The sequence below is a fragment of the Aedes aegypti genome, chromosome 1 (assembly GCF_002204515.2).
Source record: "Aedes aegypti strain LVP_AGWG chromosome 1, AaegL5.0 Primary Assembly, whole genome shotgun sequence".
Taxonomy (NCBI): Eukaryota; Metazoa; Arthropoda; class Insecta; order Diptera; family Culicidae; genus Aedes; species Aedes aegypti.
Window position 1 is genome coordinate 110,698,343 of NC_035107.1, and position 144,179 is coordinate 110,842,521.

Below are 144,179 nucleotides of genomic sequence, written 5' to 3' on the forward strand. Positions count from 1 at the left end.
GATGTTCGGGTTGTACTCCGCCGGATAATCACCGAAAATCATCGCGCACTCTTTTCAGTAGCAGTTTCACTCGATCGCAAATTTACACAGTTTGTTGAATATAAACATTGCGTTTGACGTTTCACACCATTTTACAGCCTGATGAAGTGGTGTAAGCGTGGCTATAACATCTTTTACCGTCATTATAGAATATTATATGAACCGTTTTCGATGTAGAACAAAACGGTATGTTTTCTTTGCCTTCGATATATACTGTGGTGGCAGCAAGGACATCGTCAAGACTTGTGGATGCAGAGATCGTGAGTTCGATTCCAGGCGGTGGAAGATACTTTAATAGTGTAACGTTGGGAACATTAGTTTCAGATACTTATGATATAAATTGTGGAAGCTGTGAAACAGCTTGGAAATAATATTTAATGGATAATACAGCGAAGCTGTATAAAAATTATTCAACAGTTGCGAAATAGTTGAGAAAGCGCCTTCCGAAGATGTTACACAGCTTACATGTCGTATAACTGTCGAGTTAGAGCAATGATCGGTATGAATAAGAGCTGCCAATACAGCTTAAAAATAGCTGAGTAGATTCGCCAGATTTGTTGGTAAAAGGATCGCATAGAAGCTTTCGTTCGTAAGTACAGCGCCTTTACTCAGAATGAAGCCGTATAAAGAGGGCTTAGAGAATGTTTACATTTGCACTAAATATTAGTTGGGTGGCCTTACAGTCGAAATACGCGCAAAAAGATACAAAGATACAAATTTTAGTGAAAATAAATGTTATAGTACAAAATTCGTTTTTTCATCTACTTATAGGTATTCCACTAAACAGCTGGAAGATATATTATAATATTTCCACTTCTATGTCAATTCCCTGGAAGTGTTCTCGATAATGTTCAGTAAACTAATGTGTAAGAAAAGAAGAACTGTAGACTCATTAATTGACATTTGCTACAACAACAACAACATATAAACATAAGGTCCATCACTTTGGTTATAGTTCTACAACAGTTATTTGTTCAGCGTTTATTTCAACAGTCGGTTTCACATTAGCGTCTTACTGCGTTCACCTTAATTATGAGGGCCCCTATCTCGATCTCCGCACCGGGCCACAAAAAACCCTAGCCACTGGGTGAACGCAAACACGATTAGCTGCAGGATAACGAATCCAACCTTGGAATCCAAACAGCGAGAACATAAAGGGTGGTGATTAATAGCATCATGAGCTTATTACAGATGCTGATCTAGGAAATACTCCCAAGAACAATTTCTGAAAGGGTCGCTGGAGTAACTTCTGGTAAAAGTCATGTTTCAACCACAGGAAAAATATATGCAGTAATTGGGGAGTTTGGCTATGTAGTGTTATTACCTCTAGAATTGCAGTAATATCTAACGAAATATTTACAACATTCTATTAAATCAAAAGCTGATCTACAGCCCAGGGCCCATTCTTGCAACGCTCTTGTAAAGTGTAACTATTTAGTATTTTCGCTCTTAAACACTTAAATTTCTACGAACATCTTCAACATTCTTTCGTTTGTTTAAAAAAAAAACAAGAACACAGGAAATGTCATCAGTCGTCCCACCAGAGTTTCCAGTGAAGCACGACTCATGGCCAACCAGAATTCCAACCACGTTTCCGGCCAAAAATCGAGGTCACTTGCGTTTACACTTTCCAACCAATTGCGGCACATTGTTCTTGTTATCCTCACATCAATCGCTCAATTTGAATTCGTGCAGTCATACTCCATGGCTGGATGTATGTAACAATGTTACATACAAAGTAGTACCGCAGTCCTCGTGGTTGTTGTGCTGCAGAGAGTTTGAGCACCTAGAACCAGACGTAACACTGACTGAATTTCCGTTGATCATGCTTTTAATGAACCATTCAAATATCCCATGCTTCATACCTCACAACCAGAGGCGCACGCATAGTTTTCTTTTCAATTTGGCGTATTACGCTAGCGCCTTCTGTGAAATGGGCGATGATTTTAAAAAAAAAATAGTTACAAATGTTACGTCTGTTTGTCTGTGATTGAAGCTTTCATTTTCAGACGAAGTGAACCGTCTCGGAAAAAAGTATATGGAGGCAAACCGATATCATATGATGTGCCAGCGTCTGGTTTGCAGGTGGGAATGTTATGCCATGGACAGGTGGTTTCATTTTCAAAACTTGCTGCAAGAGGTATACGCATCCTCGTGGTGAACTTTTGTTGGTACCACCAAAAGGTCAGAATAGTTCACTGCCCGGGGCATGTTCTCTAGCTGGAGACGAACGGGGTTTTTTTCTCCTACCCAGACAGGAAACCAAAATTCGTTTGGTTTCTGCGTTTGTCAGAGGACCGTTTCCGGTTTGGGAGCTACGGCATCGTCTGGACTTCTGGAGCAAAAGCTAGTGCTGTAAAAATGAAGGTAAATATTCCACTTTGAAAGCAACCCAACCGACGCAACGATATATGGTCGACTTGTCCGGACCGAACCGGAACTGGGGAAATACTGATGCACCATTCTTTACACAAGGCCAACTACCGCAGGAACTGTCTAAACCACATTCGCAAAACAATAGTACCTAGTAGGTGAGTTTTGGAACATAGTTTGAAAACTTTTGCATGCAATTGCATCGACGCCAACGTGTGGTTACAAAGACATAAGGTTGTAGGTTGTTTTTGAAATTTATGATTCTACTGTAAAATTTTCAGGCCAATTCAAAAACTTTGGGAATATGTGATCAACTGGATTTTTATTTGAAGAAATAATGAAAACCGCCGTCGGGGTGGAGAATGGGTAAAATCACATATATCCAAGTTAATTCCAGTTTGGGAAAACCTTCGTAGATAATACATTTGCAAATGTTGAATAAAAAAAACTCCTTGAATGTCACGTCTTCATTCGTTTATTCACTAAACATGATTGCAACCACGAAAAAATGAAGGGTTATTATCTTAATGTAATATTTCCTTCCAAAAAAGCGGGATGTAAAACGCGGCAAACATGGAAGCAAGGACGTTTCTCCGGAATGCGCGCTTTCTTCCAAAGGTGAAATGGTTAATGTTAAAAATTGCGTCGGAATGAGCAATGATTTAGGCAGGAGATCTTGAACTCCATTAGGAGAATCAAGGTTTCCTTCAAAATCGCAAAGAAAGGAGACTGTCGCGTTTCTTCTCAAACATCTTGAAGAGATGAAGCATATTTTTTTTAATTATGAAGACAAAACTGAACGTTTGTTCAAGGTCGTCTTGCAAGATCTCTTATCTCGAGTTACTATAAGTCACTGAAGAGATCAAAAATGGGAATAAATGATTTTCTAGGATTTTCCCCACTCCAAGTAATTATTATGAAAATGAGAATCCAATCTGGCATTGTTCGTAAGGGCTCTCTCAAGAATTTTTTTTAGATCATTTTAACAAAATGATCTAAATAATATTGAAGCTTTAGAAAAAGCAAGACTTATCATCGATGTCCGCGTGACACGGGAACATTTTCAGGAACCTGGAGGAAATTTCCAGAACCCTACTCAATGCCAAATGTCCCAACTGGAACAAAACATTGCCGCATGGATGATAAATGCATGATTTGCAGATGTTCGTCTCCCGCTAAGGACGTCTGTCCTGTGAAGGAAGATACCAAATTTGCCCATCACGTAAACGAATCGTCGAATCGCGTACCAGGCAGATAAACGGTAACGTTTTTCGTTCCTGGAATTCCCCAAGCGGAATCTCCAACATTGATCATTAGTCATTTTTCAGTTAAAATTAAAAATTAAAAATTCTTTCACGTTTCCATAGTTTAGTATGGTAAAAAAACGTTCCTAGGTGTGTTCAATTTTCCCCTAGAGCAATTAAACCAATACATTTTTTCTTTGCATACTGATGTGGCATTAGCATTGTGTCAAATTTTACCACAAATGTTATGATTTCTGGTTTTCCAACCCCGAATGACCCTAGCTACATAGAAACATAATGCACGTAAAGTGAAGACATATTCTGCGTATCCCTAACGAGGCAGATTTTTGTAGATCGCGGAATTCGCCTTAAGTTCTCTGGCTATACATGCTAGAGGCTTAGAAACTACGTCAAAGTGTTTTAAGTTGCATTGTTGTTGCACTACATTTTAATCCCCTTGGATTTGATTTAAATAACTTATAACTGATCTAGATCAGTTTTATCTCTTGGTAGGAACATTCTACATAAAAACTTGCATCTATTATGTTGTTCAATGATAAAATTTTAACATTTTTCCGACACAAATTTGCGCATAAAATTGCAGAGAACGTGTTTGAGCAGAACTACAAATTTTGGATTACTCTCAAAATTAAAATTACTGATAATAATAAAAAATAATTTTTATGCTTAACTCATTGCCCATGAACCAAAATTCAATGCACTTATATGCAGGGAGTGAAATTATCGGTCACGGCGATAATTATAAGATTTTTCGAAGGAAAGCGACGTGCGATAATATCAAACTCGTCCAGCACTGTGAGAGTGTGCTCTCACGAGGTCTGCAGCAGCGAATTTATATTATCACTAGCAACGACAAGTTGGCTTCCTTCTTTTCTACCCTTATTTCGTCGTTTTGAGTTACTTTCGCTTCCGCATGCAGCTTTTACACTACCCACCATAAATATGGAATCGCGTATTGCAACACTAATACTGAATATTGCAGCACCTTGAAAAGTTTAGCGTCACCTAAAATGAATATTATCTCGTGATTCTGAATTGCTAGATCAACGTGTTTTTGAGGTTATCTTGAAAAATACGTCTTTGAGCCCCTGCGATTTTTTTTATTTTTGTTGAAAAAACTTTTATCACTGGATTATGGGTGATGCTAAACTTAATAGTGCTGCAATACTCAGTATTGCAACGATTCCATACTTATGGTGTGGGTAGTGTATATACCAAATTTCTCTCCCTCTTCCTTCAACTGGCGTGATCGAGTGGTTATGGCGCGATCTGAAAAACGTTTTTGTCCATGGTCATGGGTTCGAATCCCGTCGGTGGCAAATATTTTTGTAATTTACCTTGTGATAAATATTGCGATAAGTTTAGAGCCGATAAAGATCTTAGCTTTTCGTCAGTACAATAATCAATAATTACAGCAGTTCACGAAATCTGTTACTTGCCGATAAAAGAGGCAGCTTATTGTCAGGTTGCTTGAAAAATGCCAATTTTCGTCTCATTTCCGCGATAATTTCATTTACTGCTTATATTGAGACTTTTCGGCATTCATTTGATAAGAGTAGTCTTGAGAACATTTTTGAGTAGAAAGAGAAATTCTAGATTATACTCAAACTTATTTTGATTAAAAAACTTGAAGAAATCCTATTTTTTGACATATTTGCCTATACAGGTATGTTCCGTTTTTATCATCACAATCGGCAATTTTCAATTGATAAAAACGGAACCGTGACAAAATATTTTACAAATTTTAAAACAAAACTGCAGTTTTGCCAGGATAATACACAATTCCATCATATAAATGCACAGTATTGATGTTTCAGAGCTGTGATTGGTGTTAAGATTATTCATTCGTATAATATCGCAAATAAAGTTGATTGCAGACTCCAATCAATCAATATGATTATTTAATGCGATAAATCTTTAATAGTTTAAGTTTTGTTGGTTAGTTATTCATTGTATTTAATATGGAATATTAAACCGATAATCACATAAATGTGCTTTACATAATGAGATGCGTAATATTTGTAAAAATAACTACAAGGAAGTGCGTCAAGCTGGGTTTATGGATAAAAGGTCGAATGACAAAAGGTCGAAAGGACAAAAGGTCGAAAGACAAAAGGTTGGAAATGATTTGCTTGGTGAGAATTTTTTCCTTCTTTGAAAAAAGATTTTTAACCTTCTTTTTTGTTCTTCGACCTTTTGTTCTTTCGACCTTTTGTCTATCGACCTTCTGTCATTTCGACCTTCGTCAAGCTGATAATTGTCTTTTTTTTCAAAAAAGATTAGACACGAAACAATTTCTTTTTCTTCTGTCCATGCTCATCCTTTTGCTACTTATAAGAACAGTAAAAAAAAGGCTTTTCCTCAGTATGGATGTAATGCCACACAGACATTACATCTCAACTGAGGAAGAGCCTTTTTGTCAGCTTACTGTTCTTATAAGCACTTCCGCAGTTATCAACTGAGAGTTTTTTTTTATTTTGCTAATGTACATTTTGCGCACATTTGACATACGATTGAAGAATAAATGTGGGGATATTTTGCTATAGTTTTGCAAGCTTAAATTAATATTAACGGTTTCCTGTGCTTTTAATTGTCAAAATCTATTCTGTAGAATGATTGGGTGATTTTTCTTTACTATCAATACCAACTTCGACTGGGATGCACTAATCGCCATTATAGAACAGTGCCACCTTTACCGTTTAGCTCTGCGTTGAATCACGAATTGGCTAGCACTAACCTACATAAAAATCCTACTTTATTGATTGGCAAAACGATGTTGAATAGGTTTATCAAGAACACAAAAGTGTACAAACTCCAGAACAAGCATAACCCAAATAGAACTTTTTGGTTAGAATCTCTTTTGCTAAGGTTTATGATAAGCGTAAGGTAGTTGGTATAAGTTCTGTTTAAAACTTTTGGTCTCCACGAAGAGGTGCGTGTCCGCTCAAAAATCAAGATCCCAACAAATTTGGGATGGGAACGTGCGTGACGTGAAACGATTCAGTATCAAAAGTTTCTCAAAGCATCAGCCCTTTTCTATCTTCCCTGATGCAAACTTATCGTATGAAGATTCCAAATATTTCAATAGATTGCTAAATTTTGCTGGATCTCTTCCCCTATCCTTGAAACAGGACCTAATAGATGGCTTATGCTATAATCTGTGCAATGTTATCGAGTTTGAGAGATGGAAGATAATGTATAAAATATGACGGGATCGACCGTTTTATCAAAAATTAAAAGAACTCGATAATGTTGCTTGCCATTGCTTAAATATTGTTGAGTTCATTCTCAGGTACATTATTTATAACAAAGAACTGATCATTCTCATTGATATATGCCTATCACATTCACATAAAAAATTATATGAAACCATGTTGTATAAGAATAAGGAAAGGTCTCTTCAATACGAATTCCAGACGATGCAAGCAGGCTTGATTATACTCCTGTACATCAGCAAAGTTCAGTAACATACTCTAGAGCAGCGTGCTCCCGTTACCTCTTTCCGTGAGACTGAAAAAACACCAAGCAGAGAGGCATCGAAAAATCAGCGAGGACGATGCAGAACAGAGCAAAATTCAATAACAAAAGTGCCATAACAACTCCGCGAGTGCTGTTTTGTTCGGCCGGGACACTCAAGAGTTCTTTCAAAGTATGGGTAAATGTGACCTTAGCAACAAGAGAGAAAGAGTACTAGAAAAAAATCCTCGTACTTTTTTGCGCTCTCATTTGAATCGTTTGAGGATCTGTGTTGAAAATGTTGAGTGCAATTTTTACTCCTCAATAAAACATCAAAATCGCCTCATTTTTGCATCGTAGAGGAGTTCTGTCATGTCTGGTTGCTAGGACGTGGCCAGAGCAACTATCGAATGTTGAAAGATGCATCAATCTTGTCCATCAGTCCATGCTAAATTTAAAAACTCTAATTAATTAGTGGATAGGAAGGAATCAAACCTTATTGAATCGTATATGACTTGACACCTACCATGTATCGTAGGTGATCAACACCAACAAAATGTCGAAAATTCAACCCTGAGGCTATTGAAAAACATTTAAATAGCTTCAAATAAGTTTTGAGTTCATATTCCAAGCATTTAAAAAAAATAAGAATATAACATTTTTTTGTGTTGATAAAAACGGAATAATTTGTTGACGAAATCGGAGCGTGACAAAATCGGAAAGTGATAAAAACGGAACATACCTGTAAAACAAATTTTAAAGCGATGACCTGTATTTTTTTCGGCATAAACTGGATTGTTAGCGTCCAGTGAACGTGTTTGAGTAGAAATTTAAATTTTGTATTACACTCAATTTCTTTTTTACTAAAAATCTTCGAAAACCCTAAATTTACATCCCGTTTGTCTGTAAAACAATGTTCAAAGCAATAACATCTAGTTTTGGAGGCATGAATTCTTTAGTAGAAATCTAGTGAATATGATTGAGCAGAAATAGTTATTTTTTGACACACTTTTTTTACTTCAAACTATGGAAATACTTATTTTATTATAACTATTTGCCTACAAACAATGACATGTAGTTTTTCTACATAAATTTCACTGTGGAGAAGCAAGGGGAAATATTTGAATTGAATGATAAATGTTGGATTGGGTTTATATAGTAATTTTAGATCACACTCAAAATTTCTTGTAGTTAAAATCTAAGAAACATTCTTCTTCCAAGCCTGTTTGTGTTTTTTTTCGAATTGTTTTTTTTTTACAATTTAGATTTACAGAAAATAGACATTTGCTTAAAGTGAGGTTTTCGTAATTTGTATTGAAGAGTAACCAAAAAGTCTTCGCTATAAGTTTTGATTTACCTACCAAAGGTTAAAAAATAGTGTTGTGTAACTCGATATCTCTCTAATTGAATGTCGAGTTATGGGGAGTTGACCGTAAAATAAATTTCAGGTTTAATCAAGAATTTTAGTGTTTGTACATACATGTTCACAAGTCTTTTATATTCAAATTTGCAGTATTGGACTAAACATATGCTACTTTTCGATTTTCCATACAAAATGACCAACTTTGGTAAGCTGAATCTCAGTTATTTGTGGACCGATTTGAATAAAAATTTTACAGAACATCAGACATAACAGGAATTTTGACATATATTTTTGAGTGATTTTCCAAAAACGAGTTTAAAGCAGTAACGGTTTGACAAAAGTCAATATTGTGACGATATTTCATAATTCACATAACTAATCACATTGAATGAATAGCTTCAGGGTATTCAGCAAAGCTTAGATTTTGACGAGATAAACAAGTTTGCTGAAGACAGTTTTTGTGTGGGGCTATCAGATTTTGATATAAATAGTTTTGATTTTTTCATCGAAAATGTCACATTATTTAAATCGTTATGACATTTAAACTCGTGGTTGGAAAAATTTATCAAAAATATATGTTAAAATTTAAGTTATGTCTGATGTTTAGTAGAAATTTTATTCGAATCGGTCCATAAATAGCTGAGATCTACCTTACCAAAATTGGTTATTTTGTATGGAAAATCGAAAAAGTATCATGTTCATTTGAGTTTTTAAACCATTTACAAATATCATATTTCGTCGCTTGGAATGGTGATGCATTGTTGACTTTGTGCCAAAAAGCATACCAGGTAAAACTATAAAGTGCCTTTAGCTCAATATCTTAAGAAAGACTGCCTATTTCGAGAACTTTTGAGTGCGTGTTCGTTTTGAATAGTGTTTGTATCTATTGCTGTAAGAATTTTGAACGTCGCTCCAATAAGTGGGTATATGCGTTATCAAAGTTAGAATTTGGATTTCTCTGAATATTTTATCGAATAAACGCTTCGAATTGAATTTACATGTCAAAATATTGGTTTTCTCAGTTATTTTTAGTTGTTGAAATTTTGAGTTTAATAAAAAATCTCTTTTTATCTTAAACATGTTAACTGCACTTTTACTAGGAATTTACTGCTAAAAAACTATATTTAGACGATTCCAATCCTGGTTTACAGGCAAGCATGTTTTAAAACCAGAGGTTTTGATGATTTTTAAAGCAAAAAGAAGTTTTCAATCTGATCCAAAGTTCCTATTTCTGCTCAAACATAGGCACTGTTCTTGTTCAATAAAATTTATGTCGAAAAACTGCATGTCGTCCCTATGATACTTGTTTTACAGGCACAAAAAATTTTGAGTGCCTCCAAATATTACTATTTCTGTTCAAACATATTCACAGCTTACGTAGGTGTATTACACTCTCTCAAAAACCAACAAAGCAGAAAAAATCGACAAATTGTACAAACACAAAGACGCTCACCTTAGTATAAAAGCCCAAATAAGCTCAAATAATTATAAAGCTTTAATAGAAATTCACCATTTTGAAACAACCGTTAGTAGTAAGTGCAAGTTTAGACTGTGACCAAAATCTAATTAGGCTACTTTTCAGACAAACAGTACAAAAGTAAGATTTAAAATAGTGCAAATTGATAGACAATTTACATTAAAATTCTAAAGAAGCAAGTACTACAAAAAATGACAGAATAAACGACGATTTCAACCAGGACAAAACGATAGACAATGCAAGACAAACTAGACTATATTAACTAAGCTATATACTAACTGTATTTCGTACACAATAGTTTTTCCTCGAAAAAGGCCAAAACCCATGGTCGAAACGTCGGGCAGAAATAAATAAAATCGTATAAAACATTAAGATTGAGATAGCCGAATAAATTAGTAACATCAAATACCAGTCGACCCTTCCAACTAACATATTTACAAGATTTTTACAGAAGAATTCATTCCACAAAAACAAGATGTCATTGCTTTGAACATCGTTTTACAGAAAACAGGATGGAAAGTTAGGGTTTTTCGTAGGGTTTTCATTAAAAGAAATTTTGAGTACAAACCAAAACTTATATTTCTGCTCAAACATGTTCACTGAAGTCATTCAATATATTTTATGTCGAAAAACGACATGTTATCATTTAGAAATTTGATTTAAATGTAAACAGATAAAAACTAGGAATTTATAAAGTTTTCAAGTAAAATATATTTTGAGTATCATTTTGAACTTCTATATATCAAAAATGTTCGCTGGACTACTGCTATCAAATTATTGGTGGAAAAACTACAAGCAATAGCTTTATATTTCGGTCCATAGGCAAAAAGTTAATGAAAAATGTATTTCTTAGTTCTTTTCAGCAATTTAAATTTTGAGTGTAATCAAACATGCAATATCCACTCAAACATGTTCACTGCAGTTTTACAAGCAAATTTATATCGAAAAAATGTAAAAAATGTATCATCGAACAATATTGAAGAAGGGAGTTTTGAACAAGGACGTTCATAATAATAAAAAAAAAACCTAGATCAGTTACAAGTAATCAAGATCAAACCCAAAGGGATCAAAATGTTGTGCAACTTTTTTTTTTCAAAACGCTTTGTCGAAGATACAAAACCTCTGTCATACATATCCAAAGCACTAGAAGTTAAAGCGCTAGAAAAAATGGCACAAAAGTCAAAACTGAAAAAGCAGTTTTCTCTTTTCAAATAGACAAATCGAAGAAAATAAAAACACACAGCTCTTTGATTTGCCAAATAAAAAGGCTGTGTGTTTTTATTTTCAGCAATTTGTTGCTTTAAAAAGAGGAAACTGATTTTTCAATTCTAACTTTTGTGCCATTTTTTCTTGCGCCTTAAGCTATCCAAATTAGCGACCTACCCAAATATGCCTCGTTTTGGATGTTCAAATTATTTGATCTCAAATACATGTGTTATTCTTCTTATTATTCATGATTAGTCGAATCGGATAAACTTAAAGTAGAAACTTTTTCAGTTAGATTTGAAACAAATCAGTTAACAAAAAAAAAATGCATTGGTTTAATTGCTCTAGGGGAAATTTGAACACCCCTCGGTCCTAGGAATAGTTTCTTCCATTGGTACAAAACTTGAGGATAAGGACATGAGATACGCGATAGAATTTCTAAAATCGGTTAAGCCATCACTGAGATATAGCCGAAAATCAATATAGATGTTTTTGATCCCGGGGCTTCTAGTGCTCACGATCGCTTGCTAAAGAATCATATCCTACAGGTAAATTATAATCATGCTCATTCACAAGCTAATTTTCTTCCGGGTAGCCGTTCATTTTTTTTTAATTTCTATGGGATTTACCCAAGGAAATTCCTATGCCGACATTGTAGCAGGCAGTTTCAGCTCCTCCCCTTCAAATTTTATTCTACGGGTAACCGTTATAATTGTTTAAAATCAATTGAAAAACTACCTGCCGCTGCAGGCAAGTCCTATTCCGTCTCTTCATTAACGGATAATCCCAACAAAAAATACACCTTGAGGTAACGCTTTCGCTTCATATGCGGAAGGTCTTGGGTTCAATTCCCAGCGCCCCTACAAAAAAAAACCGTCCAGCCACCAGAAGACGCCACACGAAAAAAGGTGCTTTGGGGAGCACATTCATCCTCCGTCAGTATCAGATGGTGACTGAGACAAACTGACCAACTTCGCAGGCAGCTAGCCTCAAACGACTCAGGAACACGGCAAAACGAACCTCCGCAAGAGCAATGGACTCCGGCACAGTAGTGGCCATAAGCACGGAGTGCCTTAAAAAAAATCTGGATAATACTCTGGATTTGCTCTTACTTCTCTATCATAGCCTCTTATAAAGTTCAGCCAAACCTCTTTTTGCGCTCACTTTTTTTACGCTCCCTCTTTTTGCGCCCCTCCATTTACGCTCTAAATTCCAACTTAAGCTACCTCTTTTTGCGCTCGAAATTCCAAATAACGCTCTCTCATTTTACGCTCCAAAAATTCCATTTACGCTCCTGCCTGATAACGACCTACGATTTTCCCAAACCGGAAGTCGCCATCTTGGATTCAAAATGACGTCGGACATTGATTTCCGTCATCTACCCATCGGTCCCGTTCCAAAAATACCCAAATTTGTTAGTTTCCAGTGATTTTCCCAAACCGGAAGTCGCCATATTGGATTCAAAATGGCGTCGGATATCGATTTCCGTCATCTACCCATCGGTCCCGTTCCAAAAATACCCAAACTTAGTTGGTATCAAGTGATTTTCCCAAACCGGAAGTCGCCATCTTGGATTTCAAAATGGCGTCAGACTATGGTTTACGTCATCTCTATTGATACCCTTGAGAAGGACCACGGGTAAACCCCACCTCTTCACCAAACTTCTCGAGAAAAAACGAAAAGCTCTATTACGCCTCTGATTCTTTTTACGCTCAAAATTCGAACTTACGCTCCCTCTTTTTACGCCCCAAATTCCAACTTACGCTCCCTCCTTTTGGGCTCCGATTCTTTTTGCGCTCCCCCAGTTAGGGGCGTAAAAAGAGGTTTGGCTGTATATCTTTCTTAAAGTAGAAATACTCAACAGCCAGTGATATATCATTCCTAAATTAAAGATCCTCTCATTTTATCCTCGTCAGCCTCTATATGTCTGTAAGGTCTACTATGGCAACATCTACATCACAAACAGCAAATGAAATGTCACGTCAAGAACACTTAGCAGTCGTTATCTGCGACAGTCTCCATCACCATCCCTCCTCCATGATATCCACTCGAAATTATAGGCAAAACGACCCCCGACCGAACCGTTCCTGTTTTACATCATTTTTTTTTAATGGCAGAGGCTGAGATTGTTCCCTGAGGGGACAAGACGACGACGGCTCTATAGCATTGACGACGAAAAATGTTGAGGACGCTTCTCGTTAATCAACGAATTAAAGCAATTAAGCTAGTTATGCATAATTTTGTGACTGACGCGTAGTTAGGAGCTGGGCGATTTGGCGTTGATGGCCAACCATTAAACGATTGAAGCTAAATTTTTGTCATGACACCGTTTGAACACTTTTGGACGAATAACTGCCAGGAGAAAAATCTTTCAACTAGTTAATATTTTACTACCGTCGATGGGGGTGACAATGGGTCTAGGGGGTGAGATTGGGTCAAAACGGAAAAATATGATTTATGAAATATTTCAGCTAATAACGCTGATATTACTTAAAATTAATAATTGATATGTAAGGGAACATATTATTACACGTAATTCATCACAATATACATTTTTAGAAATAGTTGTTTTTGTCTACTATATCAATAAACTTTTATGTTGAAACTAGATAAAATTTACAACATTAAATTTCTCCTGTGCAAAGTATCACGCATTTACTGTATCCTCTATCGTTTTATTAGAAGGAGGTTGAAAGTCTTTTCTTTACACATCACACGTTTTTTCCGGAATCCATTTGATTTTTCCACAAAAATTTCATTTTTTTCGGTACGGTGTCTAAAACATCGAAGATGGGGGTGAGATTGGGTCAAGCAAGAACGTTAGTAAATCAAATTGCAAGTCCACTTTTTTGACATTTTACGGTGCCGGGTGTTCTCTTTTTTTATTAAGATGTGTTTATTCTTTCTAAATACAGCATCTCTGAAACATCAAACAAGTCTACTTGAGTATTCCGTGCATTGAATAACAATGCAACCCATTTCAACAACTTCTCAAACCAGCAACTGTGTTTCGTTTATTTATTTTTGAAATTTCATTATTTATCAGTGTTTTTATATTATAAAAACAAATCACGGAAGTACAAATGAGTTGGATCGCTGAAATACTGGGATTATGACGTCAAAATCTGCCTGAAATGTATTGGTCGTGGAATTTTGCACCAAAATTTAACTATTTGCAAAGTTTTAAAATAATCACTGTTTCAGTACACCTTTGGGGAAACTGAATAGGCTGTATGGCAATGGAGATGAGGCTTTGAAGACAATCTGAGGGAAAGAACAAGAAAATTTATGTAAACTTGACGATAAATGTTGGGTTTACATATTTTTTCTCATAGCTCTTCAATTTGTTGGTATATTCGTTCTTTTAAGTGGGTTTAGCATACATGTGAAACATCTTAGATATCTTGTCGTCTTGTTTGCATCGTATTTCATCGATACTTTTCAGTTGTGAATGGTTTTGAAATCATATTCTCAAAAATAAGATATTTCAATTACAGTGACCCAATGTCACCCCCTCTATGGGGTGAGATTGGGTCATTTTTCATTCACTTGTGGTGCCGCTGTGAATAAATATTTTTCTCTAATTTTTTGAACAGTTGTTAATGAACTATCAAAGTACATACAAACCAAGTTTGAAGTTTATTGCAGTTAAATTGCGATAGTTATTCAATAAATAAATCGTACAAATCCCTTTTTGACCCATTGTCACCCCCAACGACGGTATTTTTTTAAATTCCTAACTGTATTGAAATTTTATTTTTAAAATCTTGATCAAGTTAAAATTTTAATGCAAAAATAAATGTGTAATGAAAGAAAAATTGTTACCTCCCTCTATCTCTCTATTTACGCATGTGTTCAATTAGCGAATAGAAAACTTTACAGTCTCATCATGAAAGATCAAGGCTGTTTGTGTTTAATTACAATTTGTTAACTAGATTATTGCATATTCTTTTTTTACATTTATCAACAGAAGCTTGACGCCTCTTCTAACTGGTGTAGTGTGGGAGCCCAAATGAACTTATTTTGGGTGTGTTACTCAAGAATTTCACTCTTCAGAATGGCTCTACCCCATTTGGCATAATGCCATCTGGCATAATGCCGTTTGGCATAATTTGAAGAATACATTCCCTCAAATTATTGTCCTCAACTTTTGGCCTGATAATGATCAGCCTATATGAAATAAATGTACATTCTAGACAACATAATAGAATCATTTTCGATTTTCGACCAGTACCCTTCAAATCACACTTGTAGCTGTGAGATTTTATTCAAGTAGCTTCATAAAGAAGTTTTATGAGGAGTAAAAATTTGACACCGTAGAGTGAGCCGGCTTTTATCATTCTTGTTATGCTCTTTGAACGTCTGTCTTTAATTATTTTTAAAGCATTAGCTCGATTTCTGGCCGTCGCTTGGGTGCCACGATTTTATATTGATTTTTTTTACTTTTTGAGGGCACAGAAGTTAAATATGAAGAACATCCAATTTCCAAAGAAGGAAAACCTCAATAGAGATGCTTTGCCTTAAATGCTACAACAATCAGTTGATACACGGTTATTAGTTAAGCAGAATATTTCGCATATTGCTGAACGGCCTTAAATCTCGCCTATTACTGTGTTCCTAACGAAATGTTCAACAATTAGCGAGCATTTTATGCATTCAATAGTTGGTGAACTACCCAACTCGAAATTTTACCTTCTTTCAAACATAAGCTGTTCTTTTAGTATGCAGCGTAGTGAATCATAGGCACGCCATGATCGATTTTTAATTACAACGGATGCCCTTGGTACCGTGTTGATTCAAATTTCCCGGACGTTTCAAATTCCGGAAACTCATCTTAACTGACCGGATTTCCGATATTACTCGGTTACGTATTGCATGCCAAACGAGTATGTTTCTGGTCCCATCGCTCGCTCCCGCTGGAGCAAGCGACACATCCAATGGACTAAACACTACTCAATCCCAGACACTGCCCCTAATTCACCCAAAAGTCATTTTTCTTCTACTTTATGCATGGAGAATGTAAAGGGCGTGGTAATTATGGACTTTAGACGAAAAAGTCGGAATTTAGTCTAAAAACATCGCGAAAAGGCCACTGTCCGGCATTCGCAGCGTCCACAGTTCGTTATGACTCGCTAAACTGCAAACTCAAAAGAACAGCTCATGTTTGAAAGAAGGTGAATTTTACTGAGGAGCTGCCCATCAACCCATGGTCATTTTTTCGGAACTTCAGACCGAATTGTTTCCTCCCCTGTGGTCAGTTGTCCACACAAAAATTTTAAAATTTGTATGGACTGTGGTCTTCGGCCAAACCCCCCTTCCGCTCATATATGACCACATGGTTCATGGACGACCCCTTATCTAAATTAATTACCCCATATGTTATGGGATGCCTCTCCAGCGAATTGCTCAACCTCAGATGTGACAAGTAATATTATTATCATCGGCCTCAAACGCACTATTTGGACGAGCCTATCTTAAAGTATTTTCTCGTACTTACTGCACATTAACTTCTTTGGACTAAAACCATTGTCAATATCAGTCCCTTTTTCCAGTCAATTTGACTTGTCCTAGACAAACATTTCAAGCACTTTAAGGGGGCTGGATCCGTAATTGATTTCGGAATTTTCAAAAGCGTTTTTTTTGTTCAAAACTGAAAATTATTGGATGAAAATGTGTTTACTGTATTCTATTATCCAACTGATACACAGTGAATACATTTTCATCGAATAATTTTCAGTTTTGAACAGAAAAATTGCTTTGGATGTTTCGATGATGACGATGATTACAATGACGGAGCGTTGAACGTTAAGACTGAAATGTGTGAGAAAAATATATATTTTTTTAATTATGCCAGATGGCCGTTATGCCAAATGGCCATTATGCCAAATGGCATTATGCCAAATGGCATTATGCCAGATGGCATTATGCCAAATGGGGTAGAGCCCTTCAGAATATTCCATACATTCCACCGTAAAGTAAGTAAGGATAAACGCACATCTGTTCAGCAAGACTTAGGTCAAGGCCTTCGGTTCGAATCCCACTGGTCAAGGATCTTTTCGTGAAGGAAATTTTCTCGACTTCCCTGGAAATAGAATTTACGAATGCAAAAATGGTCATTTGACAAAGAAAGCTCCCAATAAATAACTATGGATATGATCATAAGAAAACTAAAATGAAAACTAAGCAATGTCTCTGTTGGAACGGAACGGCATAAAGAAGTAGATTTTTATGTACAGGGTCAAATATATGATATTTGTCCTGTTCAAATAAAAAATAAAAAAAAGTTTAGTCATAATGTATCGAAAATTGTTTTCAATACATACGAATAAAACCAATTTCATCAACATTTGCAAAATTCTAAAGTAAAAAAAAAATCGGAGATGCTACCTCGCAAAGCGCCCGACTGTATCAAACACATCAAATTCCCATCCACCTCAACCCAACAACTTCTCGACATACCTTCGGCAAAACTTGACACCATTTCAATTAAAATAACAGGTGTATTAGAACATAAATGGAAGAAAGTCATCATGACCCGACGATTCCGTGCCATTTTTGCTCGAATTCATTCCACCAACCGTCGAGAGGCGATTTCCCCATTCTTCGATAACTTCTGCCCGACGATCCTGACCATCCAACGAAGGTAACGTTCATACCGCGCGACCGGTCGGAAAGTTTTGAAGACCATATCGATGCCCCTTGCCTTTCATCCCGCGAGAACCGATACTTAGCTGTCAGGACAGGACTCAATCGAGCGAACATCCTACGGGCGAAACGTGAGCGAGCAGCTGTTCCGACACCAAAAATGGAAATTTCCGGCTCCTGCTACGAAAAATCACCTGCCTGGTCCTAGTCAGGCGGCGGTTCCGTCGTTATTCTGTGCCATGTCAACCATCCCCCGCCGACTCGCAGCTCAGTTGTGTGACGAGTTTAAATTAAAGATCAAAGCCAATTTAGTTTTATGGTTATAACATCATTTCTTGCTGTATTTAACATTGCCGCAGAGAGAACGGACGAAACGCGATGGGGAAAATATTCGGGCCAAAGGTTTTCGTGGTTGGTTAGAATTTTGGCGTAGGACTATGTTGAAAGCTGATATTCACCGAGGCAATGTGAAATATGAGCACTTATCGTGGCCTGCCTTGGCCTTTATGGCTTATTCTTTCGGCACAGTTTCAATTTTGACGTAGAAGTACGTCTTTCTTCTCTATACAGGAGTGAAATTGGAATTTCAAAACCAAGAGCGTTACGCTGGCATGAAATATTTTAAACGTTTATAATTTTTCGCTGGTTTAACGAAATTTCTTGATTAGCACCTCAATCGAAAGATAAGACATCAAAGCTTCATGTCGTTTACTTAGTGAATCCCACATACCTGTCCAAATAGTTTAATAACTGTTTTAAAATAGAACGTTGATTTCAAGCAAATCTATAAATAGGGGTGGCTAGAGAAAATTTGACGTTATTTGCTTTTCACTCTCCGATTGGCTTTTTTTTTTTTACTGTTACTTAATTATTTCTTTTATTTCTTTTTTTCTTTATTTGGAGCAGGGAAAAGCCCACTCCCAGGGGAATGTCCTTCTAAACTCCTTCTCCCAAGGGGCTTGCATCTCAGCAGGCGACAGATCGGCTTGCTCTGACCGGGCGTGCTTCTCAGGCACAGACATCGATAGCAAAGGACGCCCCCGTTTGTCTTGCTTCGCTCAAATCAAACTGTCGAGCGAGCGAGAGAAGATGCCGTCCGAAGCTAAAGCCATCACCGCTGCCGCCGCCTAGAAGAAGAAGAGGAAGCAGTCCACAGGTGAATTTGCGGTCGAACTGTGAACACGGTCGGGCGAGTCATTCTCGCTTTGTGGTTCACCGCTTGTTTGCGTTCACCCAGCCATCGTCATCACCGCCGCAAATTTCATCGGCCGAGGAGCTGTTGACCCGCGCTTCAAAATTTCGACTCGTGATGAAATCATCATTGGTGGTCAAGAAGCAATCCCGTTAGGAGCAAATACCAGAAGCCCCCTGAGTTTTGCTGGTCCGAGCAGTGTTATTTATCCGTAACAACATCGAAGCTAACAAAGCCATCGATTCTTTTCAGAGCCATCAAATTAGTGGAAAAGAGTTAAAAGAGAAATATTTCCGACTTTATTTATAACTTCTAATATTCCTAAATCAATTTCACGGCTTCATACAAAATTTCATTTATCATAAATAATTTATGACTCAACCATTTGAGATTGTTCTCGTGGACGCTGCTGCAGTGCCGTCGGGGTGAGTGCTCAACATTTCACAACGATTGTAAAATAGAGTGGCTTTTCCAACAGTGCCTTTTATGTTCCATATTTTATAGGAACTCTTTGATTAACAAAATTATCACATGTTACAAAATTGCGACATATTTAGAATGCTTTTGATAAGACATTCTCATTGAACAATTGTAATAATTTTGGCACCCATGGATCAGAAATTTACCGTCATAATAGAGAAAACTATTGATTATCAATAGCTCGTATTGAATTTTTAGGGAATGCCAATCATTCCAACAATTCATGTTCGACCAATTTCTCACGTATTAGTATTCTCCACAATTTTCAAGTAATTCCAAGCCCAACACATTATTAGCACATACCCATTTCCCAGATTGATCGATCAGAAAGCGAAGAGCACAAAAGGGAGGAGCATCATCTGCTATTCCAAGGTTATAAAACATGCTGCCTTCGTTGGATTCAGTTTCATTCCATTTCCGCTTTCGAGCTGGTAAGAGCTCCTCCGAACTTGCTCAGCGAGAAGTACCTCACTGCTAGAAATCTGCTGAGCTGTTAATCCAGAATCTGGTTTGTGAAATCGCTCAAGATTGAGCTACGTTTCCAGATTTCAACTAAATCCCTGTGATCCGCTACCCTGTTGCTGTTGTGCACCCATGAAATATTTAGCTGGTTTGTCGAATAAACTTAGAACTTATTCACATCTTATTATTCTTCTTCTTCTTCTTCTTCTTTTTGGCATTAACGTCCTCACTGGAACAGAGCCTGCTTCTCAGCTTAGTGTTCTTATGACACTTCCACAGTTGTTAACTGAGAGCTTTCTTTGCCAAAGTTTCCATTTTTGCATTCGTATGTAGTGTGGCAGGTACAATTATACTCTATGCCCAGGGAAGTCAAGAAAATTTCCATTACAAAAAGATCCTGGACCGACCAGGAATCGAACCCAGACATCTTCAGCATGGATTTGCTTTGTAGCCGCGGACTCTAACCACTCGGCTAAGGAAGGCCCCAACTTATTCACATGCATTTGCAACTTTTTCGATTTTCCATACAAAATGACCAACTTCGGTAAGTTAGATCTCAGTTATTTATGGAAATATTTTCGAATGAAACTTTCACAAAACATCAGATGTAACTTGAGTTTTAACATATATTTTTGAATAATTTTTCCAATCACAAGTTTATAAGTAATAACGGTTTGACTAAACTGTAATTTTCGACGAAAAATTCAAAACTTTTTTCTTTAAATCTGATAGCCTTACACAAAAACTGTCTTCAGCAAACTTGTTCATCTCGTCAAAATCTACAACTTTACTGAAGATACCATGAAGCTATTCCTTCAATATGTTCAGTTATGTCAATTATAAAGAATCGTCAAAAAATTCACTTTTGTCAAACCGTTACTGCTTTTCAACGTGTGATTGGAAAAATCACTCAAAAATATATGTTAAAATTTAAGTTATGTCTGATATTCTGTGAAATTTTCATTCAAATCGGTCCATAAATAACTGAGATATAGTTTATCAAAGTTGGTCATTTTGCATGAAAAATCAAAAGAGTTGCAGTTTTTTTCTCAGCGAATAATTACACCATCAACGAAAATAGCGCGAAAGCAATAACCAATCGCGTGCAAGTAGCGAACGGAGTGATGAAACAACCAGTGTTGCCACGTTTTTTCCGAATCTCATCTGTGTTTTCGGCCGAAAAAATCTTTTTTATCTTAGGTCAACCTTCAAAAATCTTGGTAAAAATCTGTGTTGTGCAAAAGTCTAAAATTAAAATAATCAATAAAAATAAACCTTTGCAAACGTATTATGGCTGTATTTGGCATGTCAACAATAATTAAATTTGAACTAATGCTACTAAAAATAAGTTAAAGATGCATATTTGTTACAGAAAGTTCAAACACTTATGTTTTTGAGAAAAACTAGGCTGAGTAATGGCTTTTCTGCTTTATCTATTCCAACACTACGTTCTAAACACGTGAAATATCCTAAAATCTTAAAAATCGGACTTTGAATTCAGGTTAGCCGATGGCGCTGCAGAATCGTTACCCGCTCTGTGGCGTAGTTGGTTAACGCGCCCAGTCTAGTGTATTGGGAGTCGTGGGATCGAAGCCCAACAGGACGATTCTATTATTTTTCACAATTTTACATCGTAAATTGTCCAAATTGACTTTTGTGTCTACGACCTTCAGGTATTTTCAAAACACCGTCGGCTGGTTTAAGCCGTAATAGACATGCCATGACAAGGACTTAAAAATCAGAGGGGGTTGTGTACAAGACACGACCGCATGACATTAACTACGCTAAGTGATTTTCTGCATTTGAATTTTAGTCGATTGTAATAGATGCAGCCTTCCTTTAGTTCAAACTCTAACAAAATATCGTAACGGTCGCAGGATTTTAGATTTTCAATTGACATTGCCGTAAGACGTAGTTAACGTCAAAATCTTTTCTATCTCAAAAATCTGTGATCTGTGGTCACAGATATCTGTAGGCAAGAGCAGGAAAAAATCTGTGTAATTACAGATAAATCTGTGTATGTGGCATCACTGGAAACAACCAAGCGAGAACCCCACCACTCGCCATCGGTGAACGGAGCTCGAGCAAATAAAACCACTGGTTGTTCTGCTCCCAGCTCATTCACAAATCGAACGGCATAACGAACGGATCAAGCAGCGGAGCAGCAAAGAAGAGCGCGTGAAAGCCACAGCAGTGTGCGAGTAGCGAACGGAACCAGAGAGCAACGAAGCGAAAGCAACATCTGAAAAACGTTCAGTGGACGGATTAGTAGTCAGCGCCAACCGGCGACCTGTTGGAAACTAATGCCAGCGAAATATACACCATCTGCCTCTCCTTACCATTCATATTCTTGTACTTGATGAATTCAATGAAATGGTTTGGTTTGGCGATGGAGCAGAGTTATTTAGGATGATTTTACTTAACAAAGAGTTGTTGATAAATATTCCAATCAATAAGAGTTGTTTTGAAAAAGTTCACTTTTAGCAGAATTTTCCTCGGAAAATTTCTGCTTTACCAAAGAGTTGTTAATGAAATTCCTGCAGCAAAGGGTCAAGTTTCTCCCCACGAATATTTCCAGCCAGGACCAGTCATGGCCCCGCTTCCAAAATTCTCGAGTACGGAAATTGGAAAATGCATTAAAATTGCGACAGATTTTAAATACTGTTCAATAAACTGTTTCTTGGCCAATTGTAATGAGCAACTATTGATCTGAATTGATTTTTCTACATTTTGTCTATTGCGTTAATCTGAGAAATAGGCTATATGAAATTGATGTCTTGGCAAGGGACGTACAAGATGAGCATTATGCTGTTATTGCATCTCGACGGCACTGCAGCAGCGTTCTCGGACAATCCTCAAATTGTCGTATTGTCGATTATTCGTGATAAATCAGATATTGTATGATGCTACGAGATGAATTAAGAGATTATAGCAAGTATGTGGTAAGCACATTAAGAAATATTACTAGCTATACTGTGTTTATCACGAGAAGTTCTTACTAGCTCGAAAGTGTAAATGAAATGAACCGAATCCTGTTGTAGTTACAGAGGGATTTTAATCCGATGGTCATTCGTCCCTTAAATGAACCGCATCTCTCGAAGATAGTATGTTTTACATAATTTGAATTGCAGACGATGCTCCTCCCTTTCGTATTCTTCGCCTTCTTCTGATTGACCAATCTAGGATAAGATACATGAAGTTGATGTCTTGGTTAGGGATTTACATACCTTGGAAAATTCACATGCGCGTTCGTATGGACAGTAAAAATATCAACATTATTTCAATAGCTTACAATTAATTAAATCACGCATGTTTTGGTTTCGTGCAAATTTTAAATATTTTTGATCAATGTTCAATGTGTTCTGATTTATATACTATGGCATTTGCAATAGACTAACATGTAGAAAAATTTCAGACCAATAGTTGCTCATTACAATTGGTCAGGAAACAGTTTGTTGAACAGTATTTAAAATCTGTCGCAATTTTAATACATTTTCCAATTTCCATACTCGAGAATTTAGGAAGTGTTCCCCCATTATGTGATAAATAAACGATGCTGTTAGAAATACCATACAATGCTGAGTAGTAGGTATGATGTTATTACGATCCGACGGCGCTGCAGCGGTGAATTCTCAAATTCATGTAATTATGTGGGGTAAATTATGTGAACCAAATTGTAGTATACCGCGATATTTAGATCATTATAGATAAATCAGTAAATATCATCCAATAAACCCTTTTATGAACGTATGTTGGCCCTGAAAAGGGCCGATTGAGCTTGGATGCTGTGACCACGAGTTTACCACGAGTCGAAATCTAGAAGCGCGGATCGATCAACCTAGGAATCTTGAGCGATTTCACAAACCAGATGCTGGATTGGCAGCTTGAAGATTAACAGCTCAGCAGATTTCTAGCAGCGAGGTACTTCTTGCTGAGCCAGTTCGGAGGAGCTCTTACCAGCTCGAAAGCGGAATTGGAATGAAACTGAATCCGACGAAGAAAGCATGTTTTATAACCTCAGAATAGCAGATGATGCTCCTCCCTTTTGTACTCTTCGCTTTCTGATCGACCAATCTGGGAAATGGGTTTGTGCCAATAATGTGTTGGGCTTGGAATTACTTGAAAATTGCGGAGAATGCTAATGCGTGAGAAATTGATCGAACATGAATTGCTGGAAGGGTTGACATCAATTAAATATTCAATACGAGCTATTGATAATCAATAGTTTTCTTTATTATGAACGTAAATTTCTGATCCATGGGTGCCAAAATTATTACAATTGTTCAATGAGAATGTCTGTTCAAAAGCATTCTTAATATGTCGCAATTTTGTAACATGTGATAATTTTGCTAATCAAAGAGTTCCCATAAAATATGGAACATGAAAGACCCTGTTGGAAATGCCACTCTATTTTACAATTGTTGTGAAATGTTGAGCACTCACCCCGATGGCACTGCAGCAGCGTCCGGGATTACAGTCTCAAAATGTTGAGTCATAAATTATTCATGACAAATGAAATTTTGTATGAAGCTGTGAAATTGATTTAGGAATATAAGAAGCCATATATAAAGTCGGAAATATTTCTCTTTTAACTTTTTTCCACTAATTTGATGGCCCTGAAAAGGGCCGATGACTTTGTTAGCTTTGATGCTCTTACTGATAAATAACACTGCGGGATGTTATCAGTTGATTGCCATGGTCAAACGGGGAATCCTCAACTCAAATGTATAAATTTGAGCAAGTTATTTGCTTATACGACGAACCGAAAGTTTCGTGGCGTGGATGGCGCACAACAGTAACAGGTAGTGGATCACTGGGCTTAAGTCGAAATCTTATGATGGCGGCGATGACGATGGCTGGGTGAACACAAACAAGCGGTGAAGCACAAAGCGAGAATGACTTGCCCGACCGTGTTCACAGTTCGACCGTAAATTTTCCTGTGGATTGCTTCCTCTTCTTCTTCTTGGCGGCGGCAGCGGTGATGACTTTGGCTTCGGACGGCATCTTCTCTCGCTCGCTCGACAGTTTGATTTGAGCGAAGCAAGACAAACGGGGAGATCCTTCGCTATCGATATCTGTGCCTGAGAAGCACCCCCGGTCAGAGCAAGACGATCTGTTGCCTGCTGAGATGCGATCCAAGCGGAAAATGGAAAGCGAATGACGTCAAATTTTCTCTAGCACGCCTATTTATAAATTTGCTTGAAATCAACGTTTTTTTTTTAAACAGTAATTAAACTATTTGGACAGGTATGTGGGATTCAGTAAGTAAACGACATGACCCTTTGATGTCTTGTCTTTCAATTGCGGTGCCATTCAAGGAATTTTGTTAAACCAGCAAACAGTTATAAGAGTTCGAAATATTTCATGACAAAGTAAGGCTCTTGGTTTTGAAATTCCAATTTAACTCCTGTATAGAGAATTTTTATTTTACTTTCAAACTGTGCGGCATAATCAAATGCAAACGCATTCAGTTCCCGATGGTTAGTGCCTGTGCTTTTACTGTTCATAAGTCGCAAGGTGGAACTTTCCCCGAGGTCGTGTACGACTATGACAAAAGCTAGGATCAGCAATTGGTATATGTTGGTTTGTCGCGGGTTACTTTACTGCAAGGACTATTTTTGACAAACTTTTCCAATATTTTTAAGTTCCATCACGCCAAAGGCAGCAATTCTCCCAAGAGGGTTGACTTGAGGAATGAGCTGCAGCGCTTAGGCAATCATCGATTATTGACGCTTTGAGACGAACTGCGTGAAATACTAGATCATAGCGGCCAAGCCTGCATATTGATGACCCAGACAACCAGATTGTACGTATAACGGAATCACTTTTTGCGTTATGCGATGCTTATATGTGGAAAGTTTCACGTATAAGATGGTGCAAAAAGGCTTTATACGTACAAAAGTGGAGGCGATATACGTGCATTTTCATATGATGAAAAATAGCATGCAATACGAGTGTAACGATTTTATTACGAACTAATCTGTACTCTTATGCGACTTAATTTATGATAACAAAGTTCATTTGACAGCTGCTACGGATTGATCCGACTATCTTTGGACGAGTATACGGGGCGAAACAAAATGTACATATGGACTCATAAAATAACGTTTTATGCGAGGAAATCCATTATTCAAACGATTTCATCCACCATGTAGTGCGGGTGTGATGCAATTTGTATAAATAAACGACTTTGTTCGTAATCTGTTATGCGACTTCTGGTTGTCTGGGGAGTATCAATGTACAGAGCCTAAATGCTCATGCAATGGATATTGCTACAGACCAAAGCACTGGACCGATTCTATCGATTCTAACGATCGAAGCACCCGAGCTATCAAACATCTAATCTACTGGAGGAGTTTGGCGAACTACAGCTGGAGCCAGAAACCGATCACCGAACCAAGCAACACAAGGAAACAACGATCAAACAAACAAATTCAATCATCTGGCATTATTCCTGGAACACCAAACACTGGTTCTCGGAACCACAGAACGACAAATGGTTCTTTTCAGGACTACCAAAATGAGTCCAAAAAGAGTTAACTTCTGAAAACTTCATCCGATCAATAACAACACAAAACTAGTACACTTATAAATTCATACACATGACAAATCAAATAATTAATCATCGTAGTTCTACGTCAACCCCGCAGTAATGTAATAGACATTACCCACCCCAAATTTTTTTGCTTAAAAAGGGGATATAGACATTTTATATATTTTTTACATTTAGTTTAAATGCTTTCAACGTTATATTTGAAAGTTAATTTATTTTTTCAAATTCATTATTAGTATCATTCCAAACATTACATTCTCTTCTAGGTGTTCTGTGTTAGGTAACACTATCATCCTACTATGTACCGTAAAACGGGGTATCTTTGATAATGCGTAACCTACCACATACTAAACGAAAAATCATAATTTCTGTTAATCAGTTAAGCAAAACGAATGCAAAACTAAAGAATATTAGTTCGACACTTCATGTAAGAGCGACTTTTGTCTGCATCAAGACCATTTGAGGATTTTTATACAAATATTAAAAATTGACAAAATTTTAGCATTTTCGAAACGCTTACAAATAATTTGTTCTACGATCACTATTTGATGTAGTTTTGAATAGTTGGCTACTTATATTTGACAGCTTAGTTATCATAGAACTTGAATACGGTCTCAAATCTCTTAACGAAAAGCATTTTCACAAACTGGGACCATCTAAGTCAGAAATTTCCATATAACGTTAAACGCCTAGAGGTATGCAATGTCCTACAAATGTTCGATATTCATTCAATTTTGTTCGATTCATACTCCATTATCAAGGTTGCCCCAAAACAGAATGCCTACTTTCGATTATATGAAAAATTATATCCATTCAAAATAAATCTTTTGGCAATCTATCGACTGCAATCGATAGTTAGGATGAAAGTACTTGTTTTAAAAATATATATTAATTTATTTTGAAACAGCATGCATAAATATTAAAGTTTTCTTCGAAAAAACTATCAAAGTTACCCCGTTTTACGGTACCTACCAGACAGAGCTGGCTACTCAGCGTAGTGTTCTAAAAGCACTTCCACAGTTATTAACTGAGAGCTTTCTTTGCCCAAGTTGGCATTTTCGCATTCGTATATGGTGGCAGGTACGATGATACTCTATGCCCAGGGAAGTCAAGTGCAGACCTACCCTACAACGATCAATCTTAAGAGCTTGAGAAGAATTCCACTCAATTCTCATTCGAAAAATCGTTCGATCAGCTAAATATCGATTTTTCTAAATGTCCATTCCGTTAAACATCTTTTCGACGACAAATACTATGCTTACTATTCCAATCAATTATTCTCGTCAAAATAATCATTCATGTATTTTGACTAAATGTTATTTGACCTAACGTCTTTTGATTAAATGTCAATTATTCTATAGGAAACCTGTCAGACTTGAAATTCTGATAATTCACCTAAAGAGTATAGTCATGCCCGCATCATGTCATCATTATGTCTCATACTACATTTTATAGTGTATAAAGGAACGGAACAAACAGGTTATTTATTATTTGTGTTAGTTAATCTGATTGGACTCCGTTTTTTTTTATTTGGATATGATTTTATATGTTAAAAACTCCTCACTGAAGAAAGGTTTACCCTTAAATTTTATCATACAGTCTTCGAGTTGAATATATTTATTATAAAAGATTTTAAAGCGTCAACAATGGGGTAAGATTCTTCACAAGCATTGTTTCAAACGTTCGCCCATGTTTAATGATAAAATATATATTATGAGCGCTGGAGACTTGAACATATTTTAGAATATACGGTTTATTCGGGAGAACCGTAGTTGAACCTTCTTATAAATGTGATAGTCCGCTCTGTTTTCTTAAAACCTATGAGTCATAGTTTTGATCTAAGCTGCCTTTAACCAAACGAACTAACATCTTCCTAAAAAAAGACCTCTGTTTTCCATAGAACGTTAAAAAAATATAAAGGCATCAAACCCGAATCTATGACATATAATGATTTTTATGTTGCCAAATTGGTGATGTTGAAAAAATCGGGAATTTTGAAACGCTTATGTTTTTTATCATTTAAATCGCTCAAATATCAGACAAGGCATGGCAACTATTACGAATGATTTGAGCATGGTCTGGGAGCCTTTTTCTGTTCAGCTTTTAACCCAAAATCATAAACATCATGTACCGTTTTGTCTCAATTTCCGAACAGACTCATATTCCAAACACTCAGTTTTTGTATGGCGATTTGATTAAAATGTTTCGCTGAAATATGTCACCAAATTACCAGGAAATGGAGATTAATTGAAATCCAATTTGAATGCCTTTTAATCTGTTTTATGCGTTGGAAGTTATCGTAATCCTCTAGTTCAAGGTCAGGAAAACTAGCTCAGATTAATTTATTTGCAAAATTACTTATTCGAATACGATTTATTCATGCTGTTCGGAATTTGAATCAAGGTGTTCGGAATATGAGACAAAATGAACACAGTGTTCGGCATTTGAATCAAAATGTTGTTCCATACTCTTACGTTAAAACAATATTAAAACAGTTTCAATAAACATTTCTATCAGCATACCCAACAGCTAACAGGTAGACTTTGCCAAGAAATTAAAAGTTTCACAAATATCAGCTAATTTAAGCATACCAGATGCATTTGAAGTCACTTCTGGCCTTAAGTGTTCGGAATATGAGTCAAAACGGTACTGATTATATGCACCATCTGAGAAGCACACTTGTTGTACAAAATGGGCTACTTCCCAAGGGCTCATTTCCTTATCGAATGGTTTGTCGTTACCTTGATACAATCGTGAAGATGAATTTGCTATGTTGTCACTGCCTTGAACGTACTCTATCTTGTAGTTATATGGGCTGAGCCTCAATACCCAACCACCTGCTCTGGTTAGAGCCCTTTTGGTGTTTTCCCTTGATCGGTTGAAAATAAAGGCAACTCGTTTTGCACCGGTACGCAAGGTGAATTCACGACCTAGCAAGAAGTACGAGTAGTGTTCGACTGCCCAAACTGTCGCAAGAGCCTCTCGTTGATTCTGCGCATATTTCTTCTCCATTTCAGTCAACACCTTTGAAGCAAAAATGATAATGCGCCAATTTTCTCCAGCTTTTTCTTGCACCAGTACCGCACCCAAGGCAATAGGTGATGCATCTGTATACAGAACGGTGCTTCCATGTTCAGAAAAATAGCCCAATGATACGGTGCAGTTGATTATCTGTTGCTTCAGTTTGTTGAAGGCTTATCCAAGCTCCACGATTTAGATCCAACAACTGACCACAGATGATTTGTGACCATTGCAAAGTTTCTTATATAAGGGCTGACAAATGATGCCAACCCAAGAAAACTGCGCAGTTCAGAAGCCGTTGTAGGTCGTCGAAAGCTTGGTATGGCTTTTATTTTGGCCTCCTCGATATAGAAACCGTCTTCATCCAATTTATGGCCAAGAAATGTTAGCTCCGTTTTATCGAACTCGCACATTTCAGTATTCAGAGTCCTTCAGAGTGATTCCTGAGAATACGAAGTACTTGAGCAACGGTTTCATGCAACTCCTCCAAACTGTCAGCAAATAGTAAGACGTCGTCAATATAGATTACTTTGTTTTTGACGCTCTCAATATTTCGGACGCGCAGTTGACCCCGAACATTAACCGAGTGAAGCGAAACATACCACACTCCGCCAGAAAAGTTGTCAATTCCCGAGACTCGGTATCCAACTCCAAATGATAGTACCGTTTTGTTTCAAATTCCGAACAGACTCATATTCCGAACACTCCGTTTTTGTATGGCGATTCGGTTGAAATGTTTCGCTGAAATATGTCATCAAATAACCAGGAAATGGCAGTCGATTGCAATTCAGTTTTAACGTCTTTAAATGTATTTTATACCTCGGGAGTATTGATGATTCTTTAGTTCAAGACCAGTGAAACTAGCTTGAATAAATTTATTTGCGAAATTATTCATTTGAATAATTTTAAATTTTAGCGTTACGTTATAAATGGATGCCGCCTTTGCATCGGAGCTTCAGATGCATAAGCTCGTACCTCTCTATCACTACTTATCTTGATCGGTTGCAATTCAACTAATTCTGTCTCATATTCCAATCAGCACCTCCAATTACGTTTACATCTGCTCCCGAGTCGATCAGGAACCTTAGGCGGCATCCATTTATTACGTAACGCTAAAATTGGAAATTCTTGACCCCCTCCCCTCTCCATAACGCTTTTTGTATGAAAAATTTCAAATTTTTGTATGAGCCGTAACGCTGTAGCCTACTCCCCCCTCCCCTAGAGCGTTACGTAATTTGTGGATGCCGCCTTATTGGACTGGATGATCCCAAACGGCAATCGATTAGTACGTCATCAAGAGAAAGGGCATTAAGCTTTTGGAAATAAGGTTTCAAAATAAGAACTCATCTAGTATGTAACAGATGACTTCATGTGTATTATATTTATTATATTAAACAACATTTAATTCAAGTTTGCTTTACCTATTCTTCCTTAGTATCAGTTTTTATCTGTTGCGGTAGATCGTAATCTTGCACGGTATTTACGCTAACCGTTCTGGCCGAATTTTCCGCACTTGTTGCACTTGAGATTTAGAGCCGGGCATGGACGATTCCGGTACATCCATTTGTTACACCTTGTACAACGGCTGCTGGTGTTAGGCCGCTGTTTGTCTAGATGAATCACCTCTACTTTCCCGTTTTATAGTAGGTCTCGAAAGCCGCACTTGGACGTGATTGATTGATTCGCTTTCCGTGATCATCCGTTTGGTCGTTTCCACTAGATATGCTTCTTCACGTGTAGCAGCCTTGACGATATCATTGGTCTTAAGGCCAAACGTCCTAGCGGTTCTGGCCAGCTCGCTGTTTGTCATTCCCTTCAAAAGATGCGCGTGAACGAATTGCTCCCGGTTGCTCGTACTATATCGGCACGGAATGGCTTTTTCCATGAGCCTAGAATGGAAGCTCATCACAGTCTCTCCTTTGCCTTGCTGCATACACGTAAAAGCATCATGTTCCGCGGCGGTGTTAGTAAGCAAACGCAGATGTTCCTCGATGTTCTTGGTGAAAACAGCGTAGCACTAACTGTCGTTCAGATTCGGACGAAGCTTGGCCGCTCGAACAATACCTTGCATCTGGTCACCCATCGACAAGTACAGCAACTGAAGTCGTCGTACGGGGTCAAAAGCGTTCGACAATGATGCATCAATCTCAAAACTTTCTCTGCATCTAGTACACTTCTCCAACATCCTGATTGCTGGTACATCTTTAGGGAACGGTTTCATTTGGTCCCATCTAATGCTCTGTCCACTCGATTCCGTCTGTGACGATGGCAACATACGTGGGTTGGTCCAGCTTTTCTCCGCTTCGTTAATGTCGGTGTCCCGTTCCAGGCTGCTTTTGTTTCTCGATGTTATTTCAGCGAACTTTTTTCGCATATCGGCGAGCTGCTGCCTCTACATTTCGTTTTCACGATTTGGGTCCACTGGCATGGAGTGGTCATCATCTTCTTCATTGTCGTCGTTTTGTTCTTCATATTCACTGTGATAAGACAACGGAGCGCGAACGTATCTCTCAGCTTTCGGATCCTCCACTGAATCAGATTCCTGATCTGAAATGTCATCAATACTCCCGCCGGCCTGACCGACTTGCACATATTTGCCCTCTGACGTCATAGTTGAACGAACGGTTTGTTATATTGTTGACAAATTCAGAAATCTAAAACAACTGGAAATAAATAACTCTTAGTTCAATTCCAATTTTTTCTTTGCACAACATGTAGACATCCAGCATTTTTTTAATGAATTTTTATCAGTTTCCACTATGGGGTCATCCAAATATGTCGTCCATCATTAGGAGGAGGGGGGGTCTATGAAAGTGTGACAGTGCATGTATAAGGCATTGGAAAAAGCGGACAGAGGGGTGGGGGGTCTAGAAATCCCGAAAAACGATGGACGTCATATTTTAATTTTCCGTATGTCAACAAAAATATTTTTTTTAAATCTGGCAAGTAGTTTGTTCACGGGTAGTTTTAATTACGTACCCTGCACTTCTTTTTCTATTTAGTAGCGGTTTTCGTTACACGCCTACTCAGTAATCATCAAGACACGCCATTTTGTATGTGGTTTTCATTACTCACATAAACGAATGTCTTCTTCCTTTTTCTTTGGTGGTTTTCGTTACACACCTGTACTTTTGAAAAAATATTATAAACTGTGCTTCACTAGGCGGTTTTCTTTACTCGCCACTATTTTCACTTTGGTCTTGAAACTTTTCAAAGGTGCTTTTCGTTACACACCTTAAATTTTCACGGTTTTCATTCACCAGGCGGTCTTCTTTACACGCATTTTTTTTTTATTCTCGGAGGTTTTCGTTACCTTATTACGTTTTTCACACTGAATTATCGCGAAACATTTCCGTACCGAGTGATTCAATTATCTAACAATAAGATTGGTAGGATCGCCAATGTAAAATGAAAAGAATATTGAAGGTATTTCGAAACAATATCAGAGAAATTATAGTATAATCTTAAAGAGTTTCAATCCCAATCCGAAGAAAATTTCAAACGAATTTTCGGAGAACGGAGAAATTCCAGAAAAGATTAAATGAATCCGCTCAAAAATGTTCTAAATAAAACCGTCTGAATTTTAAAAGGGAAAAAATACTATTAAATTTCTCATTTCAATACTATCCGTGCTTAAATTATATGAGGACTTCTTCTATAATTCAATTGAATTTTCAATCAAAATTTTTAAAGAACCCTCAAAAGTACCCTGTTCTGATTTTTGCATAAATTTATGTGAGACTTCCAAATAATAAGTAGTTAAGAACCATCCTTTAGTCTTGTGCAGATTGCTAACAAACCTGTTTTAGAATACAGATCTGAGCCTTATGATGATTTTGATTGGAATCATGCGAAAAATGAGACCAGAACCATGTAAATGTTCCAAATAAAACCTAAAGAGGATGCTGACCAGAACTATAATGTCAGTGAAATCTCTTATTTGTTGTGCAAAATATTCAAATCACAGACAAACAGACATAACACTTAAGAAATTTTCATCAGTCACGCATTTAAACGATATATCTATGTTTCAAACCCCACATCCAGAGGCACGCGCATCGTTTTTCTTCGTGTTTGACGTTTCACACTACCGGCATCAGTAGGTCTTGTTGCACAAAACAGCATTTCGTGCAACATGCTCACCAGATGATGATGGTGTAAGTTGGGCGATAAATTGTAGTGAGATTTGTTCTTAGTGTTACGTCTGTTTGTCTGTGTTTAAACTCGTTTCGAATGATTGTTCTTTTTAGTCTTCGTAAATAGTCTTTATCTGTTGTTCAGGTCTGCTCGATAGGTTTACTGTTTGACAATTCGATAGGCAGAGTAATTTGCCTATTATTGCGGTATTTCCTATTGTTGCTGTATGAAAATTAAATCCTCATTATTGGTCGAGATCTCTATTTTCTATGGATATTATTTATGATGATGAACGATCATATTATTTCCAAGCTGAGCCAAATAGGTCTTCCAAAACCTCTTTCATTTATGGCGAAAAACAACACTCATTCTTCTTATTTTAATTGCATGTTCGATACCATGATCGGCGAAATCCATGAAAAATGAATGTATTTTGAGACACTGATGCAAATATTACAAAGATATCATATTACAAATCAAGTTATCCAAAACAAGGGGACAGGAGTTGCTTGACAACAATCGTAGTTTGTCCACATTTAGTTTAAATATGGCACAGAGTTGTGTTTGATCCTTCGACTTTGACGCTTGTTCCTGCGGGGGCGGGCAATAAGGGCAAGATCAAACATGTCTCGCGTTGTTCACGTAGTGAAATGAAGAAGCACCGCGGATCGTTAGTAGTGTTTGATCTATTGATCGCGTCGCTTGCTCCTGCGTGGGCGAGTGACGAACACTCATTCGGCGTACAGAGCGATTATCGAATTATTTCGCGATTCCGGTTAGGCGTGATTATATCATTGATCGCATCACCAACCATTGATGACTCCCAGATCTTTACCTTATCCCACTAACACAATATCCTTTCCATGACAACTGTGAAGATGCAGAGGTATACTCGGTCTCTAGTAACAACCGTTTTCTAACTAATATTCCCTTCCCTTTCCCGATGACTGTAAGGACGTGGCCGGCGCCGTGATTGACTTTTAATATTAGAGCTCTCGATTTATGCACATTGAAGAATGGTAAGCTAATCCAAAGCCCCATTCATTATTTCCCTGTGCAACTTCGATTGTTCTGGTCAATCACGGAGTAGCAACTACGAATTGTACGGTCATCTATGGTCATGCTCAAACTGATGCTCATTTAGTTTAAATATTGCACAAAGTACATTCATACTTTCAAATAATGATTATTTTCAATCATGTTTGCGTAATTTGAACTGTTTTGCCACATTAAATATACTTAGAGCAACCGTAACGGTGCGCGACTAAACTAAATTACATAGCGCAGTATCATTACGCTGATCCGTACCGGGCGCTGCTAACCGGGGTAGTAAAAAGACAGCGCTGCTTTCGGAAAGCATCGGGTGAGCAAATTTAGCAGCGCGATAGTTGCGCTGCTATTCGATTTAAATTCAAGCATGCACTGAAAGGAAAAGCATAGTAGCAGCAACCATTTCGAGGGTGTAGTTACCAGAGTCTATGAATGGAGAGTTGCGCGAAGAGACTTCTTTGAATGGTTGTTCTTCTTCGTCTTCAAAAATAGCCCCTATCTGTTTTGCTGGTCTGCTCGATAGGTAGACGGTTTGACAGTTCGATAGGTAGATTTGGTTTCACACTTCGCGCAACTCTCCATTCATAGACTCTGGTAGTTACTAAAAGTTTACCACTTGATTTCAACGGAAAATGTTCCGGTATTAGAAAAACTATAACGTTGTGTATTTTACTATGTTTTGACAGGCAGTCTCGAAATAGTTAGGTTTACCATGTCCATATTGATAATGAATACAGAATTATAGTAATGTTGACAAAAGTTAGTGTAGCGATATGGTACGTCTCACTATTGCTAGTAAGCTCTCATCAATATCAAAACAAACCAAAGATTTTGCGAAAAACATTTATTAATATACGATATTTTCGTATTTTATCACTTTATATGTTTAATTAGAATTTATTTTGCTAATCCGGATTGACGGCCGACAGGGAAGTTTAACTTGCAATTGCGGATTTCTCACCGACAGGCCGTAGGTTCTGCATAGTCGGATATCGTAGATAGCCCGCTCGAGTGTGAACTTTGGCTCTTTGGCGGTCTACTGAGTTGGGATGCCTTCCTCGTCGGGACTGTTGGAGATCGTTGAAACAAGCACAGAAAAGGAGTCCTGTGAATCAATTCCGTCATCGTACACTGAACCTACGGTGCTGATTATGGCCAGGAAACTTTGTTCGTCAGCATTTAGGTAGGGATTTCCGCGAGCGATCGATGAGGAGGAAAAACTGTCCATGTTCACCAGCTTAATATGTCTCGTTGGCCTTGCGCGTTGGCGAAATCTACTGCGTCCACCAAGGCCGCCTTTATTAAATATTTAGCCTCTACCTAGTATTCTTGGTAATAATAATTGAAAAAATAGTGTCTTTTTCATTTCCCGACTGCAACATTGGAATCGGAGACATCTCGGTCCGTATCTGTATGGCTGTTTGTCGGGTGCTGATATAAAAAATATATTACGAATTATGTATAACTGAATTTTGTTTTAATATACCTACCATCCACATCAGCAATATTTTTCCCTATATATTTTCGAAAAAATGCACAAATCCACCATTATCTTAACAAGTGTTTTTAATGAAGTTTAACAAAATGGCTACTGAAAACGCAAATAGCATCTAAATGTTTACAACGACAATGATAATTCGTCATATTGAAGCAGCAGGAAGTTTTAGTAAACATTGTTTGAGTTAAAACTACTATTTTCGTCCTGCATATGGTACATAACGAATGGTTGTTTTGTTAACTCAAATTGTTCACCTAACCACGTACCCTGAAAAGAGACAAATGGTAATTTTGATTGATTTCTGGTGATGTGAAGCAATTAATGATGACGTTTACTATACATATATAATGGTAAAGTTAAGCAGCAACCCATGGTACTCATCAGATACGAAATTCTGGTGGGAGTTTTGGAAATCTGATGCGCATGAAGTAGAAATTACAAAATTTTGTAAAACTTCAAGATTTTGATAAGAATACTAGGAATCTGATGCAATTATTGGAAATCCGATAGAAGTTTATGAAATATTCGATTCCTCGTAAGAATTTATCGATTTCGGAGAATTCTAGGATTTTGGGATTCCGACTGGAATCCTTGGGATTCCCACTGGAATCCTTGGAATTCCCACTGGAATCCTTGGAATTCCCACTGGAATCCTTGGGATTCCCACTGGAATCCTTGGGATTCCGACAGGATCCTTTGATTTCAGAGAATTCTGGGATTTTGGGATTCCGACTGGAATTCTTGGGATTCCGACTGGAATCCTTGGGGTTCCGACTGGATTCCTCCCAATTCCAGTCGGAATCCCAAGGATTCCAGTCAGAATCCCAAGGATTCCAGTCGGAATCCCAAGGATTCCAGTCGGAATTCCAAGGATTCCAGTCGGAATTCCAAGGATTCCAGTCGGAATCCCAAGGATTCCAGTCGGAATCCCAAAATCCCTGAATTCTTTGAAATCGAAGGATCCAGTGGGAATCCCAAGGATTCCAGTGGGAATCCCAAGGATTCCAGTGGGAATCCCAAGGATTCCAGTGGGAATCCCAAGGATTCCAGTGGGAATCCCAAGGATTCCAGTGGGAATCCCAAGGATTCCAGTGGAAATCCCAAGGATTCCAGTGGGAATCCCAAGGATTCCAGTCGGAATCCCAAGGATTCCAGTGGGAATCCCAAGGATTCCAGTGGGAATCCCAAGGATTCCAGTGGGAATCCCAAGGATTCCAGTGGGAATCCCAAGGATTCCAGTGGGAATCCCAAGGATTCCAGTGGGAATCCCAAGGATTCCAGTGGGAATCCTAAGGATTCCAGTCGGTATCCCAAGGATTCCAGTCGGATTCACAATAATTACTGTCAAATTTGCAATATTTCTTGTACGATTTACATGGATGCCACTAGAATTGGCAAGGATTCCAATCAAATTAGCATCCAGTCGGATTAATAAAGAATCTCAAAAATTTCTGATGGAATTCTAATAATTTCGCACCAGAGTACAATACATATTCCAGCAGAGTTCCAAATTTCCCAACCTGAAATGATTACCACTATTTTCACAACCCATATGTTAACCCAAAAAGGCAATGACCGGTACGGAAACGAGTTACTAAATATGGTGACTAAACTAAAATGACAACTCAGGGGGTGATCATTTTACTCACCCGAATAGTCGCTCCCGTTAAAGATGCTCTTACTAATTTAGCTCAATTTTAAGGCGATACGTCAACTTTTTATCGATTTACAAAAATCTCTACTTTTTTCAAAAATATATGCACATTTCAATGATGTGGGCAGAGTTGTTTAATATCAATCATATCAGCTGATGACTGATGGTCTAAAACTATCACTATCACTTGCGAGCTATCAATATCACTTTGATTTAACAACCAACAGCAGTGATGCGACATCGCACTCTAGATCATTATCACTGCGGAATGAGTGATCACGTGGTTATTATCCATGCTATAACTGTTTTTCAGTGACCAACAAATAGTTTAATTATATCTACAACACTGTAAAAAATATCGTACTGATAAATTGCCATGATACTTGCTTAATTTAAGGCTAAACCTAACCCATCAGTGTTATCCATAGTCTATCACCATCAATGCACTGGTGATGGAGTAGACAGCATGATGTTGATGTGATTTGGAATGATCCGAATTGTATCGCAGGCGGCCTGTACAAATCAGCAAATTCAAAGCGTTGATAGTGACAGCGAGCAACTCTGGATGTGGGCAATGTATTTGCAAATGAACAAATAATTGAAATCGATTAGTTTTCCTTTGAATACGAAATGTATGAAAATTAGACTAATCGCACCCCTTCGAGGGGGTGCTATTGGGCCAACAAACTAGAAATAATACCTAATAAGAAAAAAATGTCACAAGTACAGATAAATATTTCACCTATCAATTTAAACCGGTGGTAGGTCATTTGGCATAAAGTCGTTTGGCATAAAGCCGTTTGGCATAAAGTCGTTTGGCATAATGGTCATTTGGCATAAAGTCGTTTGGCATAACGGTCGTTTGGCATAATAGTCGTTTGGCATAATGAGTCTGAAAACAAGAATTTCTTAAGATGACATTCGTTTCTACAAAATTGAATCTTTCTGATGGCATCAGGCTTGTTTTGGAGTCAATTGAAACAAAATATCACACTATTCAACAATCATATGCTCTTGAATAAACTTAAGCATATTAGGAAAGTTATTACTATTGTTTTTTTTATTATTTATCCAGAAATTACCCTTCGTTCAAATATTAATGCCTTTTTTGAGTTTCGCTATTGGAATTTTTTTTTTTTGCACTGAAGATTCGATGTATTAGCACAAATTTACCCTTCTTTCAAAAATTCTATGTTTTTTCTTCGAAACATGATGTAGGTAACCATAATTATAGGTATAAAGAGTATTGGTTTAAAATTTTAATAAATTTCACCTTCTTTGGAGCTATATTTGTTTCCAAATGACAGAAAGGCGGCAATCGATAACATTGATCTGCTCAAGTCATTGACGAAAAGAGAAATCGATTACTGCAGTTACTTCGGAGGGTTGTGCTACTTTTCTCCGAATGTCGTTTCCCTGAACGCCAGTTCTCCGAATGCTAGTTCCCTGAATATCCCGTTTCCCCGATTAGCCCAGGCCCCGAAAAGTTTTTGCAACTCCTAATTGTCGTAACTTTATACATTTAAGGGTGGTGAACGAACTAGCCATCTAATATGCACCCTTCTTTATTTTATTGGCGATTCTTTCGAGTTTTACCGTCCTCAGCATTTTTGCTAACATGTGCATAGCTAATAAAAACATAATACCCCCTTCTTTTGATTACTTATCGTTCTTTTTCGTTCACTATCCAGCCATTGAATACTATTATAGCTTCTATTCAAATTGTACCACTTTTCGGGGAAACCGGTCATTCGGGGAACTGGCAGTCGGGGAACCGATGATTCTGAACGCAATTTTTTATGTCTTTTCGTTGTATTATTCCGCGATTACTTTTGGCGTCTTCTTCTATATTTAATCATAAATGTTGCCTTCCTTGAAAAATAGGCTGTTCTTTATATTTATACTGTTTTAAATTATTATTATTTGGTAAAGCTAAATGGTAACCTTTTTTATATTTTGCTGTATTATCAATTCTTGCAAGACGTGCTGTAAGAATGATAATTACTTTAGAACCTGCCAATAATCAACATATTTTTATTCTTGCGAATACATGATCTTTTTTCCCTTCTTTCGATGATAGACGGTGTTTTTGATGTACACTTCCAAAATTAAAATCAATATTGAATCGTTTAAAAGTTGTGCCACACATATTTTTTAAATGTGTTGTTCATTTGAGTTATGCTGTGGAGAAACTTTTTTTGCGTTAGTGCCTCAAACATATTAAACGAAAAATTATCTGCCCACGTATATAGGCCATTTTTGCATAATGCTGTAATAATAGGTCTTTGGATTAGAGCTTTAAATATTTTGCAAATAAATTTTCCCTTCTTTTATCAAGTGTTCACGTCCAAACTTGGACAAAGCTTGATCTGCAGTGAAATATTATATGAGCGAAATATTCTACTGCGAACTTCCTTTGCCAATTTAATATTTTCAAATATGTACACAGAAAAAAATATTTAATTTTCAATGAGATGTAAACTGAAGTCTACTGTAAAAATAAATCAAATTCGTGTGTTGTTACAGCATCATGTAAACTTAAATGAATGTACATTTAATTTTCAACTAAAAATGGTTGAATATTACATGACCGTGTAAATTTAAAGTGATTTCGATTGAAAAATAATGGATTTTAGGTTTATTTTGATGTTCTAAATATGTGCATGAAAATAAACTTAAATTTACAACATTTTTTTTAGCCGTGTAGATCGCAACAAGCTCAAAGATATTCTATGTTCTGAGATGTAGAAAAAAATATCATTCCGAAAAGATCTTCCTCCAGACCCGTTACGAGTTTTGTTTGGTTATGCTCTCTAATGTCACAACAATTTTTGACATTCATAGCTTGCAAAATCTCTGAACAAACACCACGCTTATTGCAAACCTATCAAATTTTTTTGCTATAAGCTCGGTAGTGTTGATCTAGGTTAAAGCTTAAAAAATGCCAATATTCATTCTTAGTTGATCATTATGCCAAACGACCATTATGCCAAATGACCATTATGCCAAACGGCCATTATGCCAAACAACCATTATGCCAAACGACTTTATGCCAATCGGCTTTATGCCAAACGACCTTATGCCAAACGACTTTATGCCAAACGGGGTACAATCATTTAAACCTTTTGGATAAAAATTTGAAAAAAAAGACGAAAAACCGAACTCAGTACTTTACCATTTAATTCCACTAGAATTTGAATCCTTTGACAGATACGCGTATTTCGACAACAAATGTAAGGCCGTCTTCAGGTTCGTGTACTAGACTCGACTTGACGAGAACCATCATATGCACAGTGCATACCTAATATATTTAACCCTCAAAAGCCCGGGACGAGACTTGTGTTCTTCAAATGGCTCGTTCTCAGAAACTAGCCAACCGAATTACGATCTTTTTGAAGCTACTTCAAGGGGAAGAGTGGGGCTAAAAGATGGAATGCTCGGGATCGTTCCTTGACCCTCCCCCTTTTTCTGGGGGGTGGATGTACGTGTGGCATAAGGCATTATTTCAACTAAGCTTGATCATATGAACATGCCAACACTAAAAGATCATAGTTTTCCAGAGGCAAATCATTCTGAGTTAGTAATGCTTCATTTATGTTTTCAAAACAGACATATTTTGTCCTTCCAGAGGTCCCAGAACCGATTCTGGAAGTCCTGGAATCTTTGCAAGGGATGAACAATTCTCCTACATCTCTACAAGCCTGTTATGTAATACATATATTTTATTTGATTTTCTGGCTGATCTAAAATTGGTCAAACATAATTTCAGATAGATTCTTACCATCTAGAGGGCACATAATTGGACCTGGATACAAAGGAATCCCCGGTAGAGGGGGGCGCAATTTCCTGGGAAGTGGCCACTTTTAGAATTATTCTGAAACCTTTCATGCGGCACATCAAACTTCATGATTTTGCAAAACAAGTTCAATAGAACACATTTCAATGAATTCTGACAACATTGGCCACCTACTGGCATATTCCGGGAATGTGGTGCCCTCAGGGAAGTGGCCACTTTTAGAATATTTCTGAAACCTTCCTTGCGACACACCAAACTTCATGGTTTTGCAAAATAAGTTAAAAAAACACATTTCAATGGCTTCTGACAACATTGGCTACCTACTGGCATATTCCAGGAATGTGGTGCTTCAGGGAAGTGGCCACTTTTAGAATATATCTGAAACCTTCCTTGCGACACATCAAACTTCATGGTTTCGCAAAACAAGTTCAGCAGAAGACATTTCAATGACTTCTGACAACATTGGCCACCTACTGGCATATTCCGGGAATGTGGTGCCCTCAGGGAAGTGGCCACTTTTAGAATAATTCTGAATTCTTCCTTGCGACACATCAATGGCATATTCCGGGAATGTGGTGCCCCAGGGAAGTGGGGGGGAAGAATAAATCAAAATAGAATAAATAATAAAATGTCGTGTTGTAGAATAGTGAAACCTCATTTGTGACATACCAATTTTTTTGTATTTGAAAAACAAATTTATTAGAAAGCACATCACTGACATCTGGCGATATTGGTCATCTTCTTGCATATTCAAGGAAGTGGCTACTTCCGAAATGATTTTTAAACCTTTCTTGTGACACAGCAAAATATATTGTTTTGTAAATAAGATCAGAAGAAATTTCAATGATTTTTGGCGATATTGTCTATCGCTCAGTATTTTTTGAGCATGAGATGGCTTCAAAAAACAAGCCATATAGAATTGATTCTGGAACCATTACGGAAATCAGGTACTGTCGTGAAAATGGCTTTTCAAATTACAGGTCGGACTCGATTATTCGGAGCATCGATTTTTTTTCACTCCGGATAATCGAATCGTCCGAATAATCGAATCACTAATAGAAAAAAATAAAATTTGCGATAAAAGAACTGAACTATTAATTTTTCGTTATTTTATTTATATGATGTAGTGGCGTAGCCGGGAAGGAACATTAGGGTTCTTGAGAAGAGAACAGATGTTTTGACAAGCATACACAAAAAACTTCTTTTTCAAACCCCCCTTTTCTTACCTACGTCCAAAACTGCTAAACCATCTATGCAAAAAAAAACTGAAAAAAAACAAGAATATCAAAAAACATATTCCGGATAATTGAAATTGGAAGTGCTCATAAGAACACTAATCTGAGAAGCAGGCTTTGTCCCAGTTGGGACGTAACGCCAGAAAGAAATAGAATGTGTCACAAAAAAAATCAGAATTATTCTAAAAGTCGCCACTTCCGTGAGGGTATCGCATCCCCGGAATATACCAGTAGGTGGCCAATGTTGCCAAAACTCATTGAAATGTCTTCCATTGCACTGATTTTGCGAAACCATGAAATATGGTGTGTCGCAAGGAAGGATTCCAAATTATTCCAAAAGTGGCCAACTCCCTGAGGGCACCACATCCCCGGAATATGCCAGTAGGTGGCCAATGCTCTCAGAAGTTATTGAAATGTGTTCTGTTGAAGTTGTTTTGCAAAACCATGCAGTTTGGGGTGTCGCAAGGAAGAATTCAGAATTATTCTAAAAGTGGCCACTTCCCTGAGGGCACCACATATCCGGAATATGCCAGTAGGTGGCCAATGTAGTCAGAAGTCATTAAAATGTCTTCTGCTGAACTTGTTTTGCGAAACCATGAAGTTTGATGTGTCGCAAGGAAGGTTTCAGAAATATTCTAAAAGTGGCCACTTCCCTGAGGGCACCACATTCCTGGAATATGCCAGTAGGTGGCCAATGTTGTCAGAAGCCATTGAAATGTGTTCTTTTGAATTTGTTTTGCAAAACCATGAAGTTTGGTGTGTCGCAAGGAAGGTTTCAGAAATATTCTAAAAGTGGCCACTTCCCTGAGGGCACCACATTCCCGGAATATGCCAGTAGGTAGCCAATGTTGTCAGAAGTCATTGAAATGTCTTCTGCTGAACTTGTTTTGCGAAACCATGAAGTTTGATGTGTCGCAAGGAAGAATTAAGAATTATTCTAAAAGTGGCCACTTCCCTGAGGGCACCCCATTCCAGGAATATGCCAGTAGGTGGCCAATGTTGTCAAAAGTCATTGAAATGTCTTCTGCTGAACTTGTTTTGCGAAACCATGAAGTTTGATGTGTCGCAAGGAAGGTTTCAGATATAAGGTACCCCGGGGCAAGTGAGAATCCGGGGTAAGTGGGGCGTTTCGTCATAGCTCAACTAGGAAAAGTTTTTCATGGGGGTATTCTTCTAGAAAGTTGAAGATACAATGACAAGGAATGTATTTAGTACTAAACATATTGTTATTTTTATTACCATGTGGTTCATGTAACAGTTGTCAGTTCAGCGCCATTTTCAACTTGCATGACAAATTGTGACACGTTTCACGTCTTGCATTGACTCGCAAAAAATAAATGTGTTTTAAATCGAATTTCCATCAGTAAGCTATAATTTCTAGTATTATTACAAGCTGCTAACGATAAACCAGTATTTTGTTTTCATTTCATATGAAATTTTCGATGGTCTATCTTATCCCAAAATATATTTGTACCTGGGGTAAGTGGGACCTATCAAAACAAAAACCAGAATCAAAACTTTTCGTACACGTTTCATACATTCTCCTAGAGAGTAGCACTAAAACATTCAAACAAATGATTTTTATCAAAAAAGATCAACCTCAAATTACGTAATTGCATAAGAGGGAGAAGAAAAGAGTGATTATTCTTTACTTTTTAAATAAATTTTTTATTTTTGAAATACGACTTCAAAACTGAACAAACACACAGCTGAAATTTGAAATGCATCATGAGAACGATTACTTTTCTATAATATTTGAACTTTATTTGTTATTTCTACCAAATTAAGTAGTGATGGAAAACAATTCCATCCCATAAGGTGGTTTTCTGCCATGCATATAAATAATAACAAAACATATTTAAAATTTCGTCAATTATTGATTGTTTATGTGCTACATTTTAATTAACAACTTATAAATGATATGTTTTGAACATGTTTAATTTCTCTTTACGCTTCTATTGAGGAATTTTCAGTTAATATTGAATGTGAGGTGACATACTATTAAATAAAGGGTTTCTTCCTAAAACGTAACGTATTTTATGGTTGATCCCTTATGTACATCAAATATGTACTTAAAATTAAAAATCTATGACTTACCAATCCTATTATTGTGATAGTTGACTTACTGATGTGGATTGACGCATGAAACTGGATGTGTCCCACTTGCCCCGCTTAGCGAGGTAACTGCGTCCATTGGCTCATGCTAAAACTTTCGTCCAAGGTTTTCACAATTTCGAAATTATTCGATTAATTTCATGCACATACCAGCAAATATGTTGCCAAAACGTGATTGTGTTGTTGGATTTGGAAAATATTGACATTTGAAAACTTTATTGAACAATTTGTTTGAACTATCGTTTTTTTCGTTCCCACTTGCCCCGCGGTACCTTATTCTAAAAGTGGCCACTTCCCTGAGTGCACCACATTCCTGGAATATGCCAGTAGGTGGCCAATGTTGTCAGAAGCCATTGAAATGTGTTTTTTTTTTTAACTTATTTTGCAAAACCATGAAGTTTGGTGTGTCGCAAGGAAGGTTTCAGAAATATTCTAAAAGTGGCCACTTCCCTGAGGGCACCACATTCCCGGAATATGCCAGTAGGTGGCCAATGTTGTCAGAATTCATTGAAATGTGTTCTATTGAACATGTTTTGCAAAATCATGAAGTTTGATGTGCCGCATGAAAGGTTTCAGAATAATTCTAGAAGTGGCCACTTCCCAGGAAATTGCGCCCCCCTCTACCGGGGATTCATGGGTATCCAGGTCCAATTATGTGCCTTCTAGATGGTAAGAATCTATCTGAAATTATGTTTGACCAATTTTAGATCAGCCAGAAAATCAAATAAAATATATGTATTACATAACAGGCTTGTAGAGATGTAGGAGAATTGTTCATCCCTTGCAAAGATTCCAGGACTTCCAGAATCGGTTCTGGGACCTCTGGAAGGACAAAATATGTCTGTTTTGAAAACATAAATGAAGCATTACTAACTCAGAATGATTTACCTCTGGAAAACTATGAACTTTTAGTGTTGGCATGTTCATATGATCAAGGTTAGTTGAAATTATGCCTTATGCCACACGTACATCCGCCCCCAGAAAAAGGGGGAGGGTCAAGGAACAATCCCGAGCATTCCATCTTTTAGCCCCACTCTTCCCCTTGAAGTAGCTTCAAAAAGATCGTAATTCGGTTGGCTAGTTTCTGAGAACGAGCCATTTGAAGAACACAAGTCTCGTCCCGGGCTTTTGAGGGTTAAACTAGGCATAGTCACAATTCCCTATTTTTATTTTGAGAATCTTAAAATTTAAGGGTTATTAGGTACATCCGATCCCTCTTTTGTAGAAACTTTAAATTTAAGAGCTGTAAGGTACATCATGGGATCGATTACTAGGTATCAAGATAAAAATCCATGTACTGCCGTTGCCTTATTTAATTAAATGCTGATTGTAGTCAATAATTCTTGGTCAATAATGCTTTACTTTTAATTCATTGGCCTTTAGTTAGCAGTTAAGGCTGATACTGAATTTAGCCACCATGTCAGCCGGGCAAGCCACGCTCCATAATTTCCCATGCCGGGTACAGCCTCCTAAGCGAAGCATCTTTGAAAACTGATTATACTTAACGGACTTTGTTTGCGTCTCCCGGAAAAGTTTTCCGTTCTTTACTTACGCCCTAATTCACAGTTGCCATAGCTGGAGCGTGGTGGAAACTTTCATCCCAGGCGCAAGCCAAACTTTCCAACTAGGCCGAGAGCACAGGCGAGCAAACGGCCAGCTTCGGTAGGTCAATATTTATTTTTAAAACGAAGAGTTGGCCATATTTTTTTGTTAGTTATGCTCTGGTCTGAGTTGACTTTATACTCTGGCGCAGCGTGACGACTCGGATGATCCATCATATACAGTGCTGGCAAGAATAAAGTACACAATGGACTATTTTCATACAGAATGGTCAAGTTTGAAGACTTGAATCTCTGCATCTAGCAAACTGATTGTTGGAAAAATCTTCAATATAGTCCTGTGAGGAAATAATTGAATATTTTTATCCAAGGATGCTTTTTTTTTGACTAAAAAAAAACCCAATTTTCAATTCTTCGATATTTTTAAATTTTTGGGGTGTAAGTGACATTTTGGTTGGTTTTGAGTAGATTATACTTAAAAAAGACAGACAGACAGACTTGTCCATTTTGTGTGAAACCCGGACTGTGTACTTTAATCTTCCCAGTACTGTACCATTGGAGTGGGGCCTGGAGAGGCTCTCGGCACCAGTCAGTGCCCGGCAATTATTTTATCACTAAAAGAAACATCGTTAGCCATCGTCAGCATCCCGCTCCTCATTCCCCAAGGGCACACGGCTCAGCTGGATCGGTAAATAATATTCCGCGGCTCACGACGTGCCACGTAATCAACAAAAAGTGTCACGTAATTAGGGGATGAGTTTGTTTGAACTCGCGATGAGGTCGTCGAGCGCATTGTTGTGAAAGCTGTCGGTTGACATAATAAAGTTCCGCCGAAACGAGTAACATTCAATTAAAAGTTGTAAAACTGATTTAAATATTCGTTAGGATTTTACAGGCTTGCTTTTTAAAAGGGTAAATGGAAAGTTTTTCCAATCGGTGACTTGTTATGAATCACTACTTGATCTCTTGGAAGCTTTGTTGAACTTGAGATGTCTGTTAGCGTTAGCGTAGTTACGGTATACTTCATAGATTGGATACTAGTAACATTCATGTTTTATTTTAATAATCTCATCCTGACTACTTTCAGGAACAAGGCAGGGGAGTATACCTTGTTCAAACCATAAACAAGAATACTAAAAGCATGAATATCGCTATTCCCGACCACGCCCATCTTAACCGTAACTTGGGAAGGAAATGTTGCTGTAGCACTTACTTAATGAGAGGCCACCGACTCAGCGACACCCTCATAAGTGCTACGGAGTTGGAGCTTGGGGAAGGTCAGGATTCGCCTAGAAAGCTGGCGATAGACCGTATAAAATTGTATTCTTATATAACTGTATATTAAAACGGGTAGAAAATTTTATTTTTCACTTTGACGACCGTTAAAACATTTACGCGTCCGATTTGAAGCACGGCACGCTTCGATCTCCCTGCCCAGAAGAAAAAGATTATTATAAGCAATAAGTTTACTAGACATTCAATTCCTTTAGACATTCCAGAACCATTAAGGAAATCTGAGAATTTTGAATGTCTTGGACCCGAATTCCCACAGACATCCAAGGATTCATGGGAAACAACATAATTATCGTAATGCCAAAATTCGCGATTATCTTACCGGAATCTCAAAATTCTTTTTGAAATCTCAGATATTTTACGGATATCTCAAAATATCCTTCGAAATATTAAAGCTGACATTATTTTCCCATGATTTTTACTCAAATTTTAATTATTCCATTCAATTCAACAATCTCATGAATGAATAGGAGCATCTGAAGCTAACTATCAGTAGTTTTGTGATAAATGCTTCTTTCATGCATACCAACGCGTTGTTTGTAGTATGTTCAAAAGGAAAATGACACAAACATGTTCTACTCGTGTTCCACATGTAGCGTTTACTACCGAGAATATACCCAGACAACCAGAAGTCGCATAACAGTTTACGAACAAAGTTGATTCTATTTTCATCTCTTAATCTATCACACTTAAACTATTCGTTCATACCAATCACTAGAACCAGAGACGGACAAGAAATTGTCTCTATCCTTCCAGAATTATAGTACGCCTTCGCTTCCGCCTGATACATAGGCATTCTGCTAACCAAAAACACTCTTAACCACAAAATTTCCCTATACCTTCCCGAAAGAACTGGCGTAGTTGCAGGGGTATATCCGGTCTACTGTAGATCAGTTTTAAATGCAACTGCGCAATTGTTACCAAAAAATTGAAGATCGCCAGTATTTACACACTGAGGATGCTTGTTAGTCCCAAGAAGTCGTCTGGTCGGTTCCTTGTGTAAATGCAGCTGATCTGACGAAGCTGAACTAACAACCACGGGCTGCCAATCAAGCTCAAGTTTATTTCATGAATTTCTTGGAATTTCTTGAAGAAATATTCTCCAAATTGTTCATGAATACATCTAAAAATTCTTCAAAGAACTTTTTCAAAGTTTACTCTTAAAAACATCCAAGATCTCACCTCCGAGAGAATTCTTCCGATTATCATTCAGGCATTCCTTATGGAATTCTTCCTGATCTGCTGCAGGAATACTTTCTTTGTATCCCGCAAGTAAGCTATGAAATTGTAACCAAGCAGTTGCGCAAAAGTAGTTTACCTCTATGCATTCAATAAAGGATTCTCAAGAAACTCTTCGTGGAATATAGGAATGTTGGGAGATGTTTCTCCCAGGGTTTTCTCCACGGGTATTCGGCCATTTGGCCGAATGCCGTTTGGCCGAACGCCTTTTGGCCGAATGCCACATTATGAAATAAATGAATGAACATTTTTCGTCGTATATGAAAGAGGTTTTTGATGGACATCTTGCAAACTAAGTTAAACACAAATTGTTCGTGTTAATGTTGCAAATGCATAAAATTGGCTATGAAATACTATTTCTGAAGCAACAACATTCGATGATGTATAAATTTACAAAAATCGAGCCATTTCCAGATTGTGTTCGGCATTGGGAGCCACTTTTTATGATTGGCCAATTTGATACAAGAATCCGATATTTTGTACGCTACAGTATTTATCATAAATAGGTAATAGGATCACACAAAACGAATATTTTTTAAATTATGAATTATGGTTGCTTAAGAGTCTGGTACTGGGGGATCTCTCCCTATTTCAGCTTCTGGTAGTCCAAATCGGTTGACATTTTGATGACGAATTAGAAACACCCTAAAAATTTGGTTATACTGAGCTCATTAAATTTCAGTCATTTTCTAAAGAGTTTCAGAGGGTTGTTCAAAGTCAAAAGTAAGAAACCAAGAGATGTTTAAATTTCATTCAAAAATGGTAGATATTGGTTGATTAGTTTCTTCGGCAAAATTATTCACTTTCGGAAATTACAAAAAACTTCCAGAACTTACCAATCACATACTTACTTGCTTACTTACTCACCTTTTTTTTTATTAAAATCGAAAAATCTCTTGATTACTTACTTTTGTCTTTGAACAACCCTCTGTAACTCTTTAGAAAATGTTTGGAATTTAATGAGCTCAGTACATACAAAACTTCAGGTTATTTGTAGTTCATCATCCAAATTTCATTCAATTCGGACTACCACAACACGATATATTGATCCCCAAACTTGGGCATTTTGTATGGAAAACAGCATTTGGATATTAAGTTTTGTCACTGACTGTATATGGAGGAATCTCTGAAAGAATGCTTACAGAATGCTACCCTTAAGGAATTTCAGGAGGGGTTACTCCTCCGCAATACCTGTAAGAATTTATTTCTTACCCTCGGACAATTTCCAAGAATAAACTTTTGAGGAACAGTAGAGTCCTTTGAAGAATCTCGAAGAAATTCTATTCTGATGGAATATTTGGAAGAAAACAAAAGAAGAATTTTTGGAGGAATCTCTGGGAGAATTTCTTGAAGAATTACTTAGTAGTTTGAGAAAAATGACTGAATGAAACTCTGGAAGAATTTGAACATAAATTTCTGGATAATTTCCTGGAGAAATATGAGGTGGAATAACTGGGAGAGAGGATATCATAGAGAAGCCCCCGAAGAAAATCCATGCAGAAATTTATAAAAGAATACCGAAAAAACACCTGAATGGATCCTGTTACGTTTTCACATGTGCACCGTTTCACTTTCTTGGTCGCTACTGAAGTATAAACAAACATTAGCTCATGACGCATGGTAGAGACGGAGCACGTGATTTTATTAATATTTACCCGGTGTAATGAATTATATATTTAAAAAAAAATCTTGGGGAATCTCTGGTGGAACTTCTGGAGGAAACCATGATGAAGTTTCTCGAGGATCCACTGGTAGAACTCTTGAAGGAACTCCTAGTGGAATTTTTGGAGAATCCCTAGTGGTAATTCAAGAAGGATCCTTTGTGCAATCCATGGTGGAATTCCTGGAGGAACTGCTGAAGGAACTTCTGTAGGAATGTTTGATGTATTTCTCGAACAAATTTCTAATGGAATTTTGAAAGGAATCCCTGGTGAAATTCTGGAGGAATCCTTGGTGTAATTCCTGGAGGATTCCCTAATGGATTTCCTGGAGGAATCCTTGGTGGAATTCCTGAAGGAATCCCTGGTAGAATTGTTGGTGGAATTCCTGGAGGAATCCCTGTTTGAATCTTCGAAGCAATCATTGGTGGAATTCTTAAAGGATTCCCTGGTGGAAATCCTGAAGGAATCCCTGGTGGAATTGCAGGAGGAATCCCTGGTGGAATCCATGGAGGATTTCCCAGAGGAATTCCTGGTGAAATTTCTGGAAAACTGAAATCTCTGATGGAATTCCTGGAACAATCCCTGGTAGAACTATTGGAGGATTCCCTGGTGGAATTCCTGAAAAAAATTTCTTCTTCTTGTTCTTGGCGTAAACGTCCTCACAGGGACAGAGCCTGCTTCTCAGCTCAGTGTTCTTATGAGCACTTCCACAGTTATTAACTGAGAGCTTTCTTTGCCAAAGTTGCCATTTTCGCATTTGTATATCGTATGGCAGGTACGATGATATTCTATGCCCAAAAAAAATTCCTTTACGAAAAGTTCCTGGACCGACCGGGACTCGAGCCCAGACGCCTTCAGCATGGCTTTGCTTTGTAGCAGCGAACTCTAACCACTCGGCTAAGGAAGGCCCCTGAAGAAATCTCTGGTGGAATTCCTGGAGAAATCCCTGGTAGAATTCCTGAAGAAATCTTTGGTGGAACTCCTGGAGGACTCCCTAGTGGAATTCTTGGAGGAATTGCTAGTGGAATTCCTTTTGGAATGCCTATAGGAATCCCTGGAGGAGGAACACCTGGTGGAAATCCTGAAGAAATCCCAGGTGGAATTCCTGGAGAAATCTCTGGTGAAATTCTTGGAAGAATCCTTTGTAGTATTCCTGGAGTAATCCACGGAGTAATTCCTTTGTTGAAATTCCTGGAAGAATTCCTACAAGAATTCCTAGTGCAATTCCTGGAGGAATTCTTGGAAGGATTCCTGGAGGTATCCCTGGTGGAATTCCTGGAGACATCACTGGTGGAATTCCTGGAGAAAACTCTGGTGGAATTTCTGTAGGAAGTCAGTAAAAAACTCTGGAGGAATACAAGGAAGAATTGCTGGTGGAACTTCTGAAGGAATCCCTAGTGGATTTCCGGGAGGAATTCCTAGTTGATTTTTTGGAGGAATCCGTAGTGAAATTCCTGGTACAATACTGGGAGAATTCCTTGAGTAATCTCTGGTTGGATTCTTAAAAGAATCTCTGTTAGAATTTCTGAAGGAATTCTTGAAGGAATTCCTGGAGGAATCCCTGGTTGAATTTCTTGATGGATTCTTAGAGGAATTTATGGTGGAATTCCTGTGGGAATCCCTGGTAGAATTCCTGTAGGAATCTCTGATGAAATTCCAAGAGTAATCCCTGGTGGAATTCCAGGAGAAATCCCTGGTGCAATACAAGGAGAAATCCCTGTGGAACTCCTTGAGGATTCCCTAGTAGAATTCTTGGAGGAATTTCTAGTAGAATCCCTGGAGTTATCTGTAGTGGACTTTCTGAAGGAAACCCTAGGGAAATTTCTGGAGGAATCTGTAATGGAATTTATGGTAGATTCCCTGATGGAATTGTTGGAGGAAACTCTGGTTAAATTCCTGTAGCAATTTCAGGTGTAATTCTTGGTGGAGTTCCTGAAGGGATTCCTCTTGGAATTTCTGGAGGAATTCCAAGAGAAAGCCCTGGTGAAATCCCTGGAAGAATCCCTGGTGGAATTTTTGGAGTTGTTAAATCCGAATCCTTAAAATTTCATCTATTTCCACGTTAGAATTTGGGTTAGGTTTGAAACTTAAAATAAAACAATTGAAAGCCTTAGTGGAACTCCTGGTAGACTCACTAGTAGATTTCAGGAGGAATACCTAGTGGAATTCCTAGAGGAATTTCTAGTGGAATTCCTGATAGAATCCTTAGTGGAATTCCTAGATGAATCCCTGCAGGAACTCTTGGAGGAAGTCCTGCAGAAAATTCCTTGTGGAGTACCTGGATGAATCCTGGTAGAATTTCTAGTGGAATACCTAGATGAACCCAGGTGGAGTTCCGAGTGGAATTTCTGGAGGAATCAATGGGTGAACTTCTGAAGTAATCCCTGTTGGAATTCTATCAAATCCCTGTTGGAATTGCTGGAGGAATTCCTGTAGGAATTCCTGAAGGAATTCTTGGCGGAACTCCTGGAAGAATCTCTCGTGGTGTTCCTTTAGGAATCCCCGGTGAAATTCCTGGAGGAAACTCTGGTGAAATTCCTGTGATTCCTGTTGGAATTCCTGGTGGAATACCTGTAGGAAACCCTGGTGGAATTCTTGTAAGAATCCCTGGTGGAATTCCAGGAGAAATCCCTGTTGGAATACCAGAAAGAATCCCTCGTGGAATTACTGGAGGAATTCCTATTAGAATTCCTGGAGGAATCCGTAGTGGAAATTCTGAAGGAACTTGTAGAGGAATTTCTGAAAAAACTTGTTGTGGAATTTCTGGAGGCAACTCTGTTGGAATTCCTGTACGAAACACCCTGCATGAATTCCTAGTAGAAATCCTGGTGGAACCCCTGGTGGAATGCCTAGTGAAATTGCTGGAAGAATCCTGGTGGATTCCTGGAGTAATCCCTGTTGGAATTCTTAAAGGTATACCTGTTAGAATTTCTGGAGGAATTCTTGGATGAATTGCTTTAGGAATCCCCGGTGGAATTCCTGGTGGAATTACTGGAGGAAACTCTGATGAAATTGCTGTAGGAATTCTTAGTGGAATTCCTGGAGGAATACAAGGAGAACTCCTGGAGGAATCCCTAATGGTATTTCTGGAGGAATCTCCAGTGGAGTTCCTGGAGGAATTACTGGTGGAATTCCCGATGGAATTCCTGTAGGAAACCTTGGTGGAATTCCTGGAGGAATCCTTGGTGGAATTCCTGGTGTAATCCCTGGAGGAAACTCTGGTTAAATTCCTGTAAGAATTTGTGGTGGAGTTTCTGAAGGGATTCCTGTAGGCATTTCTAAAGGGATTGCAGGGGAAATTTCTGGGGGAATACCAGATGGAACCCCTGGTGGAACTACAAGAGGGCTCCGTAGTGGAATTTCTGGACGAATAATTAGCGGAACTCCTGGAGAAATCGCTATGACAATTCCTGGTGCAATCCCTGGTGGAATTCCAGAAGGAATTCTTGGAGGAATCCCTGGTGGAATGCCTAGAGGAATGACTGTTGCAATTCCTTAAGGTATTCCTAGAGATAATCCCTGCAGGAATTCCTAGTGGAATTCCTGCAGGAATCCTCAGTGAAATTCCTGGAGGAATTTCAGGAGGAATACCTGGTGATATTCTTGAAAGAACGCTTGGTAGAAGTTCTTAAGAAATCCATGGTGGAACTCCTATAGGAATGTCTAGTAAAATTTCTGGAAGAATCCCTGGTGTAATTCCTGGAGGAAACCCTGGTAGAATGCCTGAAGGATTCCCTGTTGAAATTCCTGGTGGAATTCCTGAAGTCGTTGAACCCGAAACCTAAAAATTTAATTTATTTCCGCGTTAGAATTTGGGTAAGGTTTGAAACTTGAAACTTGAAACTCGGAAAGCCTCGTAGGATAAATTTACGACTCGTGCTGTAAAAATCATCATTCTGCAACTTGTTCCGTAAACTACTATTTGCTATTTCGTTGCTTATCATTCTACTTTTCATGAATAGTATGAATAGCATAACGGCCTTCTTTTCCTAACGAAACGAACAGTGCTGAAAAGTGCTACTGAATACTGAATCGCATGGATGCCCATATGGATTATTTCTGAAGTTTTGGTTGTGCTTCTAGGAATGATCCAACTATAACGGCATTTTCGTAAAAGCAAAAAAAAATGTATGCAACTCGTTGCAAAACTCGATTTTTTCAGCATTCGTCGTATAAATGTACGACTCGTGTTGAAAAAATCATCATTTTGCAACTTGTTGCATAAATAACTACATCCATCTATTATTATCCACCTATAATATAAACAAATAAAGTAACATTTTTCAATAATAATGAATCTAATTAACAGAATTTGTTATTTATGGGAAAGCATCGTATTTCAGTTCGAAAAGATTCCGGTTCCGGTCATTTTGCACACGAAAACGTGAACTGTCAAAAATACACCGTGAACTACCTTCATCGTTCTCGGATCTAGGCAACGCGTTCACATAAACATGGTCTATAGATATATAGACTATAGTTCACGGTGTATTTTTGCTTGTCGACGAGTTCACGTCTGCTGTTCACGGATACGAGAACGGATTTTTTTCTGTGCAGCTACGGGTGAAAAGAGAAATATTTCCAAATAACTCCTTACATCCTTATGTACAATTAAAGTACGATTTGCAAGTGAAAATAATTAAATTGGTGCTTGAGACAGTATTGCGATTATGCGTATACCATATGCCATTTATGCTAATTACAGTTCATTTGACCAAGAGCAACTTATTTTCCATACCAAGGTGCTCAAATGGCTAGATCTTCCTGTTTGTCCCGTGTATCCATACATTCAACGCACTGTGCGTCGGTACAAAATCATTTATCTATAAATACTTCATATAACATAAAAAAAGTGCTTTGGACCCCCGACCGATTTTTTTTAAATTTTTGTCGCGAATCAAAGAGCAAAGTCTATTTTTTATCGTTCGAAATTTCAGACTTACCTATTTTTTTGTAATGAAGTTACTCCACAAAGACACCGTGCCTTATGTGAAACATCCCTGTGTGCAACGCTTTTATATGTAATGTTCCACCCCCTTTTCCATGTTTTTTTCAAGTTCATTTTTTTTGTTATAGAATTTTTTAGAGTTATTGCAGGGAATGGTGTGAATAACAATATTTTTTTATATATTTGTATTACATACTGTTGTGCGTGTTGATATTATCCCTAGGGGGTGAATGCGACCGCCTTTTTCATAGAGGAGTTCCCCATTCCGAAACGTAAACCCTAACATCCAAAAATTAGTTTATCTGAAGAGCTAGGGTAAACACGCAATATTACTTCTTCACAAAACACGTCAAAAACAACGGCCGCTCGTGCTCGACAATAACGGGGATATACTTTTTAAATAAACGATTATCAGGTTCCTGTATAACATTGCTAATTATAATTACCTTTTCCGTTTGACTGCGATAGGAATTATATGTAAAAGGTTGTGCTCGTCGACCTCCCCCTTTTGCTTACGCTGCTTAAGCCTTCACTCCCTTTTCCCAACTAAATAATCTATGCGGTCACGCAAGCCCCTAAACTGCTACAAATTAGAGGGTTAGCTTTCTGGTTACAAATCAGGATTAATGTAACGCTGAGTTGAAAATTTTCACCTGCCGGGCATTCAACGGTGATGATTATGATGATTGCCTTAATAACATTTGAATATAAAGTGCAAGTCGCATTAACCGGGCTATTTCTGAAGAAGAAAACCCTACAGGACCTTGGGTGCTGCTCGCAAACACGTACCCAATTTGAATCCGGTCACGAAATGATTTCCACTGTCTGAGAACGCTCACGAGCAAAGTGGATAAATAACGGGAAAACACAATAAAATTTTTCCAGCTTTTGTTCCGGAATTGAACCAAGAAGCGATAAGCCATGGACCATTAATTTCAATTATCTCCTGCGGTTGGAAGGTATCATTACACCGAAGCGTTGTTGCTGACCCATTTCCGGTAGTCCTAATGCATCGGTGTTCCTTTCGGAATTTAATGCATCCTCCTTATGCCCGTCGGTGCACATCCCGTTCGATCCTTTATTCTCTTATACGGTTTTCGGAACAAAAACTGATCCGGATCTCGGTGTTCTCGTCTTCTGCCAGCACCACCTTCGCCAACAAATGGGGGAATCTCCAAACCGGGAAGCGCAGCAAATAAGTGCACAACGTACGTACAATATGTTTATTATGGGAACTACGTGCCACTGGAATAAGAAGATGCTAAATCTCACTGTCGCTGGTTGTGTTACAATTCCGAATTTTCCTTGTTTGTGTCCAAATGAATGGGATAGAACGTATGGGGCGGTAAGATGGCGGCAGTGTAGGTAGCACGGTGCTTAATTTACCGTTATTACCAAAAAAAAAGTGCAGTATAGTTGTACTCTAAGTTGATCCTGGTTAACGATATACATTCGTGTTTCTTAAATCTTTGTAGAAATAGGCCCGTATTGGTATAAATCCTGCTAATAGATTAATAGGTCTGTACTCAAAGGAGTTCATGTATGATTTTGAACGGTCGTTGAACTAAAACCATAGTAGATTATATTTTTACTTGTTCATGTGGACCTAAATGTTGTCAATAGACCTTCAAGAGATCAGTGGTAACACTTGTAGATCTGAAAACCTGTACTCATAGGAATTCTAGGATAACCTTATACAGTCGTTTAACTCCAAAGTCGTTGTACTCAAATCTCGGTAGAATCCATTCAAATAAACTTGTATGGATATCACCCTTATTCGTACACCTTTAAATGATCACTGGTTACGCTTGTAGATCTGAAGGATTGTACTCAGCCCTTGGTCAAAACACTCGAGGCTACGATTGCGCTATCTATACTTTTCATAGCGTTTCCGTTTTGGAAATTATAATGATCAATAGAGCTTAGTGACATTTGAACACACGTAGACTAGCATACGCTCGTCATACACAGTTTGTTTTTGTTTTCCACAAAGAAACTTGCACACGCTTTCCAGACTCATCAAAATGCATATTGAAATATAACCCAATTTGAAAAAATTACACCCGGTTTCTGGGTGTTTTTCGAGACAGAGTGCATATTGTTTTCCTCTAAGGTTCACAACTACATCTACACTAGCGCACCCATACCATTGGGCGTGATAACCACTATTGTCAATATTAGCAGTACCAGAAACGTCGAATATCAGCTCAATCTGAAACTGTTTTGATGCAGTACGAAACGCATCCTAAACGCTCTATGCAACTGTAGTCAATTTCTGAACCACAGAACTTTACATGGATTTTGAGAAAAATATCATTTGCTGCTTTAGGAATGCTTTAAAATAAAGGCTTTGCCTATATCATAAGCATAAACTCAATACAGCTTAAAATTAGAATCAAACTGAATTGACTGACATAACTACACTTCAACAGGCAATCACCTAAGATCTCACAAAGCAACAAAAATATTCAGCACCGATTCCGTTCAATACACGATTAGAAAAACCTGCAAAAGATCTCAGAATGAAACAACAGACATACATGGCAGGCGCACCAAAAAATGACATATATAATGCAAAAATTCTAATATGATCCTGTGGAAAAGTGTACTAAGAATTTGACCAAAACCCATCAAAAAATCTTGGAATCTTGGTCTTAGGAAGTGTTGCAAAACTATCCGAGACGTGAATCGTATGAATCCATCAATTTATTTCCAGTGAGTTCGTAGAAATACAATTATAAATTCCTGTGAAGTATGGTAGTTAGATATCACATGAACATGGTTTTTTGGCATAATTCACTTACTTTTCGTGATTCACAGTGGATTTAAGTCTCGGAGGACTCAGCTTGGCACGAATTTTCAGTACAAACCTATCAATTATAATTATTATATTGAAATGTTGGCCTATCAATTGTGTTTAGGAGTACCATACCCCAGCAATAGAAGATTATTATGCTAATTATCGAATCCTCATACAACCTGATGGTCTATTTGGCGTGAATCGCCTATACTAAATTAACAAAGAACAAATTATATTTTATATTCAATAGTAAATTCAGTTAAATTTCACCTCACAATTAGAATTCAATTTGGGTGTTGTTTTAAGAGTTCACTAGATGATTCTATCTATTGATCTTTTTCTCTATTTGTTATGCACACTCTTAGTGCGACGATCCTTCGGGTGACGCACGGGTGTGGCGCGATCGGTCAAACCCCGGGGGGCTTGCCAATGGACGTGGCGCTCCTAACATTCCCCCCCTTGAATACACGGACGATTCTCCGGATGTGTAGTCTCCAAAACGCCTACGTCCAGCACTGCGATTTTCACTGTCGGTCTCTCGTAAATTCCCCCATTTGGTGTCTGAACTGTGGCGCTCCTAACTTGACCATCTTGGGATGTACTGACTCCAATAACCCTTCCTTTTGGCCACTGGTTGCGTGGCAGCTTAGGATCCACAATGACCACTATGTCACCAATTTCAATTGGTTTTACGTTGCTGAACCATTTGCTTCTTCGTGTCATCGTAGGTAGATAGTCACGAAGCCATAGCCGCCAGTACTTATTGGCCATCACTTGAGAGTGTTGCCAACCGTATTTCAAGGCCGATGGGCTATCATCGAACGGAATGCGAGCTTTAAGACCGTTCTGTGATCCCACCAAGAAATGATTAGGGGTCAATACGGGTGACTGATCATCATCCAGTGGGATTTCGGTAAGTGGCCGCGAGTTAACAACATTTTCGATCTCCAGCATAGTGTTTCTCAGAACTTCGTCACTCGGAAACCTATTGGGCTGTAGTTTGTATAGGTTTTGTTTGACTGTCCGGATCATCCTTTCCCATGCCCCTCCCATGTGTGGGGAGGCCGGTGGGATAAAAACCCACTCTGTTTTTGGCGTAGTGAATTTGGATGCGAGGCGTTCCTGTAGATCGTGCATTTCTTGCTGCATTTCTTTGCTAGCGCCTTGAAAATTTGTTCCCCGGTCACTGTATATTACCGCTGGGACCCCCCTCCGTACCATGACATTCCGTAGTGCCATGACGCACGAATCAGTGTTCAAAGTGTGGGCAATCTCTATGCAAATGGCGCGTGTCGTCAGGCAAGTGGCTAGGACACCCCATCTCTTTTCTGTTCGACGTCCAACTACGACAAACAGAGGGCCAAAATAATCCACCCCCATGTAGACGAACGGAAGAGTGAAGGCAGCAAGACGTGATTGTGGTAGATCTCCCATAGCAGGTGGTAGCGGTGAGACTTGATCATTGCGGCACTGTTGACATTCTCTACGAACGTTACGGTAAACACTTTTGAGCCGGATTACATGGAATCGTTGACGTATTTCGTTCATAATAGTAGCGTGATTTTGGTGCAGGAAACTGCGATGAAAATCCTCCACAATTAACTTCGTGATGTGATCCTTAGCTGGCAAGATAATAGGATTTGCTGCATCATAATCAGCAAACTTACACGCAGCGGTGCGCCCACGAACTCTCAGGATTCCTTGCTCGTCTAAAAATGGGCTAAGCCGGCGAAGTGAGCTTGTTTTTGATACTTGCCTCTTTGATGTAAGAGCAGCTTTTTCTTCGCAATATGTATTGTCTTGGGCTAGACGATATAAGTGGCGCTCGGCTTGAGCGAATTCCGATTGGGTTAACAAACCTTGGTTTAGTGGCGTTTTGTTGACCCGGCGGCGCCAGATGTCGGTAAATCTGTAGAGATTCGCAATCCTTCTGAGCAACTTAGACCACAGGGAGAAGTTTTGCGGTATGATGATTGGCTCCTCAGTTTTAAAATTCACTAGTAGATGCGGACGCAACTCCTCATCAGTAGAACCAATCGTAAATGCATTTCCTGGCCACGTTTCAGGTAGCCCACGAAGGAAGTCTGGACCAACAAACCAGCGATTTGAAGAATCTAAGTTGATGGTCTTCTTCCATTTGGTGCCATCGTCGGCCACATTGTGTTTGGTCGGAATCCAGTGCCAGTCACTTACGTTTGACATCTCAAGAATCTCACTGACGCGATGTGCGACGAATTGGCTATATCGGCGGTGGTCTGAATTCAGCCAACACAACACGTCTTTCGAATCGGTCCAGTAAAATTGTCTGTTTATCTTCACTGATAGCGATTGGAGGATGGTATCGCTTAGCCTTACGCCAAGTATGCATGACTGCAGTTCGGAACGTGGGATTGAAAGAAATTTCAATGGCGCCACTCTTGTTTTCGCGCCAACTAGCGAGCATTCTATTGCGTCATCCTTCTGGAATCTTAGATACACGGCAGCAGCGAATCCATTCTCACTAGCGTCCATGAAGGTATGTAGTTGGATTTCGACACCTTTTTCTAAAGAGATGGAAATGCGATAACACCGTGGAATCCTGATGTCTTGCACATATGGTAACGCATGTAACCACACCAGCCATTTTGCAAACTGTGTATCTTCTATAGCGTCGTCCCATCCAACTGAGGTTCTCCAAATTTCATGAAGCAATACTTTCAGAAGCATCGTGAAGTGGGCGATGAGTCCTAAAGGATCGAACAACAACATAAGAGTCCGTAACACTTCGCGTTTAGTTGGACGCCGATCTCCTGTCAACAGTTCGGAATCATGACGGGAGGAAAGCTTGTAGGTGAAGCAGTCTGAGTTGGTATCCCACCACATACCAAGAACCTTTTCAGTCGTCGTGTCTTGGCTAGTGCTGAAATCCTTCTCTTTTGCTATTGGTTGCTGTAGAGTCTGTATCACTAGCGACGAGTTGGACAACCAGTTGTGCATCTCAAAACCACCCTGTTTGTGGATCTCTCGAACATCGTTTGACACCTGCACTGCTTCTTCCTCCGTTTCCACGCTAATAAGCATGTCGTCAACATAGTGACAGTCTGTAATTGCTTGAACAGCGACTGGGCATTCTTGTGCGAATCGTTCGGCGTTGTGATTCTTTACGTGTTGAGCGATGCTGGGCGAGCAACAAGCCCCAAAAGGCTGCACCATCATGACGTAAATGCTTGGTTCGGAATCGCTTTCTTCCTGCTTCCAAAAGAAGCGAAGGCAATGTTGGTCATCCTCCCTCATCAGCACCTGATGGTACATCTCTCGAATGTCGGCGCAGACGGCTACTTTAAATTCACGGAACTTGATGAGAATCCTGAGCAACGAAGTCAGTTGATCTGGCCCCTTCAATAGCACGGAGTTCAAGGATACACCATGAGCAGCTGCCGCTGCGTCCCACACCAGTCTGGTTTTACCCGGTTTGTTTGGATTCCAAACCGGGAACATCGGTAAATACCACACTCGATCTCGTGGAACCAACAGTTCTTGATCCGACAGCTTTCTAATATAACCCTTTGTGACGTAGTCATCGATTTTCAATCTGAGAACCTTAGCAAGAGATGGGTCTCTCATAATACGACGATCTAAACATCTCCAGCGGTTTAGGGCCATTATCTTTGAGTCTGGTAGTCTAACATTTTCGTACTTCCATAACAAACCGCATTCGTATCGTCCGTTTTTAGCAATTGTAAGAGTTTGCAACAACGATCGAGCTCGCTGTTCTTCTGATGACAGTAGTTCCTTGGATGTTGTTTTGACACCAAGGCTGTCCAGAGCGAAGTACTGCTTCATCGTTGAGTGAAGATCATCATCATTTATGCTACAATGACAAGCCTCGACGCTGTGGTTGACATGGTGAATCGACTTACCGTCGTTCGAACAACATCCGTATACTGTCCACCCGAGACGTGTTTTAACAGCGATAGGCTCATTTAGTCCTCCTTCACGACTTTTGATAACGTGTCCTAAAGTTGCGTTGTCGAGCCCTATTAAAAGGCCCGGACTGATGTTATGGTAAGATTCTAATGGGATTCCTGCTAAGTGGGAGTACCGTTTCTGCAATTCGGATGCTTGTAGCGTTTGTGGACGAATTTTCAAGCTTTCTACGGTGCGTACGTCTTGAAGGTGGTATGTCTTGTCCGTGTTCTGTGCAGCAGATAATTGCAGTCCAACTCGCTGTGACGATTTTTCAGTTCGACATGTATCACCTGTCCATTTCAAGCACAGGGGAATGTTGGTGCCCTTCAGTCCGAGTTCATCAGCAAGACTCTGTTCGACCAGCGTCAGCTCTGAACCATCATCTACAAATGCGTATGTCCGAATTGTTGTGCTCGGGCCATGGAGCGTAACCGGGAATATACGGAATAAGAAGTCTGATTGTCCCTGATGTATGTTGATACTGGTGGTTTCAACTCTCGATGAATCTTGTTGCGGGACATTTTCACCGCTAGCGTGCCTTGATCCATGGAGAAGCGGATGGTGCAGGTAGGTGCAACCATTCATTCCGCATTGTTGCTTGAGTCTGCAGCTTCCATTATGTTTTCGGAGACATTTGCGACATAACTTGTGTTCCTTGATAGTTGCCCACTTTGAATCAAAGCTAAGTTCCGTGAAACGCTTACAGTTGGTCAGCGAAGAGCAGACTCCTTTACACACAATGCAGCTTTTTGTCGTTTCATACCTGCTTGACGATTCTGCGGCTGACTCCGAAAATTGTTCGCATTGGGTTTCGGAATCGGTTTCCGAATGATGGTTCAAAAACCCTTCCCTTTTAGTACTGCGAGGCTTCGTAGTTGATGATGGAGAAACCATTACAGCACTAGCATCTTCTGCGGTGCTGTACAACCAATTGCTAAAATCGATGAGATTAGGGGTAGGATTGTTGCGGGCGCATTTAGCCCAGTCCAGCTTGAGTGTTGGCGGCAGGCGCTCGACTAACTCTAGTCGCAAGGAAGCATTATATGCGAAATCTCCGATTTGACAGGCTTGCATGGTGGCTACCAGGTTTTCCACTGCGAGAGCAAAATTGACTACGGTTTCCAGTTTTTCCATATTGGGAGCCGGAAGGCCTCTAACCTTTTTGATTATGGATTGGATGATAGCTTCTGGTCTTCCGTACAACATTTTGAGGGTTGCAATGACACCATCTACATTTGATGGGTGCAACAGGCGACATCTCACAGCTTCCAACGCCTTATCCTTCAAACATTTCCTTAGCCTCAACATATTTTCTTCGGGTGAGAATCCGCACATCTGGGTCGACGTATTGAACACGGAGAGGAAGAGAGGCCAGTCTTCGGAATTACCACTAAATTCTGGAAGATCTCTCGAAACCGCTTGGCGAGCTGCCAATTGACTTCGGTTTAGTATGCAAACCGTATCATTTCCCACCGGATCGAGATGTTGTGGGTAAATAGTTGGATGATGTACAGGTACAGAACGGTGCATCGGTGTAGAACCTTGTCGAGGGAAAAAGTGGTTCGTTGTAGATGCAACTCTCACATGTTGATCTGGGTGGCCGTATGCTGATCTGATTTGACCAGTGAGGCCGACGTCGTTGATTGCTGCTCTGATGTCATTCAGATTACTGATGCCAGGCGGTAGTGGTCTGTTTTGACGACTTACGTAGGCACTGTTTTCGACTGGAGGACGTTGAAGTTCGTTAACATTTGAAGGTTGCGGATGTGTCTCTCGAGCGGCGTGCTCCGAAGATATCCTTGCGTTGTCTGGCATGTGTCTTTCGTTCGTTAATTCTGCATCAACTCCGGAATCCAGCTCTTCCCAACAGCCTTCCGTTGCGGCGATCCAATCCTCGATTTTCCCCAACTCGTTCTCATTCAACACTTGACTGCTACATTCGGTTTCCAGCTCCAGCATTAGGCTGTACTTCTGATCTAAATACTGCTGATGAAACTTCTTCTCCTCTTCTAATTTTTGCAGCTGTAGTTCGATTCGTCTACTTGCGCCACGGCTGCTGATGGATGCTTTGCTACGCGTTTGTCGCACTGTTGGTTCGAGGATTTCAGGTTGACCCTTAGACGGCACTACTGGGGGTGGATTTTGGTGAAGATACTCTACAACGGTGTGCAAGGCGGGATCTGATAGTGCCTTGGTGGAAACTTGCTGTAGTTGCTGGGGCTTCGCGCTAGCACTTACCGCAGTCCGGCAGTTCGTACACCACCATGTTAGTCCTTCTGGGCCTGACGACATTTTCACACACTCTAAGTGGTAATTTGCATTGCAGCCATTGCACTGAAGAAGATTATCACTGATTTGATTGCCACACACTTGACAGCGATCGAATAGATTCTCACGCGCGCGACGGAACGGATTACGCCTGACATACTCATTTGCGTTGACTACGGTAGCCGGAGGTAACTTTGACACGCTCTCATTATCGCCAGCTGGCGGTTTGATTCTAGTTTTCTTCAACGTACCGGTATTGGCAGGATTAACGTTATCGGTCTTAGTATCAATTACCTGCTGTCCAGGAGGGGGGACTTTGGGGTTTACCATAAACTGCTCAACAGACGTACGACTGCGATCCGTGTCCTTCTCGGAAACTCCGGTAGCTCCAACAACGTTTGTCTGGGTGGTGAACTGACCCCTCTTGGATCCTTGACTCGACATTTCGTAGGAAAAGAATTTATAAGATGTTGCAAAACTATCCGAGACGTGAATCGTATGAATCCATCAATTTATTTCCAGTGAGTTCGTAGAAATACAATTATAAATTCCTGTGAAGTATGGTAGTTAGATATCACATGAACATGGTTTTTTGGCATAATTCGCTTACTTTTCGTGATTCACAGTGGATTTAAGTCTCGGAGGACTCAGCTTGGCACGAATTTTCAGTACAAACCTATCAATTATAATTATTATATTGAAATGTTGGCCTATCAATTGTGTTTTGGAGTACCATACCCCAGCAATAGAAGATTATTATGCTAATTATCGAATCCTCATACAACCTGATGGTCTATTTGGCGTGAATCGCCTATACTAAATTAACAAAGAACAAATTATATTTTATATTCAATAGTAAATTCAGTTAAATTTCACCTCACAATTAGAATTCAATTTGGGTGTTGTTTTAAGAGTTCACTAGATGATTCTATCTATTGATCTTTTTCTCTATTTGTTATGCACACTCTTAGTGCGACGATCCTTCGGGTGACGCACGGGTGTGGCGCGATCGGTCAAACCCCGGGGGGCTTGCCAATGGACGTGGCGCTCCTAACAGGAAGATTTCAACAAAAAAATCATCAATTCTTCAAAAATATTCACAGGTGTACATTAAAGATTTCCTTGAATCATCCTAAATGATTTTTGCAATAATTAAAAGATTAACTCGGGTATCTCCGAGAATATCATCAGAAATCCACGAAATTCTCAACAAAATGTTTGCGTTTTTCTTTCAAAAATATTGTTGAGTATCCATCAAAAATTCGCCACTGGATTAGCTGCCAGCATATTTTATAAATTTTGCTCATGGTTTTCTTCTATGGAGCAAATTATCCACCAATACTCTAAAAACCTTGTGAGAAAACACTGATATCTGTCAAAAATCTCCCCACATTTCTTGCTAGTAGATTCAAAGATATAGCAGAAAAAAGCAGGACAAAACTTGGAATATGAAAAATAAATCAGGACGCCTCAAATGAATCTTGAAATCAGGACATATTCTGCTAAATCAGGACGGATGGTAAGCCTAAGTATGGTACTAGGGCGATTCAATGTTTTTTTAAATTGAGAATCCAATCTCCCATATGCTCCTTATAATCCTTACCATAAAAATAGTGTTCTGTGAAATTTTCAGTTTTCTAGGTGATGATTTGAAGGTGACCCAAGGACAATGTAGGTTTATATGAAAATTACTATGGAGAAAATTTGAGAAATGTTCCAAACACGCTAGTACTATAATGTAAGTAGAAAACTATAATTTTATATTTAAAACTCATTCTTCAAACCTTAATGAAGGATGTTGCTGAAGAAACAAATCCCTTTTGAGCTTATTTTGTTTGGAATTTTCGAACATGTTTGCAGGGCTATAATCCCATATTAAGCTAAATAATAGCAAACCAACTCAAGAATAACTCTTCTGATATTTCAATTTAATTCAATTTCTCTTTTCAGCAAATTTCTTCATTATAGTTTTACGAAAGAGTTTTCACTATGGGATAATAAGTTTGTACTTACATTACAGTACTAGCGTGTTTGGAACATTTGTCTAAATTTCTCCATAGTAATTTCCATATAAACCAGAACTTGTTCCGTAAACTACTATTATATTAGGGGAAGGGGTGGTAAAATGAACACCTTAAGGAAATCATCTTGTTTCTAATATATAAACGAGGAATTTGTTTAGTTCTATCGCACAACATCAAAAATAGGGATGTAATCTATAGCAGCGACATGGATCCAGACTAAAATAGCTAAATTTTCACATATTTTCATTGCTATAAAAAAGCAATGTGGGTAAAATGAACAGGGGTTGGTGGTAAAATGAACACCATGCAAAAAACGTGAGCAAAACAAATATTTCTGAAAATTTTCATTGCCCCACCGAAACTACATCTATTAATGATTGTAACCCATTCAAAAAGAATTCGAAAGGTATCAGATTTGACATCAAATCATAACGATATTAACCTCACTGAAAAACCTCAAGTCTTCCGAGCCAAAAGTTACGTCAGTTCTAATTTTCAAACGTGGTTTTCTAAAATCTTAGTTTTCGTTGATATTTTCACTTCAATTGACCTACGTATCAACTTGAACACTCAGATTTATGCTCTAAATCGTCCGTGCGTGATAAAAGTTCATCGAAATTTGTTTGTTCTCGGTAAAAGACACGGTGTTCATTTTACCACCCCTGTTCATTTTACCACCACTTCCCCTACTGGTGTAAGAAAACGGCAATGTAATGCCTCCAGTTGATGAAACATGATTGTCGTTCAATGGAAAAATACAACTTTTGAAATGCATGCAAAACAGTGAAAGTCCCAAGCGCATGCACGCTAAACTTCATCCGCTCAAAAATGAGTGCCGAGTACACACAATCGGCCTCTCTTCATGCAGCACAGATTCTGTGCAAAGGGGGCTGTACACAGTTTTGTGCAAACGGTGGTATACAAACCGAATGAGTGAAATGCGCACAGAGGAGGAACGCTTGGAATGCGGAATACGCTTCCATTTTTGTTTTTGCTTCTGAAAACATTGAAAATACATTCAAATTTTGAAGTTTTGAGATATTTTTTCATTCGAATAGCCGAAGCAGAAGCAAATGGGGAAAAAACTTCCGCATTTGTGACCATCTTCAGCCTTTTCGCCTGAAAAAAAACCCGGAAAAATTCGCATCCTACCAATGGCCAACTGTTTGCTGCCGCGCGGGAGATGACTGACAGTTCCATTTCCATCGATCCGCGCACAGCCAATGGCCAACACATCGGTTACACATAGCATGAGTGCGACTTACACAGAATTTTCACTCAACCAGAGAGTCCTGCATTGTTTGCCTCATTCTGTGTAGTTTTAACACATGCGCTGCGTTGAGCAGGCTAAGCGTGTTGATAGCTCTAGCTTACTGTGAGGCTCTGCAAACATATAATCATTGCTTTTGGGATGAACTGAGGTTGGTTTCTCCGTCAACGCAAGAGCATGCTTTTGCTTTCCTCTTCACGCCATTGGCAGTGTGATAGAATCGTCACATATGGAGCCGGACCCTATTCTTGGCACTTTTGATTCACTTCGGCAGTGGGGTTTTTTGGAAGCTACAGAGCTCATGTTTTTTGGGGCCCAGATAGCCGTAGCGGTAAACGCGCAGCCATTCAGCATGACCATGCTGAGGATCGTGGGTTCGAATCCCACTGATCGAGGATCTAAGAACAACTTTTGGTCGATTTTTAACTTATAAAAACGGCCTATTTTAATATTTAAACAATAATTTTTGCATTAAACTTGATGTAATTTGAAAATGGCTACATCTAGAGAAATTATTTATATAATCATTATGGCTTAGAATCATTTTAAGATGCTAACTGTATCATCAGAACGTATTTATTTTGACAAAAAAAAAACAAAATTTTGAAAATCGACCAAAAGTTGTTCTTAGAAAAACTTTTTTATTGAAAATTTCTCCATCATGAAACTTTGTCCCAAACGTTTTTGTACTATCAAGATTCTATGGTAGAAATTTAAAAATTTTAAAAATGGGGTTTTATTTCTGATTTTTCTATGAAAATAAATAAAATATGTTTTCAGTGTATATGTTTTTCTTATAGTCCAAATGGTTCACTACATTTTCTCCATAGAACACTTTTCTCTAAAATCAACAGTTTCGGAGTTAGAATTTTTCGAATAAATTGCATGCAAAAATTTATAGGCCATTTTCAAAAGTTACACTTGAGTCAAAATGATCAATTTTTCTATGGAAAACACTTATTCTACCATACCAAAAACATGTGCAAAATTTAATCCAAATCGAAGATGGTCGAGTTCTGTGATTGACCGATTTGACATGGAATCCGTCAGCTAACACTGACAAAGGTTGATTTCAATGCCTATCCTAATAATTCTAAAGGCAATCTTTATTCGTTCACAGGTAGGAGAAGTTACTCAAGTTTAATCAGTGGTTCAACCAAATAATCTAAACTTAAAGAAATAATCAGATTTGAAACCGTTTTTCTATTCTAACATTTTGTAGTGCCATTTTTACGAGATTTTTGCCTCCTCTCGCTATTGCATTCGTTTGATTTATATTGAATACACAAGAGCACTTGAAAACGCATTCTGTAATCGCAGTGATTAAGAAATGAATGATAAGGTGTTCGTCATTCTAGATTTGAATCTTAATTTGACATTTAATCCGAACGAAAGTACCGTTTTGTCTCTAATTCCGAACAGACTCATACTGTGAACATTTGGTTTTTGTATGGCGATTTGATTGAAATGTTTCGCTGAAATGTGTCATCAAATTTCCAGGAAATGGTAGCTAATTGCAATTCTATTTGAACAAATTCTATTATGTTTTAGAGCTCGGGAGTGTTGACGATACTCTAGTTCGATACCAGTAAAGTTTGCTCAGATGAATTAATTTATGAAATTATTGATTTGAATATTATTTATTCGTGCTGTTCGCAATTTGATCAAGGTGTTCAGGATATGAGAAAGAATGAACACATTGTTCGGCTTTTTAATCAAAATGTTGTTTCATACTTTTAAACAAAAACAATACTAAACATTTTTATTGGCACACCCAACAATTAATAGTCTTACTTTGCGGAGGAATTGAAATTTTCACAAATTTGATCTAATCTATGTCTATGAGATGCATTTAAAATCACTGTGTTCGGAATATGAGTCAAAACGGTAAAAACACACTGGCGTTGAAAGTGTTGACATTTTTTTAAATATATAACGATAAATGAAGCACCGTGGACAGTGCGCTCCTTCTCAAGTCGCAGTTGAATTCCGACTGACTGGTTTAGGTGAGCCATTGGAAAATAACCAACCCGAAAGGAATCGAAACACCCGATGTATAAATTTCTTTGGAGCTTCCGCACTACTATTGTAGTGAGATGTCCAATCACATGGTTGAAGTTGGCTGATAGAATTATCTAACATATTTCTTTAGAAATTTATGAGTGTTGGAACTACATCTTGTGCATCATAAAGTGAAGCCATAGACTCTCACAGATGAACGCTGTCATCTGATCTTGAGGATATGTGATAAAATTGAAGGAAAACTCTGTTCAACTGCGGGAGCTATTGATTCGTGGTGTTTGGTAAAATGTAGAATTAGAATTAGTAAAATTAGAATTATTGGATTAAAGTTTCTATGATATGAACGGTGGAAAAACGTGTGCGACACCCAATACATTTTTAACAAACGCTTACCAATTGGTAGGACACAGACAGGAGTGCGTCAATTACAAAAGGAAACGTGAGTCGAGCACACGAACCCTTTCTAACAGAGACTGAAACCGGAGAAGGAGTCCTTGGCCGACTAATAGAAGGCAGAACCTACTAACCAAAGGTGATCATAGATGCCTAAGGTTACCTTGGAAGGTATATTTCCGATTTTGAGACATCAATAAACACAATAGGATGACAAAGTAGCACAAAAAATGGTCGTTAGGGCAGCTGTGAACCATAAAAATCTGTACACCAAACTCTTTAAGAGCTTGTATAGATCCATCATCGATAACTGTCCCGAACTTTGAGTCGAGAAGTTTTGTAAGATTGGATGAATTGGAAAAAAGGAAAACTTGAAACACAGAAAACCGGTTTCCACAGACTTTTCTGTGGAAACCCCTGATAATCACTAAGGTTTCTTAAGAATTCTCTAAAAATCGCTGGGTACCTTAGTTGATTGCTTCGAAACCTCTGAAAACGCCTTGAGAATTCCTGGTGAACTTTGGGAACCTCTTTAAAACCTTTTTAGATTTCTTCATAATTTCTTGGAAATTTCTAGGAATTACTCGATATTTCTTGGGAACGTCTAAATCCCTTGGAAACTTTTAAATATCAGCTCATTTTGGGTTTCGGATTCCCTTGATAACCATTTGAAAACCACTGAATCCTCATTCGTACCTCGGAAATAGATATACCTTGGCAACACGTGGAAAGTGTTTAGCATTCCCTTAAATCACTTGGAAACATTAGCTTCATGGAACGCTTGAAAACAACATGAGACTCCTGAAAATATCTAGGAGCCCCTTCAAAACCTTTACAAGCCTTGAAAACCTCCAGGATACCTTGAGAAACTTATTCAATTTTCTTTGAAGTATTTTGAGAAACCTTTGTGAATGCTCTGGAAACCCTTTGAAGTCTTTGAATCCTTTTTGAGCACGTGTGATTTTGGAGCTACTGTCAGGCACGACTGTTCTTCAGTTGATAAAGTGGCTTTAGATTGGAATAGTGTCATGATAGAAAAGGATATCCTTATAGTTATGAACAATGCATCACATCTCTCATTTACGCTAACCTCCTCACAACTCGTTGAATACAACACTGTGTTTATCTCCAAAACAACGGGAAGAAAGGTCCTAATCCGGTAAAAAGCTACAACTACGCCCTAGCCAAGCACTCGTGGGTTTGTTTACAGCCACTCTAAAATCACGTACCTTAATAAATAGAAAAATAGTTACACTCTAGCGCTGAGACAGCTTTCCACTACTCGTTGCCCCTCCCCCTCCTTATTTCCTACGAGGTTAACAAAATGGATAGATTGTGTAATCTTCGGCTGGTTGCATCCTACGGGGCGGAAACCAACACCGGAAAAAAGAGTAACAGCAGCTGCAGCAAGCAACTACACTACGGTGAGAGTGGCTGCACAACCATTAAAATAAATGGAATTTTATTAGTCCAGACCCAGCAGCAGCAGCATCGCGGTGGGAAAACGGGCACACTATATTCATCCTGTAGTTTACGGAAGAACGTCGAAGAGAGGGGCGGAAAGGGGTAACGAGTAAGGATATGCGATATGGATTGGATTGGATTGGGTTGGATTGGATTGGATTGGATTGGATTTAATTGGATTGGATTGGATTAGATTGGATTGGATTGGATTGGATTGGATTGGATTAAAATATAATATAAATATGAATCGCATACCCTTAATGACGAGAGCAAACCTCAGACTCCCACTCGGAGCGTGGCAGAATAAATTCTGCAAATATTGGTAACATTTTGTACTGCAAACACGACTCTTGACTTCTGCTTCCGTAATGTCGGTTGGTTCAGTTCGGAGGCAGATATTAGCTAGCTGGATGCTGCCGGGCGCGAGGGGCTGATGAAAAACTAATGGGCTGAGGTTTCTGCGGGTTGCCCAGCGGTGAGTCTCCAAACAGGAAACCGCTTCAATCTGCTCGCTCTGCCGTGTTTCAATCATGCTGGCAGAAGTAAGAAGTAAAGCGTGGTTTTCCTAGAGTGAGAGAATTTTCGGAGCTTGGATTTTGTTTACTGCACATCACCGCACAACCACTACTGCCTGGAGGGGTTAACTAGAATTTGGTTCCGCTGCTCTTGAAGCAGGCTGTCGTCAGATGGGTTGCTGCTCCTTATGATAGAGAATAAACCATGGACATAATTAAACTTTGACCTCCCTTAATACTTATAAAACAGTTACAAATAAGGACGCAGTTTTTGACTAAGAACTTCAAACACCTCGCAAAAATCGGCGTCTTAGCCGATTCACTGTTGTTCTTCTTATTTTCCTTGGCATTTCGTCCTCACTGGGGGCAGCTTCTCAGCTTAGTGTTCAATGAGCTTTTCAACTTTATTGACTGAGAGTTTCCTTTGCCAAAGTTGTCATTTTCGCATTCGTAGATCGTGTGGCAGGTACGATGATACTCTATGCCCAGGTTAGTCAAGAAAATTTCCATTATGAAAAGATACTGGACAGACCGGGAATCGAATCCAGAGACCTTCAGCATGGCTTTGCTTTGTAGCCGTGGACTCTAATCATTCAGCTAAGGAAGACCCCGATTAACTATTGTTTTTGCTAAATATCAATAGCACAAATGTCTGGTTTGAGAAACTTTTCGGGCAGACTGGATTTGACTAATGTCACATACGGGAACTTGCTGCTCAGCTACAGGTCGTCAATGTTGTAAAATATAGCGCTTTGGTTCATAGTCAGAATACTCAAGGCCAACAGTGATTTCAAATACATCTGATAGGCATGAATTAGCTTATATTCGTGAAAATATCAATTTCTTCGCAGAACTTAACTGTTGGCTGTGCTGATAATAATGTTAATTCAATTTATTCTAGTATTGCTTTACGTAAAATGTGCATAAACATTTTGATTCAAATGCCGAACACTATTTTCTTCCTGATTTATATTCCGAATACCTTGAACAATATTCTTCATTTATTTTCAGTCAAAAGGTAAAATGGTTTGGTACGCCGCTATTGAAAATAGTGGATAGTAAAACCTCCGGTGGCCAGCAATTAGAGCTCCACGCTCGGACATTGGTCCTTCGAGCCGGATATATTACGAACAGCATAAATAAACCGCATTTAAATAAATGCATTCGCAAATAAACTTATCTGTGTTAATTTTACTGACCTCAAATTAGAGAATCATTACAACTCCTAAGCTATGAAATAGATTAAAAGACATTTAAATAGAATTGCAAATGACTGCCATTTTCTAGCAATTTTATGACATATTTCAGCGAAGCATTTCAACCAAATCCCATACAAAAACGGAGTGTTCGGTGACTTTTGCTAACAACTTGAGCGCCAGATTGAATTCGTTAATATTGATATATTTAAATCATTATAAACGATCAGAAACTAATATTTCTCGATTGCGATATGTTTCCAAATAGCTGGTTAATCCCAGGACGGTCAAAAACAATGTTTCCGTTGTCAAATCTCTGTCCTGCCTAAAAAGGATAAAAATACCGATTGGAAGGGTGTCCAGATATGCGATGATGTGCCGCATAATTTGCCGGTCATAGTGTGCCGAGTTTCCCACCCCTGATCTCTATTTCAATGTATTATGCGTGGCGCGAAAAATTCTCACGCTGTCGGTCTCATAAACGCTTTAAGATCGACGCAGTTACTTCAAAATCGTTTAGGTGTCTTCTGCGGATTCATGCCTTGGACAATCAGGAATAATCGCGCAGAAGACACCAAAACGATATGGAGCAACGGCGACAAGCATTTTAAGATGTTTTCAATGTTGCCCATCGCAAAAAATTACACAATATTGCGGGGAAATTCGAGAATTCGGATTTCTTCGCGGAAATAACGCGCAGCAAGCAATCCCCGAATAGAAGAAAAACACCATAGTAAGCTTTGTATTGACATTTCAGAACTTTCAAAACCAATTAACATATCGATTGTGGAAGATTTCTTTTGTGAAGTGCAAAATGCAAATGCAATTTATTCTCCTTCCACTGACCTTTATTTTAATCGCAATAATTGAAATTGACAATGGTGGGTGGTTGGACAAGCCTTATACCTACTTTGATACCTTGATGGCTACAGCCAGGGCAGGCAATAATCAGATTCGTCACAGTCTTCTTCTTCTTCTTTCTGGCGTTACATCCCAACTGGGACAAAGCCTGCTTCTCAGGTTAGTGTTCTTTATGAGCACTTCCACAGTTATTAACTGAGAGCCTATGCCACTGACCATTTTTGCATGCGTAGGGTAACGGTCGTATTTTGGACCCCCTAAGGAAGTGATTTTAGTTGTTTATCCCAATTAATTAATTGCACAGCGTAACCGAGTCAAAGAACATGCCAAAATGTAGAGAAATACTTCCTCTACGAGATAAAAATGCCCATGCGGTGATGTAGGATTCAAATAACGTCAAAAATAATTGAATTTTGAAGCACTGCTTTTCATTATTTTTGACACACCAATACATTTTGGACCCTCAAAGTATATATTTTGGACCTTCTGCATTTTTTTATCGTTTGGCTGCAATGTCCACCACACTGGATTGACAATGGAAAACCGAAGAAATTATACGCCTTTAGTTCAGAAATTTGAAACAAAAATTTTGTTTACATTTGGAAAATTTCTGACGGCTTCAATTTCTGTGCGTTACGTGTTGTAACGGTTGCATGGATGAACCGATTAAATTAAATTAATTCCAGATAAAATAAACACATTTTCTATGTACAAACGGTTGATGCAAGGGCGGAATGGTCCTATCTTTCCACATGGCATGCGAATTGAGTTGGTGCTTCGATTTAAACTGGTAAATTTGCAGGAAAATGGTCCAAAATATATAGGGGTCCAAAATATATTGGTTACTCTTTATCGTGTGGCAGGTAGTCGAGAAAATTTCCAATCCGAAAAGATCCTCGACCGGTGGGATTCGAACCCACGACCCTCAGCCTGATCTTGCTGAATAGCTGCGCGTTTACCGCTACGGCTATCTGGGCCCCCAGATTCGTCACAGTGCGATGACGAAATAAAAAAAGACATCGTCATCCAGTATAATAACTCTGGCAGGCCGTCGTCTCGTCATCGACGAAAGAATGCACGACGAACATCAATCCAAAATCGTCAACGAACAACTTTGTCTTCATTCCGTTCGCTCCCCTTTCTCAATCGAAGGAGGCGTTTATTGTATATGTGCTTGCTATGCACAAAACGGCGAATGCCATCCCAGAATTGCTTGTATTAGCGATTTAACCCGTAACCGTCAAGCATTAACAAAAGCTCTGTTGGTAAGTACGTGACGTTGACGATTCAGAGATCGTTTGTTCCATTCCGGACTCGTTTTTTTTGTTTTTTTTTTTTTTTAAAAGACTCATACCCTATCGACGGGCGAATTTTGTTTCCGTTTGCAAGCTGCGGGACCTAAGCTGGTTACGTAGCCCGTAAAAGGACCTATTCGCAGCCACAACACGTCTCTTTACTTCGCGGGAAACGTCGTTATCACATGTCACAAGTGTTCCAAGGTAAACAAATTCTTCAACAACTTCCAAACACATCCCCATCAAACACTATCTCAGCACCTACACCACCAACCCTGACTGTTCCTAGTTTTGGTAGAATTAATGGTCAGGCCTATCCTCGCTGTCTCTTTCACTGACCTGCGATCGATTCCAAATAGGTCTATATCGTCCGCAAAGCCAAGGAGCATGTGCGACCTTGTGATAATAGTGCCATTCCTCTGCACGCCAGATCTCCTAATAGCACCCTCGAGTGCAATGTTGAACAGTAAATTCGAAAGTGCGTCTCCCTACTTCAACCCGTCTAACGTCACGAACGAGGTTGATACCTCGTCTGCGATCCGAACACCTGATTTCGAACCATCCAGCGTAGCACGTATCAGCCTTATTAGTTTCGCTGGAAAACCATTTTCAAACATAATCTGCCACAGCTCATTTCTTTTCACTGAGTCGTACGCCGCCTTGAAATCAATAAACAGATGGTGAGTCTGCAAGTTATACTCCATGAATTTATCTGAGATCATTCGCATGCTAAACATCTGGTCGATTGTCGAACGGCCCTCATGAAAACCAGCTTGGTATTCGCCGACGAAGGGCTCCTCGAGCGGTCTCAATCTGGTAAACAGGATGCGTGACAGAATTTTGTACGCCGAATTCAGCAGGGTAATTCCTCTGTAATTGGCACACTCCAGTCTGTGCCCTTTCTTGTAGATAGGACATATGAAGCCATCCAACCAGCCGGTGGGAAATTCTTCGTCCTCCCATACCTTCAGATGTACTCGGTGGATCGACTGATAAGGTTGCTCACTTCCGTGCATGAGAAGCTCGACCGGGATCTCGTCCTTCCCAGCAGCCTTACAGTTCTTCAGCTCACTGATAGCCTTTCTAACCTCACCTATACCTATGGTCGGTGGGTGCACAGCTTGATCGTCATCATCTATGTTGATCCTGTTCCTTGCTACATTTCCATTTTCACCGTTCAACAATTGCTGAAAGTGCTCCTTCCACCTGGCGGCCACCGCCGTTTTATCGATCAGCAAATTCCCTTCTCGATCATTGCACATGGCGCTCACTGGTACGGTATTGTGTAGCGCACCATGCTTTCTTGAGCTTCAGCTAACACACTTTCTTCGTTCTGCCTTTTCTTTCTGCGCTGGAATCGCTTTTCTTCGGCTCTCGCTGCCCTGTACCGCTCTCTGTTCTGTCGGGTATCGGCCACAAGCATACGGCTTCTGGCGACATTCTCCATGTCTGTCACTCTCTGGCACTCTTCATCGAACCAGTCGTTTCGTCTTCGTCGTTGACCAGTGCCAATCACTTCCCGCGCCGTTGTTGTCACTGCTTCATGGATAGGGTCCCACAGGCTGTCGACATCTCCAGCAACGGTGATTCTTCCCAACTGCTCGTCTAGCTGCTGGCGGTACTGTGCAGCTACCCCATCAGTCGACAAGCGTTGTATATTGAAGCGCAGCGTTCTGTATGTATGTTCTGGAACTTGTGATGCTGGATAACTCCGCCAGAATTTTAACTACAACGAGATAATGATCCGAGTCGATATTATTACCTCGGAAGGTCCTGACATCCATGCCATCTGAGAAATGTCGCTCATCAATCAGCACGTGGTCTATTGGGAGCAGGCATTGCCACTCGGGTGTCGCCATGTGTGTTTGCGGATATTCTTTCGTGTGAAGTGGCTACTGCTAATTGTCATCCCTCTAGCAGTAGCAAAGGTTACTAGCCGCAGGCTATTAACATTGGTAACGGAATGGAGGCTTTCCGTTCCAATGACGGGTCGGAAGAAATCTTCTTTCACAAATGTTTCAGAAAGCGAAAACAAACGAAATGTCGAACGGGGGCAAAAACGTCCGAGCTCCGAAGGATTTCGATCCAGAGTGGTCCCCCGATACGGATATTCAAGCTGATTCCGAGTCGTGGGAAGAACTCGACTCTCCTCATAGCATCCCTGATTCACAAAACGACGAATTCGATGACGAGCGTGAGGGAAGTTCCGATTCCAGAAATGTGAGTGACTTCATGTTGCCGACTGATGTACCGGATCGCAGTGTCCAGGAAGACCATGAAATATGCCCAACCCAAGTCAACGATATTAATGGCAACAAGGACCAGAACACGGACGACCGCCTTCAGAAAATGGAAAGTGTACTTTCTGATATGACGAAAGCATTACGCTCCATGCAAACAATGCATCCTACTGGATACGACCCCGATGAAGATTGGTGTGCATCTGTTGCACCCAAGAATCCTCATGAATCCTCCTTTTCAAGCGTACGCTGGGAAAATATTAAACCTTTCCCAGCGGGAGTAGCGGCCAACCAGATGTGGGAGGAGTGGAACCGCTACATTGAAAATTTTGAACTCGCAGCAACCCTTAGCAACGCAAACGACCCTGTAAGACGATCGCAGTTGCTGTTCCTTTCAATGGGAACCGAACTGCAAGGAATCGTTCGAGCTGCAAAACTACGACCAAGTTTGACCGACGCAGACTGTTACCGCAAGTTTGTTGCCAATATTAGAGCGTATTTCCAGTCTATGACTGACGCATCCGCTGAGCATGAAGCGTTTTCTAACATGAGACAATTGAAGTCTGAGACCGCTGTTGCTTTCCACGCCCGTTTGATGGCAAAGGTCCGGCTATGTGGATACAGCCCATCCGATCACGACAGATTTGTGCGATCACAGCTCTTGAAAGGATTGAGAAACAAAGACTTGGTGAAGGCAGCCAGGACATACGGACACGACACCAACTACATAGTACAGGCAGCAACTCGGGATGAAGCCTACGAAACGGAAAGAGTGACTGCGGCGGACAACATCGAACCGTATGCAGTTAACCACGTGCACCGAAAACCTTCAGTACAAGAATCGATAAGGAAGCGCTTGAGAACAGATACAACAGGGGCACAGTCAAAACGTTCGCGTACCTTGCAGCAGACAGCACATCGATACAGACAAGATCCAGGACGCAGGGGCCGTTGTCGACGATGCAACGGACGCAGTCATTCGAATTTGCCATGTCCGGCATTGAACCGCAACTGCAACTATTGCGGTGAACGTGGACACTACGCAATCTGTTGCCGTCAAGCCCACGTTCGACAGGTTGAAGTTAAACGTAGCGCATCGCCTACACGAGACGTTGACGGTCACATGGATCAGGCACAGGTATTAAATGATTTAATTTATTAGACTTGAATAAAACAGAATTAAATTAAATCTATATTCGTTTGTTTCATGAATCGTTATTTTCCTATTTTAGTATGTTAATGCACTATCTCTTGAAGACGTTTTGGTGGATTGTCATATAGGCTCGTCAAGTCCAATTCAAATGCTTGTCGATTCAGGCGCGGACGTGAACGTTATCGGGGGTGAAGATTGGATTCGCCTTCAGCAAGAATATAAAGCACTATTGTTCACTATTGTTCAACCATCGAACCAAAAAGAGCTCCGCGCATATGGCACGCACAGGTCTATGGTCGTAGAATGCACATTTGAAGCAAATATTATGGCGTCGAACGGCAATACATCTCCTACAAAAGCAATGTTTTACGTCATACGTAATGGAACACGATCATTGCTTGGTCGCTCAACGGCAAGCGACATGGGAATTCTGCATGTGAACGCGAGAATCAACAGCTTAGAGAAAGCAAACAAGCTTACAATTTTTCCAAAAGTCCCCGGCTTAAGGATAAAATTTAGCATTGATGAAACCGTTCCACCCGTCAGAAACGCGTACTATAACGTGCCTGCTGCCTTTCGAGAAGCAGCCAAGAATCATTTGGCGGAAATGGAGTCACAGGGAATAATTGAGAAAGCCACCACCGCCTCCAATTGGATTAGCGGTATGTCCGCAGTTGCCAAGGGGAAGGATGATTTTCGATTAGTGGTCAACATGCGAGGCCCGAATAGAGCAATCAATCGCGAATACTTTCGACTTCCATTGCTCGAGGAGATGAAGATCAAACTTCATGGGTCCAAATATTTCACGAAGCTCGATCTAAGCAACGCTTTCTACCACATTGAACTTCATCCTGAATCACGTGATCTAACAACATTCCTCACCGAAAATGGTACGTACCTGATGATGTTTAAGCATTGAACTCGTTTTTGCTATGTTCTATGACTTCTCTCTATAGGTATGTACAGATTCACAAGATTGATGTTCGGGGCGAATTGTGCCCCCGAAATCTTCCAAAGAGAGATGTCAAGAATTCTAAAGGGTATTTAGAACATAATTGTCTACATTGACGACGTTCTTATCTTTGCAAATTCACTGGAAGATTTGCGAAAAACCGTGTGCGAAGTCTTGAAAAGATTAAGAGAGAACAATCTGACGCTAAACACCGCGAAATGTGAGTTCGATAAATCTCGTCTCAAATTCTTGGGCCACGAACTCGACGAACACGGCTTTCACGTTGATGCAGCAAAGATAAGAAGCATACAAAATTTTCGAAAACCCAACACGGTGTCCGAGTTGCGCAGTTTTCTAGGATCGGCCTCATTCATCAGTCCGCATGTGAAGAGCATCGCAGACATCACAAGTCCATTATGGGAAATCATCGCTGCCAAATCCTGGACATGGGGGCCTAGACAAAGCAACGCGTTTAGCCTAGTCAAAGAACAGATTATGAAATGCTGTATGACACTAGGATTTTTCTCAGAAAATGACAAAACGATTTTGTACACAGACGCTTCACCTGTAGCGTTGGGTGCCGTACTCGTACAGGAAGACAAGCAGGGAAAATCCAGAATCATAAGCTTTGCATCTAAATCACTTACCAATACAGAGAGAAAATATGCTCAAAACCAACGTGAGGCTCTTGGAGCGGTTTGGGCCGTAGAGCATTTTTCGTTTTTCTTGCTCGGCAGACACTTTACGCTGCGAACAGATGCGCAAGGTGTATCATTTATACTGAATCGGTCACGTGAAGACTCCAAGAGAGCTTTAACAAGAGCCGATGGCTGGGCGCTTCGGCTGAGCCCTTATAACTACGCTGTAGAATATGTGCGAGGTACTGAAAATATCGCTGACCCGTCTTCGCGATTGTACACCGGTGAAGACAAAGCATTCGACGAAGATAATAGCCCGTGGGAGATCGCATGTTTGGAAGCCAATGCAATCGAATTCATTACGGAAAACGAAATTAAAGCAGCTACATCTACAGACCAAACCCTTCAAGGTGTCATAGACGCTCTAAGTTCTGGACAGTGGCCCGAACATTTACGGAATTTCCAGCTTCTGGAGAAAGATCTAACAACCCGAGACGGAATGTTAGTGAAGACTGGCTGCGTGATCATCCCAGAAACTCTTCGAAATCGGACATTAGAGGTGTCGCACCATGGTCATCCTTCAGCTGACAAGCTCAAGAGTATTTTGAGACAACGTGTGTGGTGGCCCGGAATGAACATTGATGCTCAAAGGTGGGTGGATTCGTGCGCCACGTGTGCTGTCAACGGTAGACCGGAAAAAACTACCCCGATGAAACGCATTTTCGCACCAATGGCAGTATGGGAGACTATCGCCCTGGATTGCAATGGGCCTTATGCAAAATTCGGAGGAATATCAATCCTGGTCATAGTCGATTACAAGTCAAGATTTCTGATAGCTCGGCCAGTAAAATCAACCAGTTTTGAACAGGTAAGAAAAGTGCTCGAAGAGTTGTTTGAACGAGAGGGCGCGCCAAAGTTTATAAAGACAGACAATGATCCCCCGTTCAATGGCCACGAATATAAAATCTACTGTACAAGTCGCGATATTACTCCAATATTTTCAACTCCACTGTTTCCTCAACAAAACGGTCTAGTAGAGAATATGAAGTTAATAAATAAGGCAATGGCGAGCGCTGCATTGAACGACACAAGCTACGTTTAAGAGCTGAATATGGCTATTCATGCTCATAATGCAGCATGCCACAGCGTAACTAAATTTCCTCCGGAGGAAATTATGTCCGGGCGAAAAATCAAAAGAGGCCTTCCTCTAGTCGATTTTGATGAAGTTGTAATAGATGAAAAACTGTTTTTTGAAAGAGACCGGGATGCAAAAATAGCAGGAAAAGAACGGGAAGATCAACGTCGTGGAGCCCGCTTATGCCGAATAAGTCCGGTGGACACCGTAATAGTTGAACGATTGATACGCGGTAAGGGTGAATCGCGATTCGGTTCACAAAGATATACGGTAATCGAAGCTAATAACGGCAGTTTGACACTTAATGATGATGAGGGCAATGTTCTAAAGAGACACGTATCCCAAACCAAAAAGGTTTCTCAGTGGCGAATCGAAGAAACTCCAGGTGATCGCAAAACACAAGAAGGTTCTGAAGAAACACTTTCCAATCCTAGCAATGTCGTCCACAGAAGCTTACGAGAGAGAAAAGCACCATCATACCTGCAAGAATACGTACGATTGATTAATAAAGATGAATAAGCATTTGAAGCAATTATTGTTAGTTCGTTTAGACAATGCTGTTATTGTTATACTTACCAAAACAGTGTTACCAAATAAAATGAATTCCTACTCCAAAAAAAAACAGCAATAATTTATACTGCTTGAGAAATTAGCTATTCGAAGAGCGAAACAAAACAAAACATAAACCTACAAAGTGGGCTGACATTCGTTTCAGTCAGTATCTTGAGCTTAAATAGCTAAACATACAATAACACAACTTTTTCCTCTCGCAAGCCTATGCAAAAGTTTGACTTTAACTGTGCGCCCTGTTTTTAAGTTGCGAGCGAGACAGCATTAACTCACGGCGCACACTGAAAGTCGTAAGAACCAGGGGACTGACACGACTGTCATTCTGCATACATTTCGGCTCTTCCTCACATCGTTTTGGTACTTCGCGTTTTGGTACCCACTTTCTGGTCGGTTTGCCCTAACCTTGCTCCTGATTTTCGAGTATACGGCTCATATGCTGCTTGTGCTAGATTCTGGCAATTAAACATATCGCATAAAATCGTCGTATTTTAATAGGCTTTTCATTTGTTCATCATTTTGTTTATTGTGATGTCTCTTACCCATAAAAACTTTGTTTTGTTCATCCCAAAATAATCAAAACAAGAACACTGGACGCCATGTTGAATTGATGTTGGGTTGGTAATTATTGGCTCTTGCCACCCCCTTGGTAAGAACAGAAGAATTTATGACACGCACAGAGGCTCATTGACAGATGTTACCCCAGTGGAAATCAAATGCTAAGAAAAAAATCAACTATGGCCCTGTGTAAACTAAAATGTGTTAACACTAGTACGATACACTGAAAATAAAACAAACGCAACATTTTTAACTGCAAAGATAAATTTGTGAGTAAATGTTTTTTTTTTAAGAAAGGGGGAGATGTGTGGCTTATGATGACAAATTGATTATTTCCGTCGTACTAGTTTACAGTGTACAGAATAATACCGCCAACGCATAGTCGACATACACAGCCGACATGATCATTATTCAAATCTGGAATAGCATAAGTAGGCTGTGATCCAACACCACCAGTTTTTCCTTCGACCGCGCTGCAACCGGTAAGTGATCACGACCCAACTAACAACAGGCCATTTGCGCTGGTTGATTCCTTTACAGATATTAAGAAGTTCACAGACACCAACTCAGCCCAATTAGGGGATTTCGGGCTATTATGAAGCGGAAGCAAAGAGCGAATGAAAATATAGCCAAAACATCGACGAACTGTAAACTAAATGCGATGAACTTGTCAAAAATATGGATGAAAATAGTGTGCACAATTTTATAAACTATATTCCGGGAAAAGTCCGACAATTTGTTGTAAAAGGGGATGAATATTTTTAGTATGTCCATTATTTTTCCTTTGAAGCTTACATGCCATGCAACATTTGAGTTAAAACATGCAACATTTGAGTTAAAACAGATTTAATTTTTGTTGAATTATATCCAAATTATTCCAATTTGTGTATGTTCCAATTCTGAATGGGCCACACCTTACTTGAATGAAGTGTTGGCGATGGGGTCAACCGCTCGGAATTCAAGTTCTCCGGTTCTCTGTCAGCGTATTTCCTGGATAGCTGCCACGTTCACGTTGACATTGCGCAGTTCACAAGCCAGAAACCCAACACGCGCGGGTTCATTCAAAGTTCTCACGTTCCAAGTTCCATCTTTCCAATCGTTGTCCTGTATTCGTTGCCGGGTCTATTGCCGTAAAATCAATCCATTTGCTTTACTTGTTGGTGCAGAATCTTCGATAGGCCACCTTACCAGGGTTACGCTACCTACATCGTGCTCGAGGGACTGCCTCTTTGGTGCTGACACAATACAGCATTGTCCGTTTGTTCTTTACATGATGACCACGGTCATAGCGCTCACAACCATCCTCTGGTTCTCAATAGTTTCAAGTTCTTTCGGACATGCTACTATGATAGTGAGCCGTCTTGCATTAGCGGGGTTAGACTTATAAGGCTTGCTCATGTATATCAAAGGCATTGAAAACCGATCAAATAAACGCTATGCGGATTCCAACCAGTGTCTTCTACCGTTATTGAATTTTTGGAAGCGTTTGGAAACTGCACGGAATAGTGTGTTTCTGAGGAAGGATTGGAATGGCTGATGACCGTTTCTATTTGTTCAGTTTAGCTTGTCGAGTCGTTGATCTACTGATTCGTTTGAATGATCCAAACCTCAAAAATTAACAATCCCCTTTGTGCACAAAGTTGACAGGAATCGATCAGAGATCAAATGTTCAGCATAAAACAGTAGGATCAGAGGTGACTACGATGGTTTTGATGGAAAATTTTCTAACGAGTCAATTTCTATTTTCCAGAAATACAAATTTTCTTGCAACGCGTAATACACAGTAAGTCTCTAAAAAGTCCCTATATTTAATGGAAGATCCCTTAAGTCGATTTTTATCAAAATGTCTAAAGTCTTTTCATTCCTTTTCCACTTTGTGAATAATTGCTGGTGCAAAATTGTGGAGGTTCCAGAGATAGCATCGAGTTAGTCCAATAAAGCGATTCTTTGGCGACTATTCCACAGCTTCTTCATGGATTTCTCCAACTGGGGGGTGCAAACTGAATATCAACGAGCAGCCAGGCTGCTTTATTGGACTTATTGCCTGCATCAAACTGCAGAAGCTTTGTGCATCTTGAAAATGGTTTCCTGTGAAACAAGCAAACAAACAACGATACCACTGGTAGAAAAAATGTGTGTTAAAATTGAATGACCAAAATGATCGAGACTGCACCCCTCAGTTCTTCACAGATTCTTCGAAAGAGAATTCTTCTAATGATTTCATCAGATTTTTTTTTCCTAGGATATTTTCAGGTACTTCTTCAGGAGTCTCTCCAGCAACACTTCTTTTTTTCTGGCAATTTTTTTTTCTGGCGATGTCTTCAAGAATGAAAAGGCAGCATCCATTTATTACGTAACACTAAAATTGGATATTTTTAACCACCTCCCCTTCTTAACGCTGTTTGTATGAAGAATTTCAAATTTCTCATATAACACACCTCTACACAAGAGCAATTTCCCCACATTTTTCAAGCTACACGTCAGCAGCTTTAAAAGACAATTGACACCGTCTTCAGCCAAAGGCTGCACAGACTGAACATTCACGAACATTAGGCAACGGACAACACGAAACACCCAGTAGCCCAGTGATGAATTTTCCGTTTGACGAAAAGTTTCCACCGACTGGAGCGAGAATCGAACCCACGCTTCGTGGCACAATACGCCTAAACGACTGACGCCGCTAACCGCACGGCCACGAAGCCACGAGGCCACGAAGAACTCAGATAATATAATCTCCAATAGTATTTAACTTCTGTAAAATTACCCTCCATAATTGGAACCTACGCTGTTGTCTCTGTACAAATAATTCTTTGGACTGTTAAATTTTAAGGGAAATATGATGAATGTCGGAAGCTTGACTTACCTTTTGCCAATCCATCCCCGACACGTCGCAATCATCAGCGCCAGGGAACAAGTAGCAGGGGGAAGGGATCTATGAAAAAAAGCGACAAATTCCACCAGCCTATTGTACATCTTTAACCAACATCATGTACCGCCACAGCGTCGTTATGCGTCAAATACGAAGCAAACCACCTCGTTACGTTGTTGGCTGGCTGGTCGGGTCCGGCTGTTAAAGTCTCGTCATACATTTTCCAGTGTCAAGCTGCTTACCCATGACAGTTGTCCCATGACTTCCTCGTGGGTTTTCCCTGGTATTCATCATACCCTGCTCTGAGTCTAGGGTCTGGAGATACGGCGACGTAGTTGTTCTATTGTTATTAATGCTTGAGTATGAATTGAAACGAGGCGTGAAACAGTTTTCATAATGAATGAATCTTTACGCCTTCTTGGTTGCTGCCGTCATACAGAGGTCCCGTTTTTTCAAAAAGCTAGTAAAATCCAAATTTCAAAACTCAATTTCAAGTTCAAAAACAAAGGGAAACTTCCATCTACAATATCAAATAGTTTAAAATGCATATGAGAATTTAAAAAGAAAAATGTTTTTATTGTTTTTGGAAGCTAGATGACAGTCAAAATTGTGGGCATAGCAAATAATTGAAGGACAACTTTTGTATATCGTAAAAATTGCTCCCCGCGGAGATATCTTGCTTAAATATGTTTTCATGACTAGGAATTGAAAAAAAAGCAAAATTTCAGTAGCCCAAGTTCGTCCAAAAATATAAAAACTTAGAGAATGCAGAGCCCCTGAATTTCCAACTCTGGACCACCGTGCGTCGTCGGGGATTGTAAGGCACGTGGAGGTGTGTATTTGAAGAGTCAAAAGAGTTGGTGTGATAAAGCGATCCAAGCTTGGCACCCGAGAATATAGTGGGATGGTATATTGCAGTGGCTCTCAAAATCATGGAATAGTGTTGAAGTTTTTCTGAGCAACAATCATCAGTGCTGCAAAAGTAGGACTAATGGAGCTAGTATAAGGTCACGTTGGTTGAGATCACTAAGAAGGTTCTGGAAAATTTTAGGTGGATTCACAACCCTGCCTCAAATGGATGCTTCTATTTAGCCAAGTGCTTTTTTTGCCTCTGTTTTAGCCAAGTGCTTTTAAGCGGCATTTAGCTGACAAATACAATTTTCAAAGAGTAGGAGATCTGTGGATTGTAAAATCATCATGGAATACAATGTGAAAAATAAATTGGAATGATAGCAGTATTTGAGAAGCAACACCAGTGATGCATTTTCATCTGGGTTTAAACATCTTATCGAAATTACATCGTCTTAACTGGAACATAGCCTGTTTCTCAGGTTTGTGTTCTAAGTGCTATTCCACAGTTATTAACTGAGAGCTTTTTTGCCAAGGTGCCATATTTGCATTCGTCTAGCCTTTATGATAATATTCTACTCCCAAGGAAGTCAAAGAAATTTTCATTAGGAAAAGATCGTGGACCGACCGAGAATCGAACTCTTCAGCATGACCTTGCTTTGCAGTCGTGAATTTAAACTCAGGAAGATCTCCGGGGGCTTATTGAGCTTTCTATATTTTTTTTTGACAAATTGAAAAAATCATAATTATTGTGAATATTGTGCATATTTTGTGCGGAATGAAGGTCCCAAATCCCTGCCGTAGTAGCATTTAAACCAACAACACACATCCTATCGTCACTGAATCCCCTTATGAACTTATGTTATAGCAGCACACGTATCGTAACGCTTCCACTTGCTTCTAAAAGCTTCCGTGTGTTTCTAGAACGCGTGTGCGTTGCTATGAATACGTGAGCCGTAAAATCCAAGTGTTGGGTAGTGAAAGTAAAGTGAAATAAAAGTGTGCAGTGAGTTCATTAATTATGTAACGCAAACATTGGAAATTTGTGACCCCCTCCCCCCACCCTTCGTAATGCTTTTTGTATGAAAAAAATCAATTTTTTGTATGAGTCGTAACGCTTGAGCCTACCCTCCTCCCCCTAGAGCGTTACGTAATTTTTGGATGCCACCTGATTAGTAAACTAACAGTGATGTCAAATTCTGTAATCGGTAATCCAGTTCATCCTGGCCCGGCTAACGTGATTCTTCGAGCCGGATCAGCTTGTTTTTGACGTAGGACTACGTTTTCTTCTTTATACAGGAGTGAAATGGGAATTTCAAAACCAAGAGCGTTACATTGGCCCATATAGCCGTAGCGGTAAACGCACAGCTATTCAGCAAGACCAAGCTGAGGGTCATGGGTTCGAATCCCACCGGTCGAGGATCTTTTCGTAAAAGAAATTTTCTCGACTTCCCAGGGCATAGAGTATCTTCGTACCTGCCACAAGATATACACATGCAAAAATGGTCATTGGCATAGTAAGCTCTCAGTTAATAACTGTGGAAGTGCTCATAAGAACACTAAGCTGAGAAGCAGGCTCTGTTCCAGTGGGGACGTAACGCCACAAAGAAGAAGCGTTACTTTGGCATGAAATATTTCAAACGTTTATAACTTTTTGCTGGCTTAACGAAATTCCTTCATTAGCACCTCAATCGAAAGACAAGACATCAATGGTTCATGTCGTTCACTTACTGAATCCCACATACCTGTCCAAGAAGTTTAATAACTGTTTTAAAGGAGAACGTTGATTTCAAGCAAATCTATAAATAGGGGTAGTAGAGAAAATTTGACGTCATTTAAATTAATTAACTCATTACGCGTGGTAAAGATGGACAAATTATGGGTGAAATTATGAAAAAAATCCACGTGCTCGGCTGGGATTTGAACCCAGGACTCTTGTATGCTAGACGAGCGCTTTACCAACTAAGCTACCGAGCCACTTGGTGACCCAATAACTGAGTTGGTTACAAGTTTAGAATTCAAATCCCTACAGACCACGCGGACCCCTTTCATAACCAATATCCATCCATCTCATGTTCCTACACACGCGGAGCGAGCGAGTGCGATTTGTTTAGTGTTGAAACTGTTTGCCTATCGTACCTACATCGCTTCCACAACAACTGTATTGTGGAAGAGTAAAGATGTGGGAAGGCTATCAACGTGTCGTTCTCACTCAAGTGACGACATGACTACTACAGAGAGGCAGTACACTCTAATATAAACTGACACTTATATTGAGCTATTCGGTAATCCAATCCGCATGGTTATTAAATTAATTAACTCATTACGCGTGGTAAAGATGGACAAATTATGGGTGAAATTATGAAAAAATTAGGTACGATAGGCAAACAGTTTCAACACTAAACAAATAGCACTCGCTCGCTCCGCGTGTGTAGGAACATGAGATGGATGGATATTGGTTATGAAAGGGGTCCGCGTGGTCTGTAGGGATTTGAATTCTAAACTTGTAACCAACTCAGTTATTGGGTCACCAAGTGGCTCGGTAGCTTAGTTGGTAAAGCGCTCGTCTAGCATACAAGAGTCCTGGGTTCAAATCCCAGCCGAGCACGTGGATTTTTTTCATAATTTCACCCATAATTTGTCCATCTTTACCACGCGTAATGAGTTAATTAATTTAATAACCATGCGGATTGGATTACCGAATAGCTCAATATAAGTGTCAGTTTGACGTCATTTGTTTTTCACTCTCCGCTTGGATCGCATCTCAGCAGGCAACATATCGGCTTGCTCTGACCGGGCGTACTTCTCAGGCACAGACATCGGTGTGAAGGACCCCTTCGTTTGTCTTGCGCCGCTCAAATCAAACTGATCGTCGACCGACCGAGAGAAGATGCCGTCCGAAGCCAAAGCCATCACCGCTGTCGCCGCCAAGAAGAAGAAGAGGAGGCAGTCCACAGGAGAATGAGATGGTTTTGGCCGCCATCACAGCCCTAAACGTACCGAACGGTTCCTCCCTCCAGGTGATCGAGAAACACATCGGTGGAAACTACACCTGCGATGTCGGCAAAATGGGCAAGAGTGAAGTGAAATCCCGGGAAACTGTGGCGTGGCTGGCATCCGAGAAGGAGGAGGAATAAGAGAACAACTAAGCAAAATCCCACCAAGTTTCAAAGAGCGCCGCGATGAAGAAGACTCCAAAGAGGCCGTCACTGCAAACCTCATCAGGCTTGGAGTATTTCAACAAGTGCGCCGTCAAAATGTGTCCGTGTTCTTCGGATTCAACAATTCAATCGGCCCTTTTCAGGGCCAACAAATGTGTACTAAAGAGTTATTTGTGTAATATTTAGTAATGTGTTTACCACATACTAGTTATAATAACGTTATTCATTCGTAGCATCATACAATAACTGATTTATTACGAATAATCGACAAATCGACAATTTGAGAATGATTCCGAGGACACTGCTGCATTGCCGTAGGAATGCAATAACAGCCAAATGCTCATCGTGCACATCCCTTGCCAAGACATCAATTTCATATAGCCTATTTCCCAGATCAGAAAGCGAAGAATACGAAAAGAAGGGGCATCGTCTGCTATTCTAAGGGTATAAAGTATACCTCCTTCGTTGAATGCAGTTGCATTCTATTTTCGCTTTCGAGCTGTTAAGAGCTCCTCCAAACCTGCTCAGCTCCTCGCTACATGTGCCACAGAGCTCTTGGTCATCAAGCTGCTGCAAATCCAGCGTACGGATAGTGAAATCGCCCAAGATTTCTAAATTGACTTGCGCTTCTAGTATTGGCCGTGCAGGAATCGGTGTGCTAACGCAGATTTATACGAGATGGCTAAAGAAAGTCAGCCATCGTCATCGCCAGCGCAAACCTCACCGGGCGAGGAGGATTTCAAGCAGTGCGCCGTCAAAATGTGTCGGTGTTACTCGAATTCAGTAATCCAATCGGCCCTTTTCAGGGCAAAACAATGTGTACTAAAGAGTTATTTTCTTAATATTTTCTAATGTGTTTACCAAATAGTTGCTATAATCTCTTAATTCATTCGTAGCATCATACAATATCAGATTTATCACGAATAATTGACAATACGGCAATTTAAGGATGCTTCCGAGGATGCTGCTGCAGTGCCATCGGGATGCAATAACAGCAAAATGCTCATCTTGTACATCCCTTGCCAAGACATCGATTTCATATAGCCTATTTTCCAAATCAGAACGCCTTCCTTAGTCGAGTGGTTAGAGTCCGCGGCTACAAAGCAAAGCCATGCTGAAGGTGTCTGGGTTCAATTCCCGGATGGTCCAGGATCTTTTCGTTATGGAAATTTCCTTGACTTCCCTGGGCATAGAGTATCATCGTACCTGCCACACGATATACGAATGCGAAAATGGCAACTTTGGCAAAGAAAGCTATCAGTTAATAATTGTGGAAGTGCTCATAAGAATACTACGCTGAGAAGCAGGCTCTGTTCCAGTTGGGACGTAATGCGAAGGAGAAGAAGATTATTCGTAATAAATCAGATAGTGTATGATGCTACGAGATGAATTAACAGATTATAGCAAGTACACATGAAGACACATTAGGAAATATTAAGAAAATAACTCTTAAGTACAAATATTTCGGCCCTGAAAAGGGCCGATTGAATTGTTGAATTCGAGTAACACGGACACATTTTGACGGCGCACTGGTTGAAATCCTCCTCGCCCGATGAGGTTTGAACCATAACGTAATTGAATACTCACAATCACTGCACCTATCTATCATCAAACATTCTATCATCAGCAAAATGCTACCGCACTGTTGTTAGAGTCTGACCCAGAATTGATCGAAGTTGTGTCCATAGTAGTCCTACGTCAACCCCGCGGAAATGTTACAGACATTACCCACCCATTTTTTTTACCAGTGTAGTCTACACATTCACTCAAACTAAAGTACGAACTATTATTTCATTTCATTTTTTAAAGATAACTTTTTCAGTAAGCCTTCGAACAGTGTATGAAGATTTGTAAAACATATAAAATATTATACAGTATATTTCATTCAACGTATACGGTATACCTTGTATTTTTTCATATTTCTAAAGAACTCTAACTTTGACATACAGTATAAATATAACTACAAAAAATCTTGCTCCGATATTCCAGGTATATCCGAATAGAAGAGTTTACTATAGAATGGTGTACAAGAAAAACACATAGGAAAAAGTCATTTTTGTTGGCCATCTAATCGCCCACAGTGCAATTATTCATTGTCAAGCTTATCAGGATTATGAGATGCAGAACTTTGGAACAACATTTCTTCTCTTGAACAAATTTGGCAAAGACATCTAGCTCATATGCAATTTGAGTGATACTTTGAATGAATGATATTACCTATTTTGGTACTTCAGGTTAAGGTTCAAAAATAAATCCTCTCAAATAAAGAAAAACTTACTTCAAGAACACTGAAAAAAGTATGTTGGCTGGATGAAGGAAGATTACACAGCGTAACAAAAATAACATTTTTGCGTGTCTCAAGGATGAAAATATGTGTCTCTAGTAAATTTGGGGCTTCTGAATCTAATGGCATTCTCAAAAATGTTCCAGCACGTCACTATTTCGCACTTCAGGTCTCCAAAGTTGTGTAAAACAGTGGTTTTATTGATGTATACATGGAATTTAAAGTTGGAATTCTCATAATTTCTAGTGATCTGATTTATGAAGTACCGTAATCCGGGGTATCATTGATCAGCGGGGTAACATTGATCGGAATGGCTCACCTCATCAAAAGTTCGTATTATCATTTATTAATGAAACATTTTCAAATCATGAATGGTGCTTCTCTTTCTTATATTCATAAGCTAATAAAAGTTAATATGTTTGTGAAAATTGCGTTTACCTTATGCGTGAATTTGTCAACTTTTCGAAATAATGATTTTAATTGTTAAGGATGACACTACCGAAGATTCATGTCTCACATAAGTTCTGCAAACGATATAAGCAAGCAAAATGTAATTCTTACTAAAAATGACATCGCCGAAAACGATTCCGTTGTCAAAACTCTTATAAGTATGCTCAATTAGGCAACATTACTGAATTACTGTTAGAATGTAAAATTCCCTTTGGAAATTGCCTACCTTTAGGCGTATTCCGTGGTTCGAGGTGTTTTTAATTTTAAAATAACTCAAAAAGTAAATGGCTTGTAAGCGTTTGGTCTTCATATTCGGCTTTAGAGGCCATGATTTAAGTAAGTAACGACATTTTCACTATAACCGAACGTTGTTTATATAGGTGATCAATGTTACCCCATATCAACTAAATCAAAAAATCGCCTAAAACATTTTTTTTAACATGCTTAAATCTTTCAATAAACAAAATACAGTATATAGTCTCGAGCTATAGGTGGCAGTACTTATTTTAAAAATATAAAACCTGCAACATTTGCATTTTCAAACGAAATATTGAAGAAACATTCAGAAAAATGATCAATGTTACCCCGGATTACGGTATGCAAAATAGGACTTCAACTTTTATTAACGATACCATTTGATTTGAATTATCCGATAAAATTAAGATTAAATCGACTTTTTCAACATGCTTGCACTCTCCATACAAAATTCTTCGTTTCTTTTGGGTGGCAAAATGCAATACTCTTATAAATCATCTAGAAATAAATTTTGAGCATCGAAAATTTAAAAATCCTTGTTGATAAGTATTGTTGAACACAGATTGAATTATGTTGCAAATTAAGCAAATAAATTACCATACAAGCGGACAAACTTGCATGCAAGTTGGCTGAAATAGTCAAATTCAGCATTTTCAACACCAAATATCTCAAAAACTAGCCCTGCTATGAAATTTTTGAAAACGGCAATGAATTCAGCAACCCAAAATTAAGCTAATAGCGGTATTTTGGTGCTTGAGACAGCAGTGTTATTGAAGATTATAACGATTACATTCTGTTGCAAACATCAGCCCTACCCTAACACTGTTGTTGCTGTATCGTCACACATCCTCACCAACCGAATGCAAGTCTTATAATGAACGAGCAAATCCGTTCCATTTCAGAAGAATTTTTTATTAAAATTCTTTTGCGATGCTTCTCTCGTAGGGAATCTCCACATGTGCCTTGTTTCTATTACAATTGAGTTAGCCAAAGGAAGTTCGCAATTGGTTTGTATTTTAGTGCGCTCCTATCATTTTGCACATGCATGTGGAAAACGGTGATTCTAATAACTGCATACTCTGAAGCATACATAGTATTTTTCACTCTTTATATCTTATTACTGTAATTTCTATATCAGCTTTAAAATTAAATAGTTTTTCCAGTAAAACCCATAACATGGAATTCAAATATCTGTAAGGGATGATATATACACAAATTATGACACGTTCAATTTGGAAATAATTGAACCCCCCAATTCCCTTTCATCCGTTGTATCACATTTTGAATATATAGAATACGAAGTTAAGAAAGCTGCTTCTGTCCCAGTAATACAAGAATAACGAATAAGAAGGACATTTGATTGTTTGCTTTGAAATTCTAGAGCAAACTTCTGCAAACGGCGTATGCCAACCTTTGCTCCTAAACCGGTGTAGCAACAAAAATGTCTCCTACATAAAGTACACAAATGCAGCCTATAAGTATAAAACCTATAAAATTACTAGAGTTTCTTTGATTTTTCCAAAAAATTCGCATTCATTTCTATCTTCGTAGTACTTTGATAAATTAATTTTTTGTTTATATTTGTGAATAATTGACCTGACATGGTGTCAAACTCATACAGTGTTGCCAGGTTTTCAATTGCCAAAAACAAAAAACACCACTGCAAACTTTTGGCCCGAATTACTCTATGAGGTTTTGCATGCAATTTATTTGAAAATGTCTAACCGATCTGAGAAAAAAAAAGTTCTATGGATAAGACAAAACTAATTTCTTATTAAACGCTCTTCTCTCAGCGAGTTGAGATAACCGAGAGCTAATCATAATGGCTTTTACTCGTCTAAAATAGAGTTCAAGTCCCGTCAGATATTTTATCTTAATTGTGATAGGATTGCTGACATGACATAGTATCGCATTTATTTTTGCATGTGTGTGTGTTACCCCATCCTTCCATTTCTCTGGTCCTCTGAACTTACATAGTCATCTCCCCCGTAGTTTTGACTTTCAATATTTGCGTTCACTGCACTATTCAGGTGTTTAGCGATGTCCCGCTTCCACATTTCGACCACCTTCGTCGGTGAAAATTTTCTGATCCTCATCTTTGCGCAATTTGACACGCGGTACGAAGGGATGTATTTGGTCTCTGATAGAATTTTCGTGTTTCATGCGACAGGTACAACTGATCCATCTGGTGGGCCCAATATGAAGAACTTATCGTATTGTAAATTCAATAAGTTTGGTTGATTTTCGCAGAGCCCTACATGGTTTTCCTCAATTCTTATTAATGCATGGTTCGCCGAGAAAAAAGTGCTAAGTAAAAAGAATCAATTTAAAATATATGAAGAAGATGAAACGAGCTCACCAGTTTGTTTCCCAACAATCAGTCGACAACAGATTTGTTACTATATTTAGATTTATAGTCCGATATGGAAAAATCAACGCTTACCAATTGTTCAAAAGCACTTTTTTTTCAGCTCTCATATTGCAAAAACTATTTGACTCCCTTTAGTGAATGTTCTTCTTCTTCTTCTTCTTGGCATTTCCTCACTGGGACATAGCCTGCTTCTCAACTTAGTGTTCTTAGGAGCACTTCCACAGTTATTAACAGAGATCTTTCTTTGCCAAAGTTGCCATTTTCGCATTCGTATCTCGTGTGGCAGGTACGATGGTACTATATGCCCAGAGAAGTCAAGGAATTTTCCATTACGAAAAGATCCTGGACCGAGCGGGAATCGAACCCAGACACCTTCTGCATGGCTTTGCTTTGTAGCCGTGGCTAAAGGAGGCCCTTTTGTGAATGTACAGCTCGGCTAAAGGAGGCCCTTTTGTGAATGTACAGAGAATGAATTCTTGAATGATTAAATAATGTACCATGTACCAAATTCGATCACCTTTCGGTCGCATAATAGCTCAACGACGTTAATTATTACTCTATGCAACTTGCTGAAACTAATAAAAATGATTGTTTTTCAATTTGGTTGCATAACCATATATATATATAATTCCAAAATTGCTGATCCAACAACGAAAAATGTTAATTAAAATACCACAGCAAACCAAATATCAATAGCTCTTATTGAGAGGAAATTCCTTCAATGAATTCTGAACACTCTCAGAAGCAACATTTCAAACATCTCCCCAAGCCAAATTGAGCGTCCAGCATTCGAACCTTCTGTAAATATGAATGACAACAGTTGATTGAAGCGAATACTCAGTTGGGTGCATTTGTCATTCTACCGTGGTTTAGTACGTTAGCGCTGAGAGCTCACATGCATGACGCGATTACTAATAAGTACTAGGAAACAACCGTGGAATCAAACGTGGACATAAAATTTAATCTCGAGCAGCATATATTACATTCCAGAAAGTGTATGGTAGCGTTGGGATGTTCACCGCTTTTGTTAGTTAAGAAGATTGCAGCAGCAACAATCACACACAGATACTGAATGGTAAAAGTACCTATATGGGCTAGCTGTTGTAATACCAGAATGAAAGCTCTGCAGAGGATTTGGAGTAAACATTTTAAAATGATTGTGAACCTCTCTCCCTGGTACAGTAATAATGAATTACATATAATTTCCATTGTTGAAACATTGGAACAAATTTCGAATTAAACTGTGTATAATTTTAAATAAAAATTGATGTAATCCTCTATTGTCACGACTAATCCTTAACATATTGTAATATGAAATGTAATACGTTGATAACAAAATATTAATAAGAGCTTACTTTAGTTTAAGCAAACTAGGCTGGTAGTGCAGCCTAACACAAAACACCTAGGTATAAGAAATGAATGTAATGTTTGAAATGATACTAGTAAAGAAAATAACAACTAGCATGGAGTGAATCCCTTACCCTACCGACAGACAAACAAAGAAACAATAGAGGATTCCACCTTCCGGGAAGGGTTATTGAGCGATGAATACATGTGGCTTGATTGAGAAGATAAATTCCATAGTTTTTGTGTGCTTCAATTGTTCCTATATTAATGGAAAATAGCCTTGATACTGCTTGGGGTTTTCAATTGTTTGCCTGCGTGGTTGTCGTCTTTCAAATGACGAATGTCTTTTCGAGTTACTTAATCTACATTACTTATAGTATGTAATATTTGAAACACCTTGCACTGTGAATATAATAATCAGTTATAAAATAACCGTCCTTTACATAAGAAAAGGTAAATATGCACGAATGTTAAAGGGATGCAGGCAGGACGCGTGGGCCAGTTCAGTTGAATTATCTACCGGTTGCAGTACCAGCAAGGATGTGAAGGTAATAATTGCCATATAAATCTTAATAAATGGCAGCACATGGTCTGCTGTATATCGCCGTTTAGTGCGATTAACATCTAAAAAACGTTGGGTAGGTACCTATCCAGAATGTGTTCAATTACGACGCGCAACCATAACGACTTCATTGCAGCCAGTCAGTGCGACAGAGATGGATAGATATAAAGAGGCGAAACTTTGCTGCCTATCTTTATGTCGTAAATTTAATAGAGGCTAATAGCTTTAAATTAAAACGGTTACCATTATATTTAAACGTTCGCTACTATGCACATGGCCATGATGGAATAGCTTGAAATAAATTATTGAGGATGTAATCAAGAAATAGAATCTTACTGAATAATGAGGAAATCTCATTTTTTACTAGACATATTGTTCAAATAATTTTCTGGTAGAAAAAGTTTTGATTTCCAGTAATGTCGAGGATGTGGAGCCCAGATAGCCTTATCAGTAAATGTGTAGGTCTTGCTGAATAACAAGACCAAGCTGAGGATCGTGTGTTCAAGTCCAACCACCGGTCGAGGATTTTTTCGCAAAGGTAATTTTCTCAACTTCCCTGGGCATGAAGCATCTTCGAACCTGCCACACGATATACACATGCAAAAATTGTCAATTAGCAATGAAAGCTCACAGTTAATAACTGTGGAAGTGCTCATAAGAACACTAAGCTGAGAAGCGGAATTTGTCCCCCAACTGGGAACGTAACGCCAGAAACGAGGCAGAAGAAGGTCGAGGATTTTTTTTAAAGATGTCACCAAAAGTGGATAAAATAATCTATTTCATGTGCAGGTTTTTCTACAGACCAGCATTCCATACGGCTCAAATTCGGGGTTTCTTCAAATTTCCGACCGATTTCCACACACACAAGGGTACACTCACGATTTCAAATCTAAGGTACCAGAACATGCGTTTGCAAAAGGTCATACAATTATGCCGACATAAATTAAAGTAATGTTAAATGTTCAAAATTGGCTCAGTAATATTCTGAAAGGCTTATTGTTCCTAACCAAGGTTACATAAGCGAAGATACGAGAAACATATAGTATGAAAAATGAGCAAGTCTACGATTCAAAACTATGGAGGATACTCGCACCACTACTCTGGTGTAAGAAGCCATAAAAGATTTCTTAGTAATCCGTTCAGGCTGCTTGGGCACGTCAGGCGTTAATCATCAAATTTACCCAAGCGGCTCAATCGCACAATAATGGACAAAGCAAGGGCGATGATCGAGGATGCTGGAATGTCGAAGACTCTGTGGTGCGAGGCAGATCTGGCGGCGGTTTACATTATCAACCGAAGTCCAACGGCAGCGTTGACGGTAAACAAGACACCATACGAGATGTGGTATGACCACAAGCCTGACATCTCGACGTTTCGTATCTTCGGTGCAAAAGCATACAGTTTTTTTCCGAAGAAAAAGCGGAACAAATTGGAATCCAGGAGCAAATGCTGTTATTTCGTCGGATACAGCACCCACGGATATCGGTTGTGGGACTCGCGGAAAGTCTTCACAGCTAGGGATATCGTCGTGGAGGAGCGGTTGTATCTCCAGGGAACAGCTCGTGTTCCTGGTGGAAAGTAGAGCGGTGGCAGCGTGGATTTGGCTGGCCCTTACACCCCATCGTCGGTAACTGAGAAGGACAATGTACCGGATCTGGTTAAGGCTGAGGTGGAAGCGGACCGCCTGGAAGTCGTTAATGTCTATGAAGACAACAAATTTGACGACTGTCTGGAAAAAGTGGAGCCGCGTGGGAACGAGTCAGATCCTTTGGGGGTTCGCCGAAGCCAGCTTGTTCGGAACGCGCCGGCCAAGTTGAACGACTACTCGTGTGTCGCTTATGCATTCAACGCAGAAAATTACGTGGAGAACCTTCCTGAGACCATCGACGAGCTGAAGTTGCAACCTGACTGGCCGGAATGGAAGGAAGCGATAAATGACGAGCTGAGGTCGTTAGCCGAAAACGAAACATGGCAGCTGGCCATAGATTGTAAGTGGATGTTTCGATTGAAGACCAACCATCAGCAAACGGAAAGCGAGGCTGGTTGCTAAAGGTTTTTCTCAGCGCTACGGTTATGATTACAGTAAAACCTATTCGCCAGTAATTAGGATGTCCACTGTACGTATGATGCTCGCTCTGGCAAACCAAGAAAATCTCTTTGTCCACCAAATGTATGTGAAAGCTGCATTCTTGCACGGCCAGCTAACCGAGGACATTTATATGAGGCAGCCCAAAGGATTTGAGGAGGGGAATAAGGTATGTAAACAGAGCAAATCGATTTACGGGCTGAAACAGGCGTCGAAGGCATGGAACGAAAGGTTCAACGAGTTCACGGCTAGAATTGGATTTCGGCGAAGCATGGCCGGGCTATACTGAGGCAGTACTTCGTCGTTTCGGAATGGGATCGAGTAAGCCTGCGTCAACTCCAATGGATGCCAACTTGCAGCTGCAGAGACCGGAAGAGGAGCAGAAACTTGGCAAACCATATCGCGAACTTATTGGGTGTCTGACTTACCTCATGGTCACCTCACGACCTGATCTGAGCTCAGCTGTCTCCTATTTCAGTCAATTTCAGTGCAACCCATCACAAGAGCACTGGTCACATCTGAAGAAAATATCTCAGGGGAACGACAAATCATGGATTAACCTACCGTCGACAAACAACAGCCGAACAAATAGTCGGCTATGCAGATGCGAACTGGGCGTCAGATCAAAATGATCGGCACTCCGTTTCTGGATACGTGTTCCAGATATATGGTGCGACTACGTCGTGGAAGACTACGAAGCAACAAACGATCGCACTTTCTTCAACTGAGTCAGAATGCAGTGCTTTGGCCGACTGCATGTGCGAAGCTCTCTGGATCGATAAGCTGTTTCTGGAATTGCGAATACTTTTCTTCTGAAATGTCTGGAACGCATTATCGATCATCACATCCGTGATGTTTATTTGGCAAACATACCTTTCATGTGAATCAACATGCTTACCAATCTGGAAAGTCCACGGTGACTCTTTTACACAAAGTTGTATACGATATCGAGAAAGCATTCGCTCAGAAGCAATCCTGCTTGGGTGTTTTCTTGGATATTGAGGGTGCCTTTGATAACTCAAAATGCTCAAAAACCGACATCTCTTCTCGACATTGCGTCAAGCAGCGATTCGAAAATTGAGTGTTTGCGGATGCTCCCAAGTCTTATCACCACTTTTGTGGGATCTCGTAGCAGATACGCTATTGAGGCAACTCAATAATTAAGGTTTCCAACTTATGGATTTGCCGACGACTATCTAGCTCTGATAGTTGGTATGTGCATAAGCACCCTATTCGACCTGAGGCAAAGTGCTCTTAAGGTAGTCGAGAGTTGGTGTCGCTATGGCCTTTCGGTTAACCCGAATAAAACATCTATTGTTCTTTTTACGGAAAGACGAAACCGCGATGAAATTCGACCTTTACTTTTTTTTTAGCACTGAAATTAATGTGACTGATCAAGTAAAGTATGTCGGAGTCATTCTTGATTCCAAATTTTCATGAACACCTCACATTGATTTCAGAGTCAAAAAAGCTTGTATGGCCTTCGGTCAATGCCGACGAACCTCTGGCAAAACTTGGGGCCTCAAACCAAGTATATCAAATGGATTTACACAACAGTTGTTCGACCAATATTGGCATATGGATGTCTTGTGTGGTGGCAAAAGGGCGAAGTGAGGATAATACAATCAAAATTGGGCCATTTCCAACGGATGTGCTTGATGGCGATGTCTGGTGCGTTCTCTACGGCAGTGCTCGAGGCTCTTCGACACATACATCTTAAACAAGAAGCCCTTTCTTGCTCTTACCGTTTATGGGTACTGAATCTACTGGAGATAAATCCAGTGAATCGTAGAACTACACACACTTCGTTGTTTCCACTTTTGGTGAATTGGGATAAAATTGTCCTTGCTCCAAGTGATTTCACAATTGCTTGTTACTTTCCTTACAGGACATTTACCACACAATTCCCTTCACGGGAGGAGTGGACGTCTGGCTATTTGGAAAGAAGTATATCAAACAATATAGTATGTTACACTGATGGCTCTCTTCTTGGAGGTGTATATTCTCGTGAGCTAAGGCTGAATCAGTTTTACTCACTTGGTAGAAACTGCGCCGTTTTTCAGGCGGAAATATTTACTCTTATGTGTGGAGTGCTATCAGCACTTCAACAGCGCGTAATGGGTAAAGTCATATACTTCTGTTCAGATAGTCAGGCTGCTATAAAAGCTTTCGCTTCGGCCAACTCAAGGTCGAAGCTTGTTATCGCATGTCGAACTCAAATTGAGGAACTGAATTCAGTCAACTCTGTAAAACTTGTATGGGTACCTGGCCATTCTTCCATTGCTGGAAATGAATTGGCTGATGAGCTAGCTCGCGATGGAGCATCGCATGACTTCATTGGCCCTGAGCCAGCTTTTCCATTTTTGAAGTGCTGGGTGAAGCTTCAGATAAATTCTTGGGCGGCAACTCAGCACAAGCAATATTGGAATAGTTTGGAGTCGTGTCGCCAAACAAAATTGTACGTTACTGAGCCATCTCCAAGGGTGGCGAAGTATTTAACAAATCTGTCAAAGCAGAATTGCAGTCTCTTGGTCAGAGCGTTGACAGGCCACTGCCGACTCAACTATCACATGGCAAATATTCAGCGTGCCATTTGTGTGTGATAGTTGTTATTCCGATTGTGGAACTTCATATCACCTGATATGTAACTGTCCAGTTTTTGCGCAAATGCGATTCTTATTATTTGGTGAACACTTATTAAGTGAAACTGAATTCAGAAGCCTGAATCTTCAGGACATTCTGTTATTCTTAACCCGCAGTGGTAATGAGCTCTAGGCTCTCTTTACGCTCATGCGTTTTGCAGTGCCCTTTTTAGGGCGCTGTTCGAACCCATTGTGGTATGAAGCTACATGCTCTCATTTCGCTTGTGCGATCTCCCTCTTCAAGGGATCCCACTCCTATTTCCTCCCATTTTTCCCTTCCCTTTCCTCTCCCATCGGGTAGATGATGAAATAGGCTCAAATATGGCAATGGCACAAATCTCCCAACTGTTGGAGAACGTGCCTTTGGAGCCGGCCTTCTGATACCTGATACCTGATAATTTTCAAACTATCGTAATGCCACTGGTTTTGGTATTGACGATTTCGATTATTGAAGAATTTACGATACTGGTGTCGAAGGGTCTTGATAATCTGTTTATCTTGGAGATACCAACTGAGAAGCAGCCTTTTATTCCTTAAAGGACGTAATGACAAGAAGAAGAAGAGGAAGTATTTCTTGTCTGATAATAGTTTGATAGCCGAATCAAAAATATCCTGAATCTCCTCATTTTCACCTTATGAGAGTTTGCCGTAAATCAAAACTGAGATGCTACAGATTTACTACCGAGAGTGTTATCGTTCATTTTGCATACTAGCTTTTCGATATCCGAACCCATGCAAAAGACAGTAGGTTGCAGGGACACATCCTTCGATTTTAGGAAGGGAATTTCCGTTATGCCTTTGGCATTCACCATCATGTGGATATGATAGTTGAACGTTTTTGGCTCCTACTTTCAAAAGTGAAAATTATGACCCCTGATTTAATACCCCTTCGGGGAGAAGTGAAACGATTTTCCTCCCGCACCGAAGTCAATCGATTTCGTTCAATCCCGCCTCGAGGACACGATGAGGACGATGACAACGTCGACGACGACGATTATTATGATGATGTTGGAACACACACTTTTATCGACTTGTACCATCATGTAACGACATAAATAACGTCGATTGAGAGATCGTAAACAGTTTTTCGGAAATGGACCGGGGTCAGTCACTAACCGGGAGTGGATTTCCAGCACAATGATGATGATGATGGACTCCATGTGTCACATGCGAGTAGGGAAATGAGATATGAATAATAACGCTTGGAACGGGTCATCGTAAATCTCCCGAAAGGGGGAGAGGAGGGCTTTTCCGGTAGACGAAGTCACATTTACGAGGATGTTTATGAGCTTAAGGCCCATCATAATGGACTAGACCAGTTATATTTCATTCGCCTTCGGATCACAAACTGCGGTCACATTTTGGAACGGTGATGGAAAAGAGTGAGTGGAAGGCAGAGCCACTTAATCTTAATTTTTGAACTTTGGTTACTTCCACTTACTTTAGCAGTTGGAAAAATCATACGACCCTTCGAGGAACACGGTGGTGGTTTGCGGTACCAAAGTGAAAAATGCCACGGTTTTAGCACACTAGCTAGGATTCTTCTGTACCGAAGTAAGGCAAAGGTTCCCTGGCATTGGGCGCCACCAATTTTATCTCTGTTCCCTGGGATCATGTCTCTTTGGGAGGATTATCTCTACCTTTCTTGTGATTCGTTCGGTAAACTCCGGCTTGCGACGTATTGCACAGGAAGGATGAAACCAGGTCGAAGGCATCGTCAACAAAAAGGGTTACATTTTAATAGTTTTGTGGCTGCTTTTACAGCCTTGGGGCTATCGAATAATGGAGCAATGGAGAAGCAAAAAAATATGGAGTGAGGCCGATGCTTGAAATTCTTATCTGCCAAATGGATGACGAGATTATCGACCTACCGATGGAATAAATAGCAAAAGGACCTGTTAAATTGGTGTTAATGATAATCATGCTGGCTGGTATCGGTCTACAAGGATTAACAGATGAAAGCAGTTGTTGACACTGTCGATGGGTTTGTGTTCATTTACGTTGCGATAAGCATCGGAAAAGGGACACTTAATAGAACATGGTTCTTTGAACCATGAGATGGATCTTACTGCTTGCATGTGTACAGTATAAAAATTTGGTAAATGCAACTATAAGCACATACTTATGATTTTTATGTAAATTCTCAATTTTGAAGTTGTGCCTAAACATTGGAACATCTTAAGGTAACTGTATACTTCGTGACGATCAAAGATATGTCCTATGGAACCAGGGTTGCCATTATGCCAGATTTATCTGGCACTGCAAGATTTTTTATCGAGAAAGAGTCAAATTGCTCATTTTGCAAGACTTTTTCAAATGCAGCCAGATTTTACAGATCGATTGAAATCGCAGGTTGTAGAATTTTCTCATATTCGGTTACTTGCTTTTCAAAACATTTGTTTGATGAGAGCATGTTGTGAAAAACGAAACAAATTTGTGCAACCGTTTTTCAGTAATGAGTATTAATGTATTTCGTTTCGCTCTGGCCGTATAAAGATTTTCAAAACATAGAAAAACATAATTTTGTAATTTTCAATTTTCTTGAAGGTACCTCAACTGATCTTTATGATCTTTTGAGAGAAATTTCTCTATACCTGACATTGATAAGTCATTTTTTTTTATTTATTGAGTAAAACAAAATGGCGGCCAAAGGATGGCGATCCCCCAAAAAAATCGAAGTATTTTATAAACTAAATAACCAATGATCCTAAAACAGAAAAGTTTTTCTAGAAATAGTGAAAAAATGAAAAAAAAACTGTCTAAAAACAAAAAAGTCATAACGATTCAAATATTGTTGTGTGGGGAAAAATGATGTTGCCACTAGAGGGGTTAACCTAATGACTTTGATTACTATGCGATGGTATTTTGGCATTTAAATTTCATTTTTCTTAAACACTCCCAGTCCCGTTCATTGAAAAATTGACGGTAGTAGTTTAAACTTTGTCCAGATCAACTCTTCCAGAGCGCTGTTCACGGATTCGATTTTTGGCTTTATTTTTTTTTACAATCATAAGAATCTAAATACCATGGTCTTGAAGGATCAAAATTAAACATGAAGGACTATTAGATAAATACCATAGCTGAAATACTGGAATGTTTCCCAATACAACCTTATGCATTAGGAAAATCAAGCTGAATGCAAGCTCAAGTTTCAGTGCTGAAGTAATTTTCAGATCAATTTTCCGATGTTGTATGATTTTTCTGTTACCGTCGAAATTTTGGTCTCATAGCATACGTGCACAATGGTTGATTTTGCAAGACTTTTTATTTTGAACTCGCCAGACATTTTCATAAACCTACTGGCAACCCTGTCTGGAACTCTCAAACTCATAGATATAAAGTTCTTCAGATTTATCAAGCTAGCTAGTGATCATCGGGAGCATTTTCGTCGAAATTATACTCACGCAGAATCAAACAACCATGATATGTTATTATCGTCTTCGACGGTTACTAAGCATAAGCATAAGCATAAGCATAAATGACCTTACAATTCATAGTTGCTACTCCGTGATTGACTTGAACAATCGAAATTGCACAGAGAACTAATGAACGGTGCTTGAGATTAGCTAACCATTCTCAATGTGCATAATTTGAGAGCTCATAATATAACGGCGCCGGCCACGTCCTTACGATCATCGAGGAATGAAAGGGATGTGAGTGTGACTATCGTTGTTACTAGAGACCGAGATTACCTCTGCATCTGCACGGTTGTCGCAGGAAGGATTTTTGTTAGTGGGAAGGGTTAAAAAGTTACATTATCAGGCTTATCCTTGGTAAGTGGTGAGACTCATGAAACTTTGATTTGAAATATAACTAATTTTATGGCTTCATTATCAACGTAAACTAATGTATGTCATCACCTGTCGTGACGAACTATACACAAATTATGGTTAATTAAAACAAATATATATTTTCATTTGATGAGTGTTCTTGATGCAAGTTTTTGCCAACACACGGGGTGAAGAACCATTCATTATTATTTTTTTTATTTACTAATTGTTGCACATCGAAAAAAAAGATAGAAGATAATAGATAAAAAGAACGTTCTCTCCGAGTGTCTTGGTATGTCTTCAAAAAAGATAACCAGTTTGCAGACATTAAATAATTAATTAAGGCTAAAACTAAAAATAAAGAAAAGTAAAAAATAACAAGAAAAATATACTTAACAAAATCCAATTCAAACCTTGATCTATTTCTTGATTCCTTGAAAGAACAAACTTTAACATTAGATACTTGACAAAACCAAAAATATGAAAGAGTTTTGTAAATTCGAGTGCTCTCCAAAATACAGGAATGAACGATCTCATGAAAAATTGAAAATTCATATGCAGTCCGCAACAATTCGAAAAAATCTTCCTCAATCCAATCCACGAACGCACGGAAGAAACGATCACCCTCCAAATGTTCCAATCCTAGACGTCCATCCTCAATTTCAAAGCGCTCACGTAAACTGGATTAAGCCAATTCTTAAACAGTTTGGGACATTTTCTTCTCCTGAAAAAGAGTGAAAAATATCAGACGTTGATAAAACACGTCTTGTTAATTCCATTATCGTCTTCGATGGAAGCAGGAGGAGGTAGCAGTGCACGTAGTGCCAGTGCTGGACGCCATATTTCATCCCCGGCTAACGCATTGGGTGAGGTTATGGATGGAGCGTGGTTGATGAGGGCCATCAATAAAAGTAGAGATGGGCTCTCTGCGATGGAAGTGGCTGCACCGCAGCTTGACTCCATCATTGACTTTGCGTCCTCGAAGTCTAACATCAGCAAGGACCTCAAGAAGGCCCTGTTCAGACTTCGTAAGTCGATGTTGGCGGCCAAGCAGAACCATGCTGAACCCATGGCGACTGTGGCAGCGGCAGAACCCGTGGAATTGAAGGTGCCGAAGTCTACCCAGACGGAGCCCTTCGTTTTCGCGGGTAGCCCCAACAGTGCGGAAGCGTATGCTTACAACAAGCAATCGCAGAAGCGTGCGAGGCAGCCGTCAGGGGAGGAGCTAACCGGCGGCGCTCGCAAGGCCGGGCGAATATTAACCTCGAAAGTCGGCAGAAGTGCCGGAAAATCGGACCCCAGCCAGGTGTCCCGGAAAGCCGAGAAGGGTGGGCCCGAAAAGGCTGGCCCCTCACGGATTGATGGGAACAGTGGGTTGCGACCATTGAGAGGTCCTCAATCACCACAGGTTAGGGCGGATCAGGGGGGGGGGGGCGCCCCTTGGACAACCGTAGAGCGAAACAAGCAGGAAGTGCAGGAGCGCAGGGATACCAGGCCAAAAAAAGGTAGGAGGGTAGGTGCCAAGCGCGAAAAGGGTGATGCGTCCATCAAGACGGAAGAGTCCAAGTACTCGGCAGTCCTGAAGGCGATGCGCAGTGACGCGAAGCTCGCAGATCTAGGAAACGACGTACGCAGTGTCAGACGCACTCGTACAGGTGAAATGATCCTCGAGCTTAAGCGCGACAAGGAGCACAAGGGCGCCGCCTACAAAAGTTTGGCGGAAGAAGTCCTTGGCGAGGGTGTCGAGGTGAGGGCTCTAACGCAGTCAGTGACTCTGAAGGTGATGAACCTTGACGAGATCACCAACGCAGAAGAGCTCGTCACGACACTGCGGCAACAGTGTGAGATTCAGGTGCCCACCGCAGCCGTTCAGCTACGAAAAGGTCCGGCAGGAATTCAGGTGGCCTTAGTACACCTACCTGTGGCGGACGCAAATAAGTCCGCTAAGGTAGGTAAGATCAAGGTTGGTTGGTCAGTATGCTCACTGAACATACATGAGCAACCGGTGATCTGCTTTAGGTGTAGGGAACCTGGACACAAGTCCTGGGGCTGTAAAGGCCCTGATAGGACCAAGTTGTGTAGGCGATGTGGTGAGGAAGGTCATAAGGCACTAGGCTGCAAGAACCTTCCCAATTGCTTGATTTGTTCCGGGAAGTCCGTGAACAACAAGAATCCAACAGGAGGCTCAAGGTGCCCGACCTTCAAAAGAGCCATAAACGAAAAGTCACAGTGCAGGTAACGCAGCTGAACCTGAACCATTGTGACGCAGTTCAGCAACTGCTGTATCAGGCAGTTGCTGAGTGTGGGATGGATATCGCCATCATATCGGACCCATACCGAGTATCCGTCGGCAACGGCAACTGGGTCGTGGATGGTTCCGGAAAAATGGCCGTGATATGGACGACGGGTGAATACCCCATCCAGGAGTTGGTGTCTACTACCTAAGAGGGCTTCGTGATCGCAAAGGTAAACGGGGTCCTCTTCTGTAGCTGCTATGCGCCTCCGAGTTGGTCGACCGAGCGGTTCACGCAGATGCTGGACTGTATGACGACCGTGCTGACAGGGCGAAGGCCTGTAGTAATAGCGGGTGACTTCAATGCCTGAACAGTGGAATGGGGAAGCCGTATCACGAACCAGCGAGTTCAAATCCTGCTAGAGACACTGGCCGTGCTAGATGTCGATCTGGCTAATGTTGGTACCAAAAGTACCTTTAGCCGCAACGGAGCGGAGTCGATTATCGACGTTACTTTTGACGTTAACTACGTCTTACGGCAATATACTGGGTGTCAATTGAAAATCTAAAATGTTGCGACCGTCACGATATTATGTAAGATTTTGAATGGTAATAACTCAGCTATTTATCGGTAGATTTTCAATATTTTCCCACCAATCGGTCGGAAATTTATGCAACATTTTACTCAAATGGAGAAAACTTTTGATTTTTGACGATAGACTGTCGAAAATTGGGAAAATGTCGACCCCTTTCTTACGCAACCAAACTCGTTCATATTGTCTTCCACGATTCCTTTAAGTCGGCTAGTGCACTAGAAAAGCAGACCAATTTCTGCTGCTTCGCTCATTCTTCTTTTGATGTTAACTACATCTTACGGCAATATACTGGGTGTCAATTAAAAATCAAAAATGTTGCGACCGTCACGATATTATGTTAGAGTTTGAACTAAAGGAAGGCTGCAACTATGAAAATCGACTAAAATTCCAATGCAAAAAATCACTTGGCGTAGTTAACGTCATGCGGTCGTGTCTTGTACACAACCCCCTTTGATTTTTTTGTAGTCCTGGCTTAACGAGTAGTTCGATCTGGAGGGTAGTCAATGCCTACACTCACAGCGACCATCCTGGCGGTTCGCTACAGTATCGACTACAACAACAGCAGGTTGAGAAAGCGGCTAGGTCAAGGCCAAGCCCTCGTAGGTGGAAGACATCGTACTTCAATGACGAAGTACATAGAGAGGCGCTCCGCCGTGAGCGTAACCTACTCGGCCTAAGCGGGGACGAACTGGTAGCGGTGCTTTCGCGTGCATGCGATGCGACCATGCCTAGAAAAGTCCACCCTAGGAATGGGATACCACCGACGTACTGGTGGACTCAAGCAATTACGAACCTGCGCCGTGCCTGCCTACGGGCCAGGAGGCGGATGCAGCGAGCACGTACCGAGCAGGAGCGTGGAGAACGACAGGTGGTGTTCACCGCTGCCAAAGTCGCGCTGAAGTCCGAGATAAGGGCAAGCAAAAAGGCCTGCTTTGAGGGACTCTGTCAGAGTGCCAACGCGAATCCGTGGGGTGATGCCTACAGGATCGTTATGGCGAAAACAAGAGTTGCTATGGCTCCTACAGAGCAATTTCCAGAGATGCTGGAGGGGATCATCGAGGGGCTCTTTCCACGTCACAACCCTAGCTCATGGCCTCCTTTCGTAGGACAGCCGGGGATTGGGGCTGGCGATGAGGATAGGGTAACCGATGAGGAACTTGTAGGGATTGCAAAATCCCTCAGCATGGGGAAGGCACCAGGAACGGACGGAGTTCCAAACCTGGCCCTCAAAGTCGCAATCTTGGAGGCTCCCGGTATGTTCAGATCTGCTATGCAGATATGCCTGAAAGAGGGAGTATTTCCAGATGTGTGGAAGAGGCAGAGCCTGGTACTATTGCCAAAGGCGGGAAAACCACCCGGTGACCCGTCGGCGTATAGACCAATATGCATGATTGACACGACGGGGAAGGAGCTCGAGAAGATCATCCTCAACAGACTGTTGAGGTACACTGAGGGTGTAAATGGTCTCTCATGCAACCAGTTCGGCTTCTGGAAAAGGAGGTCCACCGTAGACGCTATTCTGACGGTTAAGAAAACCGCTGAGATAGCACTCCAGCGTAAGAGGAGGAGTATTCGCTACTGCATAGTAGTGACTTTGGATGTAAGGAACGCATTTCATAGTGCCAGTTGGGCGGCTATTGCTGATGCGCTCCTGCGTCTGGGGATACCCGAGTACCTGTACAAGATTCTCGAAAGTTACTTCCAGAATCGGGTATTAGTCTATGACACAGAGGTGGGTCGGAAGTGCTTTCACATAACCTCAGGAGCCCCGCAAGGTTCCATCCTGGGTCCGGTGTTATGGAATGTCATGTACGACGAGGTGTTGAGATTAAAATTCCCGGCGGGTTTGGTCACGATATTACGCTGAAGGTCTAAGGTGAATCTATCGAAGAAGTGGAATTGACTGCAGCCCACTCGATCGCAATTGTGGAGGAGTGGATGTGCTCCACCCAGACAACCAAAATGTACGTATAACGAAATCACCTGGAGGCTTTATATGTGCAAAATTTCACTTATAAGATGTCGCGAAAAGGCCTTCTACGTACAAAAGTGGAGGCAATATGCGTGCATATATTATGTGATGAATAATAACATACAATGCGAGTGTATAACTATTCTACCGAACCAACCTGGTATCTTATGCGACTTAACTTATGATAACAAATGTTGATTTGACAGCTGCTACGGATTGATGCGACTTTCTTTGTACGAGTGTACGAGACGAAACAAAATGTATAAATGAACTCAGAAAAAAAGTGTTTTATGCGAGGAAACTCATAAAACTGCCGAGTTTATCCACGGTGTTTTGCGGGTTTGATGTAATTAGTATGAATAAACGAGTTGTAACGTGAACTTTCATGCGATTTCTGGTTGTCTGGGCAGGAAACTGGAATTGGCTCATCACAAAACTGTTGTCGACAACCGAAAGTCGGTGCAGTATGCGGTGATCAGTGTAGGCGGCTGCACGATCACTTCGAAGCGCTCCGTCAAACACTTGGGGGTGATGATCGACGATAAGCTTACCTTCGGTAGCCACGTTGATTATGCCTGCAAGAGAGCCTCCACAGCTATTGTGGCACTGTCCCGGATGATGTCCAATAGCTCTGCGGTGTACGCCAGCAAGCGAAAGCTTCTGGCCAGTGTCGCCTCGTCCATACTGAGGTATGGTGGCCCGGCTTGGAGCACGGCTTTGAGTACCGATAGCTACCGTAGCAAGCTAGAGAGTACTTATAGGCTAATGTGCCTGAGGGTTGCGAGCGCGTACCGTACCGTGTAACACGATGCACTCTGCGCCATCACCGGTATGGTGCCTATTGGCATCCTTATCATGGAAGACATAGAGTGCTTCGAAAGGCGCGGCACAAGAGGCGCGGCACAAGTCCTGCGTATTTCCAGACTGGCCTCTATGGTCAAATGGCAGCGTGCGTGGGACAGTTCCACCAAGGGAGCGTGTACTCACAGGTTGATTCCGAGGTTAAATATCTGGGTCAATAGGCGCCATGGGGAACTAACATTCCACCTGACACAGGTCCTATCAGGCCATGGTTGTTTTAGACAGTATCTACACCGTTTCGGTCATGCGGGTTCTTCCGAATGTCCAGTTTGTACAGGTTTAGAGGAAACGGCGGAAAACGTTTTGTTCGTGTGCCCGCGTTTCTGCACAATCGATCTTACAGCGATTAAGTGGCCGCGGGGAGAACATCCTGGTAGCGCTGCTGTCGTGGTGCCGGCCTACTGGGTTGGATACGAGCCTCTGGTTGTTCGGGGCAGGTGGAGGCCCCTTCGTCAGCAATCCCAGCTGGTGCTAGCTGATAGGGCCTGAGCCTTCAGTAGGTCTAATTGCGAAGCCCGCAGTATCAGTTCTTGGTACCTGCGGTGCAGCTGGGCGCGGGCGTAGTGGTCGACCCTGCCCGCCTTCAGCGGACAATGGGAGGTGAGGACCACCTGGGAAGCTGGCAAAGCGCCAGCATGCTACCTTGGTGGACTCCCCTAAGTGTGTCATCAATGTTCGTTGCTGCATGGCTACGCAGCTAACCTGGAGGATGCTATGTGCAAAAGCCCCTCTCCGAAGCAATGCCTTCTTGGTGGTCCCGGAGAGACGAAGGGTTTGGCGGCAATGGAAATGGTTTAGTGAGTCGGGGGTCTAGTCCTGTTTACTGCTTGCATGTAGTAAATGGTCCCCAATCTCACACTCCCGGACCTTGTTCCGAAGTCTGTTGAGCAGATTATCCCCCCATTGCTAAGAAGGAAAAAAAAGCAGCAGTACGAGGCGTTTGATAGCCAACGTCTCGTCATCGATACTGAGGTATGGAGTTCCTGATTGGGGCAAGGCTTTAGAAACAAAGTGTAACCGCGAAAAGCTGAACAGAGCATTTCGGCTGATGACAGTGCGAGTTGCGAGTGCGTAGAATTGAGAATTCGTAGGATCTCTTAGGATTAGCTTGGAAACGGGGGTATACAGCTGTTCATTATGAATATTCTGATGGTGGTGGATTCGAATCATGTTCCAGTCAAAGATCTTATCGGGTTGGAAAATTGTTCGAAATTAAGGTGAAGATGAATCGAAGCCAAAGTTCAAATTTTCAAGAGCACGGATCTGAAGAACCAGACATCCATTTAAGCTGAAAACTTAATCGATTGGTCACTAGCTGGCGGTGACCAATCGATTAGGTTTTCAGCTCAAACGGATGTTTGGTTCTCAAGATCCGTGCTCTTGAAAATTTGAACTTTGGCTTCGATTCATCTTCACCTTAAGGTGACGATGTGTCAAAGCTAAACCCCAAATCTTCAAAAGTACAAAGCTAGAGAGGCTGGCAACCGTTCGCGCTGAAAATTTGATCGATTGCTCACCACCAATAAGTGACCAGTGAGTAAAATTTTCAGCACCAACTGTTGTCTGCTTCTTCAGATGTGTGCTCTTGGAAATTCGTGGTTTGGCTTCGATGCATCTTAACTGTAAATGTTTTGTACAAATGTTCAAATGACAAAATAGCTCTCAGTTAGTGAATGTGGAAGAGCTCGAAGAACATTAAGCTGAGAAGCAAAGACAGAGCCTCAGTTTGAATGTGGCATCCTGAACAAGAAAATTAAGAAGGAGAATAATAAGTGAAAGCAGAAGAATATCGATAAGAAAAAGAAATAGAAAATAAGAATAATAATAAAAAGAAGATGAAGAAAAAGAAGAAAACATAAGAAAGCGATAATAATGAGAAGATTCTGCTTATGTCTTCTAAATAGTTTCAAGAAACTCGAAAAGTAAAAAAATGGATGCATTCTAAATTAAACCATTACAAGCTTAAAGGACACCCATATCACCCAGTTGAATAATTCCTTTGTCATGGTTCAATTAACCCAGATTAGGGAGCGAAAGCCAACAACGATACAAAAAATGCCAAACATCTCAACAGATCTTAACGGTCGCCACAATAAAGCTGTCACTTCAAAATTAAATTCCTTTCGAAACGACTCACACTCTTGTTGGGAACCCCCGTGAACGGCCCAAACAATCGAAAGCGTTGCCATAAGCCACAAGCCTGACCCCACGAAAACCGATATCCGGTCTCGTTTTGTTTCAAATAAATTTAATCCCATTTTTCAACTGTTAGCACCGTCCTTCTGTTTCTTTTTGTCGGTTGGCGCCTATCGTCGAACGAGAACGGTCAAGTGGATGACATTTTTTGGAATCGAGCCTTTTTAACTTCCGTTCTTACAGTTTTTGGGGATTACACACAGGTTCGGAGGAAGAACGTTTGGCGATAAAAAGATTATCAAGCGTTCTCTCATCAGGCAATCGGGTTTCCGGTTCCGGAGGAAGGGGTTGAATCGAAGTAATAGATGCCCCGGGATGGACACTATTGCTGGCGATGGCATTTACTCGTTTGTTCGGACATTTAGTGGAGCAATAAATTCTTTACTGCCCTGGTTGCGGTTGCACTTCGGCGAGCTTGATGGTTGTGAGTTATTTATGGTGGACTGTGAAATGCAACTGTATGGATGCATTAGAAACTGCTTTCAGGAGATGGTTGATGGGCACCAGGTTAGTGCTGCCATAAAGTTTTATTCGAATGTGATTGTTCATATGTTTAATGTAATCATGGTACAACTTTGTTCTCCAGTGTTCATTCGTGACAAGACAGCAATGTAAAGCAGTGAAATGGTGTCATGCATCGTTTGTCGTAAAAGTTTTTAAAATATATGAGTTCTCAAAACAAAAGGAAACATTTTAACATTTTCCGACTTCGACTTCTCTCTCGAACAAACAGAGCCTGATTGGAAACTAATAATAAATCGCATTGGCGCTACAGCACTACCACTACAGCATCATCTTGAGAAAGAGATGCTAGATAAGGATGAGCGCGTTAAGACTTCTTAAGCATCTCAGTCTCTTCGAGGTGATGGACGAGTTCGTCTACCTCAGATCCTTGCTGACGGCTGACAACAATGTTAGTCGGGAAATACGAAAGCACATCATCAGTGGAAGTCGTACTATGGGCTCCAGAAAAATCTGCGGTAAAGAAAGATTCACCCCCGCACCAAATGCACGATGTAAAAACGCTCATAAGACCGGTAGTCCTCTACGAGCATGAGACGTAGACTATGCTCGAGGAGGACTTGCAAGCTCTTGAGGTTTTCGAACGCCGAGTGCTAAGGACGATCTTTGGCGGCGTGCAGGAGAACGGCGTGTGGCGGCGAAGGATGAACCACGAGCTCGCTCAACTCTACGGCGAACCCAGTATCCTGAAGGTAGCTAAAGCTAGTAGAATATGCTGGGCAGGGCATGTTGCTAGAATGCCGAACAACAGCCCTGTAAAGATGGTGTTCGCTATGAATCCGGTTGGAACAAGAAGGCATGGGGTGCAGTGAGCTAGGTGGATTGACCAGGAGCACCAGGATCTGGAGAGCGTGGGTTGCGGTCGAGGATGGAGAGAAGCAGCCATGAACCGAGTGAATTGGCGGTTCTTTCCAGCTAATTGATGTAAAACCAAAATAAATAAAAACAACGTGAATCTATGGCACTATCTCTTTAAGCACAAAGGACGAATGGAAATATGGTCACCAACAGAAATTGGTCAGTAGTTTTAGCAGTCATAAACACATATAAACACATTTTCTTAAGAAAAGCCACAGATTCCAAAACTAGAAAAGTTTTTTGAGGACTTGTGAAAAAATGGTGCAATTAATTGGATTTCCTTAGCTTTCGAGGTGGTGACCCATTCGGGGTATTGGCGTCCAGATAGTATCATAGAGTAGTTGGAGCAGTTGTCTCATGTGACACTCTGGTGGTTCAAATTAACATGCTTATCAAACAGCAGGTTATAATAAGTTACACAGATACTTTGAAAGGCAACATTTGGCATAAATTCAAAATCGTTTACTACTATTAGGCCATATATTAATACTTTGCAGCAAATAAAGATCATGGAAAATAATATGGTAAAATATTCTTCTCAATCTCCATACTGAAGCATTCTTCGCCAAATCCCACGTGCATGTCCGTCCTTCTCTGTGATTATGATCCTATTTACGGCTTTAATTAATCCCACAGAAAAAGAAATATGAAGGAAGTTAAAAGTGCGCGTAGCACAGAAGCCCGAAAGGGCAAGAGCCGTGAAAATCCCCTAAACCCGTGAACAATTAACCAGCTACGTGAGAAAATTTGCCTGTCCTCCCGAAAGCAAACGCTCTTTCGGAAAATTCTTTGTTTGCGTGGAGATGGTCGGTCTAGCCCGAAGATGTGAGACTCTTGAGTCTAAAGAATTTGCTCGCCCGTGATTAGTGAAATGATTACATAAAGCTTAATTCCCCTAGACTTCATAGAAGCAACCGAATTAGCTTTGGATGGCGCCCATAGAGCACAATTTTCACAGCAGCAGCAGCAGCGTGACGATAAGTGGCATTTTATGGGACGATTACGTTTAATTAAAAATAATTCGGATCAAGCGCAAAGGTTTAGCTGCTTTGCAGCATGTGAATGGACAGTAAATTATAAACTTGCTTGCTGCCTGCATTGCGTCGGAAGAAGGGGGAGAATGTGCAATTTAAGAAGGTATTAATTGTACGAAATCGAGTCATGCAGAGTGTCAGTACCAATAATGAATTACTTTGAGGAGAAAGTGCAAAACGATGTAATGATTTTTTGAAATATTATTGCGAAAATTAGAATCATAACTAGGTGATTTGTAGTAGGCAACATTATTATTCTCAATTGATATGGCTAAATTTGGATATTTAGATTTTGATAAGAATGTGCTACATTGTACAGATCAAAATTTTGCTTGAGAATTTCAACCAATTCACAAATGTTGATTCGGTATCCAAAAGCTTTCATACATATTACGAAACCGACAACCGTTATGTCCCGCGAGGATGAATCTTTATCCACTCTGTAGAAGTACAATTCAATATGGATTCTCCCCTCTACATATGCCTGCCCAATTTCGGAATCTAATCTTGCAGCTTCCAACAGGCTTCAGGTTTGCGACCAATCTGGTTCTGCGGTATTCTGTGAGTTGTGACGCATGCAGCAACTCTACTCCCATAAGAACACACCAACCTTTCAGCCAAACCGATATCGGGTATTATAGCGATGGGGCTCTATGCTGGACCCACCACCGCATATGACAGTAGAAAATTGATTCCGTAACATTTTTATTTGACATCTGCTGCACAGGGCCACCTTGCCGGCGATGACTTACTCCATTCACGGAAGGTAGATACGATAGATGTTTCCGATACGAGTTTGGCGATATGTTTTGCCAGTTAACGTTGGCAACCAGTAGGGCAAAGTGGTTTAAAAATCTCTCTTTGGGGTAAAATTGCCCAGTTAGCATTGAAATTGAATTACTAAAACATATTTCACTGTATAAATAAATTTCAGTGACTCCATACTAAAAACAAAATTTCATAATTATTATGATGATCTCCTTTAACTGCTTTCCATAGCATTTTAGTTCCATGACTCGATATTTCTATGAGTCAATGGTCCATTCCAATATCGACTCATGGAGGTTTGACTCATTCATTTCATTTATTTGGTTAACATCTTAACAGATAACACTGAATCAAAAATTCACGTCACAATACTCGGTTCGTGGCTGTATCTCTCCATCCTCAGTTCTGCCCCACGCTCGCCAAATCGAGACGCACTTGCTCCGCCCACGGAGCTGTGCTCCACGCTTTCTTGTACCAACCGGATCCGAAACAAACACCATCCTTCCAGTTTTGGTCATCTTCCGGATAAAGGGTTCCCGTAGAGCTGGTCGAGCTCGTGGTTCGTCCTTTGCCACCAAACACTGTTTTCCTGTCAACCGCCTAAGATCATCCTAAGCACCCGACGTTCGAAGACTCCAATTGCTTGCAAGTCATCCAGCATCGTCCACGTTTCACCTTATGAGCGTTTTGTACATTGTACATTTGGTGCGGGTGTGAATTTTTTTGACCACAGCTTCTCGTGAAGACCATAGTGGTCTCGAATTCCACTGATGATGCGCCTTCGTATTTGACGGTTAACGTTATTGTCAGTCGTCAGCAAGAATCCAAGTTAGACGAACTCGTCGACCAACTCGAACTTATCTCCGTCTATCGTAACACTGCTACCTAAACGAGCCTGCCTCGCGTTTCAAGCGGGTGTATAGGTCTGCCACCTTTTCAAATGTTCGGCCGACAATGTCCATACGAAGCAAACGAATTGACTGGAACTCCATGAGAATCTCTATGAGTTCAACTCCGATACCATCCTTACCAGCAGCTTTATTGTTCATCGGCTGGTGATTGGCATCTTTAACCTCCCTCAAAGTGGGTGCTGGTTGGTTTCCATCGCTCACAGTACTGACGAAGTCATTTCCTCCGTTGTCCCGACCTTCATTGCCTGTGCTCTCAGCGGCATTCAGGTGTGCGTCGAAGTGATATTTCCACTTTTCGATCACCTTATGCTCGTCCATCAAGATGCTCCCATCCTTATCAATGATACGTTGAGAGAACTTACGTGTTTCTTGAGACCGGCACAGCTGTTCCATCTCCTCGCACTCCGTCTTCTCCTGGCAGTGTTTTTTCTCCCGAAAGAGGCGTTGCCTTTTCCGTCTATAACATTCCACGTTCTGGCGTGTCGTGTCCCATGCTGCAGCCTACGCTGCATTCTTCGCCTCCAGAATCTGCCTACTTTCCTCGTCGAACCAATCGTTCCGTCCCACGTACCCGAGGTTGCTCGCAGCTGCATCGTTGATGACTGATTTCACTGTTCTCCAGCAGTCCTCAAGAGAGGCTTCATCCAGTTCACCGGTAATGCAACCTCGAGGTGCTGTGCGTACGCAGTTGCGACATCCGGTTGCTTAAGCCATTCTAGATCAGATTGAAGCGGCCGTCGGTACCGTACATTGTTAACGACGTTGAGTTGTGGGCGCAGTTTAACTATCACCAGATAGTGGACCGAGTCGATGTTAGCGCCACGATAGGTCCTGACGTCGATAAAGCCGGAGAAGTGCCGTCCATCAATCAGAACGTGATCGATTTGTGATTCTGTTTGCTGTGGTGATCTCCAGGTGTATCGGTAAGGAAGGCTGTGCTGGAAGTAGATGCTACGAATAACCATATTCGGTGGCGAAATGATTTAGTCGTAAGCCGTTTTCGTTTGTCTGCTCGCGTTCGAGCTGTGCGTAAAATGCGTCTTTATCATCATCAGTGCTTCCGGAGTGAGGGCTGTGCACGTTTATTATGCTGAAGTTGAAGAACCGGCCTTTGAGCCTCAACTTGCACATTCTCTCATTGATCGGCCACCAGCCGATCACGCGTCTCTGCATATCACCCATCACTATAAAAGCTGTTCCCAGCTCATGTGTGTTGCCGCAGCTCTGGTAGATGGTATGGTTACCTCTAAATGTTCGCACCATTGATCCCTTCAAATACACTTCCTGCAACGCTACGATGCCGAATCAACGGGCCTTCAGCACGTCGGCGAGTATGCGTGTGCTCCCGATGAAGCTGAAAGATTTACAGTTCCACGTACCAAGCTTCTCTCGTTGACTATTCGTTGTTTGATTTATAACGGTTGGCTTGCAGGGCCTGACACCAACCCTCTAGATTTTCGGAGGACCATTCCCCCTAAATGTTCGGAGGGCCATAGTACGCAGTTTAGCTTAGAGTCCTTCTCTGGCACTCGGACAATGATCAGCCGCCCCTGACATGGGGAACCGACGCTGTTGTGAGCCGCTCCTTACATGGAGTACAGACGTTCCAGGTTTGCAGATGCAAAAGCAAAAACACTCCTATCCCTACCTCCTCGTACCCCGGCCAGTACCACGAGGAGGTAGGGATAGGAGTTGCTGGGCAAGAGGCTAAGTACCACACAAAGGGGTCTATTTTATTCCTGCAGGTACGCGAGGTACCAATTGTACGCCATGCCCAGCCATTTACCAACCTTTTTCGTGACGTCTTATAAGTGAAATTTTGCACATACAAAGCCTCCAGGTGATTTCGTTATACGTACATTTTGGTTGTCTTGGAAATTCATGAGCTGGTGAAAAGTTTTTTCACGAAGGAAAGTCTTGGCATTGTGGCTCCACGAACATGTAGCGGAGGTGGGCGATGTGCGAGAGCTGTATCACCAATTTTATTTCCGGCAAGTTGATCGTTTGGCACAATGCTTTCTTTGGAGTTCAAATCCTTCGCAATTTTCGGAGGTGTTTGTAATGGATGCAGCGTCAGGCTTAGTTCAGCGTACTAGGGATGGTTTGGATTCCTAGCGAAGATGTATTCATCTTGTTCGCGCTGGGGCGAACGGTTGGCGGCGGTGGACTGTACTTGAGGTTGGAATTGAGCGGAGGAGGCAAGCGTCGATTGTGAAAATTCTAACAACTCTTTGGAGCTCTAAAAAGAGCTGGGGTTTGACGCTGCTCCTGGCCTCAGAGGGAATGGTGGCTGGAATGAAGAATCCCGACGGCTACACTAAAAAACACTGTTTATTTCTCTGCTTTCCTCTTTTTTACAATGTTTGCTTTCACTGCTGCTGCTGCTTCGATGTGCACTCGCGCGCGGATGGGACTTGAATGAACAGGGCACGGCAGCGACCGCTCTTTTATACATGTCACCGATCGCTGCTCGTCGCTGATTGGTGGGGAGTTTTCGTTGGCTTGTTTGGCAGGACGCTTAACATGTTCGGACGTGTTTTCGGCGGGAGACGGAACACATCTTTATTCTAACGTTGCCGGAGTATTTACAGCGACTCATATCGAGAGATTCTGCACCTACAAAAGGAGGATTTTACGATTCATCGTGAGCCATGATCGTCATTCAAGGTCTGTGGCGGAGTAAGGTCGGATGGGACGATCCTATCCCAGAAGAAGTCGATGGAGATTGGAGAAAAATTGTAGACGTTATCGAGAGGCTGAATAAAATGGAAGTATCTCGCTGCTACTTTCCCGATGACGACAGGAACCGTTATGATACTTTGGAGCTCCACATGTTTGTCAATGCGAGTTTGTCAGCGTTTTCGTGTGTAGCATTCATCCGCATTATCGATCGAGGGCAGGTACGGTGTTCGTTGGTGGTGTCGAAGGCGAAAGTAGTTTCGCTTAAGCCCCATTATCGATTCCGCGACTGGAGTGCTAAAAGATCCGTGAATCCGTATTCCTACTTCGACGTGATAACAAGTAGTGTTCACCGGACAGTTCACCGTAGTCTTTATTCTGGTGAAGTGAGTTCTTCCACGGTACGGCCGTGGTTGAGATAGTGTACTTGCTGGCTGCTCGCTTCCGTGATCAATTGAATCGGATTTAAAGTACGTACTTTGAATCCGATTCAACTCTTATGACGGTCTCTGTCCGTTTTAGACATAACGGTATCCTCCATCCATCAATTCCGAGCTGCTCCATCGAACTGTTCTCGAAGGTTAGATCTGAACCGTCGTCCGAGAGGGCGAATGTTTCGACAGTTGTATGAGATAATGACAGGTACAATGCGGAATAGAAGCACCTCCTTGTATTGTCGGTGAATGTGATTCTGCACTGTTGATAACAGTTGTGACAATCGTACATCAGAAGCGGATCTATTCGAATGCAACAACGGATGATGCCGATATTGACATCCTTCGATCACGCACTTCGTTGCATTTCACACTGACACATCTGGCATATCAGAGCACTCCTTCACCGCGGTTGTTATTTAACAATGCATTCTACCTTAATGGTTTTGTGCGTCTTACCCCAATACTTTGATTTTTCATAATCTAATGTTTTGATGCGTTCTGTTCCGTTTATTTATCATTTAAGAATACATAATACTGTTGTTGAATGATCAATAAAAGTTAATAAACATGATTTGGCAATAGTAAATCTCGTAAACGACTGTATTACGATACAAGTTTTTAGTAAAACTTAGATATTTTCTGTAAAATGCGATTGAGCTTAGGTTAGCATTCTGCACTATCTTCCCCTACCTACAGAGCAGCTACCGCACCCGCACTAAGTACAGCATTGAAGCATGTAAAAGCACATGTTTTACAATGGTCCCTGCATGGCAATATGGCGACTGACTGGGGTGAGGTCTTGGCTGCAAGATATCGGAGATCAAACTTTCATATCGGCACACATGGATCCATATGTAGGTACAGTCGTACATCAGTGAACCTAACGTGATACCCGAGTGCACAGCAAATAGCTTAGGGCAGCTAGGGGTTGGAAGATGTTTGCAGATGTCACCTTTCCTAGGAAACGCTTTGAACACAGAATTTCCCTACAACTTGGATACTGTGCCGCCACCACAAGAGCACGAGAGGAAGAGGCGACAAAATCCATTTTTCTGCAGAGATTCTGCAAAATAATGACATACGGAAGAGTATGGCTTCGTTCCATTTGATGAAATTGGTTCCTAATGCTATCTCGTCCAGCCGGTGGCAATGGAGTTGCTAGGTCCGATGGGGGGACAGATTGGGTAGCATCTTCTTTTACCTTATCTATGGTTGGAACATTTTGCAGCTTACACCAGGGAATATCTTACTATATCATCGTCGCAGAGATCATTCAGTGATATGAAAGCTAGGTTTGAATGCTAAATTTGAAATGCAGTTCCGCGTGTTTCGCAACTTCCATAAGCATAGATCAATGAACTGTATGCTCTACTCTACTCTACTCTACTCTACTGTTCTCTACTCTACTCTTCTCTACTCTACTCTACTCTACTCTACTCTACTCGAATTTCGGCCATATTTTTTAAATCAGCGAATAATTTACTTAGAAATTCCAATGCAAATGGTCATAGTATGTGAAAAAAAGTTTCAATTCTGTCGACTAGTGTTATTCGCAATTGACATTTTCTTCACTTCCTTGGTATGAGTTCTTGAGTTAAAATCGAAATAAATCTGGTTTATGTGGTAGGGGGCGGTCCATTAATTACGTAAGGGATTATGGGGAAAGGGGGGGTTTGAGATTTCTTACGCGCCATACAAATTATTCGTAATTTTCATACAAAAAATCTTACGAGGGGGGGAGGGGGGGGGGTGGGTGAAAAACCGCCAAAATTGTCTTACGTAATTAATGGACCGCCCCTAGCTAGAGTTGGAGTACATAAATACTGATTGTATTTATATGAGCGTGCATGTTTGTTCTTAGTGTGCATGCGTGATTTCAGTATTATCGTCTATGTTTTATTTAAGCGTGTTAGAATTGACAGCTGAAAAAGATCGAAAAACCGCGCAAAAGACTTTGCATGTGGGTGTCGTGTTCGAAACGTCAGTTTAGTGAAGGATTTTGTGTCGTACGAGTGTGCTGATTCGAAACCAGCATTTTTGGTTCGGCCGATGGCGAAATCGGCCGAATGTGAGCTTTCTGTTCGATCCGGATACTACAGTTTCCATTTACACTTTTAACATATTGCATCTATAGTAAGGTAAGTACACTCGATATCCAACTCAAGGCACTGCCGCTGTCCATTTTGGGACACAAACAATCGATCGAAATTTCTTTAACGACTAAACAGATTTTATTAGTTATCTATTATGCATGCAACAAGACACAATGAGATGGAATAGATGTATTCTACATTCTCATAGACATGAAATTGATTTAACGGTCGTATCAATTAGATTTTCTTTCTTGGAACCATCTATCGATAAAGCGATGATGCAGATGAGAATTGATAGTTAAACCACATATCCTCCACCTGACATGACTAGCTAACTACACTCAATGCATCTCAGGACAATGAATTCATTTTTTCTTTTGTTTCAAACTTAGAAGCTAATTATTGTTGAGAGCAGATGACAGATAAGTTTCGTATGGGACTATAAAAGAGATGTGTATCCAGCTGCAACAAGGAACATACTTTGTCGTGACAATCAGTGGTGGAAATATTTGCATCATGAAGCACCTCACGAGTGCAAACCAATGCAGATGAAACATAGCAGACTCGCGAACAGGCTTGGTATGATGAAGTTCACACCCTCCTGCTCGGGAGAACATACGAAAAGAAATGGAAGAAGATTTACTCGCGCGTAATTGAACGAGGCGCAGTTCATTAAGGTTCTGACAGATAAATCAACTATATATCAATCAAATTCACAGTAAACTACCAGTTATCGAAAATCAGAAATTTCGGAAGGGGAATAGCTTTTTTCCCAAAAGCGCAATTGAAACTGAACAGCTCCGAAAGCGTTCAAGAATCAGTTTAGCTTTGTTTACTCGCGAGCACGACATATGCGAGTTAATCAGCACACTGATGCTCGCGAGATTTTTGTTTCGGCTCAGCAGACAAATTCACCACTTTCCATCTTATGAAAATTATTATTTCCAGGTAGGTTTATGTTATGTACTGCCCATGAACAAAGCCACGCTGAATGTGTCTGAGTATAGTTGCCGGTCGGTCTAAAATATTTTTGTAATGGAAATTTGGCATTTTGGGATAACCGAATTATTAAAAAGATTGCAATCCGTAGACTCTTTGAAATTTCAATTTACAGCTTGCCGAGGGGTGATTCAAAAATATTTTCACGCTAATATTTAACGCATTGTTTTAGTTCAGAGACACGGAAATTCTCGGAGCTTTCCTTAGCCGAGTTGGTCTGGGGCTACAAAGCAAAGCCATGCTGAAGGTGTATGGGTTCGATTCCCGGTCGGACCAGCATCTTTTCGCAGTGGAAATGTTCTTGACTTCCCTGGCTATAGAGTATCATCGTACCTACCATATGATATACGAATGCGAAAATGGCTACATTGGCAAAGAAAGCTCTCAGTTAATAACTGTGGAAGTGCTCATTGAACTCTAAGCTTAGATACAGGCTTTGTCCCAGTAAAAACGTAATGCCAAGAAAAATAAGAAGAAGATGAAGAAGACACGGAACGTTTTTAAAAATTGGGGTTCTAGTTCAGTTTTAAACGATTGTTAAAAAAAACTGGATACCCTTAATCAGGGCAATTCATGGACTCTGTTAAAATTTTCAAAGTAGCTTCTGATGAATGAACAAATTTAGAAGCTGTATCTTAAGATTTTTGCACTTTGTGATAATGGCCCGCTTTACCCAAACTACAAGGCATTACATTAAACGTGCTACAAAAATGGTTTTATGAAAAAATCATCAACATATTTTCAATGCTCACCGGGTACTCTTCATACACTGCCAGCACATATAACACAAACAGCTCCACCATCTAATCACCTAACACATGTTTTCAAATTACTCCCCATCACAAATAACGGTCAGGCCAATAATGATAACAACTCGTGTAGCCATACCTCTTCTCTCTCCGAGCGATTTGTAGTCTACTTCAGTGACCCACATCTGTCTGTAGGTAAGTACAGTGACTCAAACTCATATCCGAACAAGGGTCTGTTTGCACATAAAGTTTGTCGAATACTTACCAATGATATGTCGACTACGAAATATTTCACCAATAATTAAGGTCGTGGGTGGCTTCTATTGTTTAGTAAACTATTTTCATTTTCTTTAATCTTTGGAATAATGCAAAGTATTGAATTTGTGTCTAAAATTGATCCGACTCCATTTACGTAACCTATCCATCTTGAAGGTTGCACAGAGAGTGCATACAACAATAAAATCAAATTTAACTGCGCTTGAAATATCAAGTCCTTTATTGCGTTACTCAGAAGTAGTATAGTGTCTTTAGACAATTATAAGCAGACAAACTTTTATTTGCTTGGAAGTAAATTTATGGTAACTACTACTTATGTAATTTTAAGTAAGTCGGACAGTAACTTACATATTACATAATATAATTTCCTTAATAATTTTTGGATACTGCATAAGTTGCAGAATTTTATAGCCAGTGGGTAGGTATGAAATTTTCAGAATAAAAAACTTCCCATTCTTCTCTCAATTTGATTCTTAAATGGACGTATATAATTAGTTAGTTATATTCCTTTTGAAACAAAGTTCATTTATTCATATTAAATTACATTTTACTTACAACCATTAATGCGAAGTTTGAAAATAGAATCATTATTGCCGTAATCACAATGTTCAGTACTGGACAGAATAAATTACACATTGTCTGTTTTTTCATTCAATATGGCTCTGTTTGGAGAAATGAATCTCGGCTTCCTGTGTTCGGATTGATCTAGAAATGTCCCCACAGTTTGAAAATAAGTTGAAAATTTACAACTTATCATTAACAAACTTTTAAATTATCGCAAATATCCAATTTTGACAAAAAAAATAATATGAATAAGATTTCATTTAAATAATTATATTCAAAGCAATATACTTTTATGCATTTATTTTTTTCAATTGGGAAAACATTATTTTGCAATTGAATTGATTGTTTTCAGAGTATTTATAAATTTAATCGTTGCCATTTTTAGAAAAATAGGAAATTTGCCATAAATAGAAAGTTTGTGTTTCAAATACTGCAAACTTGTTGCAGAGTAGATTTAAGTTATTGCTAAGCTGTGGCGAAATATTATGTCAATCGTAGCCGAGATCCATGAATCAAAAATCGACCATTTTGCATGAAAAACGGCCAATACGTTCCTTATTATGTCCAGTACTTTACTGCCCATAAAAGTATAACTGCTCCATATGGATTTTCGAGCCAACACCTCTTTTCGTTGCAACTTTCATGTTTTAATATATACTTTACAATGCATATCAATATTATCACCCTTTGTTTGAAAATGTTTTGGAAACATATGAAGTTGGTGCAGTACCATTAATGAAAAATGAAGGCATAACAGTTTATATTCGAACTTTCAATGCGCACAGTAACTGTGAAACGAAATTTATGTAAAAAAATTATATTTGTTGTTGATCAAAAGATGCAGAATGAGATATTTGTGCAGTGGTGTTGAAAAATAATGCCTGCAGATATGTACTAAAAATATGAATACTTGTATGAGAAGACAAATTTCAAACTTTGAACACTCTTTTCTCAATGCCTACTTTTTCCACATGGGACAGTTATGGCTTTATGGGCAGTGTTTACGTTACTAAAAAAGATTAAATAACAACTTCCACTCGGCTGGTTAACCGTAAACCACGATTCATAATTAAAAACAAGTATTAAATAACAAGATGTTTATCAAATAAAAGTTTATCAATGCTAGCCACTCCTTTGAGTTATGTTGTGGGGTCATACTTTATATACAACTTGAATAGGAATCGATAGAAAATTCAATATTGAGCAAGGGGCTCATTTTCATATCGAAAAGGTCAACTTGTAAACATCTTTAGTTCCACAAATTTGTTCATTTGTACCCATATAAGCTACTTTGAAATTCAGGTTTTAAGCAAACACTGTCGTCTTTGTAGTTTGAATAGCATCCCGCATAGAAAAAAAAGTTTTGACAAATATTTCAAACAGTAAAATTCATCTAACTGTTATTGTTAATTTACCACAAACAGTAGCGCTTCTGTTGAACAATATGATACATATATCTTTAAATCATAAAAAACGTTTTAGGTAATCCGTACCATATAGTAATAATTTATTACAATGTTGCGATACAGTTCAACAATATAGGTATGAAAGCTCGTGATAAATAGTAGCAATATAAATGCATAGCTTGCCACAGTTGATTCTTGTCGAGCTTTTTGTAGTTGTGCATATGTGCGTATGTGAAGTTAAACTATATAATACCATAGCTTTACAGTTTGATAAATACTGGTATGCATTGGTGATAGTGAGCGATATTGTGCACGCTCAAAATTTAAACCGGGTTTGACACTGAAGAGTGGCTACAAAATTTTAACAATAAAAATTCTTGATGTTTCCGCAATAATCGTTTTATATAATAAAGCAACAGTATATTGAACTGCCCACTTTCTCGGCTGAAACATGCGAAACGACGAACATTAATGTTGGTCCTGTGTGAAATGCACTCCTCGTTCACTGTGCTAATTTTTGAGCTTGTATGTTTATGTCTGTCGACAAACGAAAAGATAAAAAGTGAAATCAAAATCATCGCGATGTTTTTTTGTCTTGTAGTTTCAAAGTTTGTTCTAGTTTCGGTCAGATATTTGGTCCAATTCTTCAAAAGATCAAAGACAACAGGTAGGTAGTTTTATTATATCTACTAGATTGTACCCAGGGTTCTAACTTGTGACTGATTTCCTCTTCCCAGGAGATGGAGTGCCGTAGAAGCGAGCGAAGAGATTGCATTAAATATGATATTAAATACCGAATTAGTTACCGTTCGGGCTAAAAGCTTTTAATAATAAACCTGGAATAGGTATTTAAGTGATGAAATTATAAAAAAATAGTGATATTAACAAAAATCGTCAAATTGATATTGTTCCTATTTAAAATAAGAAACGGTGAAACAAAAAGTGCGTGCAAGCTAAATTCATTTCTGATTGGAATTGTTGACCTCTTGAAGAAATTAGATATATTTCAATCGAAATGCGTTTTTCATTCACGTATTTTCTTGTTTCATTGTATCTTATTGAATTTCTCCACCAAAGCTCCCTCGAAATAACTGTAACAAGACAGTATGCAAAACGGTTATTGCACTTTAATGTAACTTAAACCAAAACTTACAGAAACATTGTTTATTTTCATCATAATTATATGGTTTAACTCTCGCATACTCTGAGATAACGCCCTAAAAGCCATTGGTAACCATGTGTGTAGCTCATTGTTTCTGAGCAAGTGAAGGAATAAACATCCAAACCAACATCACTGGTAGTTAGATAATGATCCTTTCTTCACCATAGAGTTGTTAAACAACGTGTTAATCCATTCAAATGCTCAGAAACAATGAGCTACACACATGGTTACCAATGGCTTTTAGGGCGTTATCTCAGAGTATGCGAGAACTGTTTCTGAACTGTTTGCTTTGCATGAAATTGCTAAAAAAATGGACAATATATCTACCTTTTGGCGAACAAACTACAAAATAAATGTTCGAGAAAACTGTCTTTGTTTTAAAATGGTTACATAACTTATCCGCCTACTTCCCACAGTGTAAATTTCCCATTTACCATTTGTCGAACTGTGAAAACCGTTTGTGTAATTGTTGATGTATTGTTTTTAATCATGTTATACTAAATTATTCAGATATTGTCGCAAATTGTTGTGGACGCTATGGGAAACAGTGCTTGTATGGTTCATGATTATGCGGGATGGGACATCCTAATTTGGAGGTATGATGAGCATGGTATACAGCGTAGTTTGTTGTACATCAAAGTTCGTAGTTTATGTTTTTCCACAGACAAGTTTGAAATTGACCTTCTCTTATTAAGTATATGAAAACCGAATTTAGCACTATACCATTAAATTTTACTAGAGTTTGTATCCTATGCAAGAAACGCTTATTTCTACCTTAACTGTAAGGCCATTTTCAGTGTCTATTAAACTCGACTTCAAGTCTAGTCAAGTTTAGTACACTACACGGAAGACGGCCCTACTGTCAACCTTCGGACTGTCGCGCTGTTGTACTTTGTTACAACAGTTTTGATTTATGTGCTATCATTATGCAATAGAGGTACCTATCGACCTCAACTAGAATGCATTCCTTAAGAATCTTCACAAGAGCAACACTCGACAGTTTTTTGTCTACATTGTGATGGTTTGGGGGTGTTTTTCGTGGAGTGGAGTAGGAAACCTCGTGAAAACCGACGGAATAATGACGGCAGATTCCTGCATCAACATCTTGCGGGAAAATCTGGAGATTTCGCTGATCCAGACGGGCCTTGAAGAGAAATTCATATTTCTCTAGAACAACGACTCGAAGCATACTGCCAAGAAGACGAAGTCTTTCTTCCGGTCTTGTCGGATTAAACCGCTGGAATGGCCTCCACAAAGCCCAGACCTCAACCCCATCGAGAATTTGTGGGCAATTCTCGATGCCAGGGTTGACAAAACTGGTGTTACCAACAAAAATAATTATTTTGAGGCCTTGGAGCGCGCCTGGGAAGAACTAGAACCACAACACCTACAAAACCTGGTGAAAAGCATGCCGAAGCGCCTCCAGCAAGTCGTTTAGGCCAAAGGAGGACACACTAACTATTAAATTGATTTTTATTTTTCTTAAATCATCTTTTCTGGGGCCAAGAAGGAAGTGGGCACTTTATTTTGTCACTATTTTTTTTTTCAATACAAATTGATTTTCTTTTTCTTTGAGTAAGGTACCGCGGGGCAAGTGGGAACGAAAAAAACGATAGTTCAAACAAATTGTTCAATAAAATTTTCAAATGTCAATATTTTTCAAATCCAACAACACAATCACGTTTTGGCAACATATTTGCTGGTGTGTGTATGGAACTAATCGAATAATTTCAAAATTGTGAAAACCTTGGAAGAAAGTTTTAGAATGAGCCATTGGACGCAGTTACCTCGCTAAACGGGGCAAGTGGGACACATCCAGTTTCATGCGTCAATCCACATCAGTAAGTCAACCATTACAATAATAGGATTGATAAGTCATAGATTTTTAGTTTAAGGTAGATATTTGGGATCAACCATAAAATACGTTACGTTTCAGGAAGAAACCCTTTATTTAATAGTAAGTCACCTCACATTTAATATTAACTGAAAATTCCTCAATAAAAGCGTAAAGAGGAATTAAACATGTTCAAAATATATCATTTATAAGTTGTTAATTAAAATGTAGAACATAAACAATCAATAATTGACGAAATTATAAATATGTTTTGTTATTATTTATATGCATTGCAGAAAACCACCTAGGGTGGAATTGTTTTCCATCTGCACTTAATTTGGTAGAAATAACAAATAAAGTTCAAATAAAATAGAAAAGTAATCGTTCTCATGATGCATTTCAAATTTCAGCTGTGTGTTTGTTCAATTTTGAAGTCGTATTTCAAAAATAAAAAAAATAAATTCAAAAATAAAGTATAATAACACTTTTTTTCCTCCCTTTTATGCAATTACGTAATTTGAGGTTGATCTTTTTTGATAAAAATCATGTGTTTGAATGTTTTAGTGCTACTCTCTAGGAGAATGTATGAAACGTGTACGAAAAGTTTTGATTCTGGTTTTTGTTTTGATAGGTCCCACTTACCCGAGGTACAAATATATTTTGGGGTAAGATAGACCATCGAAAATTTCATATGAAATGAAAACAAAATACTGGTTTATCGTTAGCAGCTTGTAATAATACTTAAAATTATAGCATACTGATGGAAATTCGATTTGAAACACATTTATTTGTTGCGTGTCAATGCAAGACGTGAAACGTGTCACAATTTATCATGCAAGTTGAAAATGGCGCTGAACTGACAACTGTTACATGAACCACATGGTAATAAAAATAACAATATGTTTAGTACTAAATACATTCCTTGTCATTGTATCTTCAACTCTCTAGAAGAATACCCCCATGAAAAACTTTTCCTAGTTGAGCTATGACGAAACGCCCCACTTACCCCGGATTCTCACTTGCCCCGGGGTACCTTAAAATTCTTTTTTTTTTTTATCAAAATTTCGTAAGTACAACTTTTAAAGAATATCAAAAATAAAATATCAAAAAAGATTTGAGTATGTTAACTTTAATTTGAACCAAATCAATGAGACAAATTCGAAAACTGGGCACTTTATTTTGCCTATCAGTGTACTTCTTTGGCATTTTTTGTGCATTGGGGTCATTTTTGGCCATTCGGCAGGTTAAGAAGGTGTTACTTTATTAAGAAAAGATATAACTTGTAAAAACAAACATTTTCGTGTTAAAAGAAGATTTCAGCGTTCTCTAGGAGTGGTGCTACAAAAAAAAATGACACATTAGGTGGCGTGAATAAAAAGCGCTTAACTTTACTACATGTAACATCTACTCCAAAACAAAATCCACAAAGTTTACTTCACTTTTGGTATGAATAAAAAATCTTTCGTACAGTACGTACTGCTTTCGAACAGGAGTTTTTACTACATACGGGTAGTAGTGAGCTGTCAACTGATGACGAACATAAAGAAAAATCCTTTCAGAGTGCAGCGTAAAATCAATGAAATCATGCATATCAATGGAATGCCAAATTTGTCACTTTTCACACGACATATGTGAAAATATGAATTTAACTGCATTCCCACTATAAATAAAGAATGTCTAACGAAATCCCCACAAAAATCTGAACCCCCACAGGCATCTAAGGATTCCTAAGAAACAACATAATTATCGTAATGCCAAAATTCACGTGAAAATTCATAATTTTTATGGTTATCTTATCGGAATCTCAAAATACTTTTTGAAATCCCAGTTTTTTTACGGAAATATCTCTAAAAATATCGAAGCTGAAATAAGCTTCCCATGATTTTTACTGAAATTTTTATTATTCCATTCAATTTAACAATCTCAAATTAAGTTACCGAAAATATCAAATTTAAAAAAAATATGAATAAGAAATTAGGCCGGAACAAATCTTAAAATCTTCTTTTGTCACCTTACATCAAAATGTGTCGAGGGGGGGGACAATAAATAATAAAATGGAAATTCAAGTGAATTTAGCATTATTTTATACTCATATGCTGCAAAACCATGTTTTTGTCACATATAACCGTCAAACCAAAATGTTTTGAACAAAAATCATGTCAATTTGTTTATTTTGCCTAACATTATTCTTGAAATTTTTTCATAAATTTGATTTTTCATAACAACAATCTCAGGTTTTGTGCCATCTTTTTTCTTGAGTTTTAATGAGAGAAAATATTAAACTTTTCAATTGGGTTTAAGCTAATCACAATTTTAGGAACATTCCAGATATGTTAGATTTTAGATTCGCGCGCTCGGAGTGTGTTTTCGGTGGCTTCGTTCGTTTGCCCAGTGCTTTGCAAAGGCCTGCGTGGTCTTTTGATTTGATTGCGTATTCCAATGGAACACACGACGGAATCAAAACAAATCGTGTTCGGTTCGCGTCATTCGAGTGCGGAGAAAAATCGACAATAGTGCGTGGTCGTTTGATTCGGTTGCATGTTCCGGTGGGGCGCGCAACGGAGTCAAGACCAATCGTGTTCGGTTCGTGTTGATCAAGTGCAAAAAGCTTCGTGTTCAGCCGAGGATGAAGTACTGGTGAGATCGTTTCATGCTTATGATAATTCATTTTGATCGTTGCTATAAGTAGCTTTTATTTTATTTTCAAACAAGCTATGAATGGTTCGTCACTACAAGGGTTGACATTTTCGCGTTTCATTTAAACTTAATATACCATTATGTTTTCGTCATTTGTCAAAATAACCTTTGAATAGTTCGACATTATGAAGTCGACGTAAGACATTTTTTTGTTGCAACGTAACTTTTTTTTCAATTTTATTTTAATTTTCAAACATACTCTGAATGGTTCGTCATTACATGTGTAGACAATACCCTTATTTCTGTTACATACACTTTTCAAATACACAATCCTTTCTGTCTTTGTCATTACTAAAAATAACCTTTGAATAGTTCGATATTATGAATGTCGACTTTTTTTATAATTTCTTTCAATATATTTTTCTGCGATACAAAAGTGCAACACTAGTTTTAAGTTTCTTATTTTCCCTCATAATCCATGGATCGTATCACCGACCAAAGGTGACTCCCAGATCTTTTTCCTCCCTCACTAACCACACCTGTCCCGTGATGATGGTGGAGATGCAGAGGTATTCTCGGTCTCGGAAGCAACGATCATTACACAGTAACGTTCCTTACCCTTCCCAACTGACTGTAAGGACTTGGCCGGCGCCGTTATTGATCAATAATATGAGAGCTGCTAAAATTGCACTTCGAGAATATGCGGAATATCCCATCCCTTATTCATTTGGATCGAAGTGCAATTCTTACCGGTTTGGATCAATCACGGAGTAGCAACCATTGACATGTACAGTCAGTCTATGCTATGCTACACACTAAGCTCTTACGGTGAATTTCACCGTAATCTCAACAGCTGAACAGTTCGGTGAAATAAAACACCGTAGTTCCGTCGAAATTTTACGGATTACGGTGATTTTTCACCGAATACTGTAAACAATTACCGTACTCCGTTAATTTATTTCACCGAACTGTTCAGCTGTTGAGATTTTACAGGAATCTGTAAAATAATTTAAGTGTGTATGCTATCACAATTTTAGGAACATTCCAGATATGTTGCACTTGGAAGCAACTTTAAATTAAATTTAGATTATATTAATTCGATTTAACATACATGTAACATTTTGTTTGCAAATATATTTTGAATAAATTTGAAGAAAATTGGCTCTGTGAAATATATTGCCTTCGATGCCCTCTTGTGCCATGTTCTTTGCATACTTAGCGGGGTTGAAAGCAGGGACAATGTAAATTCGCAGTAAAATTCTTGAATTCTTTCACGGGTAACGAAGGTGATGAAACTAAAATTTGTCGGCTTTGTCGTAGCCCCATACTTTTTGTCAAATTTTGCACTATAATATATATTCTCAGTGAAAAAACATTTTAAATATGTAAACTCAGCGATGTGTTAATAATTGTAATTTGTATTTTACAGATCAAGATAATAAGTTTATTATCAGAGTCGCAATTTAAAATTTAAAACAAAACAAGCATCAGAAGAAGTCCAAGATTAGCTGAAATAAACGAAAATTGTTGGAGGAAGCTTAACCAAAATATATAAACCATTTTCATAGGTAAGAAACTGAAAACCACTACGTTTTCATATGAATTAAAACGATCAAACGAATTTCACGGGTATTCCTGAATTTCGAAAAAAAAAAATAGAATCATAAAGTTTACACAAACACATTGAAGACAAGGACAAGGACACTTGATACGCAGCTTGTTGATGATGATCACGGTTTCAATAGTTATACATCCAGAAGAAGGAAAATCTACTAGGAAAGCATGTATTCATATAAATTTTAAGAGCCAATTGCTGAATTGATTCGACAAATTGATTATTCATTTAAAGTTCATGGAAAGCACTACAATATTCTATTCTCAAAGGCTACACTGTTACCATGAAAATTGCGTAAACTTGATTCTAAAACAAAAAAAAAAGTTTAATAAAAATCCTACAACTATTAGCATTAACGAACAGATTTAGGATTTACAATCCAATAACACCTGTCATCTCATGTAATATCGTAAGGACGAATTACAAAACTAGCTAAAAACACAAAAACAATGAAAACCAATACTGAAAATAAGACATTTTATTTATTTTCCCCCTCTGACTTTTTGGAAAATTTGAAGGGGGGGGTGACAAAAGTAAAATTTCAAATTTGTTTCGGCCTTATTTTCAAATGAAAAAAATTAATGCAATATGCCCTTCTTCAAATTTGTTATTAGATATGGCTGGATTTTTGTGTAATGACCAAAGACTTTTTTAGTATTTAGATTGGTCATTCCTGACTACAGCGAAAGACGTCTGCTCTCTTTGAGCGATTGAATGAGAATATCTTTTTTAAACAAATTTAATGTCAACTAGAAAACGTATGGCTTAATATATCCATTGCTATCTTCTTCACAAATCCCTTCTTTCCTGTAATCAAAAGACCAAAGTTCCCAACGGGGTTGATTACCTGATTTTCTCTAACCTTCCTCGTACCACGCCAGTACCCCAAGGGATCGTTCAAATATTACGTAACGCAACAGGGGGAGGGAGGGGGTCTTACATAGTGTTACGATTCATACAAAAAGTAAAAATTTTCCATACAAAAGCTGTTACATGGGGGAGGGAGGGGGTCTAAAATTGGCAAATTTTGTGTTACGTAATACTTGAATGATCCCCAAGAAGAAAGGAATAGGAATGCGTACCATTGCAACGGTACGCCATGCCTAACATTTACCAGCTAATATTATATTGCACTCAAATTGCATCGCAGTATTTTCAGAAAACCCTCTTTACTTTAAACCTGATACCATCTCTTGGTGAGATAATTAATTGGAAAGAACAATCATCTTTATAGACTTTCATCACGGTTGTTTGAGGATAACGACGACGGCAACGGTCGACCACTCGAGAAGGCCACACTGACTGACATCAAAAGACAGCGGAAAATTGTGCGGCGTCAATATTTTCACAACACTTGGGCGCACATGTGCATGTTGCTTATGAGAAGGGTTTGTTGGCGCATGGAACCTTCCGTCGTCGTTTCGTAGTCACGTAGCTGCCATTAATCTATTCCTCGGTGTGTCTCTCTCGTTGTTGCTGACGGTGCCCTCTAGATGGCTCATAACCATGTCCGGCCACTCCATATACACACAGACTTGCGGGTTATTCCTTTCGGCAAAGGGTGCGTTTTCCGATTTGATAAATGATTCGTCTGACTGGCTACCGAGAAGAACCCCGAACCCGCTATCCTGGTGCCGGACTAATTAATTGAAAATTCACTAATGAAATATTATTTTACCCATCGCAGAACCGTTCGGAAGTCGCAGGGCTGGTAGCGGGTCTTTTGGATTTGGTCTTTATTTTAATGGAAGTCTCTAAAAAGTATGTATTTTTTAGCCCGAATGCAAAAATTATAAAACCCTCATCTAGGGTCTTGTAGGTAGCAGAGAAACACTAGATTTACAACGGAATAACTATTTATTAATGGTAAAGACACAGCTTGATGGTTGGTTTAGAGCTAGTCGAGCAGGGAGAAAAAATGTAAATTTATAGCCCTCCCGGTTGTTGATTCGTTTGTCATGGTTTCCTAGACTACGACGTTGACGCCGACTCGACTGACGTGTCCGATAGGAAAACCTCAGATTGCTTCGATTTAATAGGCCAAATGTAACAAATATATAAAATGTCTTTACCCACTCATTAACAGAAAATCGGAACTTTTTCTTAACAAAAAACTTTTGATCTTCAAACAAGTTTTCAGGCCAGCCATATTGTATGCTGTACCAATATGAACTAACTGTTGTAATCCCAGGAAGAAAGCACTGCCAAGAATTAAAAATTTAATTTTGAAAAATATTCTCGGGTATAGTACTAACAAAGACAAGTACTAATGAGTTTCATAGAATATCCAATGTTAAAACATTGGAACAAATGTCGAAACAAAAAATTATAATTATGGACAAAAATTGTTTTAATCTTCTATTGCCACAATAAATGCGTTATATATCTAAGTTAAGAGAGGTTTAGAGCACTGGAAACGTTTATTTCTTTTATAGACAGGTGAAAACAACTCACTTGTGAAAATTCTGAACTGCTACGGCAAATGAAATATAATATTATGTTAACAAAATGTTAATAAATGGTTAATTGAATTTTACCAAACAAGGATGATAGTTATTGCTAACATAGAACAACTAGATAGGAGAAATAAATGTAATGTTTAGAATGATACTAATGATTATTCATTTGAAAAATGAACTTATTTGAAATGAAGACGCTGACAGCCTGTGGGACCCTATCCATGAAGCTGCGACTACAACTGTGCGGGAAGTTATAACCACTGGTCAACTTCGAAGACGAAACGACTGGTTCGATGAAGAGTGCCAGAGAGGGACAGACATGAAGAATGTTGTCAGAAGCCGTATGCTTGTGGTCGGTACCTGACAGAACAGAGAGCGGTACAGGGCAGCGAAAGCCGAAGAAAAGCGAATCCATTGCATAAAGAAAAGGCAGCACGAAGAAAGTGTGGTAACTGGAGCTCAAGATAGCATTAAACGGAACGATATGGGGAGATTCTATGCAAAGAAACAGGATGAACATTGATATTGACGACCAGAGGAGAGATTCAAATGGCTATGGCTACTGGGAAGGACGAGATGTCGGTCGAGCTTTGCAAGAACGGAAGTGAGCAGTTTCACCAGTCGATCTACCGAGTACTTCTGAAGGTATGGGAGGACGAAGAAATGCCAACCGGCTACTACTACTCTGCTGAATTCTGCGTACAAAATACTGCCACGTATCCTGTTTAACAAACTGAGACCGCTCGAGGAATTAAAAGTTTACCTTGCGAATGATCTTAGATAAATCCTGGGAGTATAACTTGCAGACGTATGATTCAGTGAAAAGAAATGAGCTGCGGTAGATAATGTATGGGCATGGTTTTCCGCCGAAACTAATTAGGCTGATACGTTCTACGCTGGATGAATCGAAAGAAGACGAGGTGTCAACCTGGTTTATGAAGAAAGAAGGCTTGAAGCAAGGAGACACAATTTCCTGTTCAAAATTGCACAAGAAGCTGCTATAAGGAGATCTGGCGTGCAGAGAAACGACACTATCATTACAAAGTCGCATATTCTTGGCTTTACGGGCGATATTGTGCTCGGCAAGATAAATCCACGTAATGCGATTATCTGAAAATGTCGATATTCAGTAAATTTCAAACATTTGCGTCCTCGTCACGCCTTCTTCCGTTTATGAACTAAACATAGTATCAACAACAAACAAAAGGAAGGGTGAATCTCTGAATTCACAACTTCCTTCCAAAAAAGTGGGATTTAAAACTGTCACTAAACGTGGCAAAAATGGAAGAAAGGACGTTTCCCCGGAATGCGAACTTTCTTCCAAGGGTGAAATGAATAATAATGATAATTGTATCGAAATGATCAATCAGTTCGATGCTCTAGACAAATTTTCCGAACACCAAATCGAAGCAACCTCTAGCCCAGGCTCTTTGATTCAAGTGAGGAAGCAAAGAGTGCCGCCTATCGTGGTCAGTTGTTCCGAATTTGGGGGATTTAGGCAGGAGATCTTGAACTCCATTAGGGGAATCAAGTTTCCTTCCAAATCGCAAAGAAAGGAGACTGTCGCGTTTTGCCGGAAACTCTTAAAGATCGCGAACTTCTTCTCAGACATCTTGAAGAGAAGAAGCACAAATTTTTCACTTGTGACGATAAAACTGAACGTTTGTTCAAAGTTGTCTTGAAAGGTCTCTCAAGTGACTATAAGTCACCTGAAGAGATCAAAAATGGAATAAATGATTTACTTGGATTTTCCCCAGTCCAAGTAATCATTATGAAAAAGAGAACCCAATCTGGCATTGTTCGGAAAGGGCTTTCTCAAGAATATTATTTAGTTCACTTTAACAAAAAAGAACTAAATAATATTGAAGCTTTAGAAAAAGCAAAACTTTTGTTCGATTTCCGTGTGACGTGGGAACATTTCCAAAAACCTGGAGGAAATTACCAGAACCCCACTCAGTGCCGTCGGTGCCAAAAGTGGGGTCATGATACAAAAAATTGTCGCATGGATGCTAAATGCATGATTTGTGGAGATTCTTCTCACGCCAAGGACGTCTGTCCAGTGAAGGACGATACCACCAAGTTCATATGCTCGAATTGCGGGGCCAACCATAAGTCCAATTTTTGGAATTGTCCTTCACGCAAAAGGGTCATTGAGGCTCGTGCCAGGCAGATGAAAGATAATATCCGTTACGATAACGGTCGTTTCCGGAATTTGCCTGGTAGAGTATCGAACAATGCTCATTTTTCTGTTAACGATCGCTTGATTAGGAATCATACCCACCAGGAAGATCATTATCATTCTCATTCACAAACAAATTTTAATCCGTCGGTTAGCCGTTCGAATCTTTCAAATTCGAATGTATCTACCCACGGTAAATCCTTTGCCGATATTGTAGAAGGCAATTTGAACTCCTCCCCTGTTCGTACTGTGAGTACCCATTCTACTTGTTTCAAATCAAATGGAAAAAACCCTACCGCCACAGGTAACTCCTACTCCGCTTCTTCGTCTACCGAAAATTCTAATGGGAAATCATCAGACAATGTACCCACTTCAAGTGATATGTCTGCCTCTGATTTTAATTTTCTAACTGAAAAATTGAATCTAATGATTGATGCAATGTTCAAAGCCACCACTATGACTGAAGCAGTCCAAGTAGGTGTAAAATTTACTAATCAAATTGTTATTGGATTACGTTTTTCTAATGGATCCAAATAATAATTTTAATATTTTAAATTGGAATGCTCGTTCTCTGAATGGTAAAAAGGACAAGTTGTTTAATTTTCTTACAGCTAATAACGTGCATATAGCAGTTCTTACCGAAACTTATTTAAAACCTGGATCTAAACTCAAAAGAGATCCTAACTTTTTTGTTTATCGTAACGATCGACATGCCCCATTGTGGGGGAGTTGCAATCATCATTCATAGGCGTATAAAACATCAACTGTTTTCGTTATTTGAAACTAAAGTTTTTGAAACTTTAGGTGTTTCTGTTGAAACACAGCTTGGTAAATATAATTTCATAGCTGCCTATTTGCCTTTTCAATGCTCTGGATAGCAAGTTAAATTGCTCCAATTTTTTTTTTTTTTTTTTGCAAAAATTGACTCGCAATAAGTCAACATTTTTTGTCATTGGTGACTTTAATGCCAAACATCGGTCATGGAATAATTTTCAAAGTAATTCCAACGGCAAAATTTTATTTGATGAGTGCTCTTCAGGATATTTCTCAATTCAATACCCTGATAGCCCTACATGTTTTTCCTCTTCTAGAAATCCATCTACGATTGACTTGGTCTTAACCGACATCTTTGTAGCCAATTAGTTACTCATGCTGATTTTGATTCTGATCATGTCCCTGTTACATTTCAAATATCCCATGAAGCGATTCTCAATCCTTTCAGCTCCACTTTCAATTATTTACGAGCCGACTGAAACGTATGTTGACTCTAATCTTGATGTTAACATTTCTTTAGAAACTAAACTTGATATTGACAATGCTCTTGAAACTTTAACAAATTCCATTGTTGAAGCCAGGAGCATTGCAATTCCAAAGTGTGAAGTAAAATTTGAATCCGTGATTATTGACGATGATCTTAAACTCTTGATCCGTCTTAAAAACGTGAGGAGAAGGCAATTTCAACGCACTCGCGATCCTGCTATGAAAATTATAGGGCAGTATTTGCAGAATGAAATCAAAAAACGTTTTTCTCATTTAAGAAACAAAAATTTTGAAAATAAAATTTCTCAATTGGACCCTGGCTCTAAGCCCTTTTGGAAATTATCTAATATCTTGAAAAAACCTCAGAAGCCAATACCGGCATTGAAAGAAGAAAACAAACAAGTTTGAAAGCGCGCACAATTTTAATTAAGGACTTACTAGTCCAATTGAAAATCAAATTACCCAGGGCTTCGAAAATATTCTAAATCAAGAGAACGTTTTCAAAAATGCCTGGGAGACTGTTTTGGAGGAAGTGAGAACTATAATTAAAAAATTCAAATATAGGAAAGCTCCTGGCGATGATGGAATTTTCAACATCCTCATCAAGAAACTTCCAGAAAGTAGCTTATCATTTTTAGTTGATATATTTAACAAATGTTTCCAATTAGCATATTTTCCTGATAAATGGAAAAATGCTAAGGTTGTTCCAATTTTAAAACCAGACAAAAATCCTGCAGAAGCTTCTAGCTATCGTCCAATCAGTTTGCTTTCCTCCATCAGTAAACTTTTTGAAAAGGTCATTTTGAACAGAATGATGGTCCACATCAACGAAAATCCAAGCCTATAAACAGTTCGGGTTCCGCCATGGACATTCGACCGCTCATCAACTTTGACGTGTAACAAATTTTATCCGTTCCAACAAATCTGAAGGCTATTCTACTGGTCTTGCTCTTCTTGACATAGAAAAAACATTCGACAGTGTTTGGCATGAAGGTTGTAAAATTTAAAAACTTTAATTTTCCAACATACATTGTTAGAATAATTCAAAGTTATCTGTCAAATCGTATGCTTCAGGTAAATTATCAGAACTCCAGATCTGAAAGACTTCCTGTAAGAGTTGGTGTTCCCCAAGGCAGCATTTTGGGACCAATTTTATACAATATTTTCACATCTGATTTGCCTGAGTTACCTCAGGGATGTCAAAAATCCTTGTTTGCGGATGACACTTGCCTCTCCGCCAAAAGACGAAGTCTGCGTATCATCTGTAGTCGATTGCAAAAAAGTTTGGATATTTTTTCTTCATACTTGCAAAAATGGAAGATTTCTCCTAATGCTTCCAGAACTCAACTAATAATATTCCCATTTAAACCAAAAGCTCTTTATATGAAACTTTCAAGTAGACATGTGGTCACGATGAGAGGGGTTCCAATAAATTGATCAGATGAAGTTAAGTATCTAGGGCTCATGCTAGATAAGAATTTAACTTTCAAAAATCACATTGGGGGCATTCAAGCCAAATGTAATAAATATGTAAAATGTCTCTATGCCCTTTTTTTTTTTTTTTTTTTTTATTAGGCACAAAACCAATTACAGCATAACGGCGCCGAGTAGCGATTACAAAAATATTAAAGTTAAAATGTATATAAATATAAAAATGAAATGAAGGTGTTATCATTGAAGAGTTTCGTTTTTGTTCTCTGTGGTTCTCTATAAAACTATTTTCGCTTCGTTTATAAAGTTATTCACACAAATCAGAATCTGGTTGTTCAATGTGCCCAGACTATCCCTAATACTGCAGGGTGTCGCGTGTCCGTGTTTCTGCAACTCGTCTAGCATTTTCCTTCGATGCTCATTATATCTTTGGCAATGCCAAAGAATATGATCGAAGTCCTCATATCCGTCCCCGCAATCGCAAATGTTTGACTGTTTAATTCCTATGCGGAAAAGATGAGAAGAAAGGCAAAAATGATTAGCAATCAATCGACTCATATTTTTAATTAGGTTTCTACTAAAATCGTATTCGATAAACCACGGCTTATTGCTGACATTTGGTAATATTGAGTAACAAAATCTGCCTAATTCATCTTCGGTCCATTTCTGCTGCCATCTTGTTTGCATATAGCTCTTGATTGTTGGTAAGTATTCGTCATATTGGATATTACGTTCGAAGACCTCTCCTGTTAGTGCTCCTGTTTTTGCAAGATCATCTGCGGCAATGAGCATGAATACCACAATGGGCCGGGACCCACAAAAACCGTATTGTGTATCCGTTAGAGTGTAGCTTTCTCAGAATTTGTTTCACCATCAACACAGTACTGTTTGAGTTTTTGTCAAGAACACGCGAAGAAAGCGCTTTAAGTGTACTCATACTATCGGAGCAGATCATATAGAGTCCTATAGGAAGTTCATCTATTAGGGTGCATGCTTTGTAAATTGCAGTTGATTCTGCGCAGAAGATCGATGCAGGAGATTCAAGTTTGTAACTTAAGCTAACGGTTTCGCTGTGTAATCCAAAACCTACGGTTTCGTAAGATTTCGATCCATCGGTGAAAAACATGTTCTCAGGTGGTACGTTTTCGGACTTGTTCCGGAATAAACTATTAGCCAAGCTTTTGCGGCATATTTCAGAACTGTTCTCTAGCTCTGAATGTAAAGAGAAGTCAATTTGAGGTACAAATAGGAAGTCATCTATTTTGAGATGTGATGAGCATGAATGTGTGCTTGTTGTAGCATTCATCTCACTGATGGTGTTGAAGTACGAAACGAGGTAACTCTGTGGCTTGAGATTTTTCAAAATGGTAAGGTCCTTTTTAAATTGGTTGTCTGAGGATATGTTTTTCAGAACAAATCTTAAATTCAATTCCTCATACCTTAGCTTCAAAGGTTTAATTCCAGCCATGATTTCCAAAGATGAAGTATGGGTTGACATCATACTTCCTAAGCAGATCCTTATATCTCGATATTGAATGCGTTCTAATTTGAGAATATGTGTTTTGGAAGCGCTGCAGAATGTAATGCTACCATATTCCATCACGGACAATATGGTTGTTTTGTACAGCGTGATCATATCTGAAGGGTGGGCTCCCCACCACGTACTGCAGATAGTTTTCAAGAAGTTTATCCTTTTCTGGCATTTTCTAACAATATCTCTAATTTGACCACCCCATAAGCATTTCCGATCAAACCAAATTCCCAAATATTTGTGTGATTCTACCGCTTTGATCTCGTTTTGATCCAACATTAATTTCATTTCTGGCAGCTTATGCTTTTTCGAGAATATCATCATTTCGGTTTTACTACTGGAAAAGGTTAAACCATTGTCAGCTGACCATCTCTCAAGATTTCGGATTGAGCTTTGAATGTGAGTTCTTGCTATTTCTTCGTCTTTTTCGGAAATCCATATTACAGCATCATCAGCAAACTGTATCAGCTCACAATCCTCCGTGATACAAGAATCGATAACGTTCACGTATATATTATAGAGTAGGGGGGACAAGCATGAGCCTTGAGGGACTCCAACGTATCCAATCCGGGTTTCTCTAACACATCCGTTTATTATGAAGTGCATAGTTTTAAACTTCAACAGCGTAAAAAGAAAGTCGCTCATCTGCCTTGGGAGTCCTATGGAAACCAGTTTTTGGTATAGAAGATCAATACGTGTAGAATCAAAGGCTCCTGAAATGTCCAAAAACACAGCGGTCAAATTTTCTTTTTTGGCAAATGCTAGTTGAATCGCAGTTGAAAATTTTCCCAGGCATTCACGCGTTCCACGAGCACGTCTAAAACCGTACTGAGAAGGAGATAACACTTTTTGTTTCTCTGCCCAATGTTCTATACGAACCAAGATCATTTTTTCAAAGGCTTTTCTGTCGCATACTAAAAGTGAAATTGGCCGATAAGATTCATGTTCGGAAGCACTTTTTCCTGGTTTCAATATAGGGAGGACTTTTAGTTCGTACCACGTACTAGGACAAACATTAAATTTGAAAAAGGCATTGTAAAGATTCAATAAAAGTTTTTTCGCGTTGAGTGGCATGTTCTTCAGTAAAGCAAACTTGATACCATCCATTCCCGGAGCGTTATTCTCTGCCAGACACAATGCTGATTCCAGTTCTTCCAAACTGAAATCCTTCGTTAAATCACAGTTGCCATCTCCTAATGAAGAGTTCTGAATCTCGGGCTTCGAATTTGGGGCGAATTGAGGGCAAATTTTTCTG

At 39.6% G+C, this 144,179-nt stretch overlaps 1 long non-coding RNA gene across 1 annotated transcript; it reads right to left on the reverse strand.

The window, feature by feature from the left end:
• Nucleotides 1–35,548: 35,548 nt before the first annotated feature.
• LOC110676599 lies at nt 35,549–36,593 on the reverse strand. The gene is made up of 2 exons (XR_002500548.1): nt 36,210–36,593; nt 35,549–36,150 (listed from the first exon to the last, which is right to left on the reverse strand). It is a non-coding gene; the product is annotated as an uncharacterized LOC110676599 (long non-coding RNA).
• Nucleotides 36,594–144,179: the final 107,586 nt, after the last annotated feature.